Source organism: Vigna angularis, chromosome 11 (assembly GCF_016808095.1).
Source record: "Vigna angularis cultivar LongXiaoDou No.4 chromosome 11, ASM1680809v1, whole genome shotgun sequence".
Classification (NCBI taxonomy): Eukaryota; Viridiplantae; Streptophyta; class Magnoliopsida; order Fabales; family Fabaceae; genus Vigna; species Vigna angularis.
Window position 1 is genome coordinate 2,961,441 of NC_068980.1, and position 144,179 is coordinate 3,105,619.

The 144,179-nt window shown below is 29.6% G+C and overlaps 15 protein-coding genes and 1 pseudogene across 21 annotated transcripts in view; all 16 read left to right on the forward strand.

Moving 5' to 3' along the window:
• Positions 1-2,012: 2,012 nt before the first annotated feature.
• On the forward strand, positions 2,013-6,251 carry LOC128194824 (cyanogenic beta-glucosidase-like). Its single transcript, XM_052871162.1, has 15 exons — positions 2,013-2,188; positions 2,449-2,756; positions 2,920-3,044; positions 3,138-3,207; positions 3,377-3,435; positions 3,536-3,611; positions 3,713-3,816; positions 3,897-3,976; positions 4,507-4,762; positions 4,859-4,974; positions 5,046-5,275; positions 5,363-5,394; positions 5,491-5,593; positions 5,723-5,834; positions 5,912-6,251. Exons 2-15 carry the CDS (start codon positions 2,486-2,488, stop codon positions 6,096-6,098), a joined length of 1,821 nt encoding a protein of 606 aa, XP_052727122.1. The 5' UTR covers positions 2,013-2,188; positions 2,449-2,485; the 3' UTR covers positions 6,099-6,251.
• A 6,649-nt stretch (positions 6,252-12,900) lies between these two features.
• LOC108323720 (cyanogenic beta-glucosidase-like) lies at positions 12,901-17,538 on the forward strand. Of its 2 annotated transcripts, none has more exons than XM_052870667.1 (14): positions 12,901-13,186; positions 13,314-13,414; positions 13,517-13,586; positions 13,706-13,764; positions 13,881-13,956; positions 14,062-14,148; positions 14,259-14,346; positions 15,800-16,055; positions 16,191-16,306; positions 16,398-16,612; positions 16,703-16,734; positions 16,837-16,939; positions 17,024-17,135; positions 17,206-17,538. In XM_052870667.1, the coding sequence occupies exons 1-14, from the start codon at positions 12,916-12,918 to the stop codon at positions 17,399-17,401; spliced, it is 1,782 nt and encodes a 593-aa protein (XP_052726627.1). In that variant the 5' UTR covers positions 12,901-12,915; the 3' UTR covers positions 17,402-17,538. The 2 variants fall into 2 exon arrangements, with proteins under 2 accessions (XP_052726627.1, XP_052726628.1); XM_052870668.1 differs by having other exon boundaries at positions 13,317-13,414.
• Positions 17,539-23,369: 5,831 nt separating this feature from the next.
• Positions 23,370-27,196, forward strand: LOC108318797 (cyanogenic beta-glucosidase). The gene is made up of 14 exons (XM_052871150.1): positions 23,370-23,657; positions 23,983-24,107; positions 24,210-24,279; positions 24,628-24,686; positions 24,797-24,872; positions 24,979-25,065; positions 25,161-25,248; positions 25,347-25,602; positions 25,739-25,854; positions 26,004-26,236; positions 26,371-26,402; positions 26,488-26,590; positions 26,694-26,808; positions 26,897-27,196. Exons 1-14 carry the CDS (start codon positions 23,384-23,386, stop codon positions 27,078-27,080), a joined length of 1,818 nt encoding a protein of 605 aa, XP_052727110.1. The 5' UTR covers positions 23,370-23,383; the 3' UTR covers positions 27,081-27,196.
• A 9,802-nt stretch (positions 27,197-36,998) lies between these two features.
• LOC108333010 (cyanogenic beta-glucosidase) lies at positions 36,999-41,253 on the forward strand. Its single transcript, XM_017568321.2, has 15 exons — positions 36,999-37,174; positions 37,435-37,742; positions 37,906-38,030; positions 38,124-38,193; positions 38,363-38,421; positions 38,522-38,597; positions 38,699-38,776; positions 38,883-38,970; positions 39,509-39,764; positions 39,861-39,976; positions 40,048-40,277; positions 40,365-40,396; positions 40,493-40,595; positions 40,725-40,836; positions 40,914-41,253. Exons 2-15 carry the CDS (start codon positions 37,472-37,474, stop codon positions 41,098-41,100), a joined length of 1,803 nt encoding a protein of 600 aa, XP_017423810.1. The 5' UTR covers positions 36,999-37,174; positions 37,435-37,471; the 3' UTR covers positions 41,101-41,253.
• Positions 41,254-47,886: 6,633 nt separating this feature from the next.
• On the forward strand, positions 47,887-52,542 carry LOC108323729 (cyanogenic beta-glucosidase-like). 2 transcript variants are annotated; one of them, XM_052870670.1, is made up of 14 exons: positions 47,887-48,172; positions 48,300-48,400; positions 48,503-48,572; positions 48,692-48,750; positions 48,867-48,942; positions 49,048-49,134; positions 49,245-49,332; positions 50,804-51,059; positions 51,195-51,310; positions 51,402-51,616; positions 51,707-51,738; positions 51,841-51,943; positions 52,028-52,139; positions 52,210-52,542. In XM_052870670.1, exons 1-14 carry the CDS (start codon positions 47,902-47,904, stop codon positions 52,403-52,405), a joined length of 1,782 nt encoding a protein of 593 aa, XP_052726630.1. In that variant the 5' UTR covers positions 47,887-47,901; the 3' UTR covers positions 52,406-52,542. The 2 variants fall into 2 exon arrangements, with proteins under 2 accessions (XP_052726630.1, XP_052726631.1); XM_052870671.1 differs by having other exon boundaries at positions 48,303-48,400.
• Positions 52,543-58,369: 5,827 nt separating this feature from the next.
• On the forward strand, positions 58,370-62,216 carry LOC108323619 (cyanogenic beta-glucosidase). Its single transcript, XM_052871154.1, has 14 exons — positions 58,370-58,659; positions 58,985-59,109; positions 59,212-59,281; positions 59,630-59,688; positions 59,799-59,874; positions 59,981-60,067; positions 60,163-60,250; positions 60,349-60,604; positions 60,741-60,856; positions 61,006-61,238; positions 61,389-61,420; positions 61,506-61,608; positions 61,714-61,828; positions 61,917-62,216. Exons 1-14 carry the CDS (start codon positions 58,386-58,388, stop codon positions 62,098-62,100), a joined length of 1,818 nt encoding a protein of 605 aa, XP_052727114.1. The 5' UTR covers positions 58,370-58,385; the 3' UTR covers positions 62,101-62,216.
• A 2,789-nt stretch (positions 62,217-65,005) lies between these two features.
• On the forward strand, positions 65,006-67,846 carry LOC108333870 (beta-glucosidase 12-like; annotated as a pseudogene).
• An 823-nt stretch (positions 67,847-68,669) lies between these two features.
• LOC108333873 (endo-1,3;1,4-beta-D-glucanase) lies at positions 68,670-70,671 on the forward strand. The gene is made up of 7 exons (XM_017569348.2): positions 68,670-68,877; positions 69,034-69,055; positions 69,221-69,347; positions 69,476-69,566; positions 69,684-69,773; positions 70,099-70,199; positions 70,524-70,671. The coding sequence occupies exons 1-7, from the start codon at positions 68,730-68,732 to the stop codon at positions 70,665-70,667; spliced, it is 723 nt and encodes a 240-aa protein (XP_017424837.1). The 5' UTR covers positions 68,670-68,729; the 3' UTR covers positions 70,668-70,671.
• A 6,560-nt stretch (positions 70,672-77,231) lies between these two features.
• Positions 77,232-79,777, forward strand: LOC108333874 (endo-1,3;1,4-beta-D-glucanase). The gene is made up of 7 exons (XM_017569349.2): positions 77,232-77,422; positions 77,962-77,983; positions 78,252-78,378; positions 78,660-78,750; positions 78,833-78,922; positions 79,076-79,176; positions 79,473-79,777. The coding sequence occupies exons 1-7, from the start codon at positions 77,275-77,277 to the stop codon at positions 79,614-79,616; spliced, it is 723 nt and encodes a 240-aa protein (XP_017424838.1). The 5' UTR covers positions 77,232-77,274; the 3' UTR covers positions 79,617-79,777.
• Positions 79,778-83,864: 4,087 nt separating this feature from the next.
• On the forward strand, positions 83,865-86,277 carry LOC108333872 (endo-1,3;1,4-beta-D-glucanase). The gene is made up of 7 exons (XM_017569346.2): positions 83,865-84,046; positions 84,455-84,476; positions 84,734-84,860; positions 85,143-85,233; positions 85,316-85,405; positions 85,598-85,698; positions 85,921-86,277. Exons 1-7 carry the CDS (start codon positions 83,899-83,901, stop codon positions 86,062-86,064), a joined length of 723 nt encoding a protein of 240 aa, XP_017424835.1. The 5' UTR covers positions 83,865-83,898; the 3' UTR covers positions 86,065-86,277.
• A 6,434-nt stretch (positions 86,278-92,711) lies between these two features.
• Positions 92,712-97,856, forward strand: LOC108333875 (beta-glucosidase 13). The gene is made up of 13 exons (XM_052871092.1): positions 92,712-92,902; positions 93,383-93,452; positions 94,597-94,655; positions 94,803-94,878; positions 94,961-95,038; positions 95,184-95,271; positions 95,643-95,898; positions 96,019-96,134; positions 96,206-96,423; positions 96,510-96,541; positions 96,633-96,735; positions 97,381-97,489; positions 97,571-97,856. Exons 1-13 carry the CDS (start codon positions 92,735-92,737, stop codon positions 97,740-97,742), a joined length of 1,545 nt encoding a protein of 514 aa, XP_052727052.1. The 5' UTR covers positions 92,712-92,734; the 3' UTR covers positions 97,743-97,856.
• Positions 97,857-100,212: 2,356 nt separating this feature from the next.
• LOC108333869 (DNA topoisomerase 6 subunit B) lies at positions 100,213-106,541 on the forward strand. 5 transcript variants are annotated; one of them, XM_017569343.2, is made up of 19 exons: positions 100,220-100,729; positions 100,826-100,878; positions 100,969-101,066; positions 101,191-101,296; positions 101,525-101,662; positions 101,861-101,912; positions 102,030-102,094; positions 102,230-102,336; positions 102,413-102,515; positions 102,677-102,762; positions 102,840-103,036; positions 103,507-103,622; positions 103,744-103,829; positions 104,093-104,165; positions 104,654-104,745; positions 105,135-105,273; positions 105,355-105,449; positions 105,552-105,726; positions 106,254-106,541. In XM_017569343.2, the coding sequence occupies exons 1-19, from the start codon at positions 100,639-100,641 to the stop codon at positions 106,398-106,400; spliced, it is 2,019 nt and encodes a 672-aa protein (XP_017424832.1). In that variant the 5' UTR covers positions 100,220-100,638; the 3' UTR covers positions 106,401-106,541. The 5 variants fall into 5 exon arrangements, with proteins under 5 accessions (XP_052727050.1, XP_017424832.1, XP_052727049.1 ...); XM_052871090.1 differs by lacking the exon at positions 106,254-106,541 and having other exon boundaries at positions 100,213-100,729; positions 105,535-105,723; XM_052871089.1 differs by lacking the exon at positions 100,220-100,729 and having other exon boundaries at positions 100,829-100,878; positions 100,998-101,104.
• LOC128193322 (uncharacterized protein YMR315W-like) lies at positions 106,538-111,917 on the forward strand. The gene is made up of 13 exons (XM_017569705.2): positions 106,538-106,679; positions 107,629-107,756; positions 107,851-107,991; positions 108,305-108,353; positions 108,589-108,606; positions 109,606-109,721; positions 109,787-109,900; positions 110,420-110,470; positions 110,829-110,917; positions 110,997-111,057; positions 111,166-111,240; positions 111,318-111,428; positions 111,622-111,917. Exons 2-13 carry the CDS (start codon positions 107,631-107,633, stop codon positions 111,751-111,753), a joined length of 1,083 nt encoding a protein of 360 aa, XP_017425194.1. The 5' UTR covers positions 106,538-106,679; positions 107,629-107,630; the 3' UTR covers positions 111,754-111,917.
• A 4,139-nt stretch (positions 111,918-116,056) lies between these two features.
• LOC108334079 (uncharacterized) lies at positions 116,057-123,708 on the forward strand. Its single transcript, XM_017569706.2, has 13 exons — positions 116,057-116,213; positions 116,312-116,439; positions 116,533-116,673; positions 116,984-117,032; positions 117,249-117,266; positions 121,036-121,151; positions 121,218-121,331; positions 121,848-121,898; positions 122,520-122,608; positions 122,686-122,746; positions 122,854-122,928; positions 123,008-123,118; positions 123,348-123,708. The coding sequence occupies exons 2-13, from the start codon at positions 116,314-116,316 to the stop codon at positions 123,474-123,476; spliced, it is 1,080 nt and encodes a 359-aa protein (XP_017425195.1). The 5' UTR covers positions 116,057-116,213; positions 116,312-116,313; the 3' UTR covers positions 123,477-123,708.
• A 13,730-nt stretch (positions 123,709-137,438) lies between these two features.
• On the forward strand, positions 137,439-139,853 carry LOC128194746 (uncharacterized). Its single transcript, XM_052870761.1, has one exon. The coding sequence runs from the start codon at positions 137,463-137,465 to the stop codon at positions 139,851-139,853; it is 2,391 nt and encodes a 796-aa protein (XP_052726721.1). The 5' UTR covers positions 137,439-137,462.
• A 2,322-nt stretch (positions 139,854-142,175) lies between these two features.
• Positions 142,176-144,179, forward strand: part of LOC108333498 (FT-interacting protein 3) — a 2,763-nt gene continuing 759 nt past the window's right edge. Inside the window, exons 1-2 of the mRNA XM_017568963.2 lie at positions 142,176-142,245; positions 142,350-144,179. The exon at positions 142,350-144,179 is cut by the window's right edge and continues 759 nt beyond it. Coding sequence (XP_017424452.1) covers positions 142,384-144,179 — 1,796 coding nt within the window. The 5' untranslated portion in view covers positions 142,176-142,245; positions 142,350-142,383. The remainder of the gene's footprint in view (positions 142,246-142,349) is intronic.

The following is a 144,179-nucleotide window of genomic DNA, read 5'->3' on the forward strand; positions in this document are numbered from 1 at the left end:
AATATATTCAAGAAATTTTCTTGATGCATGTTGAATGAGATTTTTTTTTTTTCCATTGACATCAATAACGGTTATTTTTATGATCTTGTTGATCGTAGATTTTTGTTCCAAATTTTTGATCGATGTTTATTAGTTAGCCTTAAAATTATTACCTGTTAAACAAATTAATTGCTATAAAATTCTATAATTTCATTTTTTAAGAAAAAAATATATTTTCCTCAACATTCAAATGTAAAATATGAAAAAAAAAAAATCAATAGAAGTGTATATTACTGTTGCAGCTATTAATTGTTTCATTGATGATATCCAACAACGTAGCAACTCTAATAGCATGTTACCATAAAGTTTTGGTGGTACAGTCCAGAAATTTCTTCCCTATATACTACACTCACATGCTATCAATTAAAACTATAAAAACTTACCTAATTATTAAATGCTTTTTCATGGCTCTATATACGTACTGTACATATCGTAGTTTTAAAGAGTACAAATAGATACGTAATGTAATAATATATAACATTATTACGTGTACTATGTAAGACAAAGAAGACTTAAAAAAGTAAACTCGATAATTAACTTTGCGGGATAAACTTTTGTATATAATTTTATTGTATTATTTCATTTAAAATCTTAATTTATTTGAACCGAATAAAAATTTCTACTTCAATTTAAATATTTATGATGGTTGTAATTTATTTTTATTTTTATGTTATCTTACAAAAACTCAATTCAGACTAAGTTAAAATTTTATCATAAAAAAACGTACTTTTTAAAAAATATATACAGCTTATGTTTATAAAAATTAAAAAATTCAACTTCATAATTATAAAATCTATCTTTTAATTTAAATTAATGTATGAGATTGAGTCATTTAAGTCCGCGTGCCTTTACGCTGCTTTTGTCCGGTCTTCCTGCGATTTAATCTCCCGATGATCAAAGTCTGTCCGTCTTGTATGTCTGGGAGGAGTGCTCCGAAGCTTAAGTCAGTAAAGGTCCGATCGGTTGTTTAGGTGCTGCAATAAATGTGTAATTAATGGGGGTTGCTCCCTCCACCACTACACTTTGCTCCCTCCACCACCCCATTCCCGTTTTACCCCTTTCTTTATTTTTCCATTCCTATTTTACCCTTAATAAAATTTTAGGGTTAATATCTTTTAACCTCTAACCACTCTAATCCTTTTTAACCTCTACCTACTCTAATCCTCCACGCGGTGGGAACTCTTCTTCCTCCTCTTTTTGTTTCATGTTCTTCTTCTTTTTCACACTTCTTCTCATTCTAATTGTGGTCTGAGAGTATAGTGGACTTTCATTAGTTAGTGTGCGAGATTGTAAGTGGTAGTGGAAGTAATTGATCAACGTGCAAAATCGGTGTGGTAGGGTGCAGTGGTGTGGGAAGATTCGTCGTGAAGGACGTGCGTAATAAACCCTAAAAAGTAATCGTATAATCTTTAAATGGATGTGACCATCCGTCAACGGATGTCAACATCCGTTTAAGGGAAAATGGATGTCGATATCCGTTTTGCCTTAAACGGATGTTGACATCCGTTGACGGATGATCACATCCATTTAAAGATTATACGTTTATTTTCCAATTATTTTTGTTACTTTATTTTTTATATTAATTTTAAAGATATTTTAATAATGTAATTTATATGTTTTGATGTATTAGTTTTTAGAAGACGGATGTGGTGGAGTTGGGAGGGGATGTGAATCTAAAAGAAAGAGAAGGAGAGTTGGTGGTGGGGCTGAGTGAAAAGTGAGTGGGTAGAAAAATAGGGTTTGAATTCAAAGTAAATAAATATGATTAAAAATAAAATAAAGGTTATTTTTGTAATTAAAAAAGGTTATTTTTGTAATTAAAATTTTTTTAGAGAAGGTTGGGGAGGTGGAGGGAGAAGTGGTGGTGGTGGAGGGAGTAACACCCTAATTAATGAATCTGCTTACCTCTTACATTTGAACATTATTTATAGTTTTGGTCATGGACTTAGGATTAGCAAGGCCTTAATCACAGTCCAATCCAAAGCCCAACTCTTTAATCAGTGCTTTATCTTAATCACCTCTGCAGACCTATCTGTCATGACCGTCCGGTCTGTCATGACCGTCCGGTCTGGGTGTTCGAGTCCGATCTGGGTGTTCAAGTCCTGCCGGTCGTCCCCTGGGTATTGTCTGGGCCGTCCGAGTTCATATGGTACATTAACAAAATCTAAAATTCTAGTTGTGCTAAAAACTTCACATACACGAATCTTCACTGAAACAAAACGAAACTTAACTTAAAAAATAGGAAGTCATGTGTATACACGACGAAACCTAAAAATTGAATTCGCCACCTTCTATCTAAAAAATATTATTAAAATCATCTTAGTAAACAACTGTAGAAGATTGTGTTGCATGTGACAGACTCTCTCTTTCTCTCTCTCTATATATATATATATATATTGTCTGATGCAGGGGCTAAAGAGAGTTAAGAAATTGTAGTTTGAAGAAAATGGCCTGCACCCAAGCTTTCTTGCATCTCAATGCCCTAACCACTCCTCTTAGAGTTAGGCCACAGTGGGGAGTGGGGACCACCAAACCAAAGCACATTGTTTGCAAGGCAGAGAAGGATGACGTGGAAGAGGGTGAAGCCACCACCCTTAGCCATCTCTCTCGCCGATTGGCCCTCGGCACTGCCCTCATCGGCGGCGCCGCTGTTGCTGGTGGCTCCAAAGTTTCACCTGTTTCTGCTGCTGATGCACAACTCTCTCTTGAGGAAGCTGGTATTATACCCTCCATCACAATCCATCATTTGCATGTTTGTTTACGTCTCAGTTTTAAACCCTATTTATTTTACTGTATCACTACTGCATTAAGCAGAATCAGAATGATAATGACTGAACATGGCATTGGCATGTAACAAGTTTATTCTGTTGGCTCCTGCAGCAGTTAGCACATTATCAGCAATTAATTCTAAGGAATATCCTTCATCGGTTGTCGAAGCTCTTTCTCTCAATCGAAACAGTTTTCCGCCTGACTTCGTTTTCGGTACATCATCCGCGGCCTACCAGGTATCCTCATAATATCTCTTCTTATTCTTTTATGAGAAAACTTTGAGATTTCAACTTCATACGATTTGTTATGTTCTTGATATATACCTATAGTTCGAAGGAGCGGCGTTTGAAGGTGGAAGAAAACCAAGTATATGGGATGTATTCACCCACAGATATCCAGGTTCTTTTTATCCACCTTTTTATAAATCCAATTAAAACAGTTTTAAATTATTTTTGATAATTTAAAAAATATTTGTTTCCATGTTTTTCAAAAAGTATATTATATATTATATATATCTGAAACTAAATAAAATAGTAAATGTCTGATTATAGTTGTGTAATACTTGCAGAGAAGATAAGGGATAAAAGTAATGGAGATGTAGCCGTTGACCAATATCATCGCTACAAGGTAAAGTTTCAATCCTTAACGATAACAGCAAATGATGAATGAAGAAGCAAATTATCTTTCTCCTATTATTTAAGTTTTTTTGTATATGTTTATATAACAGGAAGATATTAAGATAATGAAGGATATGAATATGGATGCATACAGATTCTCCATCTCTTGGCCTAGAATCCTACCAAGTGAGATCAAAGTTGATGAATAATTATTATTTTTGTGATTATTGTTGTTCGATCTTTAGGGTTAATGTTTTCAATCTTTCTTGAAAATGGTTGATATACAGAGGGAAAGCTGAGTGGAGGTATAAACAAAGAAGGAATCGATTATTACAATAGCCTCATCGATCATCTGATAGCCAATGGTCAATATCCATGCTTTCGTCTCCTGGTTTTTCTTCATTAAAATTTGCATTTTATAATATACTTTTCTAAGTAAATGACATAATCATTTAAATATTAATGTTGCAGGTCTATGTCACACTTTTTCATTGGGATCTTCCTCAAGCTTTAGAAGAAGAGTATAAAGGTTTCTTATCTCGTCATATTGTGTAAGTACAAATTCTTTCATGTATGCGTATGAATATGGGATAAATCCTTTAAGTAGAATAATATATATATATATATATATATATATATATATATATATATATATATATATATATATATATATATATCTATTATGTGTTTATATAATTTGTTCTTTGCGATAATGTCATCTTTTTAAGAAAATACATAAATTATGATCACATTCTTTTAGAACAAAACTACCCTTATTAAAAGAGTTACAATGCATTTAGGTAAAGTATTACAAATAAGTGTTATTAACATTTGTGGTTAAACTTTTGTTCAAAGAGATTTCGTATTAATACTTTTTTATATGAATTTTTATGTGCATCAATGTGAAAAACAAAAAAAAAACACGTGTATTGTCATAAATGAAATATTATTTAAAATCGTATTATTATTCTAATTCTTTCAAAATATAAAACAGATAAATATTAATTTAAATTTATAATAAACAGAAAAAATAGACTTGTCAATTTAAAAATTGATTTTTGTTGAATTATTGATCTTCCAGAGGTGATTTCCGAGACTATGCAGAAGTTTGCTTCCAATATTTTGGAGACAGGGTGAAACATTGGATTACTCTAAATGAGCCATATGTTTACAGTATTCATGGTTATGCTCTTGGGATCAATGCACCAGGTCGATGCTCTGAAACGGTAGATTCAACTTGTCTCGGTGGTAATTCAGGAACAGAACCATATATAGTTTCACATAATCTACTACATGCTCACGCAGCTGCTGTGGATGTGTACAGGAATCAGTTCAAGGTTCTTTTTTTATCAGAACTTTTAAATTGCTACGAGGTTTCAAGTATTCTGGTATAGTTCTTTTACTTAAATTAACATTCAAAATACTTTATACAGGAACATCAAAAAGGAATGATAGGCATAACACTTAATACTCAGTGGTATGAGCCATATTCAGATGACAAATTTGATAAAGAGGCTGCCGAACGTGCACTTGACTTCATGTTTGGGTGGTAAGTGCTTAACTCTGCATAAGAATATGCATTCTCAAATGCGATGTTTTGATATGTAACAATGAATATAGGTACATGAAACCATTGACATCAGGAAAGTATCCAGAGAGCATGCGTTCTCTAGTTGGTAATCGATTACCAGAATTCTCAAAACAAGAAGCAAGATTTCTTATTGGTTCATTTGATTTTATTGGAATAAACTATTACACCACTAACTATGTTGCTCATCAACCCCTACTCCAACCACTTGGAAGCAAATCCGAACCTAACTCCATTACAGATGCCCATGTCACATATTTAAGTGAGAAAACCTCTATCTATCAATTATTTAACTTATTTATATATATGTTGAATTTGTTATGACATTTTGCTTTTGTTTTCGTTGTAGCTGAACGCAATGGTATTCCGATAGGTGCACCAGTATGTCTACAATTATGTCAAGTTTTAAGTTCATGTTATTATTATTATTATTCGTATTATTTTCTTTGGTTTTATATAACTTATGTATATTTGCAGACGGCTTCTGGTTGGTTATATGTTTACCCCAAAGGAATTAGAGAGTTGTTGCTCTATACCAAAGAAAAGTACAACGATCCTTTGATTTATATAACTGAAAATGGTAATTATACCAAAAAAAACTTTTATTATCTAGTTTAAAAAAAATATTTTGACGAAATTATTTAAAATGTCAAACTTCAATATAAGTTTTTCTTTTAACACGTTGATGTATACTCCTTTTAATTTATAGGTAGAGGAAATGACGTCTATGATGAAAAAGAGACACTTGAGGAAGCTCTTATAGATATTTATAGAATCGATTATTATTATCGTCATCTCTATTATCTACTTTCAGCAATAAGGTAATGATTTATTTTTCACATATTTTAAGAAGTATATTTTAAAGTCTAATTTAAATTTCTTTTATTGAATTTACAAGGGAGGGAGTAAATGTAAAAGGATATTTTGCATGGTCATTCTTGGACGACTTTGAATGGGGAGATGGCTATTTAGTAGGATTTGGACTAAACTTTGTTGACAGAAAAAATGGGTTGAAGCGATATCCCAAGCTCTCAGCAAAGTGGTTTAAGAATTTTCTTGGACCACCATATCTCAAGGAATATTAGCATTGTACACAAATCTATACTTTGATAAGTCTCTCTCATGTAATGTTAGCTATTAATAAATTTCAACAATGTGTGTGCTGTAAAACTTTTTATTGGTGAAATGTGACTTGTTTAATAGAGGGATACATTTAATATGATAGCAAAATCTTTCTTTTTCTTCTAATACATATACTTTTTTTATATGGATTGAATATCTTGATTGTACCTTAAATATATTTATTATTATTGATAAATTACAAGAAAATACGGTATTATTGATTGTAAAATTAGACAAGCCACTTACATGCTGCTACTTAGTGACCACCCCACCCCAATACATACATACATACATACCTTCAGAATCTCTATGACATCAAGATTCCTGCGAAGCTCGTCACCCTCTCGAGATGCTAAATTACTACAGATAAATCAAAAACTTGTCTGATAAAAAGACATGCAGCCAGAGAACAAGCATGGTAACGTATAGATAGAGAGAAAGAGAGAGAGCATACCCTAAAACATACATATCTGGTTCATTTTGAACCTGAAGAAAATCACTCAGATCAAGGTTCACAGTGGGGCATTGCCCTCCTACATTCAATGTTGCTGCAAAAACTCTGATATACAAATAACTACGATCATTAATCTGGTCAACAAATATTGTACTTTATTCATAAACACAAAAAGAAAAAAAGATCAATTCTTCATATATAAATATACCTGAGATTTTGAACTGCTTCGGTAGAAGACAGAGAAGATTCTGAGCCTCAATTTTCAATGGATGTATCAGAAAGTGCATCTATAAGGAAAATCAATGACTGGTCTAAGTGATCATGCCAATATGGAAGAGTAGAAAGTGCATCTACGTTTAATTACCTCCTAGTCTATATATCCATCATGTAATACAAAATTTCCTACACACAAGTCATTTGCCTTTTCATAATCTACCTTTATTATTATCCCTTTCTTCTTTTTTTCTTTTCAGTTCTTCCACAACTTCATTAGTTACCGTCCAATGGTCTTGTTGATTATGAACTATGCATAACTTTTGGGAACATTCTCATCATCCTATTCGTCTATACCTTAGAGATAATTTTATACACACCCCACCGTATAGGCCTAAATCATGAAGACCTATTGGTTTCTCCTTTTTGGATATTAGAGTTATGAAATGAGGCATTACATCCATTTCATATATGTCCTTAGCATTGGAAATAGTTTGGAGACAGGGTGAAACATTGGATTACTCTAAATGAACCATGGTCTTATAGTAAAGAAGGTTATTCAGTTGGGTTGTTTGTACCAGGTCGTAGTTCTGAACAGGAAGATCCAACTTGTCTTGGTGATGGTAATTCAGGTTGTTGTTTTCTTTGTTTTCATTGGCAAGCTGAACGCAATGGTATTCCGATAGATACACCGGTATGCATACGATTATGCCAAATTTTAAATTCATATTATTATTATTTTATTTTATTTTATGTAACTTTATATTCATATTTATATTTGCACACAGCTTCTAAATGGTTATTTGTATGCCCCAAGGATTTAAAGAGTTGTTGCTCTATATCAAAAAAGAGTACAACAATCCCTGAATTTATATAACTGAAAAGGGTAATTATACAGAAAATCATTTTTATTATCTTTGAAATACTGTCTAAAAAATATTTAAAATATAGAACTTCAATACGAAGTTTGTAATTTTACATGTAATTTTTCTTTTACAACATATTATATATATATATATATATATATATATATATATATATATATATATATATATATATATATATATATATATATATATATATATATATATATATATATATATATATATATATTGTTTCTTATTCATAGGTAAGGGTAATATCTCAATGAACAAACGCTTGAAGCTCTGCTACATGCTAGTATCGTCATCTCTGTAATTATCAATTTTAACTTTGTCACACATTATCCTAAGTGCACCATTGAGTTTTGAAGGCGTTTACTCGTATTTTTAATGTGTTTTGGTATCTTTTTTTTTAATTTCAAACATCTTTGGATACACTTCTGGATGATAAAAAAATTAAATAGATATATCTATTAGTTCAAACTGCAATATGATTTTGTAAATATTTTATAATTTTTTAATTTATTTATATATAAAATATTTTTAACTTATAAAAAATTGTTTTATTTTATTATTAACATTTTTTAGGAAAAATAATCCCCAACATATACCGATCTTTCCTTTAAATGATAATAAAATAAGACATGTCATTCCAAAAAGTTTGTGAGATTAAAATTAACGTATTTGCTCAAAATAATTTCTAGTTAATTTCTCGCTGATCCCTTCCAAAGTTATTCTGTGAGGAAACACCAAAAACATTATTTTGAAAATAAATTACTAGTCCAAAAATCAATTTCCATTTCTTCAATTAAAGAATTACAGACAGTGTCAAATCATCATTAAAAAAATGCAGTGAAAATTTTGTAATTAAGGTGAAGACATTGTAGCAGGAATAGGGTTGACTAGATTTGGTTCTACCACGTTGCCTCTGCCAAAGCAGACAGTTCTTGGTGATGTGTATGGGTTGAGTCTGATTAAATTACTTATTTATATTTTAGCCAGCTCGTGTATTTATATTACGGAATCTATATGAAGATAATTTAATATCTATTACATGATACATATGAATAATTTAATATCTATATAAAACATTTTTATTACATAATTTTCTTATATATATATAACCTTATACATGTTGAAAAGGGAAGGTGGAACCTTCTTCTTTATGATATAAGATTGAATATCATATTGCAGTACCTCCGGAGGCGCCGGTTGAGACGCCGTATGTGACGGAGGAACCTTCTCAACGGCAACAATTGGCCATATCATGGCACATGGGCGCGTTGTTTGGAAAAGTTAAGAAAAAGATATTATTTTTCTTATGAATTCATTACCTTATCCACTTAATCATAGATATGCATGCAGATTTTGCATTTTTTTATAGCCATGTGTTGATTAGAGTATTCAGTGTAAGGCTCGTGTTCTAAACCCAATTTCTTTCTTATTCCATTTTTCTTTTTTATTTATCCTCAATGTTTTTAATAAGTTTCTTCCAAATCTTTATAATATCTTGTCTTTATAAGTTTCTCATGAGATCATGCCTATTCATGTTATTTAGTTTATCTTAATATATTTCAATTCCTTTTTGTTTTTGAAAATTTTTCAATTTCTTTAATATTAATATTTGAGATCAAAATCAGTTAAGTTAAAAGAAATAGTTCTCTCAATTAATTTTCTTACTGTATAATTAGGTTTTATTTATAATGTTATTCTAGACTATTTAGAGTTTTGGAGCTTCTCATCTTAAATATTGCATGCAATGCAAATTACTTTGAGAGAAAAAAATATTTTTCACAAATTATTGTAAAGTGGGTTATATTCAAAGACGAGATTAAATATGAAATTGGATAGATAGGTATTAATTGCCTTATTAATGAGAAAGTCCCCACTATAATGTAGGAGTATTGATGTCGCGACCTTGCCAAAATTATTTGTGCCACCTTATACAAACTTTTACCCTAAAGTCTATAACTATGTAAAAAATCAATTAATAATAAATTAAAATTAATGCTAATTAGCTAATAATATTGAATTTACCTATTAATAAATTTTAAAATAATAAAAATACTAATTTATCGTCAATATTTAAAATTAACTCAAGTAAACATCAACTAAATTAATTATGATTTAAAAAAATAAATTAATCATAATTTATTACTATATAAATTGTGCTACTTTTTTTGTTCAAAAATAAAGTTCGACTGGAAATTAAAAATAACTTTGCTGGAGGAATCGTTTTTCTTAGAGAGAGACTTCTTTTTTATGGGAAAGGATTTTGTATAAAATAATTGATAAGAAAAGATAAATATTATTAAATTGATATTAGTTTCAATATAATAAATTTTATTAATTTTCTATCCTACATATCATATAACCCTACAGTGTTAATTCTATTACTTATAAGAATTCTATTACTTATAAGAATTCTATATAAAAATTGTTTATTATCTTTATTTATTTTGTATATTATTTCTCTGATAATTTAGCGGCAGTATGTACAAGTACTGGCATGTGATTTTTTATTTTATTTAGCATATGCTCAATGCTTAATAAATAGTTTCATTTTCTGTTTGAGTATTAAATTTATTTTATTGGCTAATTTTTTTTTATTGAAATTTTCAACAAAAGATAACCGAGGCAAAAAGTATAAATAAAAAAGGGAGCAAAATCCTGCTGTCTCGATTACTTTTGAACCGAGACAAAATCGTACCCCTTTTCTCTTGGTTACTTTTGAACCGAGGCAAAATTATATTCTTTTTGTCTCGGTCCACAACCGAAGTAAAAAGGGATAGACTTTTTGTCTCGCCTGTATATGCCTCGGTTCCAGAATCGTTGTCTATGGATAAAAATAACCGTTGTCGTTTCTCTGAAATGCACTAATGTTACGACTTTAACTAATACAAATATTATTCAATTAAAACTAGAAAAGGTCATACTTTGAAACCAATAAAATAAAATACATTTATCATAAATCTAAAATATTAATATTTTAATTTAAAGTATAAATATTAATTATTATATTATTAAAAATAGAAGTAATGAAGTGGAAAATTTTCCTTAAATGTCTCTATAGCACGTAAAGACAACTCATTTGTTTTAAAAGTATTTTGACCATTTAAAAAGGTTAACTTTTATATTTATAAAAAGGAGAAAGATTAAAAAATAAAATAATAAATATAAAATCTGTGTAAAAATTTATTAGAAGGTGAATATTATGCCTACACTCACATGACACATTACTGTATACAACAGTGTCATTGATGACAGAAAATGTAAACGTTTACATCAAATTATGCTAAAGATCTAATTTTGCTGTATACATATTGGAGTTTAGAAGAAGGTGAATATTGTGCCTACCCTCACATGACATTGCAGTATAAAAAAGTGTCATTGATCACAAACAAAATGAAAACTTTTACATCAAATTATGCTAAAGATCTCCAAATATTACATTCATTAAAAATTTAATAAATTAATAATAATATATTAAACTTTCATATAATTTTAAAATAGTTATAATAACTACATCTAACTAAATTGTATATACTATATATTAAATGTACTCCATAAGATAAATTAAAAATGTATAAGGAAGAATCTCAAGAAAAACATGTGAAAACAAATAAGGAATTTCGCTTAAAAGGTTTAAAATGTTTAAGGTATAAATAAGTATGCTGATTTTAAAATTGGTATAGATATTGCTTTAAGCAATGTTCTAATTGGTGGTTTATGTCTTGAGCTGGTAAATATTATAATTTAGTTTGGACTTATGTACAGGAAGTGATAATTTGGGAGGCTTTCATTTTAACTTTTCTATGTAAATTTTATTTTGTACACGACTTAGAACAATTTAAATATCCTTATTCGATATATTTATTTTTATTGTAAAAAAAGTTAATTTGTAGGATAAATTTTTATAAAGAAAATAGTATATCATTTAATTTAAAATTTTATTTTATTTCTGATAAATTGTTCACTTCAATTTAAATATTTAACATAATTAATTTCAAACTTTATTTCATATAAAACTCAATTGGGCTTAAGCTTAAAATAATTATTTCAAATTTATCATCATAAACAACTAAATATTGTTTTTTTAAACATAAAAAAACCTGATAATTGTAAATTTGAATTCTTTAATTTAAATAACAAACAAAAATTAGTAATTATATAGAAAAAAAAAATGACATGAGACTCCCATTAAACAAAAAAGAAAAAAGAAACAAGTCACATGCACACTTCACTTAAATTAAAGTTGTCATCTAAGAAGACTTCAATTTTTTTTTTAAATAATCGATCTGTCTTAAAGAAAACGATTTATATTCTATCATGATCTTACCACTTCTTAGTAAAAAATTAAAAACATGTCAAAATGGTCCATAATTAAATCCATATGATAAATAATTTAGAAAAATACTCACATGAACCATACAAAAACCCTGAACATTGAGATCTGCGTAAACTTCAACATACAGAGCGGAGTCCACTCTAAAATTAAAAAAGAAAAAAAATATTAACAATAACAAGTAAATTGAAACAATAGGATTACTCCATTCCTTATAGAAAATCAAAAGAAAAGAAAAAGAAAAAACAAAGATACACATCTCCTGACTATTTTCCCCAACAAGACCAAACGGAAACAAATACTTATATACAAATTCTTAATGAAATCGTGCACCTAAAAGACTTATATATCCATTAATTTAGGTAATATTTTTTAGAAACACCTATTACTGTGTTTGCATAGACAATTTTAATAGAGTAATTTATTATTTTAGAGAGTTTTAAATACTTTATGGTAAAATATGGTATTTGAATAACAAATTTAAAAAAAAAATTATTAAAGTAACTTCAATATTTAATGTTAGAGAATGTCAAAATTTACTTAGTAAGTAAGAATTCGAATTACTCTATATTTTTTAATTCACATTTAGCTTTTTTATTTTCTTTTCAATTCAAATTTAGTTTTGCAAATGATTAACTTGATTAAGCCTTATATATTATTAAAATGATTACTTTTGGACTCATGTTAATTTCTGTTTTTTTATTAATGTATTTAAATATTTTCCTCTCATAAATTTTCAGAATCTGTAGACTGAACATAGCAGGGTCCGTCTCCACGGGAAGACAAGTTTTTAATAGCTGTAGAGAATTCTTCTGCATGTGACAGACTCTATATATAGTGGCTCATTCAGAGGGCAAAGAGTGTGAAGAATTTGCATTTTGAGGAAAATGGCTTACACACAAAGTTTCTTGCAGTTCCGTGCCCTAACCACTCCCCTTAGGGTTCCGACAAAATGGGAAGTGATGGGGACCAACAAACGAAACCACATTGTTTGCAAGGCAGTGAAAGAGGATGTCGAAGACAGTGATGCCACCAACGTTAGCCTTGTCTCTCGCAGATTGGCCCTCGGCACTGCCCTCATCGGTGGTGCTGCTGCTGCTGGCACTAAGGCCTCACCTGCTCGAGCTGTTGATGCAACACTCTCTCTCCAGGAGCCTCGTATTTATTTTACCCTTCATCACTTCTTTAAGAAATCCATTATGTGCATGTTTCTTTTCACGTATCAGTTTTAAAATCACATTCTCCGACATGGCTTGTAACGAGTTTATTCTCTTGGCTACTGTAGCAGCTACCACATTACCTGCATCGATTGTGGAAGTTCTTCCTCTCAATCGAACCAGTTTCCCCGAGGGCTTCGTTTTCGGGACAGCATCCGCAGCTTACCAGGTATATGCACTCAATAAATCATACAAATGCTTTTCTTACTACAGTTTATTCTATTTATCACACAAAGTAAATGTTTGTTATGTTCTTAATATGTACCAACAGTACGAAGGAGCGGCATTTGATTATGGAAGAAAACCTAGTGTATGGGATAACTTCACCCATAAATATCCAGGTTTTTTTTCTCTCTCTTTCTATCAACACTATATCTTAGAAAATACTTGATTTTATTTTATTTCTACTTTGATTATTAGTTGTGAATATCTAGGACTGTAAATGTGTGATAACTTGCAGAGAAGATAAACGATAGAAGCAATGGAGATGTAGCAGTTGACGAATATCATCGTTATAAGGTAAAGTCCAAATTCTTAATGATCATACAAATCATCAATGAAGAAGAAAATTATCTTTCTCCTTCAAAATTATTATATTAAATTATTTATGTTATTGTTTTATGTTTATATAACAGGAAGATATTCAGATAATGAAGGATATGAATCTGGATGCATACAGATTCTCCATTTCTTGGTCTAGAATCCTACCAAGTGAGATAAAAGTTGATGAACTATTATTACTCTGCTTGTTACTATTGTTGTTGGATCTTTCATTGTTAATGATTTCGATGTTCATTTAAAATCATGGATATATAGATGGAAAGGTCGGTGAAAACGAGGAGGGTGTAAACCAAGAAGGAATCGCTTATTACAATCGCCTCATAGATCATCTGAAAGACAACGGTGAATGTCCATGTTTTCCTCTCTTTGTTTTTCTCAATTGAAAAGTTTACATTTTGTAATAGATTTTTAAGTAAGTGACAATAGTTATATTTGAAATATTAATGTTGCAGATATAGAACCATATGTGACACTTTTTCACTGGGATTTTCCCCAAGCTTTAGAAGAAGAATATGGAGGTTTCTTAAATCCTCGCGTTGTGTAAGTTATACAAAATTTATTTTCTATTCAACTTCGTATTATCATAATTACAAATATATATATATATATATATATATATATATATATATATATATGAGATAAATATATTTTAAGTAGAATAATATATATTTTGATCTGTATTAATGTCATCTTTTAAGAAAATACATAAATTTAGATGACGCTTTTTTAAACTCACTTTTGTAAACTCAATCAGCTCAGTTAGTTGGTTAACCTCTTTTCAAATACATCATTATAAAGTATACTATTCTTTTTTTTTTATAATGACACAAATTGAAATATATGATTATTATCTCTTTGTTAACTTTTTTATATCATTTCTTATATCGCACATCAAAGTTCATAAAAGAAAAATATTAAACGTTGTATTATCATAAATTCAATATTATTTAGAAACATTTTACAAATATTGTTCTGTAAATGTAAAAAAGATTTTTAGTTAATTCAATATTATGACAATAAACCAAAATAAAGTTAAACCATGTTGAGTTTGAATAATGCTCAACGTTTCAATTTATAATACTAGTGTAAAACTTTAAAATATGGTCACCAAAGGTTTTTATCACTAAAAGAAAAAAAAAAAAGTGATATTATAGTTTTGAAAGTTCATCAATAATCGTAAACTTATGTTAGTAATTATTATTTTTCTTTGAAAAAATATCGGCGGACCAAAATTCTTCAATAAAAAATTGTTGATAAATTTATTCATGAATTGTCTATAAGGAAGATATTTGATAAAGAAAAAAAATATTTTAACACACTTTTTTTTACAATATTTTGACCGTATATATGTATAATACTTTTAATGATTCATTATTTATTTATTATTGTATTAACATATTTTAAATTCAATAAAAAATGACATATATGTTATATCAAAATGTTGTCAAAAAATTTATATTAATATATCATTACTTTATTTCACAATGTCAAAGTATAATCATATATCCACCAACACAACAAATATTTATCGATAGTATAACAATTTATCTGTTGATAAAAAATATGACGACGATGAGTTATGTGTTTTATTAATTAACTCTCTTAACTTATATATAAGAGATGCCGAGGATATTTACTCGTAATAAACTTCTAACAGATTTTTAAATCAGCACAGACAAATTCTCAGCATATTGGTCTCCTAAAAAGTATAGTTAATAATAAAATATATTGATTAATGTCAACAAAAGTTTAAGTTGATAATTTGGATCATTTACACCTTTATAGAAAGAATAATAATCCTATCTACAAACTTTATTTTATTGAATGATACATAAGATAATATACTTTAGTAGAGTTTTTACGAGAGACCTTTACTTTATATTTTTCTTTGCTAAGAAAAAAAAAAACGAGAGGTGTTTATATTTTTCAATCTCGTAAATTTAACTCTTATTGTTGATTTAAAAAATGACTTTATTCTATTTTTTATTTTCAGAGATGATTTTCGAAACTACGCAAACATTTGTTTCAAATACTTTGGAAACAGAGTGAAACATTGGATCACTCTAAATGAGCCATGGGCTTACAGTAGGGAAGGTTATTCAGTTGGGATGTTTGCACCAGGTCGATGCTCTGAAACGGTAGATTCAACTTGTCTCGGAGGTGATTCAGGAACAGAACCTTATATTGTTACACATCATCTACTGCTTGCTCATGCAGCTGCTGTAGATCTGTACAAGAAACAGTACAAGGTTCTTTTAATTAGTCTTTATCAGAACTTTTAAATCTTAATATATTTCATTAAATATTTCGACATTAATTGGTACGAGGATTCATACATTTGGTACTATCTTTTTCTAAGATAATGTTCGAAACACTTTATCCAGGATGATCAAAAGGGAGAGATAGGCATAACACTTATTTCTCGTTGGTTTGAGCCATATTCAAATACCGAAGCAGATAAAAAAGCTGCTGAACGAGCACTTGATTTCTTGTTTGGATGGTAAGTGTTCAATGAATTTCTATTCTCTTCTGGATTTTTCTGTCTTATTCATCTACTATGCTTTTAAAACGTGTTTGGAATTTGATTATAGGTACATGCAGCCATTGACATCAGGAAAATACCCAGAGAGCATGCGTTCTTTAGTTGGAAGAAGATTGCCAGAATTCACAGCAGAAGAATCAAGACTTCTGGCTGGTTCATTTGATTTTCTAGGGTTAAACTATTACACCACTAATTATGCTGCTGATCAACCTTCATCGAATCTCAACCCTAGTTATGAGACAGATGCCAATGTCAATTATTTAAGTGAGGAAACATCTAACTATCAATTATTTATATTATATATGTTAAATCTCGTAATTAATATAACATTTTCTTTTTGTTTTCATTGGCCAGCTGAACGCAATGGTATTCCAGTTGGTACACCGGTGTGTATAAAATCATTGTCAAATTTTAAATTCATATTATTATTATTATTATTATTTTATTCGGTTTTATATAACTTGATATTCATATTTTTCTACTTGCAGACGGCTTCTAATTGGTTATTTGTATGCCCCAAAGGATTTAAAGACTTGTTGCTTTATGTTAAAGAAAAGTACAACAATCCCTTAATTTACATTACTGAAAATGGTATAATTTTTATCATCTTTGAAATATTGTCTGATAAAATATTTCTTTTATAACACATTGATATATATTGTTTTGAATTGATAGGTAGGGGAAATGATGTGAATGATGAAGGACAAACACGCGAAGAAGCTCTACTAGATATTTATAGAATCGATTACTATTATCGTCATTTGTATTATCTACGTTCAGCAATGAGGTAATAATTTATTTTTCACATATTTTAAAAAATAATTTGGAGTGTAATTTAAATTTGTTTGATTGAGCAGTGAGGAAGTAAACGTAAAAGGATATTTTGCGTGGTCACTATTGGACAATTTTGAATGGAAGAATGGTTATTTAGTTGGATTCGGACTAAACTATGTTGACAGAAACGATGACTTGAAGCGATATGCCAAACTCTCAGCACGATGGTTTAAGAGTTTTCTTCAAAGGCCAGATCCAAATCCAAATTATGAAGGATAATAGCATCTGTAGCAGACATATGTTACAGTCTGAAACTCTCTTATGTCATGTTGCTTATTTAATAAATTTCAATAAATGGGTGTGCCGTTAAACTTTTTATAATGAAATGTACCTTTCAATAATTTTAGTAATAAATTCCTGCCTGCTTGTTTTTTAATCAAAGAAGAAAACTTATTGATTTAATTATTATTATTATCTATCATATTTCATTACAAGAAAAATTAATAATTTTTTTGTAATCATCAAATATAACTTTTAAATAAGAATTATTCGCAATTTAATGACCGCCAAAACTCCTTCTTTACCATCTCAAAGATGTTACTAACATCTTATCAAATTGTTAAATTATAATCATCATTAAGTTCTTTATTATCTCAATTGTTATACTACAATCCTATCATATCATCAACATCACTACTTAATAAGTCTATAACGAGAAACATAACAAACCATACTTTCCCTTAAAACAGAGTCATGGTAACACATTAACTCTACAAAACTTATCAATCAAAGGCAACTAGTGTTAGTACCAACCATTTTTATAAACATATGTCATATTTCATATACTTCATCGTACCATTCATGTTTATCAAAATAGGATGATTGGAGTCATCAATCGCAGCTTCGAACTTATCTTCCTTGCTCCTCAAGGATTTATGAGTGAAAACTTTGATGCTTCTTCCATCGACACTATACATGACCTAATTTAGAGTCCTATGGGCATGACATTCATCGCTTTCGATCCTCTCGAAAGAGAGCACTTGAATCTTAGTCTCTTCTACCGCTCATCATGGACGAAGAAACTCGTCTCTTCTATTGTCTTTTAAAGACAAAGAGATTCACCTTTTTAATATTTCATAAGAGAAAAGATACAAACTCAAATTAAAAAAATATAAACAAAAAACATATTTAACGACATAAAAGCCTGCCTACCTCATGTTAGATTCAATATCATAATATTCTTGTTAAGCTAAATCATGATCACAAAAAACCATTACCACATCTCAAGATAATAAATACAACCACAAGTAAACAAGGTCAACCATACACATACAACAAATTTCTAACCACACCCTTTTTTTTCCAACACACTCCTACCAAATGTTGAAACCCTACCTACCTTTCCAAAGTGGACCCCACACCTTCCTATATGTTTCTCGTAATTGATAATTCCATTCATCTCATTTCATTCATACACACTTTAAGCATTAAATTCTACTCTCACTTTTTTCTTTTCTAAACTCACCTACAATCACCCATGCATCAACATTCAATAAACTAATTTCACACGGTTATAACCCTTCCCACATTTACCTTTTCACTCTCACGTACTCTCTCTCTCTCTTCCATTCATTACATGGGTTTCACTTCTCAATACACACGGGTCCCATACAATAATTCAATTCATGCATCCAAATTCATTATAAACCAATATAGACACACTGCACAACATCAATATTAATAACCATTTTAAACCATCAAAACACATGTTTTAAAGAAAGCACACCCCTCATAAAAGCATAGAAACAAGATAAAACACCACCACTTGAAACCCATACAATAAGAAGAAAATAAAACCCTTGCACCTCCCCATTCTATGCCGTACAACATATTGCCAATTGCACCACCATCATGGCCCACCCAATGCTACTTCACATACATCACGGTACTCATGAATCTAAACACTACGAGAAGAAAATAACACCATTGAATGCACCATGCAAGATGTATAACTAAAACATGTAACTTGTTTCCATGGAAACCACCTAGCACGTACCCAAAAGTTTAACCCCAAAGAGCAGGATATACCAGCCCATTAACAACCCGTCCTTGACATATAACTCACGGATACAAACATGGTATTCGGTACAAATCACTCAGAATCAAAGTTATACGCATGGAGCAGCACGACTTGTATTAAATACATGGTACATCAACATGATCACCTCGTATCAATTGTTTGTAACCCGCGAACAACCTGGCACATTGGAATCATGACGTCAATCACTCGGTGCATGGCCATATTAACATAAACCACGTGGAACCAGCATGACATGTTCCTGGAATCGTGAACAACAACATACCAGTCTAGTTTTGGAGGGGAAAACATGTACCCCTATCTCGTAAATAAGAAAACAGAAAGCCCCATACCAAGATGACTTATATATATATATATATATATATATATATATATATAGCTCATAACTCCTATATGGAAACTCTAATCCCACCATTAAATGATTAAATAAACAATTTCAATGCATGAATGTATTCATCTCAATAAAATGCATGCAACCCAATGGTATGGCTTTAAAAGTAACAACACTGCATGCAGTCATCTCATTTAAATATGCACGTGCTCCCATTTTCCCATGCTTCCAAATCGTTGGTCTAGTGTTTTTTTTAAGAAACCCGTGGACCCCATCATGCATGGGTTATATATTAAGACTTATACCTGTGGATCTCTCCCGTCCAAAAAAATTATAAAATTCTTAACTTCACTGATGACTTATTTATATGTTATTTATTTTAAAATTTAAGTAATCAAAATAATGATAATAAGAATAAATCTTAAATCTTACAGTGTTACTTTTATAAAAAAAATTATAAATTATTTTTATTTGGATTATGTTTGTTTTAAGCACTATAACTTAGATTTATATTTCAACTTTATTTAGTTGTCTATTAACTTCTATTTTACGTGCTATTTTTTTTTTCAATATCTCATTTAAAAATTAGTAAAACTATATCATTTTTAAATATCTGGAAATATTTATACGTATCCACATTTTTTAAAAGATTCACAGATTTTTTATGTAGATATCCAGCTAATTACGAATCAGGTTGCAGATTATTTTTTTCGTTGAAGTCGAATTGAGAATAGATAGTTTCTATATCCGATCTTTTATTATCTCTCTAGTTGTAAGTAATATTGATTCTCTTAATGGTAACAAGACTTTAAAATTATTTATGCTTAATAAAATAAAGTGAAAATAAATGACAACAAAAAATATTGATTCTCTTAATGGTAACAAGACTTTAAAATTATTCATGCTTAATAAAATAAAGTGAAAATAAACGACAACAAAAAAAGTCGTGCTTAATTAAATCGTTTTGGAACTATTTTACCACGTGACTAGTTAACATTATTCTAACCTTATCTAGATAGAGTGCCACATTTAAAAAATGTCTTTTCTGATACTGAGATCGCATCTCCAGTCTCCTATCTTGACTTTTGTGCGGAAACGACAGAATTTCTAATTTTATATACTTGGGTAATTTCGAAAAAAAATAATGTTTAGCATTTTATTCTTATATAGGATTATTATATAGGATTTCGACTTGTAAAATTTTCGAATTGAAATATACAGATATAATAATATTTAAAATTTTAGATCTTAAATAAGATCATGAATTCTAAACTGAAAATAAATGTTTATCTTAAAATATATAAAAGATTAATAAGAGTACGACTGTTATTTGAATTTATACTAAAGTAAAAGCTATAAAGATATTTTACTTAAAACTAATATAAAGATAATTTTAGATCTGTAAAATTCAAATTGGTTTTCTTACAAAACAATTATCTGGATTTAATTTCAATCCATTTTTTTTAGACTCAATTTGAATTTAATTTAATTTCAATTATTTAAAATTGATAAAACTTTTTAAAATAGTGTTTTTAGAATATTTTAAATGCATTTTCATGTCTCTCTATACATATTGTAATTTAGAAGAATATGAACACGCTCTCATAAGACACATGACTCTCAATTTAAATATTTCTTATAATTAATTTAAATATTTTTTCATATAAAACTCAGTTCAGCTTAAGCTAAAAAAATATTTAAAATATCATTAAAAAAAGTAAGAACTTATTAAAATATGGAAAATTAAATATTATATTAAAAATATAAAATAGGAAACCTTATAATTATAAAATTTTATTATCTGGTTAAAAAATTAAATTAATAAATTACATAAAAAAGAAAAAAATTACACTCCCATTAAAAAATGAAATAGTCACATGGTGACTTCACTTAAATTAAAGTTATCATATATGAGAACTTCTATTTAAAAAAATAAAAAATCAAACTGTCTTGACAAAAACGATTTCTATTCTATGTTCATATCCCTTATCGCGATTTGATAATAATAATAATAAAAAAACGTATTGATCATAATGAAATCGTGTACACCTAAAAGACTTATTCATCGTATTCGTAATATTTTTTTAAAAATACCCACGTGAACGGTGCAAAAACCGATATCTGTAGATTTAACATAGAATCTATTCTGAAATTAAAAAAATATAAAAGAAAAAGAAAAAACCAAAGCTGTTCGTAATTTGTGCATCTAAAAAACATTATTCTATAAAAAAATAGCATTAATATATAACTTAGAATAATATTGTTAAAATTTGTTATAACATTCGACATGCACATTATAAGTAAAATTTGTTAATATTAGAGATATGAAGAAAATATAGATTTTTTTCATTGTATTTCTGTAATTTTGAAGGAAGTTAAGATAAATTTTAAAATTTTCATATATATGATTGAATTGTGATTGCATGACATCGTCCCTTTATTAAGAAAAACAATTTATTAAGTAAAGTTTAAACCCGTGATCCTACGTTACTTTTAAGTGAGAGAAGAAATTATTAAAATATGTTACTTCGAAATGATTTTAATTTAAATCTGATTACAATGAAGTTATGTCATGCACATGCTACTTATCCTAATATAAAAAATTAATAATAAATTTGTCTATTTCAATAATTTTGGCCTATAATTAAACTATTTTAGTAAAAGTTCTCAAAATATAGTGACAAAGTATAAACAACTACTATTTTAATCATTTTGTTATCTTTTACTACTAATTTGTTTAACTTCATATTAAACAGCAGGATATAATTTGTGAAAAAATCGGAATTAGAAGAAATAATATAAGTTTTTTTTTAATAAGACTCTTTATATTGTTAAAGGGTTTAAATTATATGGATTACAACGAGTCGGATCGGATACGGATAATGTCTATCTATTATCCGATTCATCCATTATCCGTATGGATACCCGTTTAAAAAGTATATTTGAATATTTTAAAATTAGTAAGTATCCGTGAATATTTAAAAATATATTTTATAATTTTTGAAAATAAAATTACAAAATAGTATGTAAAATAAATTAAATATAAATTAAAATTTAATTATAATTAAATTAAACCTAATAAGATATAAATTAATTTTAATTCTAATTAAATTTAATTTAATAAGATATAAATTAATTTTAATTCTAATTAAATTTAACTTAATAAAATATAAATTAAATTTTTATTTTATTTTTTTAGATAACATGTACTCATATGTATGAATAGTATAATATTCGCATCCGATCCGTTTAAAAAAGATATTAAAAAATAATAAATATACGAAAATAGCAAGTATCCGTCGACAGATTTTATCTTTTCTCACCTAATTCATACAACCTTAATATTGTGTATATAAATATATAATTTTTTTTTCTAATAAAGAAAGATCTCTATATGTGGATTGACAATGTTATATTAGGTCCAATTAATCTTATATCTTTACTTTATAAAGGTTATATTCTTTCATACTAACACCTATATTATTAGACATTCTTTCATCGCACACAGACATTCTTTCATCGCACACAGAGCTTGTAACCTTTGAGACTTGTATGTGGTTAATAAGCAACCTTCGATTCCCTCGTTGGCCTTTGGGTAAAAAATATGGAGCTAGAAAATCTTATGTATCTATTTCGAAAATATTTTCAAAAAATACCCACGTGGACGGTGCAAAACCCTAAACTTTGAAAACACGTGAACGGTAACAGACATCCGTCTACAGTCGAATTCAATATTTTAATAGCTGTTGAGTATTCTGCTGCATGTGATAAACTCTATATATAGTGCCTCATTCAGAGGCCAAAGATGTCAACAATTTGTAGTTTGAAGAGAATGGCTTACACACAAGGTTTCTTGCAGCTCCGTGCCCTAACCACCCCGGCTAGAGCTTGGCCACAGTGGGAAGTGGGGACCACCGCACGAAAGCACATTGTATGCAAGGCAAAGGAGGATGTCCAAGACGGTGATGCCACCACCCTCAGCCTTGTCTCTCGCAGATTGGCCCTCGGCACTGCGCTCATCGGTGGTGCTGCTGTTGCTGGAACCAAGGCTTCACCTGCTGCTGATGCTGCTGCTGCTGCTGCAAATCTCTCTCTGGAGAAACCTGGTATTTTACTCTTCATCACTTCTTTAAACACTCAACTATTTTCATGCTTGTTTTAACGTGTGAGTTTTTAGTTCATATATCGGATACGAAAATGTGAAAGTTAATCTTAGCGTCTATTTGGTTTGACGTGAAAAAATAAAGAAGCTGTTTAAGTACTTTCAGTTTGAACGCATGATTTCAGTGTTTCCGAAATGTTTATTATCTACAACATAAAATATTGTTTTACACTTCCTTTTTCACTGTATCACTACTGCATTAAGTAGAATCAAAGTCTCGTATTCATTGAACATGGCATGTAATGAGTTTATTGTCTTGGGTACTGTAGGAGTTAGCCCATTACCAGCAATAAAAGCTGAGGAATATCCTGCATCGGTTGTGGAAGCTCTTTCTCTCAATCGAACCAGTTTTCCCGAGGGCTTCGTTTTCGGGACAGCGTCTGCGGCTTACCAGGTATATGCACTCAATAAATCATACAAATGCTTTTCTTACTACAGTTTATTCTATTTATCACAAAAAGTAAATGTTTGTTATGTTCTTAATATGTACCAACAGTACGAAGGAGCGGCATTTGAATATGGAAGAAAACCTAGTGTATGGGATAACTTCACCCATAGATATCCAGGTTTTTCCCTCTTTCTGTCTCAAACATTATGTATCAAGAAAAAGGGAAAATACTTTCTTTGATTTTATTATATTTCTATTTTAATAGTTAGTTGTAATAACTAATTACTCAAGTGAAAAAAATAAATAAAATGGGAAGAAACAAGAATAACTAAAAGAAGTACAATTGCACATTGGAAGAGAAAAGTTGTAAGAAATAACAAATTTATTTGAACTAAAACAATTATACAATATTTCTTATAAATTTTAAAAAAAAATCTATGATTTTTAGAATTTATATTATATATTTAAAACTTGAGAAAACCAGTAGATATAAATAGTCTTACTACAAATTTGTAATAACTTGCAGAGAGGATAGACGACCGAAGCAATGGAGATGTAGCAGTTGACGAATATCATCGTTTCGTAGTAAAGTCCAAATTCTTATTGATGATAACATACGATCAATATAGTAGTCAATTATCTTGGTCCTTCAAAACAATTAATTAATTTTATGTTGTTTTGTATTTATATAACAGGAAGATATTCAGATAATGAAGGATATGAATCTGGATGCTTACAGATTCTCCATGTCATGGTCTAGAATAATACCAAGTGAGATAAAAGTTGATGAACTATTATTATTCTGCTTGTTATTACTGTTGTTGGATCTTTCATTGTTAATGATTTCAATCTTGTTTTAAAAATTATTGATATATAGATGGAAAGGTCGGTGCAAACGAGGAAGGTGTAAACCAAGAAGGAATCGATTACTACAATCGCCTCATCGATAATCTAATAGCCAACGGTCAATATCCACGTTTTCCTCTTCTGGTTTTTCTTGATTAAAAATTACATTTTAAAATACTCTTTAAAGTAAATGACAATAATCATGTTTTACAGGTCTACAACCGTATGTCACACTCTTTCACTGGGATACTCCCCAAGCTTTACAAGAAGAGTACGGAGGTTTTTTATCTCCTCAGATGGTGTAAGTTATTCATAATTTATCTTTTATCCAACAATAATTATTTACTATTATTAAGTTACGTATTTTAAAATAGATTTTGGTGTATTGTTGATTTTCAGAGGTGATTTTCGAGACTACGCAGGAGTTTGTTTCAAATACTTTGGAGACAGGGTGAAACATTGGATTACTCTAAACGAACCATGGTCTTATAGTAATAATGGTTATGCAGTTGGAACCTTTGCACCAGGTCGATGCTCCGAAACGCTAGATTCAACTTGTCTCGGTGGTGATTCAGGAACAGAACCTTATATTGTTACACATAATCTACTACTTTCTCATGCAGCTGCTGTAGATCTGTACAGGAAAGAGTACAAGGTTCTTTTAACTATAGTCCTTATCAAAACATTTAAATCTTAATATTTTATTAGATATTTTGACATTAATTGGTACGAGGATTCAAGTATGTGGTACTACTGTTTTACTAAGATAACGTTCGAAACACTTTACCCAGGAAAGTCAAAACGGAGTGATAGGCATAACAAATATTTCTACTTGGTACGAGCCATATTCGGATAGTGAATTAGATAAAAGCGCTGCGAAACGAGCACTTGACTTCATGTTCGGATGGTAAGTGCTTAACTAGGTAGAACTTATGTAGAATGTTATAGGTTTTCTATCTATATAAAATGTTTTTGATATTTTCCTCCTATATTATGCTTTTACAAAATGCTTTAGAATTTACATTATATTTTAATAATTTGTAACTATGATTATAGGTTCATGGAACCATTGACAACAGGAAGATACCCAGAAACTATGCGTAACTTGGTTGGTAAACGATTGCCAGAGTTCAGCGAAGAAGAATCAAAACTTTTGGCTGGTTCATTTGATTTTCTTGGATTGAACTATTACACCACTAACTATGCTGCGAATCGACCTAAAGTTGAACCTAGTCCTACATCCAAAGCCGAACCTAGTTATACCACTGATGCAAATGTCACTTATCTAAGTGAGGAATTCTCCATCTTTCAATTATGTAAATTATATATATATATATATATATATATATATATATATATATGTGTGTGTGTGTGTGTGTTTAATTTGTTAATATCTGATTTTGCTTTTGTTTTCATTGGCCAGCTGAACGAAATGGTATACCCATAGGTACACCGGTATGTATATGATTATGTCAAATTTTAAGTTCATATTATTGTTATTATTATTTTATTTCATATAACTTTATATTTATATTTGCAGACGGCTTCTGATTGGTTATATGTTTATCCCAAAGGAATTAGAGACTTGTTGCTCTATACCAAAGAAACGTACAACGATCCTGTGATTTATATAACTGAAAATGGTAAATATAAAAAAACAAAAAAAAAACAATTTTTATTATCTTTGAAATATATTTTAAAGAATTTTATTTTAATATACTGACGTGTATTGATTTTAATTCATAGGTAGAGGTAACGATGTGAATGATGAACCACCGCAGACACTTGAGGAAGCTCTTCTTGATATTTACAGAATCGATTATTATTATCGTCATCTTTATTATCTACTCTCAGCAATCGGGTAATGATTTGTCTTTTTCTTTTTTACTTATTTTAATCATTGTTTTTAAATCTAATTTTGAATTTCTTATTTTGAATTTCTTATGAAGGGATGGCGTAAATGTAAAAGGATATTTTGCATGGTCGCTGTTGGATAATTTTGAATGGAAGAATGGTTATTTAGTGGGATTTGGACTGAACTATGTTGACAGAAACGATGATTTGAAGAGATATGCCAAACTCTCTGCACAATGGTTTACGAATTTTCTAAGAAAACCATTACGTCCCAAATGATAAGAGCACTTCTGTTAGACTTTGGAAAGATTCTATAAAGTGATGCTTCCATTTTAATATTTCAATAAAGTGTGTGCTGTTAAACTTTGTATTAATGAAATGTCGCTTTTAATAAATTTACTTATAAATTATTTCCTCATTGTTCTTTATTAGAGAAAACATATATCCATTTAATTATTCTTATCTAGCTTATAAAGTGGGTTATCACATTAAAAATTAATATTCTAATTAATAAATGACAGAAACATCCATTTAACATATTTTATTATATTATTATGAGTATGCTAACTTTAATATAATTAATTTTACTATTTTGCGTGGTCAATATTGGACAATTTTGAATGGAAGAATGGTTATTTAGTTGGATTCGGATTAAACTACGTCGACAACTTGAAGCGATATGCCAAACTCTCAGCAAAAATGGTTTAAGAATTTTCTTCAAAAGCCAGATCCAAATCCAAATTACGAAGGATAATAGCATCTATGTTACAGTCTGAAAACTTTCTTATGTCATGTTGCTTATTTAATAAATTTCAATAAGTGGGTGTGCCGTTAAACTTTTTATAATGAAACGTACCTTTTAATAAGGAAATGTCTTTTTTAACAACTCTTTTTTAACAATTTTTTGACAACACTGAGGTGGTGGCTTATGATGGGTTGGTTTCAAATATTTTTCTGAAAACAAATTCAAACAGACCAATAAAGCAATGACATGTGGCCCATTGTCAAAAAATTGTTAAAATTTGTTGTTAAAATATCAGGATCCTTTCAATAATTTTAGTAATAAATTCCTGCCTGCTTGTTTTTTTAATTAAAGACCAAAATACTAAACCTAAATCATAAACCTCATACCCTAAACTCAAAACACTAAACCCTAAACCCTAACCATAAAGCCTAAACTCTAAAGCCTAAACCATAAACCCTAAACCATAAACCTTAAACCCTAAACCATAAACCCTAAAACGTAAACCCTAAACCCTAAAACCTACACTTTAAACCCTAAAACCTAAACCTTAAACCCAGTATGAATATATCCGCTACCCATAATCCGCAGGTAGTAAATATTCACGGATACCAACTATCCATTACGAATTTCATACGCAAATATCTGTGGACTAGATTTGGTTTTTTAGAAAAATTGTAATCGGTACCATGTTTCGATTTGGTTTTTAATATGAAAAAATTGATACAGTTAGGTTTTTTTTGTTACTATTGCACTAACACTATTAAAGAGGTGTTCCATGTCAGTTCATGTTTTTTTTTCAATTAAAAATTTGTCACATGTCAAATTAACATCATGTCATATGACAGTGATAATATGATGTATTGTCTTAGTTTTGATTTAGTTACTGTATTTTTATTTTATCTCAATTCATTTATAATTTTTTTTAAAAATTAAACAATTTTGTCTCTCTTCAAATAGAAACGAAATATAATTTTTATATGAATGTTATACAAAATTTATATTTTTATTAAATGTTTTTAACAAAATTAAATTCATTTATATTTATATTTTACATTAAATTATATTTAAAAATGTTTTAAAGTTTTTAAAAGAAAATAATGTTAATAGAAAAAAAATTCAAAATTAATTTCAACTAAAAAATATGTTAAACTTATTTTTCAATTTACATTTCATAAAATAAAATAAATTTACAACTTCAATTCTTTTAAATCATTGTATATTTTTAAAATGTGTAAAATTCAATCATTTTTATACAAATGTTTTAGTTGATTTAGAAATTAAAATTTTACACATTTTAAACGTAAATTTGTTAAAATAATTTTAAACAAGTTTATAACATTTAAAAGAAACAAACTTAAAATTTAAAAGTAATTTTAAATAAAGTTCAATGTAAAATATAAATAAACATAAAATAATTTTGTCAAAAATATTTAATAAAAGTATTTTTATAACATATATAGAAAAATTAAATTTCACTTAAATTTAGAGAAGAACAAAATTACTATTTTTAAAAAAAAATTAAGATTGAATTGAGACAAAATAAGAATAGAATGATTAAATTGAGACTAAGACAATAATACCCAACGTAACAGTAACATGTACCCCTATTACTGTCACATCACACTATTGACAGGAATAAGTTTGACAGATGACAAAGTTTTATTTTAAAAATAAAATTAAAAATTATTTAAAATAGCATGAACTAGCCTATAACATATCTTTAACAAGTGTATTAATAGAAAACCTGATTGCTATCAATTTTTTCGAATTAGAAGTCAAGATAAATAAAAATGTAGGAACCGATTTTTATAAAAAATCGAAACCTATGTAATGATTTAACTGAGTTTCAACTATAAATTATTACATGATTGTTTTGTACAAAGAAAAATATAATTTTTAAATTATTATTTCTTTATCATTTTTATCTTTTTTAAGATGAATGGTATATCTAAATATTAGTTTGCATGTTATAATAGTTATTATTTTTTAAGATACCTGTACACTACTTAAAAAAAAAACAAAGGCTTAATCTTTAATTTGATTATTTAATTTTATTCAAAATTTCAAAAAGACTCCTAAATCTTGATTTTTTCAATTTAGTTCTTTACTTTTTTTAATAAAATTTAATTTAATTTTTTCACTAATGGTATTTGTTAAGAATGAGAGTTCTTTATACAGATTTCATGTAACATCCCAAAATCTCACACTTGATAATTTATAATTGATATATTGTAGCATTACATTTAAGGTAACATCCATTAATCTTACGCTTCATAATTCGTTTTAAACTCAGATTTCAACTATAAACTCATAAATATATCTCGAATTCTTCTAATTTATTCTTCTATCTCTTTCTTCATTGGCACCGAATCAGACGACATTCCTCCATCTGCTCCCGTATAACGAATTATACGATAATCACACATACACAAACACAAACACAAACACAAACAAGTAGGGTGAGCTAACATGCAACCAATCATTTATAAAACATGCATAATTACTTTGATACACTCAACAAACCTCATATAATAATTATGTCAGACACCCTCATACCATCATACAACAATCACATCATAGATATTCATCCATTACTTTGATACACTCAACATACCTCATATAATAATTATGTTAGACACCCTCATACCATCATACAACAATCACATCATAGATATTCATCCATTACTTTGATACACTCAACAAACCTCATATAATAATTATGTCAGACACCCTCATACAACAATCGCATCATAGATACTCATACCATCATACAACAATCGCATCATAGATACTCATACCATCATACAACAATTGCATCATAGATACTCATACCATCATACAACAATCGCATCATAGATACTCATACCACAATACCACAATTACTAATAGACACTCATCCCACAATACCCAATAGACACTCATTTCCACAATACCTAATAGACATTTATTCCAATGATATGTTGATGAGCGGTTACGGGAGGTTATGCACTTGTGATGACTTCTACTTCTTCTTACAAATACACTTCCAAAATACTCCATATCATCCACAAGGTTAGTCCTCAACAATATGTCCAAAACCGGCACATAGACCAGGACCTCCTGCCCTCCATACCATCCACAAGGTTAGTCCTCAACACTATGTCCAAAACCGGCACATAGACCAGGACCTCCTGCCCCTCTCACCACATAATTCATCCTTATCTACTTGAGACTGAATGATTATTAGAGTATCAGGATAACCTCCAACATCAGGACCCTCAACATCAACATATACACAAATATCATATCATTATAGAATCTCTGCATGAGACTCATACCATGCTCACATTCCTCAACTCATATTATACTATTACGAAATCTCTCCATAATACTCATATCATGTTCAGATGCATAAATTCAAATCCAATATAATAAATTACAATCATCACAGAAATCATACAAAATGAATATATCACAAAATAAATTAACAATACTAAAATATCACCATAAATAGTCACCGGAGAAGAATCAAATGTTTGACAAATCAAACTCACCATAAACGCCAGTACATATGACTAGTCACAACTTACTACTTATTGAATTTGACCAGGGCTGCTCTATGATCAGGGATGTACCAACTCCGGTTTTTAAGATTCCTCTATCCTACCATCACAATTATAATTCATAATTCCATATCTACCATAATAACATGAATTCATCAGAAATTTCCATTCCAACAAGATATATTACACAAATTTAACAGTACATAATCTGTTCAATAGGATTTAAGTTAAAAACTTGTCGAGTAGACTTCCAGGAAAGAGAGGTGCGTCACAATGGACAACTTAAGTACCAAGTCTTTCCTTAGCCAAAGTGTTCCTCAACTGGTTTTTAAAAAATTTCTTATTTACAGATTCAAAACAAGAGCATATAATATTAGCACAGAAATTCACTATAGATAGATATACCGTAAGCACCTATGTTTTTCATTAACAGTATTCACACAGAATTTCAAGACATGAATAGTAATAAAACAATATTAAATCATAATATAAAAGCTTAGAAAGGTTAGCTCCGCTACCTCTATTCCAGACTTCTCTTGCTCCGAATTTGTTTCTCTTTGTGCAAAATAGCCTCCCCTCTCATGACTATTTATAGTCCAAAAATTTTACTATTCAACAATTTTTTAATATTATTTATTATTTTAATATTATTTTATTATATTAATATCTTAATCACCACTTACATAATAGATTCCTCAATAATGCCTTAAAACGTGGAGTGTTTTATCCACTATCAATATTTTAATTTTTTTTTATTTTTTTTGAACAAAAAGGTAGAAAAGAGTTGAACCCATGTTTTTGAAATCACCACAATTTTCTACCAATTAAACTACCAAAATTTCTTATTTACCTTTCCACATTTTATTTTTACATAAATTTATCATATTTTCTATTCACAAAGAAATTTATTACTACTAGTAAAAAAATTATTACTATTAAGATAAATATTTTTCATGGATCTTACATTATAAAATATGTGTAGAAAACTCTCGTCAATATAGAAAGACCATTAAAAAGGTCTTGTGTTTGTCGGAGTAAAAGTTTCTTAATTACTGCCTTTGTTAAAGGATGGTGTTTTGATATCAATTGTTTTTTTTACATCCATTTTATACTATTCTTCACACTCTCCATTATTTCGTTTTCTTTAAAAATACAAAATTTAACTTTTGTTAACAACATTTTTCTTTGTAAAAATTGTCAAATAATTATTATCTTGATGTAAATATTTGCAAAATCCAAAATCCAACAAAAACTTGGTATAAAAGCGAGTTCCTTTTGGTTTCAATTAATTACGTCAGTATAAATATGCAAATATATTATAATATTCTACAAGTCTAAATTCTTATTCTTATTCCTAGAAATGTCAACTCACTGAATATTTAAGTTATATATCTCGTTTTTCTAACTGTATTTTTAAGTGTTAATGTTTTTAATTTTTATTGTTTAGATTATATTATTATTTTATTATTATTATTATGGTAAATCAATAATTTTACATTATTTTGAAATTTAAAAGAAAAACAATCTAAATATACATTTTCCTCAAATTCTATGATATACTTTTTAAAGATCAAAATATCAACTTTTAATATAAACTATACATCGCAGTTATTAACTTTAATGATATTATATCAATAAAATTAAAATTAGAACATCAGCTCTGTCTGTAAAAAACGAAAATGAATTCTAAATTTCTCGTTCTCCTTAACTTTTAACTAGAAGCTTTTTCTAGTAATTTTTTAAAACAGAACAATTTTAACATACATTATTTTTAAGATATATTGAGAATCTCATTATACCTAATTAATTGTTGAATCTATTAAGAAATAAGTTTATTAAGAAGACATAATATCAATGAGATATGAGTCCAATCATATAAATTAGAACTAATGGATTTAGACTATAATTTTCTACTAACACCAAAAATATAAATAATATAACTACAATTAATGAAAAAAAAATGGAACCAAGTTGCTGAATTTAGTCAATGATGTTCAAAAAGCAAAAAACTGCCGATGAAAACATACAAACAAATCTATTTTTAAAAGAATTAAAATATGTAAATCAATCTTTTTTCCGATTTGATACGAAAAATAGTTTCCTAGTTGATACGAAAACTGTTTACCTAGTTAAAAGGAAAAAGACTTTTTCATGTTTTGTAAAGACATGTATAAGATATATAGGACGATAGATATAGGTAGTCTCTACTTTTTATCAGTTAAAAAAAGTTTTTTATATTATTTGTGTAGTTATATATATCGAGTACATGTGAAAAAATATCACCAAATATAAATATCTCTAACTATTTTTTATTTTTGTTTTTAATTTTAAAAAAATTATTTCTAAAAAATTCTTTATATAACATAATAATTTTAAAATACATATAAAATAAAATTATACATTAAAATATTAATGTAAATAAATCTAGTCTGTTTTAAAAATAAGTTAGATATTTTAAAAAATTAATATTTCTAAAAATAACTTTAATTTCAATTATTTAGGTCTAAATAACAAGTATAAATGTATAAAATTAAATTCTAATAATTTTTCAATTATTAATATTTTTCTCAGTAATAATTTTATTTTTATTACTTAAATTTATTTTAAATAAGAAAAAAGAATTCAATAATAATTATTAACGAGTACTGTGTATCCACAAATTATTTATTTGTTTTTTCTAAGGTGACTACACGCTTTTGGGAGATGTGAGTTATGGGTGGAATTATATCTTTAGTTTGATTTTAGGTAAGTTTTTTTTTTATGTTTTTGACTTTCCTATACCAAGCCTTTATTTAATTTAATATTTTTATAGTGAAAATGAAACAGTGAAACAAACTCCATTTTCTTGATGTGATTTTCACTTAAGTGAAATATTTTAATTAAAGAAAAATCTTTTGCTCAAATAAAACTCAAGGTCAAATAAATGTAGTTTGTATTAAGAGAGATATTTTGAAATAATTATTACTCAAGCTGAAAATTGTAGTTGGAGCTAAAAGTCCTGACAAATCCAACTTTCTTTTCAAATATTGAATTTCAATCAAACCAGATATGTCATTAATGGATCTTTTATATATTTATATATAAATATATATCCTATCAACGAATGGTTAACTATTAATCAGACATTCGAATGAACTATATCATTATTTTGATCTTACATTCCATAATAATATATAAAATAGATAGATACATATATAAATAAATAAATTTAAAAATAATTAATAAATGGTATGAGTTTGTTCCACGATATAATAAAGATGACTTTCTTCACTTAATAATATACCTTATATAAATTAAAATATCAAATATAATAAGAAACTAAAACTAAGGAGTTCTTAGATGCCAAAGTGTGGTTACTAAATTTACCTTAATCATTGACTTTTGAACTCTTATAACTATTTAAGTGTTGGTTTAAGTAAGGTGATAGTCTTAATACAAGCATTCCTTAAGTTTTTTTATTGATATTTATTTATTGTCTAATTGTGCTAAAATTATGTTGAATAATGTTGTGTTACAAGTGTATAGTGGAGATTGAATGCTTATTAAAGGTCTATTATGACTATTTAGTGGTATAATGTGACTTTTTTATATTTGTAATTCTTAAAACACTCAGAATTATAATTCTAAGGTATTGATTGGATTGAGAATTTTACTAATTTGTGACAATTTGTGTGAGACATTAAACTTTGAATTGATCTAATTTCAAATTACTATATTTTAAATGTTTTATTTTATAAGACAATTCAAATTTATTATTTTTTATTAGGAAAGTATTAATTACAACTAAATTATTGAAATATCAAAAAATTGTTAGTAGTTAAAAAACAACATTGATGATTTTTTTATTGGTCTTCCTTGATGTTATTTTTTCGTAAAAGTTTGTCAATATTTCTACAACTAATATATTCAAGAAATTTTCTTGATGCATGTTGAATGAGATTTTTTTTTTTCCATTGACATCAATAACGGTTATTTTTATGATCTTGTTGATCGTAGATTTTTGTTCCAAATTTTTGATCGATGTTTATTAGTTAGCCTTAAAATTATTACCTGTTAAACAAATTAATTGCTATAAAATTCTATAATTTCATTTTTTAAGAAAAAAATATATTTTCCTCAACATTCAAATGTAAAATATGAAAAAAAAAAAATCAATAGAAGTGTATATTACTGTTGCAGCTATTAATTGTTTCATTGATGATATCCAACAACGTAGCAACTCTAATAGCATGTTACCATAAAGTTTTGGTGGTACAGTCCAGAAATTTCTTCCCTATATACTACACTCACATGCTATCAATTAAAACTATAAAAACTTACCTAATTATTAAATGCTTTTTCATGGCTCTATATACGTACTGTACATATCGTAGTTTTAAAGAGTACAAATAGATACGTAATGTAATAATATATAACATTATTACGTGTACTATGTAAGACAAAGAAGACTTAAAAAAGTAAACTCGATAATTAACTTTGCGGGATAAACTTTTGTATATAATTTTATTGTATTATTTCATTTAAAATCTTAATTTATTTGAACCGAATAAAAATTTCTACTTCAATTTAAATATTTATGATGGTTGTAATTTATTTTTATTTTTATGTTATCTTACAAAAACTCAATTCAGACTAAGTTAAAATTTTATCATAAAAAAACGTACTTTTTAAAAAATATATACAGCTTATGTTTATAAAAATTAAAAAATTCAACTTCATAATTATAAAATCTATCTTTTAATTTAAATTAATGTATGAGATTGAGTCATTTAAGTCCGCGTGCCTTTACGCTGCTTTTGTCCGGTCTTCCTGCGATTTAATCTCCCGATGATCAAAGTCTGTCCGTCTTGTATGTCTGGGAGGAGTGCTCCGAAGCTTAAGTCAGTAAAGGTCCGATCGGTTGTTTAGGTGCTGCAATAAATGTGTAATTAATGGGGGTTGCTCCCTCCACCACTACACTTTGCTCCCTCCACCACCCCATTCCCGTTTTACCCCTTTCTTTATTTTTCCATTCCTATTTTACCCTTAATAAAATTTTAGGGTTAATATCTTTTAACCTCTAACCACTCTAATCCTTTTTAACCTCTACCTACTCTAATCCTCCACGCGGTGGGAACTCTTCTTCCTCCTCTTTTTGTTTCATGTTCTTCTTCTTTTTCACACTTCTTCTCATTCTAATTGTGGTCTGAGAGTATAGTGGACTTTCATTAGTTAGTGTGCGAGATTGTAAGTGGTAGTGGAAGTAATTGATCAACGTGCAAAATCGGTGTGGTAGGGTGCAGTGGTGTGGGAAGATTCGTCGTGAAGGACGTGCGTAATAAACCCTAAAAAGTAATCGTATAATCTTTAAATGGATGTGACCATCCGTCAACGGATGTCAACATCCGTTTAAGGGAAAATGGATGTCGATATCCGTTTTGCCTTAAACGGATGTTGACATCCGTTGACGGATGATCACATCCATTTAAAGATTATACGTTTATTTTCCAATTATTTTTGTTACTTTATTTTTTATATTAATTTTAAAGATATTTTAATAATGTAATTTATATGTTTTGATGTATTAGTTTTTAGAAGACGGATGTGGTGGAGTTGGGAGGGGATGTGAATCTAAAAGAAAGAGAAGGAGAGTTGGTGGTGGGGCTGAGTGAAAAGTGAGTGGGTAGAAAAATAGGGTTTGAATTCAAAGTAAATAAATATGATTAAAAATAAAATAAAGGTTATTTTTGTAATTAAAAAAGGTTATTTTTGTAATTAAAATTTTTTTAGAGAAGGTTGGGGAGGTGGAGGGAGAAGTGGTGGTGGTGGAGGGAGTAACACCCTAATTAATGAATCTGCTTACCTCTTACATTTGAACATTATTTATAGTTTTGGTCATGGACTTAGGATTAGCAAGGCCTTAATCACAGTCCAATCCAAAGCCCAACTCTTTAATCAGTGCTTTATCTTAATCACCTCTGCAGACCTATCTGTCATGACCGTCCGGTCTGTCATGACCGTCCGGTCTGGGTGTTCGAGTCCGATCTGGGTGTTCAAGTCCTGCCGGTCGTCCCCTGGGTATTGTCTGGGCCGTCCGAGTTCATATGGTACATTAACAAAATCTAAAATTCTAGTTGTGCTAAAAACTTCACATACACGAATCTTCACTGAAACAAAACGAAACTTAACTTAAAAAATAGGAAGTCATGTGTATACACGACGAAACCTAAAAATTGAATTCGCCACCTTCTATCTAAAAAATATTATTAAAATCATCTTAGTAAACAACTGTAGAAGATTGTGTTGCATGTGACAGACTCTCTCTTTCTCTCTCTCTATATATATATATATATATTGTCTGATGCAGGGGCTAAAGAGAGTTAAGAAATTGTAGTTTGAAGAAAATGGCCTGCACCCAAGCTTTCTTGCATCTCAATGCCCTAACCACTCCTCTTAGAGTTAGGCCACAGTGGGGAGTGGGGACCACCAAACCAAAGCACATTGTTTGCAAGGCAGAGAAGGATGACGTGGAAGAGGGTGAAGCCACCACCCTTAGCCATCTCTCTCGCCGATTGGCCCTCGGCACTGCCCTCATCGGCGGCGCCGCTGTTGCTGGTGGCTCCAAAGTTTCACCTGTTTCTGCTGCTGATGCACAACTCTCTCTTGAGGAAGCTGGTATTATACCCTCCATCACAATCCATCATTTGCATGTTTGTTTACGTCTCAGTTTTAAACCCTATTTATTTTACTGTATCACTACTGCATTAAGCAGAATCAGAATGATAATGACTGAACATGGCATTGGCATGTAACAAGTTTATTCTGTTGGCTCCTGCAGCAGTTAGCACATTATCAGCAATTAATTCTAAGGAATATCCTTCATCGGTTGTCGAAGCTCTTTCTCTCAATCGAAACAGTTTTCCGCCTGACTTCGTTTTCGGTACATCATCCGCGGCCTACCAGGTATCCTCATAATATCTCTTCTTATTCTTTTATGAGAAAACTTTGAGATTTCAACTTCATACGATTTGTTATGTTCTTGATATATACCTATAGTTCGAAGGAGCGGCGTTTGAAGGTGGAAGAAAACCAAGTATATGGGATGTATTCACCCACAGATATCCAGGTTCTTTTTATCCACCTTTTTATAAATCCAATTAAAACAGTTTTAAATTATTTTTGATAATTTAAAAAATATTTGTTTCCATGTTTTTCAAAAAGTATATTATATATTATATATATCTGAAACTAAATAAAATAGTAAATGTCTGATTATAGTTGTGTAATACTTGCAGAGAAGATAAGGGATAAAAGTAATGGAGATGTAGCCGTTGACCAATATCATCGCTACAAGGTAAAGTTTCAATCCTTAACGATAACAGCAAATGATGAATGAAGAAGCAAATTATCTTTCTCCTATTATTTAAGTTTTTTTGTATATGTTTATATAACAGGAAGATATTAAGATAATGAAGGATATGAATATGGATGCATACAGATTCTCCATCTCTTGGCCTAGAATCCTACCAAGTGAGATCAAAGTTGATGAATAATTATTATTTTTGTGATTATTGTTGTTCGATCTTTAGGGTTAATGTTTTCAATCTTTCTTGAAAATGGTTGATATACAGAGGGAAAGCTGAGTGGAGGTATAAACAAAGAAGGAATCGATTATTACAATAGCCTCATCGATCATCTGATAGCCAATGGTCAATATCCATGCTTTCGTCTCCTGGTTTTTCTTCATTAAAATTTGCATTTTATAATATACTTTTCTAAGTAAATGACATAATCATTTAAATATTAATGTTGCAGGTCTAAAACCATATGTCACACTTTTTCATTGGGATCTTCCTCAAGCTTTAGAAGAAGAGTATAAAGGTTTCTTATCTCGTCATATTGTGTAAGTACAAATTCTTTCATGTATGCGTATGAATATGGGATAAATCCTTTAAGTAGAATAATATATATATATATATATATATATATATATATATATATATATATATATATATATATATATATATATATATATATCTATTATGTGTTTATATAATTTGTTCTTTGCGATAATGTCATCTTTTTAAGAAAATACATAAATTATGATCACATTCTTTTAGAACAAAACTACCCTTATTAAAAGAGTTACAATGCATTTAGGTAAAGTATTACAAATAAGTGTTATTAACATTTGTGGTTAAACTTTTGTTCAAAGAGATTTCGTATTAATACTTTTTTATATGAATTTTTATGTGCATCAATGTGAAAAACAAAAAAAAAACACGTGTATTGTCATAAATGAAATATTATTTAAAATCGTATTATTATTCTAATTCTTTCAAAATATAAAACAGATAAATATTAATTTAAATTTATAATAAACAGAAAAAATAGACTTGTCAATTTAAAAATTGATTTTTGTTGAATTATTGATCTTCCAGAGGTGATTTCCGAGACTATGCAGAAGTTTGCTTCCAATATTTTGGAGACAGGGTGAAACATTGGATTACTCTAAATGAGCCATATGTTTACAGTATTCATGGTTATGCTCTTGGGATCAATGCACCAGGTCGATGCTCTGAAACGGTAGATTCAACTTGTCTCGGTGGTAATTCAGGAACAGAACCATATATAGTTTCACATAATCTACTACATGCTCACGCAGCTGCTGTGGATGTGTACAGGAATCAGTTCAAGGTTCTTTTTTTATCAGAACTTTTAAATTGCTACGAGGTTTCAAGTATTCTGGTATAGTTCTTTTACTTAAATTAACATTCAAAATACTTTATACAGGAACATCAAAAAGGAATGATAGGCATAACACTTAATACTCAGTGGTATGAGCCATATTCAGATGACAAATTTGATAAAGAGGCTGCCGAACGTGCACTTGACTTCATGTTTGGGTGGTAAGTGCTTAACTCTGCATAAGAATATGCATTCTCAAATGCGATGTTTTGATATGTAACAATGAATATAGGTACATGAAACCATTGACATCAGGAAAGTATCCAGAGAGCATGCGTTCTCTAGTTGGTAATCGATTACCAGAATTCTCAAAACAAGAAGCAAGATTTCTTATTGGTTCATTTGATTTTATTGGAATAAACTATTACACCACTAACTATGTTGCTCATCAACCCCTACTCCAACCACTTGGAAGCAAATCCGAACCTAACTCCATTACAGATGCCCATGTCACATATTTAAGTGAGAAAACCTCTATCTATCAATTATTTAACTTATTTATATATATGTTGAATTTGTTATGACATTTTGCTTTTGTTTTCGTTGTAGCTGAACGCAATGGTATTCCGATAGGTGCACCAGTATGTCTACAATTATGTCAAGTTTTAAGTTCATGTTATTATTATTATTATTCGTATTATTTTCTTTGGTTTTATATAACTTATGTATATTTGCAGACGGCTTCTGGTTGGTTATATGTTTACCCCAAAGGAATTAGAGAGTTGTTGCTCTATACCAAAGAAAAGTACAACGATCCTTTGATTTATATAACTGAAAATGGTAATTATACCAAAAAAAACTTTTATTATCTAGTTTAAAAAAAATATTTTGACGAAATTATTTAAAATGTCAAACTTCAATATAAGTTTTTCTTTTAACACGTTGATGTATACTCCTTTTAATTTATAGGTAGAGGAAATGACGTCTATGATGAAAAAGAGACACTTGAGGAAGCTCTTATAGATATTTATAGAATCGATTATTATTATCGTCATCTCTATTATCTACTTTCAGCAATAAGGTAATGATTTATTTTTCACATATTTTAAGAAGTATATTTTAAAGTCTAATTTAAATTTCTTTTATTGAATTTACAAGGGAGGGAGTAAATGTAAAAGGATATTTTGCATGGTCATTCTTGGACGACTTTGAATGGGGAGATGGCTATTTAGTAGGATTTGGACTAAACTTTGTTGACAGAAAAAATGGGTTGAAGCGATATCCCAAGCTCTCAGCAAAGTGGTTTAAGAATTTTCTTGGACCACCATATCTCAAGGAATATTAGCATTGTACACAAATCTATACTTTGATAAGTCTCTCTCATGTAATGTTAGCTATTAATAAATTTCAACAATGTGTGTGCTGTAAAACTTTTTATTGGTGAAATGTGACTTGTTTAATAGAGGGATACATTTAATATGATAGCAAAATCTTTCTTTTTCTTCTAATACATATACTTTTTTTATATGGATTGAATATCTTGATTGTACCTTAAATATATTTATTATTATTGATAAATTACAAGAAAATACGGTATTATTGATTGTAAAATTAGACAAGCCACTTACATGCTGCTACTTAGTGACCACCCCACCCCAATACATACATACATACATACCTTCAGAATCTCTATGACATCAAGATTCCTGCGAAGCTCGTCACCCTCTCGAGATGCTAAATTACTACAGATAAATCAAAAACTTGTCTGATAAAAAGACATGCAGCCAGAGAACAAGCATGGTAACGTATAGATAGAGAGAAAGAGAGAGAGCATACCCTAAAACATACATATCTGGTTCATTTTGAACCTGAAGAAAATCACTCAGATCAAGGTTCACAGTGGGGCATTGCCCTCCTACATTCAATGTTGCTGCAAAAACTCTGATATACAAATAACTACGATCATTAATCTGGTCAACAAATATTGTACTTTATTCATAAACACAAAAAGAAAAAAAGATCAATTCTTCATATATAAATATACCTGAGATTTTGAACTGCTTCGGTAGAAGACAGAGAAGATTCTGAGCCTCAATTTTCAATGGATGTATCAGAAAGTGCATCTATAAGGAAAATCAATGACTGGTCTAAGTGATCATGCCAATATGGAAGAGTAGAAAGTGCATCTACGTTTAATTACCTCCTAGTCTATATATCCATCATGTAATACAAAATTTCCTACACACAAGTCATTTGCCTTTTCATAATCTACCTTTATTATTATCCCTTTCTTCTTTTTTTCTTTTCAGTTCTTCCACAACTTCATTAGTTACCGTCCAATGGTCTTGTTGATTATGAACTATGCATAACTTTTGGGAACATTCTCATCATCCTATTCGTCTATACCTTAGAGATAATTTTATACACACCCCACCGTATAGGCCTAAATCATGAAGACCTATTGGTTTCTCCTTTTTGGATATTAGAGTTATGAAATGAGGCATTACATCCATTTCATATATGTCCTTAGCATTGGAAATAGTTTGGAGACAGGGTGAAACATTGGATTACTCTAAATGAACCATGGTCTTATAGTAAAGAAGGTTATTCAGTTGGGTTGTTTGTACCAGGTCGTAGTTCTGAACAGGAAGATCCAACTTGTCTTGGTGATGGTAATTCAGGTTGTTGTTTTCTTTGTTTTCATTGGCAAGCTGAACGCAATGGTATTCCGATAGATACACCGGTATGCATACGATTATGCCAAATTTTAAATTCATATTATTATTATTTTATTTTATTTTATGTAACTTTATATTCATATTTATATTTGCACACAGCTTCTAAATGGTTATTTGTATGCCCCAAGGATTTAAAGAGTTGTTGCTCTATATCAAAAAAGAGTACAACAATCCCTGAATTTATATAACTGAAAAGGGTAATTATACAGAAAATCATTTTTATTATCTTTGAAATACTGTCTAAAAAATATTTAAAATATAGAACTTCAATACGAAGTTTGTAATTTTACATGTAATTTTTCTTTTACAACATATTATATATATATATATATATATATATATATATATATATATATATATATATATATATATATATATATATATATATATATATATATATATATATATTGTTTCTTATTCATAGGTAAGGGTAATATCTCAATGAACAAACGCTTGAAGCTCTGCTACATGCTAGTATCGTCATCTCTGTAATTATCAATTTTAACTTTGTCACACATTATCCTAAGTGCACCATTGAGTTTTGAAGGCGTTTACTCGTATTTTTAATGTGTTTTGGTATCTTTTTTTTTAATTTCAAACATCTTTGGATACACTTCTGGATGATAAAAAAATTAAATAGATATATCTATTAGTTCAAACTGCAATATGATTTTGTAAATATTTTATAATTTTTTAATTTATTTATATATAAAATATTTTTAACTTATAAAAAATTGTTTTATTTTATTATTAACATTTTTTAGGAAAAATAATCCCCAACATATACCGATCTTTCCTTTAAATGATAATAAAATAAGACATGTCATTCCAAAAAGTTTGTGAGATTAAAATTAACGTATTTGCTCAAAATAATTTCTAGTTAATTTCTCGCTGATCCCTTCCAAAGTTATTCTGTGAGGAAACACCAAAAACATTATTTTGAAAATAAATTACTAGTCCAAAAATCAATTTCCATTTCTTCAATTAAAGAATTACAGACAGTGTCAAATCATCATTAAAAAAATGCAGTGAAAATTTTGTAATTAAGGTGAAGACATTGTAGCAGGAATAGGGTTGACTAGATTTGGTTCTACCACGTTGCCTCTGCCAAAGCAGACAGTTCTTGGTGATGTGTATGGGTTGAGTCTGATTAAATTACTTATTTATATTTTAGCCAGCTCGTGTATTTATATTACGGAATCTATATGAAGATAATTTAATATCTATTACATGATACATATGAATAATTTAATATCTATATAAAACATTTTTATTACATAATTTTCTTATATATATATAACCTTATACATGTTGAAAAGGGAAGGTGGAACCTTCTTCTTTATGATATAAGATTGAATATCATATTGCAGTACCTCCGGAGGCGCCGGTTGAGACGCCGTATGTGACGGAGGAACCTTCTCAACGGCAACAATTGGCCATATCATGGCACATGGGCGCGTTGTTTGGAAAAGTTAAGAAAAAGATATTATTTTTCTTATGAATTCATTACCTTATCCACTTAATCATAGATATGCATGCAGATTTTGCATTTTTTTATAGCCATGTGTTGATTAGAGTATTCAGTGTAAGGCTCGTGTTCTAAACCCAATTTCTTTCTTATTCCATTTTTCTTTTTTATTTATCCTCAATGTTTTTAATAAGTTTCTTCCAAATCTTTATAATATCTTGTCTTTATAAGTTTCTCATGAGATCATGCCTATTCATGTTATTTAGTTTATCTTAATATATTTCAATTCCTTTTTGTTTTTGAAAATTTTTCAATTTCTTTAATATTAATATTTGAGATCAAAATCAGTTAAGTTAAAAGAAATAGTTCTCTCAATTAATTTTCTTACTGTATAATTAGGTTTTATTTATAATGTTATTCTAGACTATTTAGAGTTTTGGAGCTTCTCATCTTAAATATTGCATGCAATGCAAATTACTTTGAGAGAAAAAAATATTTTTCACAAATTATTGTAAAGTGGGTTATATTCAAAGACGAGATTAAATATGAAATTGGATAGATAGGTATTAATTGCCTTATTAATGAGAAAGTCCCCACTATAATGTAGGAGTATTGATGTCGCGACCTTGCCAAAATTATTTGTGCCACCTTATACAAACTTTTACCCTAAAGTCTATAACTATGTAAAAAATCAATTAATAATAAATTAAAATTAATGCTAATTAGCTAATAATATTGAATTTACCTATTAATAAATTTTAAAATAATAAAAATACTAATTTATCGTCAATATTTAAAATTAACTCAAGTAAACATCAACTAAATTAATTATGATTTAAAAAAATAAATTAATCATAATTTATTACTATATAAATTGTGCTACTTTTTTTGTTCAAAAATAAAGTTCGACTGGAAATTAAAAATAACTTTGCTGGAGGAATCGTTTTTCTTAGAGAGAGACTTCTTTTTTATGGGAAAGGATTTTGTATAAAATAATTGATAAGAAAAGATAAATATTATTAAATTGATATTAGTTTCAATATAATAAATTTTATTAATTTTCTATCCTACATATCATATAACCCTACAGTGTTAATTCTATTACTTATAAGAATTCTATTACTTATAAGAATTCTATATAAAAATTGTTTATTATCTTTATTTATTTTGTATATTATTTCTCTGATAATTTAGCGGCAGTATGTACAAGTACTGGCATGTGATTTTTTATTTTATTTAGCATATGCTCAATGCTTAATAAATAGTTTCATTTTCTGTTTGAGTATTAAATTTATTTTATTGGCTAATTTTTTTTTATTGAAATTTTCAACAAAAGATAACCGAGGCAAAAAGTATAAATAAAAAAGGGAGCAAAATCCTGCTGTCTCGATTACTTTTGAACCGAGACAAAATCGTACCCCTTTTCTCTTGGTTACTTTTGAACCGAGGCAAAATTATATTCTTTTTGTCTCGGTCCACAACCGAAGTAAAAAGGGATAGACTTTTTGTCTCGCCTGTATATGCCTCGGTTCCAGAATCGTTGTCTATGGATAAAAATAACCGTTGTCGTTTCTCTGAAATGCACTAATGTTACGACTTTAACTAATACAAATATTATTCAATTAAAACTAGAAAAGGTCATACTTTGAAACCAATAAAATAAAATACATTTATCATAAATCTAAAATATTAATATTTTAATTTAAAGTATAAATATTAATTATTATATTATTAAAAATAGAAGTAATGAAGTGGAAAATTTTCCTTAAATGTCTCTATAGCACGTAAAGACAACTCATTTGTTTTAAAAGTATTTTGACCATTTAAAAAGGTTAACTTTTATATTTATAAAAAGGAGAAAGATTAAAAAATAAAATAATAAATATAAAATCTGTGTAAAAATTTATTAGAAGGTGAATATTATGCCTACACTCACATGACACATTACTGTATACAACAGTGTCATTGATGACAGAAAATGTAAACGTTTACATCAAATTATGCTAAAGATCTAATTTTGCTGTATACATATTGGAGTTTAGAAGAAGGTGAATATTGTGCCTACCCTCACATGACATTGCAGTATAAAAAAGTGTCATTGATCACAAACAAAATGAAAACTTTTACATCAAATTATGCTAAAGATCTCCAAATATTACATTCATTAAAAATTTAATAAATTAATAATAATATATTAAACTTTCATATAATTTTAAAATAGTTATAATAACTACATCTAACTAAATTGTATATACTATATATTAAATGTACTCCATAAGATAAATTAAAAATGTATAAGGAAGAATCTCAAGAAAAACATGTGAAAACAAATAAGGAATTTCGCTTAAAAGGTTTAAAATGTTTAAGGTATAAATAAGTATGCTGATTTTAAAATTGGTATAGATATTGCTTTAAGCAATGTTCTAATTGGTGGTTTATGTCTTGAGCTGGTAAATATTATAATTTAGTTTGGACTTATGTACAGGAAGTGATAATTTGGGAGGCTTTCATTTTAACTTTTCTATGTAAATTTTATTTTGTACACGACTTAGAACAATTTAAATATCCTTATTCGATATATTTATTTTTATTGTAAAAAAAGTTAATTTGTAGGATAAATTTTTATAAAGAAAATAGTATATCATTTAATTTAAAATTTTATTTTATTTCTGATAAATTGTTCACTTCAATTTAAATATTTAACATAATTAATTTCAAACTTTATTTCATATAAAACTCAATTGGGCTTAAGCTTAAAATAATTATTTCAAATTTATCATCATAAACAACTAAATATTGTTTTTTTAAACATAAAAAAACCTGATAATTGTAAATTTGAATTCTTTAATTTAAATAACAAACAAAAATTAGTAATTATATAGAAAAAAAAAATGACATGAGACTCCCATTAAACAAAAAAGAAAAAAGAAACAAGTCACATGCACACTTCACTTAAATTAAAGTTGTCATCTAAGAAGACTTCAATTTTTTTTTTAAATAATCGATCTGTCTTAAAGAAAACGATTTATATTCTATCATGATCTTACCACTTCTTAGTAAAAAATTAAAAACATGTCAAAATGGTCCATAATTAAATCCATATGATAAATAATTTAGAAAAATACTCACATGAACCATACAAAAACCCTGAACATTGAGATCTGCGTAAACTTCAACATACAGAGCGGAGTCCACTCTAAAATTAAAAAAGAAAAAAAATATTAACAATAACAAGTAAATTGAAACAATAGGATTACTCCATTCCTTATAGAAAATCAAAAGAAAAGAAAAAGAAAAAACAAAGATACACATCTCCTGACTATTTTCCCCAACAAGACCAAACGGAAACAAATACTTATATACAAATTCTTAATGAAATCGTGCACCTAAAAGACTTATATATCCATTAATTTAGGTAATATTTTTTAGAAACACCTATTACTGTGTTTGCATAGACAATTTTAATAGAGTAATTTATTATTTTAGAGAGTTTTAAATACTTTATGGTAAAATATGGTATTTGAATAACAAATTTAAAAAAAAAATTATTAAAGTAACTTCAATATTTAATGTTAGAGAATGTCAAAATTTACTTAGTAAGTAAGAATTCGAATTACTCTATATTTTTTAATTCACATTTAGCTTTTTTATTTTCTTTTCAATTCAAATTTAGTTTTGCAAATGATTAACTTGATTAAGCCTTATATATTATTAAAATGATTACTTTTGGACTCATGTTAATTTCTGTTTTTTTATTAATGTATTTAAATATTTTCCTCTCATAAATTTTCAGAATCTGTAGACTGAACATAGCAGGGTCCGTCTCCACGGGAAGACAAGTTTTTAATAGCTGTAGAGAATTCTTCTGCATGTGACAGACTCTATATATAGTGGCTCATTCAGAGGGCAAAGAGTGTGAAGAATTTGCATTTTGAGGAAAATGGCTTACACACAAAGTTTCTTGCAGTTCCGTGCCCTAACCACTCCCCTTAGGGTTCCGACAAAATGGGAAGTGATGGGGACCAACAAACGAAACCACATTGTTTGCAAGGCAGTGAAAGAGGATGTCGAAGACAGTGATGCCACCAACGTTAGCCTTGTCTCTCGCAGATTGGCCCTCGGCACTGCCCTCATCGGTGGTGCTGCTGCTGCTGGCACTAAGGCCTCACCTGCTCGAGCTGTTGATGCAACACTCTCTCTCCAGGAGCCTCGTATTTATTTTACCCTTCATCACTTCTTTAAGAAATCCATTATGTGCATGTTTCTTTTCACGTATCAGTTTTAAAATCACATTCTCCGACATGGCTTGTAACGAGTTTATTCTCTTGGCTACTGTAGCAGCTACCACATTACCTGCATCGATTGTGGAAGTTCTTCCTCTCAATCGAACCAGTTTCCCCGAGGGCTTCGTTTTCGGGACAGCATCCGCAGCTTACCAGGTATATGCACTCAATAAATCATACAAATGCTTTTCTTACTACAGTTTATTCTATTTATCACACAAAGTAAATGTTTGTTATGTTCTTAATATGTACCAACAGTACGAAGGAGCGGCATTTGATTATGGAAGAAAACCTAGTGTATGGGATAACTTCACCCATAAATATCCAGGTTTTTTTTCTCTCTCTTTCTATCAACACTATATCTTAGAAAATACTTGATTTTATTTTATTTCTACTTTGATTATTAGTTGTGAATATCTAGGACTGTAAATGTGTGATAACTTGCAGAGAAGATAAACGATAGAAGCAATGGAGATGTAGCAGTTGACGAATATCATCGTTATAAGGTAAAGTCCAAATTCTTAATGATCATACAAATCATCAATGAAGAAGAAAATTATCTTTCTCCTTCAAAATTATTATATTAAATTATTTATGTTATTGTTTTATGTTTATATAACAGGAAGATATTCAGATAATGAAGGATATGAATCTGGATGCATACAGATTCTCCATTTCTTGGTCTAGAATCCTACCAAGTGAGATAAAAGTTGATGAACTATTATTACTCTGCTTGTTACTATTGTTGTTGGATCTTTCATTGTTAATGATTTCGATGTTCATTTAAAATCATGGATATATAGATGGAAAGGTCGGTGAAAACGAGGAGGGTGTAAACCAAGAAGGAATCGCTTATTACAATCGCCTCATAGATCATCTGAAAGACAACGGTGAATGTCCATGTTTTCCTCTCTTTGTTTTTCTCAATTGAAAAGTTTACATTTTGTAATAGATTTTTAAGTAAGTGACAATAGTTATATTTGAAATATTAATGTTGCAGATATAGAACCATATGTGACACTTTTTCACTGGGATTTTCCCCAAGCTTTAGAAGAAGAATATGGAGGTTTCTTAAATCCTCGCGTTGTGTAAGTTATACAAAATTTATTTTCTATTCAACTTCGTATTATCATAATTACAAATATATATATATATATATATATATATATATATATATATATATATATATATATATATATATGAGATAAATATATTTTAAGTAGAATAATATATATTTTGATCTGTATTAATGTCATCTTTTAAGAAAATACATAAATTTAGATGACGCTTTTTTAAACTCACTTTTGTAAACTCAATCAGCTCAGTTAGTTGGTTAACCTCTTTTCAAATACATCATTATAAAGTATACTATTCTTTTTTTTTTATAATGACACAAATTGAAATATATGATTATTATCTCTTTGTTAACTTTTTTATATCATTTCTTATATCGCACATCAAAGTTCATAAAAGAAAAATATTAAACGTTGTATTATCATAAATTCAATATTATTTAGAAACATTTTACAAATATTGTTCTGTAAATGTAAAAAAGATTTTTAGTTAATTCAATATTATGACAATAAACCAAAATAAAGTTAAACCATGTTGAGTTTGAATAATGCTCAACGTTTCAATTTATAATACTAGTGTAAAACTTTAAAATATGGTCACCAAAGGTTTTTATCACTAAAAGAAAAAAAAAAAAGTGATATTATAGTTTTGAAAGTTCATCAATAATCGTAAACTTATGTTAGTAATTATTATTTTTCTTTGAAAAAATATCGGCGGACCAAAATTCTTCAATAAAAAATTGTTGATAAATTTATTCATGAATTGTCTATAAGGAAGATATTTGATAAAGAAAAAAAATATTTTAACACACTTTTTTTTACAATATTTTGACCGTATATATGTATAATACTTTTAATGATTCATTATTTATTTATTATTGTATTAACATATTTTAAATTCAATAAAAAATGACATATATGTTATATCAAAATGTTGTCAAAAAATTTATATTAATATATCATTACTTTATTTCACAATGTCAAAGTATAATCATATATCCACCAACACAACAAATATTTATCGATAGTATAACAATTTATCTGTTGATAAAAAATATGACGACGATGAGTTATGTGTTTTATTAATTAACTCTCTTAACTTATATATAAGAGATGCCGAGGATATTTACTCGTAATAAACTTCTAACAGATTTTTAAATCAGCACAGACAAATTCTCAGCATATTGGTCTCCTAAAAAGTATAGTTAATAATAAAATATATTGATTAATGTCAACAAAAGTTTAAGTTGATAATTTGGATCATTTACACCTTTATAGAAAGAATAATAATCCTATCTACAAACTTTATTTTATTGAATGATACATAAGATAATATACTTTAGTAGAGTTTTTACGAGAGACCTTTACTTTATATTTTTCTTTGCTAAGAAAAAAAAAAACGAGAGGTGTTTATATTTTTCAATCTCGTAAATTTAACTCTTATTGTTGATTTAAAAAATGACTTTATTCTATTTTTTATTTTCAGAGATGATTTTCGAAACTACGCAAACATTTGTTTCAAATACTTTGGAAACAGAGTGAAACATTGGATCACTCTAAATGAGCCATGGGCTTACAGTAGGGAAGGTTATTCAGTTGGGATGTTTGCACCAGGTCGATGCTCTGAAACGGTAGATTCAACTTGTCTCGGAGGTGATTCAGGAACAGAACCTTATATTGTTACACATCATCTACTGCTTGCTCATGCAGCTGCTGTAGATCTGTACAAGAAACAGTACAAGGTTCTTTTAATTAGTCTTTATCAGAACTTTTAAATCTTAATATATTTCATTAAATATTTCGACATTAATTGGTACGAGGATTCATACATTTGGTACTATCTTTTTCTAAGATAATGTTCGAAACACTTTATCCAGGATGATCAAAAGGGAGAGATAGGCATAACACTTATTTCTCGTTGGTTTGAGCCATATTCAAATACCGAAGCAGATAAAAAAGCTGCTGAACGAGCACTTGATTTCTTGTTTGGATGGTAAGTGTTCAATGAATTTCTATTCTCTTCTGGATTTTTCTGTCTTATTCATCTACTATGCTTTTAAAACGTGTTTGGAATTTGATTATAGGTACATGCAGCCATTGACATCAGGAAAATACCCAGAGAGCATGCGTTCTTTAGTTGGAAGAAGATTGCCAGAATTCACAGCAGAAGAATCAAGACTTCTGGCTGGTTCATTTGATTTTCTAGGGTTAAACTATTACACCACTAATTATGCTGCTGATCAACCTTCATCGAATCTCAACCCTAGTTATGAGACAGATGCCAATGTCAATTATTTAAGTGAGGAAACATCTAACTATCAATTATTTATATTATATATGTTAAATCTCGTAATTAATATAACATTTTCTTTTTGTTTTCATTGGCCAGCTGAACGCAATGGTATTCCAGTTGGTACACCGGTGTGTATAAAATCATTGTCAAATTTTAAATTCATATTATTATTATTATTATTATTTTATTCGGTTTTATATAACTTGATATTCATATTTTTCTACTTGCAGACGGCTTCTAATTGGTTATTTGTATGCCCCAAAGGATTTAAAGACTTGTTGCTTTATGTTAAAGAAAAGTACAACAATCCCTTAATTTACATTACTGAAAATGGTATAATTTTTATCATCTTTGAAATATTGTCTGATAAAATATTTCTTTTATAACACATTGATATATATTGTTTTGAATTGATAGGTAGGGGAAATGATGTGAATGATGAAGGACAAACACGCGAAGAAGCTCTACTAGATATTTATAGAATCGATTACTATTATCGTCATTTGTATTATCTACGTTCAGCAATGAGGTAATAATTTATTTTTCACATATTTTAAAAAATAATTTGGAGTGTAATTTAAATTTGTTTGATTGAGCAGTGAGGAAGTAAACGTAAAAGGATATTTTGCGTGGTCACTATTGGACAATTTTGAATGGAAGAATGGTTATTTAGTTGGATTCGGACTAAACTATGTTGACAGAAACGATGACTTGAAGCGATATGCCAAACTCTCAGCACGATGGTTTAAGAGTTTTCTTCAAAGGCCAGATCCAAATCCAAATTATGAAGGATAATAGCATCTGTAGCAGACATATGTTACAGTCTGAAACTCTCTTATGTCATGTTGCTTATTTAATAAATTTCAATAAATGGGTGTGCCGTTAAACTTTTTATAATGAAATGTACCTTTCAATAATTTTAGTAATAAATTCCTGCCTGCTTGTTTTTTAATCAAAGAAGAAAACTTATTGATTTAATTATTATTATTATCTATCATATTTCATTACAAGAAAAATTAATAATTTTTTTGTAATCATCAAATATAACTTTTAAATAAGAATTATTCGCAATTTAATGACCGCCAAAACTCCTTCTTTACCATCTCAAAGATGTTACTAACATCTTATCAAATTGTTAAATTATAATCATCATTAAGTTCTTTATTATCTCAATTGTTATACTACAATCCTATCATATCATCAACATCACTACTTAATAAGTCTATAACGAGAAACATAACAAACCATACTTTCCCTTAAAACAGAGTCATGGTAACACATTAACTCTACAAAACTTATCAATCAAAGGCAACTAGTGTTAGTACCAACCATTTTTATAAACATATGTCATATTTCATATACTTCATCGTACCATTCATGTTTATCAAAATAGGATGATTGGAGTCATCAATCGCAGCTTCGAACTTATCTTCCTTGCTCCTCAAGGATTTATGAGTGAAAACTTTGATGCTTCTTCCATCGACACTATACATGACCTAATTTAGAGTCCTATGGGCATGACATTCATCGCTTTCGATCCTCTCGAAAGAGAGCACTTGAATCTTAGTCTCTTCTACCGCTCATCATGGACGAAGAAACTCGTCTCTTCTATTGTCTTTTAAAGACAAAGAGATTCACCTTTTTAATATTTCATAAGAGAAAAGATACAAACTCAAATTAAAAAAATATAAACAAAAAACATATTTAACGACATAAAAGCCTGCCTACCTCATGTTAGATTCAATATCATAATATTCTTGTTAAGCTAAATCATGATCACAAAAAACCATTACCACATCTCAAGATAATAAATACAACCACAAGTAAACAAGGTCAACCATACACATACAACAAATTTCTAACCACACCCTTTTTTTTCCAACACACTCCTACCAAATGTTGAAACCCTACCTACCTTTCCAAAGTGGACCCCACACCTTCCTATATGTTTCTCGTAATTGATAATTCCATTCATCTCATTTCATTCATACACACTTTAAGCATTAAATTCTACTCTCACTTTTTTCTTTTCTAAACTCACCTACAATCACCCATGCATCAACATTCAATAAACTAATTTCACACGGTTATAACCCTTCCCACATTTACCTTTTCACTCTCACGTACTCTCTCTCTCTCTTCCATTCATTACATGGGTTTCACTTCTCAATACACACGGGTCCCATACAATAATTCAATTCATGCATCCAAATTCATTATAAACCAATATAGACACACTGCACAACATCAATATTAATAACCATTTTAAACCATCAAAACACATGTTTTAAAGAAAGCACACCCCTCATAAAAGCATAGAAACAAGATAAAACACCACCACTTGAAACCCATACAATAAGAAGAAAATAAAACCCTTGCACCTCCCCATTCTATGCCGTACAACATATTGCCAATTGCACCACCATCATGGCCCACCCAATGCTACTTCACATACATCACGGTACTCATGAATCTAAACACTACGAGAAGAAAATAACACCATTGAATGCACCATGCAAGATGTATAACTAAAACATGTAACTTGTTTCCATGGAAACCACCTAGCACGTACCCAAAAGTTTAACCCCAAAGAGCAGGATATACCAGCCCATTAACAACCCGTCCTTGACATATAACTCACGGATACAAACATGGTATTCGGTACAAATCACTCAGAATCAAAGTTATACGCATGGAGCAGCACGACTTGTATTAAATACATGGTACATCAACATGATCACCTCGTATCAATTGTTTGTAACCCGCGAACAACCTGGCACATTGGAATCATGACGTCAATCACTCGGTGCATGGCCATATTAACATAAACCACGTGGAACCAGCATGACATGTTCCTGGAATCGTGAACAACAACATACCAGTCTAGTTTTGGAGGGGAAAACATGTACCCCTATCTCGTAAATAAGAAAACAGAAAGCCCCATACCAAGATGACTTATATATATATATATATATATATATATATATATAGCTCATAACTCCTATATGGAAACTCTAATCCCACCATTAAATGATTAAATAAACAATTTCAATGCATGAATGTATTCATCTCAATAAAATGCATGCAACCCAATGGTATGGCTTTAAAAGTAACAACACTGCATGCAGTCATCTCATTTAAATATGCACGTGCTCCCATTTTCCCATGCTTCCAAATCGTTGGTCTAGTGTTTTTTTTAAGAAACCCGTGGACCCCATCATGCATGGGTTATATATTAAGACTTATACCTGTGGATCTCTCCCGTCCAAAAAAATTATAAAATTCTTAACTTCACTGATGACTTATTTATATGTTATTTATTTTAAAATTTAAGTAATCAAAATAATGATAATAAGAATAAATCTTAAATCTTACAGTGTTACTTTTATAAAAAAAATTATAAATTATTTTTATTTGGATTATGTTTGTTTTAAGCACTATAACTTAGATTTATATTTCAACTTTATTTAGTTGTCTATTAACTTCTATTTTACGTGCTATTTTTTTTTTCAATATCTCATTTAAAAATTAGTAAAACTATATCATTTTTAAATATCTGGAAATATTTATACGTATCCACATTTTTTAAAAGATTCACAGATTTTTTATGTAGATATCCAGCTAATTACGAATCAGGTTGCAGATTATTTTTTTCGTTGAAGTCGAATTGAGAATAGATAGTTTCTATATCCGATCTTTTATTATCTCTCTAGTTGTAAGTAATATTGATTCTCTTAATGGTAACAAGACTTTAAAATTATTTATGCTTAATAAAATAAAGTGAAAATAAATGACAACAAAAAATATTGATTCTCTTAATGGTAACAAGACTTTAAAATTATTCATGCTTAATAAAATAAAGTGAAAATAAACGACAACAAAAAAAGTCGTGCTTAATTAAATCGTTTTGGAACTATTTTACCACGTGACTAGTTAACATTATTCTAACCTTATCTAGATAGAGTGCCACATTTAAAAAATGTCTTTTCTGATACTGAGATCGCATCTCCAGTCTCCTATCTTGACTTTTGTGCGGAAACGACAGAATTTCTAATTTTATATACTTGGGTAATTTCGAAAAAAAATAATGTTTAGCATTTTATTCTTATATAGGATTATTATATAGGATTTCGACTTGTAAAATTTTCGAATTGAAATATACAGATATAATAATATTTAAAATTTTAGATCTTAAATAAGATCATGAATTCTAAACTGAAAATAAATGTTTATCTTAAAATATATAAAAGATTAATAAGAGTACGACTGTTATTTGAATTTATACTAAAGTAAAAGCTATAAAGATATTTTACTTAAAACTAATATAAAGATAATTTTAGATCTGTAAAATTCAAATTGGTTTTCTTACAAAACAATTATCTGGATTTAATTTCAATCCATTTTTTTTAGACTCAATTTGAATTTAATTTAATTTCAATTATTTAAAATTGATAAAACTTTTTAAAATAGTGTTTTTAGAATATTTTAAATGCATTTTCATGTCTCTCTATACATATTGTAATTTAGAAGAATATGAACACGCTCTCATAAGACACATGACTCTCAATTTAAATATTTCTTATAATTAATTTAAATATTTTTTCATATAAAACTCAGTTCAGCTTAAGCTAAAAAAATATTTAAAATATCATTAAAAAAAGTAAGAACTTATTAAAATATGGAAAATTAAATATTATATTAAAAATATAAAATAGGAAACCTTATAATTATAAAATTTTATTATCTGGTTAAAAAATTAAATTAATAAATTACATAAAAAAGAAAAAAATTACACTCCCATTAAAAAATGAAATAGTCACATGGTGACTTCACTTAAATTAAAGTTATCATATATGAGAACTTCTATTTAAAAAAATAAAAAATCAAACTGTCTTGACAAAAACGATTTCTATTCTATGTTCATATCCCTTATCGCGATTTGATAATAATAATAATAAAAAAACGTATTGATCATAATGAAATCGTGTACACCTAAAAGACTTATTCATCGTATTCGTAATATTTTTTTAAAAATACCCACGTGAACGGTGCAAAAACCGATATCTGTAGATTTAACATAGAATCTATTCTGAAATTAAAAAAATATAAAAGAAAAAGAAAAAACCAAAGCTGTTCGTAATTTGTGCATCTAAAAAACATTATTCTATAAAAAAATAGCATTAATATATAACTTAGAATAATATTGTTAAAATTTGTTATAACATTCGACATGCACATTATAAGTAAAATTTGTTAATATTAGAGATATGAAGAAAATATAGATTTTTTTCATTGTATTTCTGTAATTTTGAAGGAAGTTAAGATAAATTTTAAAATTTTCATATATATGATTGAATTGTGATTGCATGACATCGTCCCTTTATTAAGAAAAACAATTTATTAAGTAAAGTTTAAACCCGTGATCCTACGTTACTTTTAAGTGAGAGAAGAAATTATTAAAATATGTTACTTCGAAATGATTTTAATTTAAATCTGATTACAATGAAGTTATGTCATGCACATGCTACTTATCCTAATATAAAAAATTAATAATAAATTTGTCTATTTCAATAATTTTGGCCTATAATTAAACTATTTTAGTAAAAGTTCTCAAAATATAGTGACAAAGTATAAACAACTACTATTTTAATCATTTTGTTATCTTTTACTACTAATTTGTTTAACTTCATATTAAACAGCAGGATATAATTTGTGAAAAAATCGGAATTAGAAGAAATAATATAAGTTTTTTTTTAATAAGACTCTTTATATTGTTAAAGGGTTTAAATTATATGGATTACAACGAGTCGGATCGGATACGGATAATGTCTATCTATTATCCGATTCATCCATTATCCGTATGGATACCCGTTTAAAAAGTATATTTGAATATTTTAAAATTAGTAAGTATCCGTGAATATTTAAAAATATATTTTATAATTTTTGAAAATAAAATTACAAAATAGTATGTAAAATAAATTAAATATAAATTAAAATTTAATTATAATTAAATTAAACCTAATAAGATATAAATTAATTTTAATTCTAATTAAATTTAATTTAATAAGATATAAATTAATTTTAATTCTAATTAAATTTAACTTAATAAAATATAAATTAAATTTTTATTTTATTTTTTTAGATAACATGTATTCATATGTATGAATAGTATAATATTCGCATCCGATCCGTTTAAAAAAGATATTAAAAAATAATAAATATACGAAAATAGCAAGTATCCGTCGACAGATTTTATCTTTTCTCACCTAATTCATACAACCTTAATATTGTGTATATAAATATATAATTTTTTTTTCTAATAAAGAAAGATCTCTATATGTGGATTGACAATGTTATATTAGGTCCAATTAATCTTATATCTTTACTTTATAAAGGTTATATTCTTTCATACTAACACCTATATTATTAGACATTCTTTCATCGCACACAGACATTCTTTCATCGCACACAGAGCTTGTAACCTTTGAGACTTGTATGTGGTTAATAAGCAACCTTCGATTCCCTCGTTGGCCTTTGGGTAAAAAATATGGAGCTAGAAAATCTTATGTATCTATTTCGAAAATATTTTCAAAAAATACCCACGTGGACGGTGCAAAACCCTAAACTTTGAAAACACGTGAACGGTAACAGACATCCGTCTACAGTCGAATTCAATATTTTAATAGCTGTTGAGTATTCTGCTGCATGTGATAAACTCTATATATAGTGCCTCATTCAGAGGCCAAAGATGTCAACAATTTGTAGTTTGAAGAGAATGGCTTACACACAAGGTTTCTTGCAGCTCCGTGCCCTAACCACCCCGGCTAGAGCTTGGCCACAGTGGGAAGTGGGGACCACCGCACGAAAGCACATTGTATGCAAGGCAAAGGAGGATGTCCAAGACGGTGATGCCACCACCCTCAGCCTTGTCTCTCGCAGATTGGCCCTCGGCACTGCGCTCATCGGTGGTGCTGCTGTTGCTGGAACCAAGGCTTCACCTGCTGCTGATGCTGCTGCTGCTGCTGCAAATCTCTCTCTGGAGAAACCTGGTATTTTACTCTTCATCACTTCTTTAAACACTCAACTATTTTCATGCTTGTTTTAACGTGTGAGTTTTTAGTTCATATATCGGATACGAAAATGTGAAAGTTAATCTTAGCGTCTATTTGGTTTGACGTGAAAAAATAAAGAAGCTGTTTAAGTACTTTCAGTTTGAACGCATGATTTCAGTGTTTCCGAAATGTTTATTATCTACAACATAAAATATTGTTTTACACTTCCTTTTTCACTGTATCACTACTGCATTAAGTAGAATCAAAGTCTCGTATTCATTGAACATGGCATGTAATGAGTTTATTGTCTTGGGTACTGTAGGAGTTAGCCCATTACCAGCAATAAAAGCTGAGGAATATCCTGCATCGGTTGTGGAAGCTCTTTCTCTCAATCGAACCAGTTTTCCCGAGGGCTTCGTTTTCGGGACAGCGTCTGCGGCTTACCAGGTATATGCACTCAATAAATCATACAAATGCTTTTCTTACTACAGTTTATTCTATTTATCACAAAAAGTAAATGTTTGTTATGTTCTTAATATGTACCAACAGTACGAAGGAGCGGCATTTGAATATGGAAGAAAACCTAGTGTATGGGATAACTTCACCCATAGATATCCAGGTTTTTCCCTCTTTCTGTCTCAAACATTATGTATCAAGAAAAAGGGAAAATACTTTCTTTGATTTTATTATATTTCTATTTTAATAGTTAGTTGTAATAACTAATTACTCAAGTGAAAAAAATAAATAAAATGGGAAGAAACAAGAATAACTAAAAGAAGTACAATTGCACATTGGAAGAGAAAAGTTGTAAGAAATAACAAATTTATTTGAACTAAAACAATTATACAATATTTCTTATAAATTTTAAAAAAAAATCTATGATTTTTAGAATTTATATTATATATTTAAAACTTGAGAAAACCAGTAGATATAAATAGTCTTACTACAAATTTGTAATAACTTGCAGAGAGGATAGACGACCGAAGCAATGGAGATGTAGCAGTTGACGAATATCATCGTTTCGTAGTAAAGTCCAAATTCTTATTGATGATAACATACGATCAATATAGTAGTCAATTATCTTGGTCCTTCAAAACAATTAATTAATTTTATGTTGTTTTGTATTTATATAACAGGAAGATATTCAGATAATGAAGGATATGAATCTGGATGCTTACAGATTCTCCATGTCATGGTCTAGAATAATACCAAGTGAGATAAAAGTTGATGAACTATTATTATTCTGCTTGTTATTACTGTTGTTGGATCTTTCATTGTTAATGATTTCAATCTTGTTTTAAAAATTATTGATATATAGATGGAAAGGTCGGTGCAAACGAGGAAGGTGTAAACCAAGAAGGAATCGATTACTACAATCGCCTCATCGATAATCTAATAGCCAACGGTCAATATCCACGTTTTCCTCTTCTGGTTTTTCTTGATTAAAAATTACATTTTAAAATACTCTTTAAAGTAAATGACAATAATCATGTTTTACAGGTCTACAACCGTATGTCACACTCTTTCACTGGGATACTCCCCAAGCTTTACAAGAAGAGTACGGAGGTTTTTTATCTCCTCAGATGGTGTAAGTTATTCATAATTTATCTTTTATCCAACAATAATTATTTACTATTATTAAGTTACGTATTTTAAAATAGATTTTGGTGTATTGTTGATTTTCAGAGGTGATTTTCGAGACTACGCAGGAGTTTGTTTCAAATACTTTGGAGACAGGGTGAAACATTGGATTACTCTAAACGAACCATGGTCTTATAGTAATAATGGTTATGCAGTTGGAACCTTTGCACCAGGTCGATGCTCCGAAACGCTAGATTCAACTTGTCTCGGTGGTGATTCAGGAACAGAACCTTATATTGTTACACATAATCTACTACTTTCTCATGCAGCTGCTGTAGATCTGTACAGGAAAGAGTACAAGGTTCTTTTAACTATAGTCCTTATCAAAACATTTAAATCTTAATATTTTATTAGATATTTTGACATTAATTGGTACGAGGATTCAAGTATGTGGTACTACTGTTTTACTAAGATAACGTTCGAAACACTTTACCCAGGAAAGTCAAAACGGAGTGATAGGCATAACAAATATTTCTACTTGGTACGAGCCATATTCGGATAGTGAATTAGATAAAAGCGCTGCGAAACGAGCACTTGACTTCATGTTCGGATGGTAAGTGCTTAACTAGGTAGAACTTATGTAGAATGTTATAGGTTTTCTATCTATATAAAATGTTTTTGATATTTTCCTCCTATATTATGCTTTTACAAAATGCTTTAGAATTTACATTATATTTTAATAATTTGTAACTATGATTATAGGTTCATGGAACCATTGACAACAGGAAGATACCCAGAAACTATGCGTAACTTGGTTGGTAAACGATTGCCAGAGTTCAGCGAAGAAGAATCAAAACTTTTGGCTGGTTCATTTGATTTTCTTGGATTGAACTATTACACCACTAACTATGCTGCGAATCGACCTAAAGTTGAACCTAGTCCTACATCCAAAGCCGAACCTAGTTATACCACTGATGCAAATGTCACTTATCTAAGTGAGGAATTCTCCATCTTTCAATTATGTAAATTATATATATATATATATATATATATATATATATATATATATATATATATATATATGTGTGTGTGTGTGTGTGTTTAATTTGTTAATATCTGATTTTGCTTTTGTTTTCATTGGCCAGCTGAACGAAATGGTATACCCATAGGTACACCGGTATGTATATGATTATGTCAAATTTTAAGTTCATATTATTGTTATTATTATTTTATTTCATATAACTTTATATTTATATTTGCAGACGGCTTCTGATTGGTTATATGTTTATCCCAAAGGAATTAGAGACTTGTTGCTCTATACCAAAGAAACGTACAACGATCCTGTGATTTATATAACTGAAAATGGTAAATATAAAAAAACAAAAAAAAAAAACAATTTTTATTATCTTTGAAATATATTTTAAAGAATTTTATTTTAATATACTGACGTGTATTGATTTTAATTCATAGGTAGAGGTAACGATGTGAATGATGAACCACCGCAGACACTTGAGGAAGCTCTTCTTGATATTTACAGAATCGATTATTATTATCGTCATCTTTATTATCTACTCTCAGCAATCGGGTAATGATTTGTCTTTTTCTTTTTTACTTATTTTAATCATTGTTTTTAAATCTAATTTTGAATTTCTTATTTTGAATTTCTTATGAAGGGATGGCGTAAATGTAAAAGGATATTTTGCATGGTCGCTGTTGGATAATTTTGAATGGAAGAATGGTTATTTAGTGGGATTTGGACTGAACTATGTTGACAGAAACGATGATTTGAAGAGATATGCCAAACTCTCTGCACAATGGTTTACGAATTTTCTAAGAAAACCATTACGTCCCAAATGATAAGAGCACTTCTGTTAGACTTTGGAAAGATTCTATAAAGTGATGCTTCCATTTTAATATTTCAATAAAGTGTGTGCTGTTAAACTTTGTATTAATGAAATGTCGCTTTTAATAAATTTACTTATAAATTATTTCCTCATTGTTCTTTATTAGAGAAAACATATATCCATTTAATTATTCTTATCTAGCTTATAAAGTGGGTTATCACATTAAAAATTAATATTCTAATTAATAAATGACAGAAACATCCATTTAACATATTTTATTATATTATTATGAGTATGCTAACTTTAATATAATTAATTTTACTATTTTGCGTGGTCAATATTGGACAATTTTGAATGGAAGAATGGTTATTTAGTTGGATTCGGATTAAACTACGTCGACAACTTGAAGCGATATGCCAAACTCTCAGCAAAAATGGTTTAAGAATTTTCTTCAAAAGCCAGATCCAAATCCAAATTACGAAGGATAATAGCATCTATGTTACAGTCTGAAAACTTTCTTATGTCATGTTGCTTATTTAATAAATTTCAATAAGTGGGTGTGCCGTTAAACTTTTTATAATGAAACGTACCTTTTAATAAGGAAATGTCTTTTTTAACAACTCTTTTTTAACAATTTTTTGACAACACTGAGGTGGTGGCTTATGATGGGTTGGTTTCAAATATTTTTCTGAAAACAAATTCAAACAGACCAATAAAGCAATGACATGTGGCCCATTGTCAAAAAATTGTTAAAATATCAGGATCCTTTCAATAATTTTAGTAATAAATTCCTGCCTGCTTGTTTTTTTAATTAAAGACCAAAATACTAAACCTAAATCCTAAACCTCATACCCTAAACTCAAAACACTAAACCCTAAACCCTAACCATAAAGCCTAAACTCTAAAGCCTAAACCATAAACCCTAAACCATAAACCTTAAACCCTAAACCATAAACCCTAAAACGTAAACCCTAAACCCTAAAACCTACACTTTAAACCCTAAAACCTAAACCTTAAACCCAGTATGAATATATCCGCTACCCATAATCCGCAGGTAGTAAATATTCACGGATACCAACTATCCATTACGAATTTCATACGCAAATATCTGTGGACTAGATTTTTTTGTTATCCCTAGTTTGATGATTTGATACTATTATAAAACAAATTATATGTTGCTACTATTGACACAAATTATGATTAATATATACTAAATTATTATGATTATTATATATTAAATTTTTATAAATAGTATATCTTATTATATATAAAATTTTGTGAGTTCATATTTGAAATATGAAAAATGTATTGTTGAAAAGAACTTTTAATTTTTATAATTTTGTAATATTTTTAAGTGATAGTTAAAGTAATATTTTCTCCAAAAATTTATAAATATGATTATAATTTGACATAATTCACTATATATTTATTGTTGTCGTTAATATAAGTTATTATTACTAGTGTGATTAATTTATAGTAAAGTATTGACGTTAGTATATTTGTGATTAATATATATTATTATATATAGAAATTTCTGAATTGATATTTTATGTATGAAAATTTTATTATTAAAGAGAATTCATAATTTCGTTGTAAGAGAATTGAGAAGTATTATTTATTATTAAAGAAAGAGAATGAATAAATTTTAACATAATATTTTATGTAAAATATAACTTTTTCTAAAATTTATAAATCAGTTAATCTAGTTGATTCAAAATTATATGTATGGTGATTTTCTTATAAATATTATATTTATAGATATATGATAAGGAATAGATATAATACGGTTAAAATTGAATCGAGTGCGAAACTATAAAATATATCTTTTAGGCTTTGTTCATTTGAATGAATTTGGGTTGGGGGAGAGTGATTGAGGGGATTTGAGAGGATCTCAAGATAAATTTTTTTGTTGTTTATTTGAGTGAATTTGGAGGTAAATGAGAGTTGATTTGGAAGTAAATTTTTTTAATTTGTCACGTCAATCAAATCCTACGCTAATTCTCACAAACTTTACTTCCAAATTCATTCTCACTTACCTCCAAATCCACTCAAATAAACTAACAAAAAAATTTACCTTCAAATCCCCTGAATCACTCTCTCCCAAATCTATTCAAGTGAACAAGTCCTTAATTTTTCTAAAATTTGATAAATTAGTTAAACTATTAATAACTATGTTGATTGAAAATTATACTAGAATAGTTATTTTCTTATAAATATTGTATTTATAGATATATGATAAGAAATATGAATGGTTAGAATTGAAATGAGTACTACCAAACTATAAATTCTGACTTTTAGTTTTTCTAAAAATTGATAAATTAGTTAATATATTAAGTAACTCTATTGATTGAAAATTATATCTGTATACTTATTTTCTTATAGTAAGTATTATATTTATAGATATATGATAAGGAATTAATATGATTATCGTTACAATTGAATTGAGTACCAAACTATAAATTATATCTTTTTATTATCTAAATCTTTATTGTACAGTTTAGAAACCTATAAATAGATAATAATGTGACAGATACTACTCACTCAATATTTATATAAGAAAAAGTTTTTTTAACCATTTTTCTTTTAAAACTTTTTGATAACGCGTAGTGTTGGTTTGTTATTGATCGGTTTTAAATACTTTTATAAAGTGGCGACACGTATCATATATAGTTTAAGAAATTTATGGAGATTGATCTTTTCTGAGTCATCATCTCTCCACATCTTGGAAGATCAAACTCAACTTCCTGAAGATCTCACTCAGTTCAAGATAGCAACGTTGCTCCAGGTTAGAAGAAAATCAATTTCAATAATTGTTTATCTAAATATTTATAATAATTATAAAGTTTTCGAGCATTGTGTAAGGGAACGTTAATAAGTAGCATTTGTGCATTAAGCAGAAACAGTGTTCATCACTGAAGATGGCACGCAAAGGGTTTATTCTGCTTCTGTTCTTCGCTCTTACCACACTCTCACCGATTGCTTTTGCGCAACAGCACTCATCTGTTGTGGAAGTTCTTTCTCTGAATCGAAGCACTTTTCCCACAGGCTTCGTTTTTGGGACAGCATCCTCGGCTTACCAGGTAAATGTTTTCCTTATTCTTATCGAAAAATCCTTCACATCTCAACCTAACCTTGTAATGTTTTCTTATGTTTCTTCGTCGTATGTATGTATAGTACGAAGGTGCGGCAAACGAAGGTGGAAGAGGACCAAGCATATGGGATGCATACACTCACAAATATCCAGGTTTTTTTCTTTTTGCTGTGTTTAATTAATCTCTTTAATATGATATAATTGTATTTTACTTTCTAAACTTAAAAATAATTGATAATAATCTGATTATATGAATGTGTAATACTTACAGACAAGATAAGGGGTAAAAGTAATGGAGATGTTGCTGTTGACCAGTATCATCGCTACAAGGTAAACTTCAAATTTTAGTGATGATAACATAGGATTAATGAAGAAACCAATTATCTCTCTCCCTCAGTAATTAATCATTTTCGAATGTTGTTTTCTGTTTATATAACAGGAAGATATCCAGATAATGAAGAATATGAATCTGGATTCATACAGATTTTCCATCTCTTGGTCTAGAATTTTACCAAGTAAGATCAAAGTTGATGAGAAAATTTCGTTTTTGAAATTACTGTAGTTGGATCTTTCACGTTAACGATTTCAATCTTGTTGTTCATATATAGATGGAAAGCTGAGTGGAGGTGTAAACCCAGAAGGGATCAGATATTACAACAATCTTATCGATAATTTGCTAGTCAACGGTCAACATTCTTGCTTTATACCCTCTTCTTTTTTTTTCTTCATTAAAGTTTACGTTTTTATAGTAAGTGACAAGACCTAAATATTAACGTTGCAGGTATAGAACCATACGTGACACTTTTTCACTGGGATCTTCCCCAATCTTTGGAAGAAGAATACGGAGGTTTTTTAAGTCGTCGCGTTGTGTAAGTTATACAAAAATTAATTTCTATTCAAAATCACTAGTAGCATAATTACAAATGTACATAATTATTATTTTTCTTATCTTTTTTTAATCTTCTGAATTTTATATTAATTATCATTATAAAATAATAATTTTGTTGTGTTCTTAATTTTTCAGAGATGATTTTCGAGACTATGCAGAAATTTGTTTCAGATATTTTGGAAACAGGGTGAAATATTGGATTACTCTAAATGAGCCATGGTCTTACAGTAATATTGGTTATGCAGTTGGAAACTTTCCACCGGGTCGATGCTCTAAATGGCTAGATTCAACTTGTTTTGGAGGTGACTCAGGAACAGAACCTTATATTGTTACACATTATCTACTACTTGCTCATGCAGCCGCCGTACATGTTTACAAGACAAATTTTCAGGTTTTTTAGTTTCTATGAGAACTTTTAAATCTTCATATTTCATTAGAATTCCACAATGTTGTGAGAGCTCACAAGCATTTTATTCTGGTATAACATTCTTATTTATTTAACATTCAAAACACTTTATGCAGAACACTCAGAAAGGTGTCATCGGCATAACACTTAATTCTAATTGGTATGAACCATATTCGAATAGCGAAGCTGATAAAGACGCTGCCATACGAGCAGTTGACTTCATGTTTTGATGGTAATTGCTTAACTCTACTAGAGGACAGACATTGCTGAAGAGATTAATATACAGTAGTTGTTATGTTTTTGTTTTCAAACATTCTCAAATTTGATATTTTCATATGTAATAATGATTATAGGTACATGGAACCGTTGACATCAGGAAAATATCCAAAGAGCATGCGTTCTCTAGTTGGTAAACGGTTGCCAAAGTTTTCAAGACATGAACGAAAACTTGTTGCTGGTTCAATAGATTTTCTTGGACTAAACTATTACACCACTAACTATGCTGCCAATACATCCAAAGCCAACAAACCTAGTTATACTACTGATGCTAATGCCAATCAAATAAGTGAGGAAACCTTTTATCTATTAATTATATATTTATGTTATAAATGTTGAGTCCATGAAAATCATTTTTTTCTTTTGTTTTGTATATTTTCCAGCTGTTCGCAATGGAGTTGCCATTGGTCCTCAGGTATGTATTAGGTCATGTCAAATTGTAGAAACATATTGTTATTAGTTATTGGTTTTTCTATAACTTGATTTGTAATTATACTTGCAGTTTGGTCCAAGTTGGTTATATGTCTACCCCAAGGGACTTAGAGAACTGCTGCTTCATATCAATACAGTATACAACCGTCCTTTGATCTACATCACAGAAAATGGTAATTAAATTATCTTCAAAATATATTTTAAAGTGAATATTTCAAAATATAGAATTTCAATATAAAGCTTGTATCTTTATATACGATTTTTGTTCTAACATATAAATGTATGTTACTTTTTATTAATAGGTATGGGTGATATTTACACTGATCCGACATTATCTGTTAAAGAAATGCTTCAAGATACTTACAGAATTGATTATTTTTATCGCCATCTTTATTATCTACTCTCTGCAATCAGGTAATACATCATTTTTCACATATTAATTAATTTTTAATTTTGGTTTTGCTAATTAGAATTTATTTTTTTGACTTATAAGGGATGGCGTAAAGGTAAAAGGATACTTTGCATGGTCATTGTTGGACAATTTTGAATGGAAAGACGGCTATGTAGTGCGATTTGGACTAAACTTTGTGGATTACAAAAATGGTTTGAAGCGGCATGCCAAACAATCTGCAAAATGGTTCAAAGCTTTTCTTCAGAGAGATTAGATTTCAGGGAAATTCTACTATTAGACTTTATAAATTATCTTTGGTGTAATGCCAATTCATTTAATAATATTCAATAAAGTGTGTTTTATTATTATTTTTATTAATGTAATGAAGCATATTTAATATTTCCTTCAATCCTTTGATATGCGTGGTAAAACAATATTAATTACATTTTTATTATTTGTACTCTTATCATAAGGTAAAACAGAAAATTTTATAAATATTTCATTAAAATAAAAAATATTTTATATTTTTTTTGTTTTTCTAAAAGAAATTCTATCAATATAACAATCCAAAATATATAGTTTTAGTATAATAAAACACACCTACTTCGTATTATTGTTCAATCCATATCTAATACATATGTTTATATTATTTATATATATATATATATATATATAATATAAAATAACAGTTTGTCCAATTTCGAAATTTAAAAAAAAATTATACTATTTTTGTAATTTCGGAAACAAATTAATCTAAATTTGCAAAAAAAAAAATGTCCCTTTTTCTCATCTCAATCTTCATACACATATGCAAACAAAATTTTCTCTTTACATCATAAATTCACCTTAGAAATAATTAATGTTATTTGATACGTTGAATATTTGACCGCTTGATATTTTAAATGTTTAGTCTTCTTAAATGCATTTATTTATTTCTTTATTTTAAGTAGTAATAAAGAGAAAAAAGTTATTTTTTAAGGTTATGGAAAGATAAAAAAGAGACTGGAGGAGAGCATAATTTATTTTAATTTTAATTTTAACCGTCCGGCTTATAAAAGACGTTGAAAAGGTCCACAGAGAAAGCTAGTAAGAGAGAATCCGTTCCCTATAAATATAAGAGTAGAGGGAAGAGCATAGGGAAAAAGACAAAGAGAGAAATGGTAGCAAGCGGATGCTTTTCAAACGCTCCTGTTCTCAACGCTTCGAGCGGCGTTGGTCACGTTATCAATGTCGGTGGTGTTAACTCCTACGTCACCGGTTCTCCTCTCGCCGTTCTCGCCATTCTTCTTGTTTCTGATGTTTATGGTATTCAACAATCTTCTTCTCTTCCAATTATTGGAGTCTGTGTGTTAATAATTCAGTTCAATGTATATGTGATTTCGTTCCTTTGTCTTAATTCCTTGTTTTGTTTATCAGTTTTATTATCTTCATCTAACTTCACGCGCTCAATCTGTTTTGCAGGATTTAAAGCACCACTTCTAAGGTATGGTGCTTAATTTAAATTTAATTTAACAATTGAATGTCTAAACCACAAATTAAACACGCATTTAGTTTAATAATTTAATGTCTAAATCACAAATGAAGCTCGCAATTGATTTAATGTAATGTGTTCCGTGATGATCAATATTATCTGTTATGTACTGTGAAGGAAAATTGCAGACAAGGTTGCAGATAATGGGTATTATGTCCTGGTTCCTGACTTCTTGCATGGTGACCCTTATGATCCTAAGAATGTGTCAAGGCCAACCCGTGTTTGGTTAAAAGATCATGAACCGGTTAATTCTTACTTAATTATACTTGCTTGTTCTGATTTTGATAGAGGATTCACATGTTACAACCTGTGACTTGTTTGAAAGTTGCACTGCATTTTGTGTGATGCTTACATTGCATATTAAATCTGTAGGGAAAAAGCTCTGAAGAAGCAAAATCTATTATTGAAGCCTTGAAAAGAAAAAATGTTTCCGCTGTTGGAGTTGCTGGTTTTTGTTGGGGAGGTGAGTGACTTTTACTGATTCGTGTGCTTTATCTCTTCTACTATGTGTCATTTTGCAATTTCTGGTCACCTTTGGAATAATTCACAGAATGTTCTGCGTTTTTTCTCTTGCTGTCAGCTAAGACCGTTACCAACCTAGCAAAAACTGAACTCATCCAAGCTTCTGTGCTATTACATCCATCATATATAGTTGTGAATGACATCCGTGGTATGAATTCTCAATATTTTGGATTGTTTCTTATTTTACATATTCCCTGTATACGATTCCCAAGTAGTACATTCTTAAAGGAAAATTTACTTTAACTAAACATGTTTTGATGCAAGACCAAGAAACATCCCACTCTGTCAATGATTCAAACGTTACAGAATCATTAATGTTATTTTTATTTGAAAGAACACCTGCAATGACTGACATCAGCTTTTTTGTAATTTTATAAAATCTCCTTTCTTTCTGTCTTTCATTTCTTTAATGGTTGAATAAAGATATAAATCTTAAAGCAGTGATTGAGATAGTTAATTCTTTATCTTTTCAGGTGTTAATGTTCCAATTGCTATACTTGGAGCAGAGCATGACTCACTCTCTCCTCCAAAGCTTGTGAAAGAATTTGAAGAAGTCCTGAAAGCTAAACCTCAGGTACCATGAATGTTTTCTTCTTTTTCTGATTATGTACTCTAATTTAGTATTATCAGCTTGATGATTTGCTAATTAACTTTTGTAACCAGTTGCATATGTGTTTTTGATGTTATTGTTGCAAGTCAATTTTGTCTTTCTCTAGTTATACAAACTTGGCTAGCTTTTACATTAGACAAGTAAAATTTGAGTCGAACCACATGAATATGGCAATTAAGTTAATGGTTTTTAGGCATCCAAAGTATCTGTTTATGGTCATTAATGGGCACATTTTGTCTCTTCTCTGGTGGAGTTTATGACTTGTGTACCAATTTTTGTTTTGTGCAGATTGATAGTTATGTAAAAGTATTTCCTAACGTCTCACATGGTTGGACTTTGAGGTACGACCCTACAGATCCTAAAGCTGCTATGGCTGCAGGGAACGCTCACAAAATCATGATAAATTGGTTTGATAAACATCTTAAGAAGTAAGAAATCTTGTAATGTGATTTTTTATTGTATCAATGCGTCATAATAATTCTATGTTTGATAAAAATAAATAAATTGTCACAACATATGTTATGGGTGTGACAAACTATAAAAAAAATTGTCATTTTCCACCTAAAATTTGAAAAAAAAAAACAATTCTGAAATAGCCTATTTAATAAGTAGACAGGTTAAATAGTTTTTCTGTACTCAAATTATTATAAAAATTTGTTTTATCTCTAAATTAAATTGTATTTGATTTTTAAAAATTATAAAGTATTTAATTTTGTATTTTATGAAAGTCAATGTAAATATATTTTTGTTGAAATGTTTTTCATATAATAAATGAAGTTTTATAATAAATTAAAATCTAATCGATTTTATGAGAAGAATGTTTTATATAATTATGTTATTCATGCTCGTATTAATTGCATTCAATAAAAAGACTTTACAGATTTATATTTTTATATACTAATTAAAATTATTCTCTCTCTTGCATAAATACAAGAATTTTACACTAATCCTTAATAAGTCCATTAAGTATCGAAGAATAATATGTATAAAATACATAATACAAATAGTATAATAGTAATTAGTACATTTACTTGTAATTTATTTAACAATATATAATATTGTTTTATCATGCTTATTATGGATATCATTCTTAATATGTGTTATTATCATCTAATTTTATATTATTGTATCTAGTTGATTATGATTTTGTTTGAGTTTAATAAGTAAGCATAAACAAAAAAAAAGTATTTAAAAAACGCCTAGAGTATGTACCGGTTATTATCAAAATCAAAACATAAAGTGAATATTAGGCTTTGGTTTAGATAACCGCTATATTAAGTTTCAATTAATACAAAAACCGAAACATAAGTATTAGACTTCAGTTTTATAAATAATCGGAGTCTAATCCTTTCTGATTTAAATAAATAATTATTTTATTTTACACAATCAAAAATTTAATACTCCTTTACTTTCTAGTGAAAATTAAAACATAATTTCCTTTTTTTATTTTTTATTATGTAGTAACATTTTTATACTTCGATTCTTCTATAATCAAAATTGAATATGTTTCGGTTAGTAACATAAGCCAAAAAAATCATATCTTTTTATTTTTATTAAATTTGTCTCATTTGATTAATTGATATAATAATCAAAATAACATGCAAAAACTCTTTTTTACACCAGTGACGTTAACATAAAACATTTACAAAATAGAGAAAATTCAGAATATATATATATATATATATATATATATATATATATATATATTTTTTGTGACATCCCAGAAATATAACACACAACTATATACAGGTGTCCACATTTAATAATATGAAAGAATAGTTACTATAATACGAACGTCAAACTTACAGTTATTACAGAATATCTATTAAGTTTTTCGTTTAACTTTGCAAGAGCTTCCTATACTACTACCGAATGTTCAACATATAATCGAATGGTTATATTTACAGAACAAAAAAGGATGATCATTGCAATAGAAAACCAAACGGTAACATGGATAAAACAGAAAACAAGGGTAAGCTACTATAATTCAATTAAGCAAGTATTCACACAAGTAATAAACTACAAGCCCTTACAGAACGAACGCTATAACATACAGGAGCCAATATAGATATCACACATAACTGAAATATAATAATACTATACAACCGACACTTGACTTGACCATCCGGATTGTATGAATACGTAGCTTGAGGCCGTTCATGCACTCGGGTGGTGTAGTAACTGGAAAACCATCAGCTGCCACCCGAGGTTAGTCCGTTATAACTCACCCAATTACTTATGGGCTAGGACCTCCTGTCATTCTCACACAATGACTTACCCATCTCTACTTGAGAACTGGTAATCATCAGAATATCAGGATGAACTCCATGAATTCCACTATCTGTATTCATACTTTACCACCACAATACCCTTTCACTGAGACATTTCTCCCCGGAATTCTCTTCCACATTACTTAAAAACATACACATATACTTGAATACCCATAATGTTTCTCATTCATAATGAATCTTTACTATAATAAACAACCAGCACCAATCCATAACATCAGCATAACAAGATTAGACAACATTTCATATAAAAAGACCGAACGCTCACATAATACTACTCTTAAATACAACTGGACAAGAAAGATCAATACAACAGACAAAATAACCGATCGTTCATGTAATCGTGAGGACTTTGACATGAACCAAACCCATTTTTAAGAATACACACTCTAATTAAATCAAATGCTTAACTTAAGGCTGAACTATATTTAACTCTTCTCGCCACTAGAACGAATGGTATTCCACTATTCAACAAAACCGAACGCTTAAAGCTTATACTGAGCACTTATAACTACTGACACTTGGTGTAAGACCGAACGTTACTTCCTTATTTGACAAAGCCGAACACCTAGAGCTTATACCGAACACTATGATTACTCCTACAAACTATTCAATAAACCTAATACTTTTAAGGAAACTGAACGTTAAGATATTTTAGCCGAAATATAAATAAACTTATACACTATCATAAAGGAATATATCTTAAGCCTATTACTAGTACGAAGTTTACTAATAATAATATATGAACTATCACAAACCCAATTTACCTAATCGAATAAGACTGATTAAAACTGTATATAACCATCAACACTTGATATATTAATCACTTCCTATAAAACGAACGACTACAAACTGGTAAGGCCAAAATGCTAACTCTATTGATAGTTTATTCACTAACCATAACCGAACGGTTAAAACCAAACACCCAACTATTCTACGTAATTTTGCAGAATCCTTATCGACTTATACAAAACCACCAAAATCCAGAAATCATACAAGTCATACGCTCATATACAAATCATCAATCCATTCATTCCATACATACACAAAATCAACACATGCATAATTAAATTTAATAACTTCCCTTACCTCTTAACAGACCGCTCGCTCACAAGATGGAATTTGCACCACGACCAGACACTCAACCTCCCAGATTTACTGTTTTTAGGAAAACAAACCACCCAAAAGACCCGAACCATGATCAGAACCTTAGAAGAAGAAGAAAATAAACACATGCAACAAAAACTTGGTTTGCATGTGCCCCAAACTAAACTTTATTAAAATCAGAAAGACCTACCAGTTCAAACCACTAAACGTTCGGTTGAAAGTAGGATCCTTACCACCAGCAACCTTACATATACTCTGATGGATGATCAGATGGAAGAAAACGTGAGATTCAATGGAGGAAAAGATGATAATTTTAGAGAGAAGTTAGAGAGAAGAAGGAGAAACTAGTTCAGAAGATTTGGAGAAGATCGCATGCAAAGAGTGGAACCAACTTTTGAAATTTTAGCTTATATACTCCCTCAGAAAAACCGATCATCCACTCTTCTGTTGTTACCTGTCTTCCACTTTCTGAGACTCGTTCTCCTCTTGCAGACACCCATTTCCCATTACGATGAGGAATTTAATGGTTCTGATATATATATATATATATATATATATATATATATATATATATATGTATATATGTATATATGTATATATGTATATATGTATATATGTATATATGTATATATGTATATATGTATATATGTATATATGTATATATGTATATATGTATATATGTATATATGTATATATGTATATATGTATATATGTATATATGTATATATGTATATATGTATATATGTATATATATATATGTATATAGATACATATATATATAGATACATATATATATATATATACATATATATATATATACATATATATATATATACATATATATATATATACATATATATATATATACATATATATATATATACATATATATATATATACATATATATATATATACATATATATATATATACATATATATATATATACATATATATATACATACATATATATATACATACATATATATATACATATATATATATATACATATATATATATATATATACACACACGTACCTTATTTTATATAATAACAGAAAATTTTAAAAGTTTACAAATGTTCGTGTATGAAATACAACTACACTAATAAACTATAAAGAACACAGAATAGTAAGTTAATCAGAATAAAATAAGTTACAAAAGGGATCATAATTATAAGCATATATTTTCAAACCAGTAGATTATATTAATCTCATTCAAAACACTTCGAGTCAATATGCAAACTCAAACTGAAGAGGATCTATACATACATAATATCTAAATATCAAACAAATATCTTTCAAAAAAATTGCATTGAACATGTCTATAAAAAATAACACTTAATTCATTCTAAACGAAACGATAGAGAATCTCAACTCTATAGGTCCCAGTGTTTGGTCATAAAATTTTATATATTATTTTTATATGGTTGAAAGAATTTTCAAGCCATTTATGATATATTGCGATAAGAGTGCATACTCTAAATCTCTTTGGAAATAAAAAAAGAGTTACTCTCTCTCAGAACATTTTTTTTATATTAAATATCAGTTTATTAGTTTTTTCAGATGCTCTGACAATTATAGTATTACAGTTTTTTAACTATTGAACTACGTTACTTTGTTATATTTTTTGTTATAATAAATATTGCCAGTTATTACACAATATAAGTATATTATTTTGGTAATTCATAATTTTCATATTATTTTTTAATGTGTAATTAGTTTTAATTGTCAAATTTTGATTATGGACTACTATTTAATTGGAAGAATGTTAAATTAATCATGTACTAATCTCAGCTAATGATTAAAATATTATTTTTATTATTATTTGAGAATTAAAAAATATGATTATTTGAATCATATTGTAATTAGATTGGCCTAATAATGAATTGGACCATGACTAATAATCGGACAGTTGACGAGTGCCTGTCTATTCTAAAAATATTATAAATTTCTAATCCACCAAACGACACGTCTTCTCTAAATAATTTCCTAAGATGTGTATAGAAAACAGTCAAGAATAGAATTCAGTGATGCTTACAGATAATTAGGTATATATTACCAATTATTCTATAATTACATTTTTTTCGTATTTATAAATATTATAAAATTCCTTGATATTATTCTTAATTTAAAAAATTCAAATTCAAATTTCTCATTTCCAAATTTAACATTCTAAATAATATTTTCAATGTGGATCAGATATGTATACTAATTTTTATGTTAATTAATTAATTACTATATATATATAATTATTAAAAATTAAATATATGTAGAATTATCTTAATTATTAAATAAAATTAATACAATAAATATTTTTATATTAAAATTATAATTTTTAAATTATTATTTATTTAAAATAAAATATGATAATATAATTATAATTTTTTATATTATTATTAACGGAGGTATTATTAGCTGCATCTGGACAATTTGTAGACATGTCTATCTACTGTTCCTATGAATAAATGGATCACAATCTGATGACATTCATTTTTTAGTCAAACCAGAAAATCTTTCTACATACAAAAATTCAATCTAACACTAATTGTTTTAAACATTTAGAACCATGTAAAAAAATATATTAATCCACGTTTCAAATATTAAATTCCAACATTATGTCTTTTCAATATATTTTTAATCCACTGGTCAACATTGCGTGTTACTTTAGTGTTTATTATATTCGAATTGTGTAGAGTATGGAACTGAAATGCCGGCAACAATCCTGCTCAAGATACAATATACTAAGCAAATTAATACTACTATGTTAGACTTTTCAAACATTTTTCTTGATAACATTATTTTCAATGTCAAAATAATATTAATTATTACTTCTTATTCTTTACTTAATTTTTTAATTTATTGTAATCTGAAAATCAACAAAGATAAGATTTTATAAATATTTCATCAAAATAAAAAATATCTATTAAAGGACCTTCTTTTGAAAAAACCGAGGAAGTATACTGCGAACCAATTATCGAAATAGATATATTTTTTGGTTTTTCTAATTGTCGAATTTTTTAAAGTTTAATATGACATTAATTATTTTTTGTTATGATATATAAATAAAATAGATTTTTTTATAAATATCTTACTAAAAAAACTATCATTATTCACCCAACTTCTTTTATTCAAGGGAAGTTTTTTATACGAGGAAAGATTGACTTAAAGTAAAAAAGACAAATTTTTAAACAAAATAAACAAATTTCTAAATAAATTTATTTAAAACATTATTCAATAAAAAAAATAAGTTTTTTTAGTATTTCTTAAAATACTTTATCATTATAATATCATTTCTTAAAGATGAAGTCACAGTGACAGCAACTATTTAAGAAATTTTTGTGAGAGATGTAAGAAAAATACTTTAGACAACACTTAACTGTGACAGATATTATCAACATAGTATATAGTTTAATGGCGGCTTAAATGGTATCGCATGTTACAAACCTCGAATTTTGTATTTTTTGTGTGGTCAACAACAGTGATAAGAGAATAGTAATTAAGCAAGTGGCATGTCCTTTCAAGTTTCAAGTGGGGTCCATGCCCATGATTGTAATGACCATTCAAACCCTGCGTCAGTCATGCATATAAGGTAAAATGGAGATAGGAGTTTGAGCACAGCAGAAGGAAAACAGAGAGACAACAATGGTGGGAAGTGAATGCTATTCGAACCCTCCCATTCTCAATGCTTCAAGTGGTGTTGGCTATGTTACCAATATCGCCGGTGTTAACACCTATGTCACTGGTTCTCCTCTCGCCATTCTTGCCATCGTTCTTGTTTCTGATGTTTATGGTATTCTTTCTTCCAAATATATCAACACCATTATTACTCTTTGCTTCTGTATATATAATTTTATTGAAGTTCCAAACGTTGAAATTTGTGTTCGTGTATTGATTTTAAGTGACCAAACAGATTGAAAGAAAACCTGTCAGAAACAGAAACTATCTAACATAACTGGGTTCTGTTTCTTGTTATAGATACTACTGAAACCAGTGACTCAGTTATTCTATTTGTAACATAACTGAGTTCTGTTTCTTGTCAAGAGTACAAGACGAAGGTGCTTTAATTAATTCAGTTTCGTCTATCTGTAATTTATTTTCTTCATTATGATTATTACGTGGATTAGAGATAAAGGTGAATTCATAGTAGATACAAATTTATAAGACTGAGTTGAAATGCATTGTGATGATTTTGAAATCAGCAATATATCAGTTTCCCTGAGACATTGTTAATTCCCTGTTTGGTGTATCTATTTGTTTGTTTCTGCCGACAGTTATATTACCTTTAACCAATATCTTTAACTAACTTTACATGCTCAATTTGTCTTGTAGGATTTAAACCACCACTTTTAAGGTATGTTACTTTCAATGCCTGATTTACTCAGTTTATCTCTCTGCTTATTCTCTGTTAGGTCATATGTAATGTCTCCCATTTTGTAAGCAAATACTATTTCTATGGAGGCCACAAGGCATAAAATGAATTGAATTCTTAAGGTAGTTTAATAACATATTTTTTGGGTAAATGAATGAACACTATGGTTTGAGTAAATTAAATTACAAAAGATACTTTGAAAAATGTTTAAAGTGGTAAAATTATTTGAATTGTATGTTATGTTGCATAGGAAAATTGCAGACAAAGTTGCAAACCATGGGTATTTTGTGGCGGTTCCTGACTTCTTCCATGGAGAACCCTACAATCGTGACAATGCGAGCAGGCCTTTCACTCCTTGGTTAAATGATCATGACCCGGTTAGTTCTTACTTAATGATAATTGCTTCTTTATCATTTATCATTGATTTAGCAAGAAAAGAAATGTTCTTTCTGTTCTTCATAAGTCAACGTTAGGTTCTTATATTGGAATATTTAGATGTTTGGACTCTGTAAGCTAAAGGGTCGCCACCATTTTATGTGGTGTCTGATTTGCAAATCAAATATCATGTCTGTTTGCGTTCAGATGAATAAAAATTGTGACTTTTCTGTAAACTGTAATACATTTTGTCTGATTCTGATATTACCTATTGAATGTGCAGGGAAAAGGTATTGAAACTGCAAAACCTGTCATTGAAGCCTTGAAAAGAAAAGGTGCTTCTGCTGTGGGAGTTGCTGGTTTCTGTTGGGGTGGTAAGTGACTTTGTATTTTGCAGTTTCAGGTCACCTTAAGTATAAACTACAGAATGTAATGTGTGTTTTGTCTTTCTCTCAGCTAGGACTGTGACTAACCTTGGAAAAGCCAAACTTGTTCAAGCTTCTGTGCTATTACATCCATCATATATCACTGTGGATGACATCCGTGGTATGAATTCTCAATCAGATGACAAAAACTTCAACTTTTTGTGAATTTGACAGTATACAGTAAATCTCTTTTTGATGCTGTCTTTTATGGTTGAATAAAGATACAAATCTCAAAAGATGTCAGTTGTGAAAGAGTCACTTTGATCTTTTTCAGGTGTTGAAGTTCCAATTGCTATACTTGGAGCTGAGCACGACTCACTCTCCCCTCCAAAGCTCCTAAATCAATTTAAACAAGTCTTAAATGCTAAACCTGAGGTACGATGAAACTTATTTTCCTTTTGTAGTAGTTATGTTCTGTCATTTTAGGTTTTTTATTTTTAAAAAAAATAAACATGTCATATGTCTTTAGACTTTGCTGCGTGAACATGAATTTCATAGGATAAGAGGTGGGGACAATCAGAATTGTCAATTAATTAACACGTTTTACTTTTTAGTTATATCCAATATTTGTCAAAATAAACATTGTTTTATTTTCTATGGCCATGGACATATTTTGTCGAATATCTCTTCACTTTATTAGTACAAGTGTACTGAGTTTTTGTTTTGTGCAGATTGATAGTTATGTGAAGATATTTGCTAACGTCTCACATGGATGGACTGTGAGGTACGATCCTAATGATCCAAAAGCTGTGAAGGCTGCTGGGAAGGCTCATAAAATCATGATAAATTGGTTTGATAAACATCTTAAGAAGTGAGAAAAATGTTGTCATCTCATGTTTGATTTGTATCCTTTTGTCTGCTTGAACAATGGAGAAGAGGAACTACCACGTTGTGTTTATCAAACAAATAAATTGTATCAGGACAAATGTTATCTGACAGATTAACCATAAAAATATCACAGAAGCCAATTTTTAAATGCTCTGTTTTTTCATTTCCAAATTTATTAAGGGTGGTATTCGTTTTTTAGATCTAACTATTATGTCTTTTATTTTTATTTTTTGAATTAATAAAAGTAAAAAATATTATTTTATATATTTATAAATAGTGGTTACTAATGCTTAAGAGTTAATGTAAAGAATAGTGCATATTTTTTAAAACAATATTTGTATACATGAAATATTTTGGTTATTCGTAAGAATATTGAATAGACTGCGTTTTCAATAATATATGTTATTTTTTTATCAAATATTTGATAAATAAATATATATATATATAAAATATTAGTTTTAGAAAATATTTAAGTATGTATAAATATATGTAAATACAATTATATTATATCAAAGATAAATTTAGATATTTATGAATGTATGTTAATTTTTTGGCAAGTATACTAAATCGTTGTATATAAAATAAGTTTAGAGTATTGTTATCCAAAGCACTTGTGCAACAACAATTCTTTCTTTTATAACTCAATTAAACAGTTGCAAGGAATTATATTTAAAAGAAACTTGGTTTAAATTGAGTTTCGTGAATCATATGAAGATAAAACTTTATACAATATATCTTTATTTCATTCAAACATTCACATCAAGGCATACTAGTCCTAATTCCTTAGCAACTAATTTTATATTTATATATCAAAATGTTAATTCCTTAGTCAATTTAACATACAATTTGCATTAAGTCCGATGCTAAAAATGTTGAGTTATCCTAGATCCCAAATCACTTAGGTGTTTTATCTATGTTCATGTTCAAAGTTACTTTCGAGTAATCAAAGACATTCAAATAATATTATATTTTCATATAATGTTATTAAATTCAAGAAAGAGCATATAAATGAACAAAGATATATTAAACATGAAAATTACATCAGATTTAACTACTCCTAGACATGTACACATTTGAAACAATCCCTTGTAACAATGTGTATTGATGCTTGAAGTAGTCTCCGGAAGTTCCTGAGATGTTTTCGTTTCTTTCCTTTGTTCGAAACTTCTCTCAGAAGTTCTTTCTATCTATTTCTCACTTTAAAAGTCAAATTGAAAAAATAATTAATTCGCTAAACGCACAACTCTTTATGCGCTAAGCGAATATTCAACCGCTGCATATCTTTAATTGTCCTTTATTCACTCACTGAGTTGTGCTGATGTGCTGAGCGAATAAAACTCTATTTAGCTGAGCGATTTAATGCTGGCTTAGCGAGAAACATCTGATAGCACCCTACTTTGATGTATAAATTCCTGTACAATTTATTAGACACTTTTCTATTTCTAATTATAACTTTTCAATAAAAAAAATACATTATTTCATGATTAAATACAAATTTTAAGTTAATTAATAAATATAAAAACATATATTTTTCATACTTATCATGCATCCCATGTGCTTGGTTCTATCCCACCTTCTTTTGCCGCACCTTCGTAATATACATACATACGACGAAGAAACATAAGAAAACATTACAAGGTTAGGTTGAGATGTGAAGGATTTTTCGATAAGAATAAAGAAAACATTTACCTGGTAAGCCGAGGATGCTGTCCCAAAAACGAAGCCTGGGGAAAAGTGCTTCGGTTCAGAGAAAGAACTTCCACAACAGATGAGTGCTGTTGCGCAAAAGCAATCGGTGAGAGTGTGGTAAGAGCGAAGAACAGCAACAGAATAAACCCTTTGCGTGCCATCTTCAGTGATGAACACTGTTTCTGCTTAATGCACAAATGCTACCTTCCCTTACCCAATGCTCGAAAACTTTATAACTATTATAAATATATAATCATTATAAAATTATTGAAATTATCATGAAACTTTATAAACGAAAATAAATTGTAGAAAAATTTTATTAACGAATTTTAAAATTTAAATTAAAAATAAATTTTACTAACGAAATGATTACAAATGAAAAATCTGACAATAAATCTATTAATAATTTATATTTAGTTTACTAAAAAAATTCAATGATAAATTCGTCTATAATATAAATTTTATTTACTGATAAACAATCTGTTAATAAAAATTATCAATAATTTAAAATGCATATTAACTAAACTGATGTTAACATTTTTAATTTTTTCACTACTAATTATAGATATTTATTACTTTGTTAATTTTGGTGTTTATTAATTCATTAATTAGTTCATTAAATTTTACTGAGAAAAATAAATTTAATTATATAAAAAACATTTATTTCAAAATTAATATTTTTTTCAACATTAATTAATGGTGTTCTGATATTCTTTTAGTTTTTATTGATAAAAAATAATATTAATTATGAAAAACAGTTATCCTAAATTTTTTTATAATATAATACTTTATCACCATTAATTATTAAAATCTTATTTCTATTTTAATTTTTGTGTTAATTAATTAATTCATTAATTCCTTTAAATTTTATTGGTAAAAGTAATTTTAGTTACAGAAAAATATTTACCTTAAATTTTGTTTCTATTATAGTATAAGATTGTTTTTCCCATTAATTATTGATATTTTAATTTTTTTGATTTTTGTGTCAATTAATTAATTAGTTCATTTACATTTTATTAATAAAACTAATTAATCAATTAATCCAACTAGTGATGTGAAGTTGAGAAGGATGCACTTCAAATGATAGTTACATATGAGTGGGTTAAGAAATGCATATGGAATACCAATTTTGATTTTGTTGTTCTAACAGTTGAAGGTTCTACTTTGAAAGTGAAATAACATTACTATTTATTTTGTTATTCACTTGTTAAGATCAATAATATAATACGGATAACGTGTTTTACCATTTCTTTATTAAATTTAATATGTGGATTACAATCTATATTTTGTAAACAAAAGAGTATTTTGTAAAGAATTTAATAAATTGTTTTTATGGATCAATCTTTTTGTGTTAAATATTAAAATATATTTACTTACAATAAATTTTATTATGCATTTGATGTGTACTATAATATAATAATACTTAACTCTTGACATTAATAAATACATTTTATATATTAAGGAAATAAAATGTAAAAAATGTCAAATACATTTAATATTTCAAAATATATATTAATTTTTTAATCAATACATCTATTTCTTATATGATTTAAAATCAAATCATATATCTAACTTAAAAAGTATAATAACTAATTATTTTTTATGATTAAATTTGATTTCTATTTAGTAACTTTCTTAAAAAAAACTATCATTATTGATCCAACTTCTTTTATTTAAGGGAAGTTTTTTATACGAGGAAAGATTGACTTAAAGTAAAAGGACAAATTTTTAAACAAAAATAAACAAATTTCTAAATAAAATTTATTTAAAACATTATTCAATAAAGAAAAATGAGTTATTTTAGTATTTCTTAAAATACTTTATCATTATAATATCATTTCTTACAAATGTAAGAAAAATACTTTAAACAACACTTAACTCTCACAGATATTATCATCGTAGGATATATTTTAAGAAGAAAAAAACGGTAACATGATACACTTTTACATTTGACGTAAAAGTATAAATTTTTGTATTTTTTAGAAAAGAAGAGAGTAAAAAGTAAGTAAAAGTAACATGAATATAAAAAATTTAAATATGTCAAAGAATCATTTTTTTTTAAAACAATACAAAATTTTACTCTTTTATAGCTATTTTATCCTTATATTTGTAAAAATGTATCATGTTACCGTTATTTTAATGGATCATTATATTTTAACAAGATATTATGTGTTTGATTTGTATATTTGAAACGAATTAAGTTGTCACTTTTGTAAAAAAAATTGTCAAACTGCTATAAAAAAAATAGTGTTGTTTTACAACAAACACAATTTCATTGATTTACATATTAACTAATCACAAACTAACAAAAATTGTAAAAAGAAAGTTGTTAAAAAGATATTTTTCACTACTTTAACAGCTGGTTATCGGATGTTACAAACCTCGAATTTTGTATTGTTTTGTGTGGTCAACAACAGTGACCAGAGAATAGTAATTAAGGAAGTGGAACGTCCTTTCAAGTTTCATGTGGGGCCCATGGGCATGACTGTAATGACCATTCAAACCCTGCATCAGTCATGCATATAAGGTAAAATGGAGACAGGAGTTTGAGCACAGCAGAAGGAAAACAGAGAGACAACAATGGTGGGAAGTGAATGCTATTCGAACCCTCCCATTCTCAATGCTTCAAGTGGTGTAGGCTATGATACCAATATCGCTGGTGTTAACACCTATGTCACTGGTTCTCCTCTAGCCGTTCTTGCCATTGTTCTTGTTTCTGATATTTTTGGTATTCTTTCTTCCAGATATATCGACACCATTGTTACTCTTTGCTTCTGTACAGATAATTTTATTGAAGTTCCAAACGTTGAAATTTTTGTTCATTTATTGATTTTAAGTGACCAAACAGATTGAAAGAAAACCATCTAGCATAACTGGGTTCTGTTTCTTGTTATAGACTACTGAAACCAGTGACTTAGTTATTCTTCTGATTCATTCCTCGATTGGTTTACAAATAGAAAAGATATTTCTTGTGATGCATTGTGATGATTTTGAAAACACCAATATATATCAGTTTCCCAGACATTGTTAATTGCCTGTTTGGTGTATCTATTTGTTTGTTTCTACCGACAAGTATATTAATATTACCTTTAACCAATATCTTTAATTAACTTTACATGCTCAATTTGTCTTGTAGGATTTAAACCACCACTTTTAAGGTATGTTACTTTCAATGCCTGATTTACTCAGTTTATCTCTCTATTAGGCCATATGTACTGTCTTCCACTGCAAGCAAATACTATTTCTATGAAGGCCACAAGGCATAAAATGAATTGAATTCTTAAGATAGTTTAATAACAAATATTTTTTGGGTAAATGAATGAACACTATGGTTTGAGTAAATTAAATTACAAAAGATACTTTGAAGTATGTTTGAAGTGGTAAAATTATTTGAATTGTTTGTTATGTTGCATAGGAAAATTGCAGACAAAGTTGCAAACCATGGGTATTTTGTGGCGGTTCCTGACTTCTTTAATGGAGAACCCTACAATAGTGAGAATGTGAGCAGGCCCTTCGATGCTTGGTTTAAAGATCATGATCCGGTTAGTTCTTACTTAATGACAATTGCTTCTTTATCATTTATCATTGATTTAGCAAGAAAAAAAATGTTCTTTCTGTTCTTTATAAGTCAATGTTAGGTTCTTATATTGGAATTTTTAGATGTTTGGACTCTGTAAGCTAAAGGGTCGCCACCATTTTATGTGGTGTCTGATTTGCAAATCAAATATCATGTCTGTTTTGAGTTCAGATGAATAAAAATTGTGATTTTTCTGTAAACTGTAATACATTTTGTCTGATTGTCACATTACCTATTAAATGTGCAGGCAAAAGGTATTGAAACTGCAAAACCTATCATTGAAGCCTTGAAAAGGAAAGGTGCTTCTGCTGTGGGATTTGCTGGTTTCTGTTGGGGTGGTAAGTGGCTTTGTATTTTGCAATTTCAAGCCACCTTAAGTGTAAACTACAGAATGTAATGTGTGTTTTCTCTTTCTCTCAGCTAGGACTGTAACTGACCTTGGAAAAGCCAAACTTATTCAAGCTTCTGTGCTTTTACATCCATCATTTATCACTGTGGATGACGTCCGTGGTATAAATTCTCAATGAGATGACAAAAACTTCAACTTTTTGTGAATTTGACAGTATAGTGGTTGTGTTTTCTTGTAAATCTCTTTTTGATGCTGTCTTTCATTTACCATTTGTTTATGGTTGAATAAAGATACAAATCTCAAAAGCAGTGATTGGATGTTAGTTGTGAAAGAGTTAGTTTGATCTTTTTCAGGTGTTGAAGTTCCAATTGCTATACTTGGAGCTGAGCATGACTCAATCGCTCCTCCAAAGCTCATAAATCAATTTAAACAAGTCTTAGATGCTAAACCTGAGGTACGATGAAACTTATTTTCCTTTTGTAGTAGTTATGTTCTGTCATTTTAGGTTTTTTATTTTTTAAAAAAATAAACATGTCATATGTCTTTAGACTTTGCTGCATGAACATGAATTTCATAGGATAAGAGGTGGGGACAATCAGAACTGAGAATTAATTAACACTTTTGAGTTGTCCAATATTTGTCAAAATAAAGAAATGGTTTATTTTGCTTTGTGCAGATTGATAGTTATGTGAAGATATTTGCTAACGTCTCACATGGATGGACGGTGAGATACGATCCTAATGACCCAAAAGCTGTGGAGGCTGCAGGGGAGGCTCATACAATCATGATAAACTGGTTTGATAAACATCTTAAGAAGTGAGAAATATGTTGTCATGTGATGTTTGATTTGTATCCTTTTGTCTGCTTCAAGAATGGAGAAGAGGAGCTACTGCGTTGTGTTTATCAAACAAATAAATTGTATCAGGACAAATGTTATGTGACAAATTAACCATAAAAATGACAGAAGCCAATTTTCAAATGCTTTCTTTAAAGTTTATTTCCAAATTTATTAAGGGTGGTATTTGTTTTTTCAGATCTAACTAGTATGTCTCTTATTTTTATTTTTTAAATTAATAAAAGTAACAAATATTATTTTATATATTTATAAATAAAAAAAAGTAGATAATAGTGGTTATTAATACTTAAGAGTTTAAATGTAAAGAATAATGCATACTTTTTAAAACAATATTTTTATACATGAAATATTTTGGTTATATATTCGTAAGGATATTGAATAAACTGCGTTTTCAATAATATATTTTATTTTTTTTATCAAAATGATGTCATTAAATTTTGATAAATATATATATAAAATTATTAGTTTGAGAAAATATTTAAGTATGCATAAATATTATGTAAATATTTAATATTTTAGAAACTATTTGAAGATATAATTAAAAAAAATAAAAAAGATATCTGTGTGTGTGTGTTTGAATGAATTATAAATAATTTGATATTGTGCTTTTTTAATTTATTATTGCTTTATGCAAACTTTTTGTATAAATGATTTTTTTTTCTTAAACCCTTTAGTGTACTGGTGTATGAGTTTTGATATGTATATTTATTACTTTGTGCATTGTGATTTTTGTGTTTTATACTATTTGTGGTTAAATCTAACAATAATTTTATTATGTATAATTTGTATATTTTGCAAATTATTTAATATTTGATTTTAGTTCAATAAAGTTATATTATATACTAAATCAATTTAATATGATATTTTTGTTAAATTAATGTTGATATTGTTTAAGAGATGATTATGTATCATTATAATAAAATGTATAGTTATTAATTTGGTTTCTATATTTTTTTTACTCAATTGAGTTTCTATGTATATTGTTTAAAAAGAGACACTTTCGTGAAACAAACGTTAACCTCGTTAATAGATGATCAAGTGTGAATTCAAAAAATTTTCTCCATCTATCCCACCAAAACTATCTTCTTCAAATCCAATATCAGCTTTTAGATTCAAAATCTCCAAAATTTTTGTTTTTGTCGATTGCATCATCGAAGATAAACACTTAAATCCAATTGTTGTTTTTGGATTCATTTTGAGAATATGAGAATGAACGACGTCGTTGACGAAAAATATATCATGTTATTTACATATAAAAAATATAAAAACTTAATTGAACCAAAAAAAAAAATATAGAAATCAAATTACAAGTTAAACATGTATTTACTTTAACATCAATTTAACGAAACAAATAACATTGAATCAATTTAACATCAGACTTAATTAAACTAAAAATATATATTTAGACTAAAATAAATCTTAGAGTTTTCAAAATATGATAACATCTATTACCATTTCTCTATTATAGTTAATATGTGGATTACAATCTATATTTATGTGAAAAAGAGAGAAATATTTTCTAAAGAAAATAATAAATTGTTTTTATGGATCAATCTTTTGTGTTAAATATTAAAATATATTTATTTACAATAAATTTTATTATGCATTTGATGTGTACTATAATATAATGATACTTAATTAAATTTTTGACATTAATAAATACATTTTATATATTAAGAATATAAAATGTAAAAAATATCATACATTTAATATTTCAAAATATATATTAATTTTTTAATTAATACATCTATTTCTTATATGATTTAAAATCATATATCGAACTTTAACTAGTTATTTTTTTATGATGTAATTTGATTTCTATTTAATAATTTTCTTAAAGAATAAGAAAAATATTGTAGTAAATTGGTGCAATGAAGAGTAAATGAGAGAAAAATTTAAATAATAATCAGCTGTCACGATATTAAATGGAAGTAATATTTCTTTTATAGTTTATTTTCTTAATTATATAATAGATTAAAATAAATAAAGTTAAAACTTTAATCATTTAATTGAATGGTGGATTCAGATTATCTTAAACTTTACTTCGCCTGTTCTATTTTAAACTGCACTACAACCTTCTACATCATGTGTTCCGATAAAAAAAAATTGCCTAAAAGTTTAGAGAAATTTTAGAAGTTATTCAAAGTTTAAAAAATTATATATTTTTAAAAATAAACATTTTTTTAAATAAATAAAAAATTCATTATCTATTTAAATTTAATTTCCTCACTTATAAAATATGTCCTTTAATTAATAAATTTTTCTTATCTAGATAAATAAGAAAAACTTACATCTTACATAATTGCAGGATTATGGAAAGTAATTCCGATGGTATATCCATGGCACAGTCAAACTTCTTAAGTCTTGTGAAATGATGGTGGTCTTTTTGCGCTTAATTGTTCTAATCCCAAGCAAGTAATTATATTATTGGTTTAAATAATTTTTCTCCTCTCGTTGTAATATGCAGATTTTGCTTATAATTCTTAATTAAAAAATTATCTGGTCTCCTATATTTTTTCATTTTTATTGTTCATTAAGATTCTTTAAGTCACAAATTGTAATTAAATTAGACTTCAATTATTGAGTAGAATTTTTATTTTTATTTTAAGGGTAGCAAAACACGACACTTCAATTATAAGTTGAAAATTTTAATTCATTAAGTAATCTTGACTCCTCTCCCATAGGTAAGTGGATACATTGGTCAATAACTTTTGATGTATACACTAGTGCAGAAATCTTTAGACGTCTGTTATTTTGGGCTTTTTACGTTCGATCCCTATCCGACGTCTATATGGGTGACGTTGATGGGACGTCTGATTGTACAAGTCGGACGTCTATATAGAAGTTTGACTGGATAGGTCGGACATCTAAGACCCTGGAACGTGTTTGGCCTTTATAATTCATTGGACGTCTCTGTATAAATTGATAGACGTCTGATGTGGCATTAACAGACGTCTAGTGGGTATTTTTTTTAAAATTGATTTATTTTTGCAATAAAACCACACCTAAAAAGCAGAAAATTTATCACAACATTATAGTATAATATATAAACTCGTTTCGAGTTAACAAAGTACTAAAAACAATCCAAAACCTAAACTATCAAAAGTTAAAGTTAAACTAAATGTAAATATGTTCAACAACAATAATAAATCTTCCTATCTAAGTCCATCTTTGCAGAAGATAAGTTGTCCACTCCTGTCTTATCTTCTTAATTGCATCTTCTAGTATAGCAGATGTACTCTTGAAGCGCTGCAAAATGAAGAAAGATGCATTATGTACCTAAAACAACAAAGTTAAGTTGTTAGAAACTAAGAATCTAAATAAGTTAAGCATCATTACCTCATTCCAGTCATTTGTAATGATAGCTCGAATGATGGTCTTAATCCAAGACATAACATAGTAGCCACACGTTGGACAATACTTTAGCGAAGCAAACTCCTTTATGTACAAAACACAATCATTAAGACAAGCATGTATCTTTTGATATTCGAGTCTCATTGGACATAAAATTTTCTTGGCCTTGTAATGACGAATAGGTAGAGTATTATTTTTCGGAAGCATCTCCTTCAACAACTCCAACAACTATGTGAAACTTTTATCAGTCCATCCATTTCTTGCTTTTACACTAAACAATTTTAAAGTTGCAGACAGACGTGTAAAGTTGGGCATCCTGGAAACAACGGTTGCTCTGAATCATGTTTAAGAGAATCATACAAATTAGCTCTTCCAAAATTATCTTCACCAATATCACATATCATGTCCTCTAAATGACCAGTCAACCATTCTTCCACATAATTCGTTCCTCGTGATGTGGTAGGCTGGTCCAGTACTTCTCTAGGCCAAGTCCAAACGATATAAGTTCTCATTATGCCGAACATGAATAGATGGTCACGCATATTGTCTAAGTCTTGGAGTGTTTGATTAAGACAACGAACACAAGGACAAAAATATGTCCCGTTCACAGACTTAGCATTTTGTTCAACATATTGCAAGAACTCTGAAACACCCTTCTCATATTCTTCATTGATACGACGTTCATTCATCCAGCTTCGATCCATACTATGTTCGTAATATACTTCATTAGTTTCAGTTTTTTAACTCTCACAAGGTTAGGCCCTACCCATTTAGAAAATTTATTTTTCATAATTTGCTAAGACACATGCAAAGAAGTCTATATCATAAATTTGATAAGATTTCGACAGCATTTCGCATTGGTCTTCGATATCCATGAAATGAGAGTAGTAAAGGATGACCACAATCAAATATGCATCCGGAGAACAATACAAATACCGAACCAAAATTTTATCAATCTTATCCATAAACTCCAACGTACATGTAGCAAATTATGAAACATAATTTTTCCAAACTGTCCAATCGGACAATTCAAAATTTAATACAAACGATTAAAAGATTAATCGTTTGTGTTAAATTTCAAACGGGAACTAAGTTTCACTCAATTAGATACTAATAATCTAACATACCAATCATAACAACACAACAAAACTTTATCACATGCATATTCAAAAGTCAATAACATGCATACACAAAAGGCAATAACATGCATACACAAAAGTCAATAACATGTATATATCCAAAATCCAACAACATGCAAATTCAAAAGCCAACAACATGCAAATTCGAAAGTTAATAACATGCATATTCAAAAGTTAATAACATGCATATCCAAATGCCAAAAACAGGCATACCGAAAAGCCAATAACATACATAAACAAAAACTTTTAAACAAGAATGCTAACCGTCTTAACCGATTACAAACGCAGTGGAGGAATTGGAGGAGTGGAAAACACAAAAAAAACGCTGCCCAAGAACGCAAGAAATCGCCGCCCAAGGGAACGAGCAAAACTGCACCAAAACACAGCGAAAACTCATTTTAATCGGTTCAAATGGAAGATAATTCATCAAAGACTAATTTAATCAGAGTAAAAGTAAGTTTAAACGGTTCAAAAGAGAAAAAACGAACCTGAAAATGCAAAGCCGCGAGAGAAAAAACGAGGAGGAAGATGATGAATATGCGCGTAACTGTCCCGAGTTCGCGCAAAGTGTAATAAAACAGCCTTAGACGTCCAACATAGGGGCCTAGACGTCTATGTGTATTTAAAAATTAAATTTGGCGGAGACTATCCACGTTCAATATATGAGATCCAAACGTCTATAGAGACATCATACGTCCGACATAGTACATTAAAATAAAAATAAATAGAACTATGTATAATCTTTTGGATTGTGACCTTATATTTTAATTATATAATCGTATCAAGTTTTACGATATCAATGTAATAAAAGAATATGTGAATTTTTATTAACTTATTTTTGTTAACAAGTTATTTGTTAGCTTTTTTTTCTAGAAATACATAGAGTTTATATACAAGATTAAAATATTATTTTCAGTAAAAAAAAATTAAAGATTGTCTATTGTTATTTAATGCCTGATTTCCAATTTATATTGAATTTCAAACATATATTCTTTTAAGTATGAGGTTTTTCAACATTAAACACACATATCAAGCACAAGTATTTTAACGTACGAAATATGATATAATAAACTTTTAAATTTTAAAATTCTTTAAGTATTTTTTATATATTTATCAAAGTCAATCACTAAAATAAATTATCAACTTGATACTGTGACGTTATTTTGATGATAGTACAGGAGAAATTTGAAATTAATAAAGCCATATAAAATAATATAAGTCACTTTTAATTCAAAATCACAATAAAATTATTCTATTTATATGTTATCGAAAATATAATTAAAAAATATGTTAATATATAAATAGAAAGATTCACGTTGATTAAAAATAAAATTAATTTTCAGGAAATGAGTAAATACATGTCTTATTGTACTTGATTATAAAGTGGAGTTATACTTAAAATTTATTTTTTAATATAACTTATAATTAACATGATTATATTATGACGACAAATTTCGTATTTTAGTGATGTTACTCGTCCCTCGAGTTAAAATGTTACATGTAACATATACTCCAATGTTAAATTAAGATGTCAAATCAAGAAAGATTAGTGTATTTAAATATTTATTAAATGTAATCACTTACTTTCTTTTTTTTACCTATAGATTTAGATTCGAAATTGATTTTTTTTAGTAACGATCTAATTAGGATCTAAATAATGATTTATCTTTTAAGTTACTAAAAATTAAAAGTTTCACAAAATTAGAAGTAATCTTTCCGTGGTCCGACTCTTAAGTCGTGTTTCCTAACCATGTGGTCACAAAGATAGTTTGTGTGGGAGATAAATCGTTCGGTCCGTGATATAATAGGATAGTGATACGGCACATGAATTTAAATACCACTTCTTAATCTAATATAGTATAAATTGATGTTAGTTGATATAGAAATTTGAAGAACACTTAAATAAATTCAAAGTAGAACACTGGTTGAAGGGCAAAGCAGACACATGGCAAGAGTAATAAAGAAATAGAAACTGTGGTGTTTTTCTTGTTTGTGTTTATCTCACGAAACGGCGAAAACGACAGGAGAAAGAGAATCATGTTTGAAAATTATATACGCGGTTTTGAAAATCCGGCCATGCCTGCAGTGCAGTCTATATATTTGCGCATTAAATAGAATCATCACTTCATTCTTCTTCTGACATGGCATACAATGCGTTTTTTCTGACGGTTGTTGCTATTGTTAGAACATTAGCATCAGTTACTCTTGCTGAACCTGTTCCTGTTGCACCTATCCTCGATGTTTCTTTCCTCAACCGAAGCACTTTTCCACCAGGATTCCTTTTTGGGACAGCTTCTGCCGCTTACCAGGTACATTACATCTCATGTCAAAATCTCCTACACAATGCACAGTTTAAGGTTTGATATTTCTCACAATATGTTTGGAGAGTTCGTGTTTTCACGACCTTGTATATTATTGGGATCTTAGGTTTGTAACTTTTACGTTTTTTTGTTGAGTGAATGCATACAAACCGATTTTATGGGTTGAATTAAGCTTAAAATACACTTCTAACATGATATCAAAATTATGACTAGAAATTAAAATTTATCCTAACGATATTTATTGTTTGTTAAGCATATTTGTTCCATCCATGAGGACCAATTAATATTTTATAAGTGGGAGTAAACATCACCCAATCATTATATTAATAATTAAAAGAAAAAAAAACCCATAAAATATGAGGTATTTTCCTGTTCTTATAAAAACGTTTCACCTATTTAGTTTTTAATATTTTAATCAAATTCAACAATTTATTAATAATTTTGTTGTTTTGGAATACATGAATATAGTATGAAGGTGCGGCGAAGGAAGGGGGCAAAGGGCCGAGTGTATGGGATACTTTCACCCATAAACATCCAGGTATTTCTTTTTTTCTTTGTTTATTTTTCTAGTAAGACTGATTTTTTTTTCCTAGTTTAAGTTATTTATTTTCTCTCTCTCTCTCTCTTTATATTGTGAATTTAATAATTATTTAAATGAAAATTTATTTTCAATATAAATGAAATATTTATAATCTATAATTTTTTATTATTTACAAGAAAATCATTAAATAGTAATTAATTAAAAAATAATAATTAATTCTAATTTAAATATCATTTTATAAACTAAAAATTATTTATATATAAAATCGTATCTGTTATAAATACAAAATTATATTCAGTCTATTATTAAAATCTAAATTTGTCTATAATGTTTTTATTTTAACATTAATAATAAATATAATTAAAAAGAGACAATAGAATTGTTTCAATTCTTATAAAAAAGAAAAGGAATTAAAAACTAAGTTACCTATCAAAATTTTAACTATTGAGTTAGTATTTAGTTTTCAACTTAAATTTAGAAACTTTAGAATCAAACATTAAGTGTTAACGTTAAAACTTTATGTGTTACTTACTCACATCTTCTGTCGTAATAAATAACTTATATAATAATTAAAATTATATAAATAAATATATTTAAATAGATTATATATATATATATATATATATATATATATATATATATATATATATATATATATATATATATATATATATATATATATATATATATATATATATAGTATTAATAGATAGAAACTAAAAAGTGTGTTGTCTTTATAGAATAGGTTGAAAGTTATGTTTCCTTGTGAACCATCATCCTACAATCCAATTGGATATTTTTCAATTAGGTTAGTTTTATATTTTATTAAGTATCCTAATTAGAAAAGAGTTAAAAAAAATTAAACCCGGTAAATTTAAACTAACCCAACTATAGAAAATATATAATAAAAGTATTATGATTTATAATGATTAAAAACAATTGCAAGGAAACCAAAAATTTGATTCTGATTTTTTTTTTTTGTATTTTTCAAATAATTTTGTAATTAAAATATGATTCATAATAATTGTAGTTAGTATATAAAAAATAAAGTAATATTTGTTTCGTTATTTCTTTAAACCCACTATATATATATTTTAAACATCATGGAATTAACTGAATAATAAATGTTCAATCTCTGCAGAACTGATACAAGGTAGAAGTAATGGAGATGTTGCCGATGATCAATATCACCTGTATAAGGTAAAATTCAAATTTCAAACAATCTAAAAGGTCAAACATATGACATTGTGATAAAACTATTCAATGGAATAAAATATTATAATATAGTTTCTAAATTACATTTTTTTTATATATTTAATTACTTTTACGATTTTTTAAACTTGTTAGGAAGACGTTGGAATCATGAAATACATGAACTTGGATGCATACAGATTCTCTATTTCTTGGCCAAGAATTCTTCCAAGTAAGTTAAACATCGATGGTTATTTCATTATTATCCCTTAATTATTTTTAACCATTTTAAATCTTCTCATAAATATTCATAGAAGGAAAGCTTAGTGGAGGAATAAACCAAGAAGGAGTCAAATATTACAACAACCTCATCAACGAACTGTTAGCTAATGGTAAAAAATCCATATCTATTGTGTTTTCTTGTAATATTTTTTTAATCAAAGTTTGTATTTTAATATTTCTTCAAGTAAGTGAACAGTCACAATCACATGTAATTAATTAATATTAATATGTGTAAATAATTAATTAATATTACAGGTATTGAACCATTTGTCACCCTCTTCCATTGGGATCTTCCCCAGACTTTAGAAGATGAGTATGGTGGCTTCCTAAGTCCTCGCATTATGTAAGTGATACAAAATTTATTTTTTAATCGAATTATTGCTATTATATATATATATATATATATATATATATATATATATATATATATATATATATATATATATATATATATATATATATATATATATGTGTGTGTGTGTGTGTGTGTGTGTGTGTGTGTGTATGTGGATTTTCTTATAGAATAAATTTTTCCATCTGTTCTATACTATTTTGCTTTTAAAGACAATGCTATTTTAAAAATACAAAATAAGATCATGAAAATTTTGATATCAAATGTTCTTATATAATTAACTTATAGTTCAATAGATGTAATTTTTTCTTTAACTCTTTTTACACTATTTCTCAATACAAACATGTTATACATGGTATCAGAAACGACTTTCAAGATTACGCAGAAGTTTGCTTCAAAGAGTTTGGAGACAGAGTGAAGTATTGGATTACTTTAAACGAGCCATGGACTTATACTACATTTGGCTATGCAACTGGAGTGATGCCACCAAATCGATGTTCTAAATGGTTAGATCCAAAATGTGTTCATGGTGATTCTGGGAAAGAACCTTATTTAGTTTCACATCACCTTCTTCTTGCTCATGCAGCCACTGTCCAAGTTTACAGAATAAAGTATCAGGTTCATCACAACTTCACAATAGCTCTTAGCTTTATTTTTAAGATTTTAAAGGTTCAACTGGAAAAATAAACATATCATTATATTTTATTCATCTCTACTAACACAAAACCCTTTACACAGGTGTATCAAAATGGAGTCATAGGCATAACTCTTGTGTCTAATTGGTTTGAACCATTGTCGGATAACAAATTAGATAAAAGTGCTTCTGAGCGAGCTCTAGATTTCATGTTGGGATGGTGGGTACATGATTTCATATCAAAGTTTTTAAGGTTAATTTATATACGAAGATTAAATATGTTTTTCTTAGGTTTGTGGAACCATTAACATCAGGAAAATATCCAAAAAGCATGCGTTCTCTTGTTGGTAATCGATTACCAGAATTCTCCCAACAACAAATGAAACTCGTGAATGGTTCATTTGATTTTATTGGATTAAACTATTACACCTCTAATTATGCTACCCATGCACCTCAGCTAGGCACTGTCAAACCTAATTATAATACAGATGCCAATACCAATCTTACAAGTAAGATTCTTTTATCTATTATTTCTCTACAATTACAGACTTGTGTGTGTTTTGATTTTGATAATATATTTGTTCTTTGGGAGTAGCTGAACGCAATGGGATTCCAATAGGTCCAACGGTATGTGTAATGACCATGTCAAATTACTTAGCTACATTTGATTAACTTATTTTATTATTATATATTTAACTTTTGTTTATTGTGTTTGTAGGCTGCTTCTAGCTGGTTGTATGTATATCCGCGAGGCATTAGAGAATTATTGTTGTACATTAAACAAAAGTACAACAATCCATTAATTTACATAACTGAAAATGGTAATTCCATTAAAAATATATTTAAATTTTTATGTTAAGATTAACTTTGAATGAATGAAAATTTTCATTATTAGAAGTCTCTTACCAAATATAAATAACACCAATTTACAGTGTTGATATAAACATTATATTACTTTATAAACTAATTTTATATAATTAAGATTTTAACATTTATATTGGAAGAAAATTAATATATTTGTAAAAATGACATTTTATGACAGATAAAATGAATTTTCTATGATAGATGTTTTAATGTTATAGTTCTGATAATCATAATAGGTTTGGGATTTATATGACGTAACAAAAAATATATATCATAGTAAGTTCTTACTATGACCTATTTTGGTTTATTTGTTACAGAGATACAGTGTATTATGATCTATTTTCAGTTATTTGTTATAGTATACTTTTGTTTGACTAATAAATTTATTAATTCAAGTTTTTAGGTTATAAGTGATATTAATTTAATTCATTTTAATTTTTTTATATGAATTATTTATACTAAAATTTTAGTACTTTTCTTTAAAGAAGCTAATGTAAAATAAATTTATACACTAAATATCAATAATTGTAAGTAATAATTAACTTGTTGGTTTACCTGCATTTTTTTATCTTCTAATAACATGTAATACTATTTATATGTAGGTGTTGATGAGTTCAATGATCCAACGCTATCATTGGAAGAGTCTCTTCTAGATACGTTGAGGATAGACTATCATTATCGTCATCTATTTTATCTTCATTCAGCAATTAGGTAATTGATTTTTCTTCGTTTCTTTTAATATTTGAAAAATATTTAATTTATAATCTTATTTTATTTTGTTGGCATTACAAGGGATGGCGTAAATATAAAAGGATATTTTGCATGGTCATTGCTTGACAACTTTGAATGGAACAATGGTTATACAGTGAGATTCGGAATCAACTTTGTGGATTACAAGAATGGCTTGAAGCGATATCAAAAACTCTCTGCAAAATGGTTTAGAAATTTTCTAAAAAAATACTGAATTTAAGTGCCTTACCTTTTCCAGTGTAATGAAGCACATTAAATAATTGAAGTACAAATTATTATATTTTTGTACTTTTCCAAATCAACTATTGAAACTCCAATTATTTTGGTAGTTATATTTGTTCATATCGACGAAGATAGAAAGGATGAAAAAAAAAAGGAAAAGAGAGAAGAGAGAGGTTAAAAAATGAAGGTTTTTAAACACTAAATATTTAAGGGTTAAATATATTTTTCGTCCCTTAAGTATCACACGTTTTAGGATTTAGTCCCTACTCAGAACTTTGATGGTTTTAGTCTTTAAACTTTTGAAACTCTGAGTTTTAGTCCTTCAAACTGAACGGTGTTAAGTTTTAGGGGAGGTGGCAAACGGCGTTGCCACGTGAAAAACCAACTGCCTTCTTCTCTTTCTGCCACGTTGGTTGATTAACTTTGCAAATGAGATTAAGTATGTTAAGTGATTGGCACGTGCTTGATTGAAATCAAATTAACAATTAGGGTTCTTAATTGGGTAATTAGGGTTCTTAATTGGGGAAAAGTTAATTTTTTCAATTGGGAAAAACTATAATTGTTAATTCTCCATAATCCCAATTCCTATTGCAACCCCAAGAACGTTGGAGTATGAGTTGTGTGTAATGAATAGGTACTTTCAAGACGCACTGACACAACCTCCTCCTTCTCTTGAAGAGCTTCGGCTTCTTCTGGGGTCAATTCCACTGCAAATCCATCCATCACGTTGCGGTATAAGAAAATAATGCACCGCAGGTTCTGATCAGATTCCAAACTGGATGGAAGGAGTGAACGGTACCAACCAAGCAAGTCCTTAGACCGAAGAGAATCACCACCCTCATCAGACCTTTCAACGCGAACAATGTAAGTTAGCAAGCTGTTTTGAACATTGATTTCTTTAGTTGGAAGATAATGTTCCTCTATTGCTTTGGCGAATTCTGAATTTTGGTGTGCTAAAGTTGTTAGACATACACTAATCAGCGCGAAAATAAGAGCAAGAACATCAACACGGGGAAGAAGAAGTGGCAGTGGAGGATTCTCCATAATCCCAGTCCCTGTTGCAACCCCAAGAACCCTAATTGCCCAATTAACTTTTCCCCAATTAAGAACCCTAATTCCCCAATTAAAAACTTTAATTGTTAATTTGATTTCAATCAAGCACGTGCCAATCACTTAACATACTTAATCTCATTTGCATACTTAAGGCAGTTGGTTTTTCACGTGGCAACGCCGTTTGCCACCTTCCCTAAAACTTAACACCGTTCAATTTGAAGGACTAAAACTCAAAGTTTCAAAAGTTTAAGGACTAAAAACCATCAAAGTTTTGAGTAGAGACTCCTAAAACGTGTGTTACTTAAGAGACGAAAAACATATTTAACCCAATATTTAATACTAAGACTATGAATTTTCTTTTATTCTTACTACTTAAATCTCATTCTCTACTTTATATGAGTATAAAAGTTTAATAGCAAACTCAATACAATTATACCTTATTGAATAGGACATTTTTTCTTATGAATGATAATATTAATAAAATTCTTAAATCATAATTTATCTATATCACATGATTTAATAGGATTTTGATATTCAAACCTAAATTATATTTATTCTCACATACACCTCACTTGAATAATTTTCATACCATTCATTTTTATTAAACCATAAAAAATCATTATAGAAAATTTCATATTAATCAAATTGCAATCAATATTAATCATTTAAATCATCCTTCAAAATTAGACATAAATAAAGTTTTAAATATAAATCTCATTAGTCATATTGGAGAATTATATTTTAAGAATGTTCAAGAATGTTCTATAAATTTTCAGATTGATTTTAATCAAACTTATATTATAATTTTATAAAAACAACTTAGAAATTGGCTATAGATAACTCTCTAAAGTTATCTTTAATTTTTTACAATGTTTTTTTACAATTTACTTATAAAATTACTTTATATTATAAAGTTAAATATAGTTAACATAAAATAGAGATGTTAGGAAAGTTAACAACACATTTTTTATTACTCTCATTCAACACATTAAGGAAACTTTTGATAATTGGTTTTGAAAAAGTTAAACCTAATAAATTGTTATTCTACAATTTTAATACATTTCTTTATCATCTAAAACTAGACATCAATAACATTTAAATTTAATTACAATGCACTGATAATAAAAAAAAAAGGAAGTACTATCATCTAATAATAAAGGGTTGTGTATAGTAAATTTATGACCTCTTCTAATAGTTCATTTAAAAATTAAAATTGGATGACCTTTAATAATGTCAAAAATATGTATGAACATTAAATGGTAACATCCTCAAACAGACAAGAACAAATAATTTTAGTTTCTTGATAAAAAATTGTTACAATACAAAACATTAGGCAAGTTCAGTTTCAAATATCAGTGTAAGTGAAAGACTTTCACTCAAATTAGCTTTGGAATATTCAATAGTGGTGCACGGGAACAGAGAGAGACTTTGGTTGGCGGGAAATAAGGATGAATTTTATAAACGAAATACCTTGAAGATGCGGATTGCAGACAGTACAGTATACCATTTATCATGGATCTTGGCCGTCCAAGTATAAGGTCTCAGCGAAAGAAATATATTGGCCGTTGATCGTGAGATTCTGTTTGGCGACTGACAATGGCAGCGTGATCCGCACTGCGGACGACAACACTAGATCACAGGCACGACAAATTCAACTATTTTCTGTATTTTCAGCTTAGAACCCTAACGCTGGCTGGCTGGGTGCAGGAGCCAGCTGAATCGAAGTTCGTTGCTTTCACTCACTCTCTCACTCCCAGCTTCTGATTCCAAATCTGAACTCAAGCTCCTTGGAAATCGAAATCAACGGCAATTCAAGATTTTAGGGTGAAATTTCCATGGATGGAATTAGCGATGAAAGCCGAACCGAAGCTAAGAAAACCAAGTCAAAGACCCCTCGAAAACCGAAAGAAGCTCTTCTGAAGCAGAGTCTCTCTCTCGCTCTCTCTCTCTCTATGTTGCCATTTCTGCTTTATTTCATAGCTTTATCTTTCAACTGATTATTATTATTATTTGTTTTTGTAGAATCTCCTGCCGAGTTCTTTGCCGAAAACAAGAACATTGCAGGATTTGATAACGTATGCGTTGTACAATTATGTTTTTGATTTGTTATGCGCAAGCAATCTTGTGTGTATGTTTTCTCTGAAATTATGTGGATTTAACTACAGCCTGGAAAATCACTTTATACTACTGTTAGAGAGCTTGTGGAGAACTCACTTGACTCGGCGGAATCCATATCGGAGCTTCCGGTGGTCGAAATTACTATGTAAGTGTGCAAGGACAAGTATGATGAATGATGAACCGGTAAATGAGCTAATGTGAACACGCGATTTTTTTTTCTTGAAGTGTATATGTAAATGATTTCTTTCATGCTGGCTTGGTTGTTATAGTGAGGAGATAGGAAAAAGCAAATTTAATTCCATGATTGGTCTTGTTGACCGTGAACGTGTTGATGCTGCATTGTATGACGATTATGAAACTGAGAAGGCTCGTGAGGTGTGTTTAATCTTATCTTGTTACATTGGTTGTTGACTTGTTTTTCTGATATATACGAACCTGGATTAAACTCTGATCGGGCTTGGTTAGTATACATTGTTTCTTAGTAAAAAATTAGAAATTATTTTCTTGGTTCATCATATAAACAAGCAATTGCAATTGATTAGAGACTATAGGTGAAATGCTCACTGGATAGGGTTCTGTTTGACATAATACTTTCCCATGCAGAAACGATTAGCAAAAGAGGCTCGTGCTCAAGAAATGCAGGCAAAGAATGTAGCCCTGGGAAAGAAAGTGAAAGAAACTCACGCTACAAAGGTTGCCAAAGGTCGAGGTGAGGCTTCCTTTTACAGAGTTACATGCAAGGTGCGTGTGGTTTCTGCCTCAGGCCTTACTCTGTGATACCATGTTGATATGCATCGTCTTTGTGGATTTTAATCTGGTCAGCTGAACCGATTGATCAGATTTTGAAATCCAGTTTGAAAATTTTCTCATTTTCTGTCGTTATCAGTTTCATTCCTGTTAGAGAAATGTCGACAGTCTCATTATTGTTACTAATTGCAGGATAATGGAAAGGGAATGCCACATGATGACATCCCAAATATGTTTGGACGAGGTCAGTCAATTCTTGCTGCATTAGTTATCTGCAATCAAGATGATTCGCAATTGCAGTTGTAGTTTTGTTCATAGGAACTAGAAACCTCACTCGCTGTATGCTTGTCTATTCACGCAGTTCTATCTGGGACAAAATATGGCTTGAGACAGACACGGGGAAAGTTTGGTCTTGGTGCAAAGATGGTATTGATTGACAACACGCACTAGTTTATATGTTATTTCCCTCTGTTTTTGTTACAGCTGGCAACTTTTCAGTAGAAGTTGTATTATATACTTGTTTCGCTTGGCCATATTAATTTGGTTTTTAAATGGATATAGGCGTTAATATGGTCGAAAATGAGTACAGGGCTTCCTATTGAGATCTCTTCTTCAATGAGGAACCAAAATTATATTTCATTTTGCAGGCTGGATATTGACATTCATAGGTATGACTTTATTTTAATTACTTTTATGAATTAATACTTGAACTCCTTCCAAATAAACAAATGCTTCAATTTTCAGGAATATACCCCATGTTCATTTACATGAAAAACGGGAAAATAAGGAACACTGGCGGGGAGCTGAAATTCAAGTTGTCATAGAGGGGAACTGGACGACTTACCGTGTATGTAATGCCTGTTTGATGACATTTGAATAATTTCACTTCAAACTCTAGATATAATTGAGCGGTTCCATCAATAAACTATTTTCATGCTTATTGATTTTATTGAAAAAATACTTGTGGTCATGTTTCAGTAATGTGAGCTCCTTTGTTTGTATTTGCAGTCAAAAATATTGCATTACATGAGACAAATGGCTGTCATCACCCCTTATGCACAATTTCTATTTAAATTTGTGTCAGATGCCCCTGAGTATGTATATATCTTTTCAGATTCTGTCCCCAAATCAACTTGCACAATCTTCTTATACCAGCTGTTCTCTTTGGCAGCAAGAATGTCTCTATAAGATTTGCTCGCAGAACAGATGTAATGCCACCCATTCCTATGGAGACAAAGCATCATCCATCTTCTGTGGATTTACTGCTAATTAAACGACTTATCGCTGAAACATCAAAGCAGAATCTTCTACAGTTTCTTCAGCATGAATTCGTAAATATTAATAAATCTTATGCTGAAAGATTAATAGGTGAGGAGAAACAGTAACTTTGTTAATAATTTGTTGGATATTTTTTATTCTTGTTGAGCAGATAGTGTTTTGAAGCAGCACCTTCTATGGTAGTTACGTAATCCAGTTAACTGTTTGGATTCATCATTCTTACAGAATTGATGAAACTGGTATTTGGTTAGGCAAAGGGAAATATAGTACGCTAAGGTTCTCCACTTAAGAAGAGTCGTTTATCCCTGATGTAAAAGCAATGTTATTCTGCAATAAGTGTAGAAAGAAGATATGTCTGGCTCTCTTTGTTGATATTGAAATATGGGAATGCTTAAGGGTCCTTTTCCTTAATTGTATTCCCTTTTCCTTCCTAAATCAGCGAGGGGTTAAGTTGCCTGCTGCGGCTCTGTTCTATGTGTATATTTTTTCTTGACATGGTTCAATGTGCATATGTTATAGATGCATATGCTTTCTATTTCACTCTTTACTCTCTTTATCAGGAGAAATGGGTCCAGACTTCAGCGCAAAAACGGCTGTGAAGTCTCTAACTTCACAGCAATTAGTACGCATTCATCAGTTGCTTCGACAAGCCAAGTTTGATGATCCTAGTGGTCATGTATGTAGTCTGTATCATGAGCCCCTTTTATTTATATTTTATCATTCATTTTTCCGTTATTATTTGTTATATTATATTCCTTTCATTTGTCATTTTATGTGTCGATATTACCTATTTTCAGTGTCTTAGCCCTGCTGGTGAATACAATCTTCGATTAGGAATTATAAAAGAGCTGCACCCGGACATGGTTGCTACTTATTCAGGCAGGTTGTAGTTCAGTATCAAAGTTTTACTACATGTTTCTCTTATCTCAAATTATTACTTCTTGGAACTTCATGATCTCTTAATTTTGTATCCTTGATATGGAACATCTTGAGTCTTTAGCTTACATTTTACGCTATTTGTTGGAAGTTCCAAAGGGTAATTGGAGCCGTTATGCTAGAGGCTCATGAGGGATTTCTTGGTTTTGGTTGAATTTTCTGGTAATTCATAATGATTTAAAGCTAATTTCTTTTGCCATTGATGCACAGTGCTCAAGTTTTTGAAGGTCACCCATTCATTGTGGAAGCTGGAGTCAGTGTAGGAGGAAAAAATGTCAAGCAAGTTAGTTTCAATTCCAAAAATAGTTATGTTTGGCAATGGTTTGAACTACACGTGTTAAATTTACCGTATAATCTTAAAACAATAGCTGGAGATAGAGTGAAATGCTATAAATGCCGTAATAAACATGGGAAAAAATATATAATAGAAAATAAACCTTTTGTTTGATATGCAAAAGGATTGGACTCATACTGTTTTATGTTCTTTTTCCTTGTTTTTGTGTTTTAGCATACTCCTTGATCATCCTGTGCTATTTTATTTGTCCTTATGTTGTAATAAATTGTTTTTCTATAAAGAAAAAGAAACTAATTTAACTTCTGATTATTGTGTTGTAGTTTGATTGCCGCCACCGTCTTAAATTTGGTGATGTTGGATGATTCTTGATCAACTGAACAGAAATATATAATACTTGTTTATTAACGAAATACTTCATTCTGCTATTAGAAAATGGCAATAGTTTCAGTAACAGAATATATAATACTTGTTTCCAGGGTCTGAATATATTTCGATTTGCCAATAGAATTCCTCTACTTTTTGAGCAAGGTGCCGATGTTGTTACCAGGACCGCACATAAAAGGATTAAGTAAGTATACATATAAAAGCATGTGATTTATTTTGCCTTTCTAATTATTGTTTTGCTTAGATGAGGGAACAAAGTGAGAATAAAAAGAAAGAAAAGGAGAAAATATAGGTATGTGATGTTGTTTGGATGGAGAGAGAAAAAAAAATATAGTGAGAGGAAATAACATATAATCTTGTTTCGAGAGATGCGGGTATAAATGATGTTAGGAATTAGAAGTGAATACTTTTTAAAGGCCAGTCCTGCTATAATGTTTCTTTCTTGCCAAAGCCATTTGTTCCAAGTAGTGTTTTATGATGAGGGGACAGAATAAGGGTCAATAATTGCTTCCAAAATTCTCTGGCGTCACAAGGCAACTATAGCCTATGAAATTCTATTAAATACTTTTTCAGCTGGAGTAGTTACAAAATCAATCAGATACAAGATAAGATTGGTGTCTTTGTAAGCATTGTGAGCACAAAAATTCCATTCAAAGGAACTGGGAAAGAATACATTGGAGATGACATAACTGAGATTGCTTCTGCTGTCAAGGTTTGTAGTTTGTAATTTGCAACTGTTCAATTTTTGCTATATAAAATAGGCTAACAGATTTTATTTTTGCTGTATCTTTAGTATGCTATTCAGCAGTGCTGTGTCCAGTTAAAATCCAAGATTGTGAAAAAGATGCAGGCCCGTGAGCAGCAGGAGAGGAAACGAAATCTCAGCAAGTATGTCAAAGTTTTATTTGTCCCTCTCATAATTCCAGCAATCTCTGAACAATGATGCATTTTTTAAGTATGAAATCAAATATAGTTCCTACCAATGGGCAGGTATATCCCCGATGCTTCTGGTGCAGTATACAACGTTTTGAAAGAAATGGCACGGTTACACGCGGCAAAGAAGATTCGTTATGGGGATAATGATGTAGAACTACTAAGAAAAGTCTCAGAGAATTTGATTACTAAGGAAACATTGACTGAAAAGCTTGCTAAACATGTTGAACAGGTATGCTATCTGGCGGCGTGTGAGTGTGAATATTTCTTCGTATATAAAAACTAAAGGGATACCTCAACCTGAGTAGATATAAGTGTCAGATTGGCAGTAAATTGATATAGTGGAACAACTCTTATCATGAGTATGTTCACCTTAAACGTTAAAAATAATATAGATTTAGTTTTGGTTGTACATAAAATAAGGGGTTGCTTGAAGAACTTCGAAATTAGCATCATAAAACCTGTTCGTCTTTTTTTCTTGAGCAACAGAAATCGTTTCTCTCGATCACTTAACTTCTCTATTCATTCTGGATTATGTGCGTATCTGCTTATTAGCTTTACTTGAGTTCGTCTTTCAAGGAAACAACTATACCTTTAGCTTACATATCAAATGAAGCTTTTAGGCAATACCCTCTAGGATTGTATCCTAAATAGACTGTATGAACTGAGTTCATACAATGAACAGAAGATAAAAGACGGGCTAGGTGTACTTGAATTTTGATTTATTCATCAAATTTTGTACATAATTTCTGTATGCAGGTGGACTATGAGATGGCATTGGAGTATGCCACGCAGAGTGGGGTGAGCGAGGAACCCAGAGAAACAATATACATACAACCATTGGATGCTGAAAATAAGATGATCGACCTACAGGCTCCATTTTTTGTTTTCAGAGTCTTTCAGTAGGTTTAGAAAATCGATTTGATAATGAAAAGAAATGAAAGGGAAGATGATTTTTCCAAATTAAATTTATATCGTGGTACAAGAAATAACAATTATTGTATCTATTCTTTTAATTTGTAACAAATGCCAATAAGATTGATAAGATATTGCAGTGAGTTCTGAAATAGTGTTATCTGGTGCTTGTCATTGTAGTGCAAGAATATGAATAATGATTCGACTCAACCCACTAAGAACAAGGTTCTTTGCCAGTGAAAACAAAAGATGATGGCAGTTTATTGTGAGGTTGTTTCTTCCTGCACCCATCAAATTTCTTCTTGCATTCCATCAAATATGTGAATTTTTGGGTTTTACTTTCCAGAGTATACACTAGACCAATTTCAAAAATATCTTTTCAGATGACACTCATCAATAGTATTAGGATTTCCTTCTCCAGAAGTATATTACTTTTGAAGTCAATAGATATACTACATATCGATGTATACTATCGATCTATTAACTATATATTCTTACAAAGTTATAATTTGCCAAGTCTTTATTATAAGTAATTGTGGTCGTTACTTAAAATTTTTTACAATAATAATGATGAATTTCATTGTTATATATGATTAGTTTTAAAAAAGAATAATCAAATTTACCCATTTTTAAAATATTTATGTAGTGGTTAAATCACAAAACATATGTATGTGAGAGAGATCATTTTATAAACTTTTATAGTATTATCTTAATAATTATATTAATAATATTTTTTATACTGAAAATGCACAAAACTTGTATTAATAATATTTTTTATCTTATGAATTATATTAATAATATTTTTTATCTTGTGGATTATATTAATAATATCTTTTTATCCTGAAAACGCTTAAAACTTAAAATCAAATTATGTACTTACCTTTTTTTATAAGATTAATTAACTACTTTATCAGAAAAAAACTAGTTCATTTAATTCATTATATTAAATGTGTAAATTAAATTTATTTCATCAAAATATTTTTGACATTAATAAACATTTTTAATCACTTAAAATAGTTCCCCACCAACTAGTAATGTTGAACTAAGAAAACACTTTAATAAACAATTTAAAAAAAAAATATTAATAAAAAAATAGATAGTACAAATATTAACATCAAACAGTGGAAATATACAGTATAAATATTTTATGTGGTGTTTTTTGCCCCACTCTATATACATAGTGAAATTTGTGTGGCATTTTTATTGTATTGTATTGTAGTTATGGCGACGAAGGTTCCTCAGATCGCTATTCTGGGAGCTGGAATCTTTGTGAAGGCTCAGTACCTTCCTAGACTCTTCGAGATCGCTCATCTCTTCCAACTCAAAGCCATTTGGAGCCGCACTCAGGTAATACCATTCCTCCATTACTATTGCATTGTTTTATTTTCGCCTTTTTTTTTCAATCTCATTGGTTACCTACAATTCATTTTTTTCTGCGCAGGAATCCGCTACGGTGGCCGTAGGCCTAGCCCGTAAGCGTTTTCCCGGAGTAGAGTGTAAGTGGGGAGACAGCGGTCTTGAAGAGATCATCCAAGATGGATCCATAGATGCTGTTGCTGTCGTTTTGGCTGGCCAAAATCAGGTTTCTTATTTCTCTTCTCTATCGTATCGTAGTATTTATCTTTTCTCACTCTCAATCACTTGTGTATGCGTAACAATTAAGGTAATTATTTCTCATTTAACTTCTAATTAAATCAAATTATAAATAATAACAATAACCTGCTGCATTGAATGCCATACTGTGTATTACCTACTTTCAAAATGTGGATTTGGTTATCCATGAACCAGATTGTTTATCTGTCAACTTTAATTGAAATTGGAAGGACTTTTATACTTGAATTCTACAGAATTTACAATTTCTTTGCATTTTCTTTACAAACAATCAATTGTTCCAGGTCGACATTTCACTGAAGCTGCTAAAGGCTGGTAAACATGTTCTTCAAGGTAATGGATTTTGTAAATGTACGTGTTTACAAGTTTGTTAGCCAGATATTATCTTTCTTGTGAGGGTCAGGTTAATTGCGTCGATGAGGAACTTGCCTGGCTACTTCACGTCATGCTAGTAAATTTACTTTGATAACAAATTTGTTTTTACATATATCTTTTGTGCCACTGACTAAATTTTATGTTTGTTCGGATGTATTGTATGCGTTGGATGCCTAATTTGGTGGATATAAAGAGAAACCTGCAGCATCGGGTAATTAGTGTTTTATTATGGCAATTGTATACTTCTATCTACACTAAATTGTATACTAATTTAGAATTGTTTATTGATAAGGTGGTATTGACTATGAATGAGAAGAATTTTCATCTAGTATGTTCAAGTCTTTCAGCAGTTGGGTTAGGGTTTCATAGTAAAGAGTAAGGTAAGGTAAAATTAGAAAGGAACATGAAAGCAGGAGATTAGTATGGCTACTTACTTGATGTAATAATCATGTCTATTTGTAACAATCATGAGTCAAATACCAAGCCATACACAAGTTAGATTACAAGATTTCACCAGGTGTTATAGACCATAATTCCCATCTCACTCTTATATTGAAAATCTAGTAGGACCTAGCGATACCTTTGATAGTGAGTTGGAAAAATACCCTTTCCTCTGTCACATTGATAACTTTTATGAGGTGTTCATTGTATAATGGTATATTCTATCTCTTTCTAATGGTCGGTTACCTCATCATGTCGGTCTTATACAATTTGTTGACTGTATTGTCGTCATGTCTTGTAGAAACGACATTCTAAGATGCTTTCTCATCTAAACTTAGGCCGCATTTCTCTGGGATGAAAATGGAGAGAAGGGAAGTTGAATTTGGTACTTTGGTGTTGAGAATAAGAAATAATTGAAGAGGATGGGCAAAAAATGAAGAAAGAGAGAGGAAAAACTAGGATTTTACTTCTACAGTTTTGATTTGTGTTGTATGTGGTGAGGGGTATAATGAGATTTATACTATTCATATAATTTATATCCAAGCAAACATATCAAATTACACAATTTCCAAAAAGCTTTATCTCTATTTCTCACCTATTTTTACTCTATCAAATGACTAAACATTTAATTTTATTTCTTACCTATTTATCTTTTCTCAACTTATTTCTCTATTTTCATTCCCTCTATTTATCTTTCCAAAACCCTCTATATTTCTCTTCAGAATAAAACAGGGCAATAGCATAACTATACATCGATATAATAATGCAGGTACAAGTGAATTGGAAACTGCATTGTCTAGCTACAAATCTATTTCCGCTGATGTTCCTGGTCAATTAATATGGTCTGTGGCTGAAAATTACCGATTTGAGACTGGCTTAATAGAGGTATTTGTTTGTTTGAGATCTTGACCTATGAATCCAACTGTGGAGTCACATAAGTTTTTTGGCAGTGCAAGAAACTTATTGCTGGCATTGGGAAAATGATGAGTGTTCAAGTTATTATTGAAGGATCAATGAACAGTGCAAACCCCTACTTTTCAAGCAATTGGAGGCGCAATTTAACTGTATGTTCTTTGTAATTTAGTTGTGCACTGTTTGAATATTCAAATTTAAAAGAGCATGTGTTATACAACCTATGTTTTTGGATCACTTAAATGAACTACCATTCTGACCTATTAACTAAAAGAACCCTACTATTTATAATATAATAATAATAATTGAGTAATATATAAAATCTTAATACATGAACTTTATGTTGGTAGTGAATAAAAGGAGGTATAATTATATTCCTCTCCTAGATTCTAATCCATGGAGTTACCTTTACAATACCGGAAATCCAAGTTTGGATTCTTTATATGTCTTAATCTAAGGAGTACTGAAACAATGTAATCCATTTTTAATAAGAATTTATCTTTTTGTTATTCCCTTTTCTGTGGCTATACTTGATAGCTAAAATATTGCAAATCCAAAACTCTTAAATAACTTGTCATGTTATTAGCATAACAGTTTATGCCTGTCTTATTGTACTAATTGTTCATTTTTGGTTTTTTATGTGAGGTTGTTCCTTATTTTCTTTCTGGCAGGGAGGTTTCATTATTGATATGGGCGTGCATTACATTGCAGGGTTAAGAATGGTAATCTTTGACTTACGGTGTGCATTTTGATTGTTTTATTTATTATCTCGTCTTTCTGGTGTTTCCAATGCAATTTATGGTGGCAATAAACTCTTATTATTGGTCTTATCAAACTGATAGCCTTTGGCATCTTACCAAAACTTTGTCATTAGTGTTTAATGCTCTGCTACCAAAATACACTTGGGCAATTAAAAGTAATTAGTTGTATTTTGACCTGCTTATAGAAAAGTTGCTTGTTATTCTAGAAGTTGGTAAAGTTTTCTTTCAATTTACTTCTCTATTAGGAGTCCTAGAGAAGGGGCTTATAGGCCTGATTAATCTATATAATGATGTTATTAATCTTTTTTTTTTTTGGCAGCTTGTTGGGTGTGAGTTGGTTTCCGTTTCAGCAATGACGTCTCATGTAGATATGACCTTACCTTCCCCAGATAATTTATCATCTGTCTTGTAAGCTTCTATTTCACGGAGTTAATTTTACAATACCTGACTGGAAATCCAAGATTAATTTTGGAATCTTTTGCCTTAGTCATTTGGAGAATGGATGTTCAGGAGTGTTTGTAATGGTTGTCTCCTCCAGATCACCCAAGGCATGTGGTCAAAGATCATTCTTCTTTCAAAAGCACACTTGTGTCACGCCTGCTAGGCTGTAGATATGCTTACTATTAATGCATTTATTTATTTTTAATATATTATAGACCTTGTGGCGAGTTGTTGGCTTGAATGGAACCCTGCAAGTTGAGCGTGGTTTCCAAGGAGAACATGGTTACCTGGTATGAACTGTAGTTTATGTTACTGGTTTTCATAAATAAAATGGGATCAATTTTTTATGTGTTGTAATGCTATGTAGGTTTCTTTTTATGGTGCCGATGGACCAAAGGAGAGCACCTTCTTTCCATTCAATGGAGTAACTGAGGAATTAAAAGCTTTTATTAATGATGTATCTGAAAACACCCTCAAGGTAAATTGAGTCATCATGTTTGAATTCCTAAACAAATTCTCTAGTTCATTATTCATGTTACTCGTTTTATCATTTGCTTGTCCAAACATTCCTGGAACTAGAGATTCAGACTTCATGCACATTATAATAACAATATAAAGAACAACCTTGAACAGGGTGCTGTTTTCTAGTCTAATTTATTTCCTTGTAGCAGAAGGGGAGCCAGTTTGTGGCTGAGCCCCGTCTCTCTTTTGTCGAGGGTGCAAGAGATGTTGCTGTGTTAGAAGCAATGCTTGAATCTGGAGCTAGACAAGGTGAACTTGTTCAGGTGAAAAAGTTGAGGTAATCATGGAACCAACCCTTTTTCACCGGTGGCTTTGTTCAATGTTTACCAATATTTACTCTGTAATGTTATAGAACAATGAACTGAGAAAGGCAGTTAAGTATAGATGAATAAGCTTGTTTAAACAATTACCCTCATCAATGTCATTGGATGAAGCTTTTTTATTAGTGTTTGCTTAAATTTATTGAAATTATTGTTGGTATGCTCTTCAATCTGAAACTTCTAATAACTTGAGGCTCTGCTAACTTTTATTGGGCCACAGCTTCAAAATGTACAATTTTACCTGAACGGATTAACTTTTTAAAAAGTTTAGGTACATTTGGAAGGATTCCTTTGTGAAGAATAAATTGCTTTTCAAACACAGTTTTGGTTTCTCATGCACCACTTGACTATTTTTTTTTTTAATTTACACTGTATTTTTACTAGCATAATTTTGACCTTTTAATTTACACTAATATTGTATTTGTAAATAAAATTTAGTGTAAATTAAAAAATATTAATGTTTCCACCTAAATTAAAAAAAAACTTAAAATTGTATTTCTAGCTTCTATAAATTGCTAGATTTGTAAATTTTTAAACTATAATTATTTTTGTAAACTATCAATTTCATACGAAATGTTAACGTAATTGTTAGATTTATAAAATTTAAATTCTCTAAGTTAATAAAGTTATGTTTTATACCGAGGTCATTTCATCGATCTGTTTTTTTTAGATTAAATTATATCATTAAATAACTTTCAAACAAAAAACTGTATTTTAAAATTTGTTAAATTTGGAATTAGTGTTGTGATAAGGTCATATTTATTAACTTTGATATTGACCCTGAATTATTTAATGTTATTGAAAAATATTAAAACTAATTTACACATACTTTGGTAATGTATAAAAATTGAAATCCTTGGTTTTTAGTTTATTAATGCTCAAGTTTTGTAGCAATTAAGATAAACATTTTTTAGAAGTATTTTAGAGAACTATATATGTGGATAATGAGATAATGTGATGTGGGTAATAAGTTTATGAACTTTTTGTAATGATTATTTATAAAAAAATTACAGGAGGAAAAAGGGTAGTTTAATATTATTTCTTAAAAGAGAAAAGCTTGTTCTTACGGTCCAAACATAATGCTGGGTTCTGGAAAAACTGAAGACAATTGCCGCCGACTTTGGAAACGTGTAGTGGATAATAGTGATTAACATATCTGATGATGGTCTTTTCAAAGGCATTCTATAATCTTTAATTCCGAAAAAGAAGTTTAATTATTAACTCAATTTTTATATTTAGGTTTTTTATTTTTGTTTTAATTTTTATATATTTTACTTAATATTTTTTATAAAAAAGTTAATGTGATTTTTGTTGTTAAATTGGAATTAACACACTTTGAAAGTATCACGTATTAATTTGACTCAATAATGTATCAAAATTTGAGTTATTTTTAGTTGAATGTGCTAGATGTCAAGGAGTTTCAAAGTAGAAAATAAATTTGGATTATAAATTGTAGTAGTTAATGGAAAAGATTACATTAACTTTTTTTTTTTATAAAAATAGAATCAGTTGAGTTCCTATTGTTATAAAAAAATGATTTTTTTAGTTATATTAATCTCGTATCAAAATTTAAATCTATCACATGTTAAAATCTAAATCTAAATCATTTCATATTTTATGATTTTTTAAAACTCATGATATCTTAAAAATAAAACATGATTTAGATTTTAGTACTTAATAAACCAGATTTTAAAACAGAAAAAACACCTTCAATATTAATATTAATTTAACAAAATAATTACATGGATTCTATTTTATAAAATATAAACTTAATGAATATTTCTTAAAAAGTAGAAACTGAATTAAATTAGAAAAACATATAAAAACAAAATGAATAAAAATAAATAAATATAATCATCAAATTACAAATTAAACCTTTAAATAATAAAGATTCTAACTATAATATTAACATTTAGGAATAAAACAATCACCGAAGGAAGGCTTGTTTTGCCTCACAAAGGAAAATAACTTCATTCTACTAGGGTTGTTGTTTTTTTTTTTAATTTATAGGAAAATCTGATTTCTTTATTATCAAAGTAGGTAACAAATTTTAAAATTATACTTATAGGTAAGGAATTAAAAAAAGTGAAGTCGTGAATTCCACACATTTTTTAACATTTGTAATTGATTACATCTTGGAATCGATTATATAATGTTGAATTTTTTAAAAAAGTACACGAGTTCAGTGTTATAATTGTCCATATATGTTACATGATATTAAAAGATAAAAATTCATATTATGAATTATATTTTAATTATAATCAATTGTAATTAAAACATCAAAAAATTTATTATCAAGAATTTACTCTCATTTTTCTCACTATTGATCGATTACAACATTACATTAAAAGATAAAAAACTACATTATAAATTATATTTTTATTATAATCAATTGTAATTAAAACATCAAAAATCAGATTATCAAGAATTTGTCCTTTTTTCACTCGTAATAGATTATAACATTGTTGTACAATGTTCTATAACAAACATACACAACCAATTACGACATTGAACTTGTATACTCTCGGGTTGATTTCAACGTTACGTAATCTATTTGTAGTTTCTTGTAATTAACTACAAATGTCGAAATACACGACTTTATTTTTTAAATTGTTCATATTTAGAGTGATATATTTTTACATTAACTTTTTCCTTTAAGTCGTAGGGAGATGTAGGACTTATCTATAAACTTTAAATTCTTTTACCAAATTCAATAATAAAACAATCAAATTTGTAACGAACAAAAACCCACATCTCCTACTATCAATAAAGATACCGTCGAGAACATGAAAAACAACATGATTAAGGTGTTAGTGACAAAAATGTCAACCGACAACAAATTAAAAAGTTGTCCGGCTTTATTCATTTGAATGAATTTGAGAGATTGATTGAGGAGATTTGAAAGAATTTGAAGATAAAAATTTTTGTTGTTTATTTGAGTAGATTTGGAAGTGAGTGAAAATGAATTTAAAAATAAAGTTTATAATAATTAATGTAGGATTTGATTGATGTAATAGATTAAAAAAATTTATTTACAGATTCACTTTCACATACCTCCAAATCTACTCAAATAAACAACAAAAATATTATATTTAAATCCTCTCAAGTGAACAAAACCTAATAAACGAAGAAAGAAAAAAATGGTGGAAAGAAAAATGAAAACTATCCAATTTAATTTTCTTCAAACTTTAGAACTGTAGTGAGCTTGCAACATGTTAAAATACTGGTGGTGATAGATTAACACTAATCAAACAATCAATACCACTTAATAATTTAAAACAGTAACATATATCATTATATTAATAAAATAAATATAATTTTTTAGAAATGTCAAAATATATATTTTTTAAATATTATTATAGCTTGGCACCTCAACTGTTGTGAAGTAGACTTAAGCGATCCAAGACTGTCCACGTATTAGGACTATAATTAATGTCACTCTGAATTCGCATTGAGTATGGCACGCAGTGTGGGGTCACCGAGAAACCCATACCAACAACATACAGACAAACATGTTACACATGTTGATAATTTTATTAAAATTTATAATATATTAATAATATTTTTTTATACTGAAAATGCATAAAGCGCAAAAATCAAATTCTATGTTTGAAATAATATTTCTATAAGATTAACTAACTAATTTATCAGTAAAACTTGTTAATTTAATGGATAATATTTAACGTGTTAATTAAATTAATTTATTTTTAAATATTTCTGGCATTAGTAAACGTTTTTAACCACTTAAAGTAATTCTTCACCAACTGTTACTGTTAAACTAAGAAAAATAATTTAATTAACAACGTTTTAAAAAAAAAACTGATACAAAAAAACATAGATTAATGAAAAAAGCAACCTGCAATATGAAACGAATGAGTTAAATATATTTCAAATTCTTAAACTTGTACTCGAAACTGTAATTTATTTCCATTTTAATTTTTTATGTATTTTTATTTTCAAACTTAAAATATAAACAGATATAATTTTTTAATTTAATAAAATTAAATTCTTTTATATATTAAGTGATGTTTTAAATTAATATTTAAACTGTAACATAGTAAAAATAACTTAAATATTAAGATATTTATAATAACTAAATTAATAAATCTATATTTATTTACTCATCAAACTATATTAAAATTTAGAGTTACAAAATAAAAACATATTTATAATCCTAAAATAAATAAATACATTTAATATCTAATTGAGTGGAATTATATAATAAGAATATGGCTTAATACCTCTTTCGAGGGACAAAAGATATTAAGCCTAAGAATATTTTATGTGGTGTATATTGATTGCTCGGGAGTTGACAGCAAGGTTCACAGTCAACAGCTCATTAGAAAAGCCAAACACGTAAAAGATATCCGTTTAAGACTTGCAGCTGAGCAGAAACAGTGAGAAGAAAAAGAGAAAGCAAGGTGAGATTTGATGAGCAACAGAATCGGCAGAAACCTTAGAATGCGTTTTGTATAGATAGTGAAATTGAAATTTCTCTGTTATTCTTGTTGTATTGCAGTTATGGCGAAGAAGGTTCCTCAGATCGCTATTCTGGGAGCTGGTATTTTTGTGAAGACGGTTTACATTCCGCAACTCGCGGAGATCTCTCATCTCTTCCATCTCAAAGCCATTTGGAGCCGCACTCAGGTATGATACCATTCTTCCATTGCTATTGCGTAGTTTTGTGTTCGCTCTTCTTTCAATCTCATCGGTTATTTTGAATTCACTTTTTCTGCGCAGGGATCTGCAACGGCGGCCGTAGAGATAGCCAGTGAGCATTTCGCCGGCGTAGAGTGTAAATGGGGAGATAGCGGTCTTGAAGAGATCATCCAAGATGGATCCATTGATGCAGTTGCTATCGTTTTGGCTGGACAAAATCAGGTTTCTTATTTCTCTTCTCTATTCTCACATTTACCTTTTCTCACTCTCAATCACTTGCTGCTATGCATAGCAAATAAGCTAATTATTTCTCATTTTACTTCTAATTAAATCAAATCATAAATAATAACAATCATGCTGTTGTCTACCTGCTGTATTTATTGCCACCCACTTTCAAAATGTGTATTTGGTTATCCAAGAACCAAATTGTTTATCTGTCAACTTTAATTGAAATTGGATGGACTATTATACTTGAATTCTACAGAATTTACAATTTCTTTGCATTTTCTTAACAAACAGTCAATTGTTCCAGGTTGACTTTTCACTGAGGCTGCTAAAGGCTGGTAAACATGTTATTCAAGGTAATTATTTTTTTAAACGTATGTGTGTATACAAGTTTGTTCTCCAGATATTATCTTTCTTATGAGGAACTATTGCCTGGATAGTTTACATCATGCTATAGTAAATTTACTTTGATATAAATTTGTTTTTACGTATATCTCTTGTGCCATTGACTAAACTTTATGTTTGTTCTGATATATTGTATGCGTTGGATGCCTAATTTGGTGGATATAAAGAGAAACCTGCAGCATCAAGTAAGTGTGTTTTGTTACGGTAATTATATACTTCTATTTACATTAAATTGTATAAGAATTGAATTGAATAGTTTCTATGAGCTAAAACTGAAAATCAATTTGGATTGACTAAACTGTATTTATAATCTAACTGAACTGTTTCTCAAATACGATCTCAATATTTTCTTTATAAACTCTACTTGGAATACACTGTGGATATTGAATTAAATTTAAATATGAAAGTGTTGTGTGAGGGAGAAGTACTTTTGATGGATATAAGCAAGGAGAGTGAAATGAGATTTCCAAAATCATAGAAGACAATTTGGTTGACATCTGACTATTTTTACTGAGAAAGGTAATATTGGTACAGTTTTTCATCTTTAAACTGCCAACAGTTCAGTTCAGCAGTGCACTGAAATACTCTTTTTGCAATTTAGTTTTTCTGAACTAAACTTCGAGCATACTTTAGCTTTTACAAAAAGCATTTTAGTTTTTCTTTTTAAAATGAATTCATTGCAGTTCTTGAAAGTTCAACTCTACTTTTGCCCACCTCTCTATCTCCATACATATGAACATTTTAGGTTGTTTTTTTCTTTATCCTCTTTTATTATTACTGGTTTAAAATCCGTGAATGGTTGTTTTTATTTTGTGTGCTTTTTATATTATTTTATTAAATTAAAAGAATTACGGTTATATTTATTATATTATTAATAAAATATTTTTATAATTTATTTTATATATTACTATTATTATTTAATTTTATTACTATTATATTTTAGTTGATGGTGTAAATGGTATAAGAAATAATCTTCATAAAAACTGAATAATAAAATTTATTTCTTTTTATTGTATTTTAAAATATAATTAAAAACTTGATTCAAAATTTTAATTTTAAATACTATTTTTGAGGTATATAAAGAGGACAATTGCATTATAACTGCTTGAAAAAATTTCTAATTAGTTCTATATTTCCGTATTTTCTTTAATAAACTACTACATGTGTATGTGTATTGTAACATCCCAAAAATACAGTATAAAACCATATACGAGAATCATCACATGTTAACAATACTACATATCAGTTCTACGCTCGACTATATACGATTATGGCCGAATGGCCCTACACAAAAACAGGGGATTTAAAACGTACGCTAACTAATATTACTAGACCGAACGTTTAACAAAATATACTAATACCCCACGATCTTTACAAAAGATAACGCCAACACCAGACCCAACGCTCTCAAGGTTCGGCCTTCACTTCCGCTGCATCTTCCAACACTTCTTCCAGCAGCTCTTCTCCTTATGCTCACATCCACACGGATGATCATTGCAACAGGACAACGACAAGACACACAACAAAGACAAAAATGATAAACAGGGTAAGCTTATGTAATTTAATTTCTTCAATAACAACATTCATAACTAAACCAACAACACTCTAATCATCATTCATATATCAAGGCATGCAAATAACGACCACTTGACTCTGACTGTCCGGACTGTATGAATCCTGTGTAGCTACGACGTTTGTGCACCCGGATGATGTAGTAACTGGGATACCCTCAACAGCTGCCACCCGAGGTTAGTCTGTTCCATCCAAATTAACCATAAGGACTAGGACCTCCTGTCATTCCCACACGTGACTTACTCCTCTCTACATGAGAACGAGTAATCATACTTTACCAATTAATAACCACTTTCTGAGATATTACTCCTTGGAATACTCGTTCATAACCAAATATTTCATACACATCACATCTCAATTTTTTTCATACTTAATCATCCATACCTTCAAATGAAACAAGATCGTACGCTTTTATCATAGCACAAGTACGACTAGAATGACGTTTTTTAAAAACTAACAAGACTGAGCGCTACTCATCTACTTCAATAAACAGACTCCTAAGAGTTCAAACCGGACGCCACGAAGCCTAGGCCGAGTACTAAAACTCTAGGCCGAACACTTTTTAAAGACCAACACTGATTTATACTAAATAACAATATTGATGAGAAACTAAGAATTAACGAACGCTATCTAGTTTGAATAAAGACTCTGATTCTAAGCACAATAATACTATATTACAAAAAACAAGACCCAGTGCTTGGTTTAAGACCGAGCCCTGTAGAAACCGAACACTATTGAACGAGCTCTGGTCCAAGACCAAGTGATTATCAGGAACGAGCGCTACTGAGACTGAACGCTTGGTCCAAGACCGATCGCTAATAAACTCACCTAAAACGAATGAATATAAATCTATACAATTGAGCCACCACTTATTCTGAATGAAAAAGAACAATAACGTCTACGACCTTAAGTAGTATATAACTCATTAACTAAACTGTTTAGGAAGTCTAAAGAAGAACTTAATATGAATGGACGCTCAATGAAAACTGAACGATGAATACAAACCCTCGGTCACAGTTTATCTATTACTATATAATATTACAGGAAGACTCTGAAACACTATCTCTAAAACATAAGAACTCAGGTAAGACCATACATTCCCAAGAAAACCGAACGCTCGCTAATGACGCTCGACCATACTATCACCTTTACTCAGACTACCACAGTTTGAATATCAATTCCTATCTCAGCTAAATTCACAACATGCATAATTCATTCATCCACACATCCAAACAAGCAGTACACACATATCTCATATTCATCAAATAATCAAACAAACTATCGTGCAAACATGTCAACTTTCAAACAAGAATTTAATCAAATTATATAAGCTTCCCTTACCTCTATACGTAACCGAACGCTCAACGAGGCAGAATGTAGCTCCCCACTACCAAAGACCTAACGTTCGACAATCCCGTTTTAGGAGTACTGGACTAAACAGAGAAACCAGAACACTCAGAATTATACTATCCCATCAGGCGACCAGAATTAGAGAGTTGCATGCAAGACTTAAACGAACGTACTAGAGAGAAAGAGACTCACCAGCTCAGAATCATAAACCAATCGGTTTAAACGGAAGCTCTTGATGTCGGGAGTGTTCCAGCGGTGCCTGAGAGGTGATCGGAAGAAGAAATGGTAAGGTTTTCTTAGAGAGAAGGAGGAGAACAGAGTTTCAGCAGGGTGGGGAAGAAAAAAGGCATGCAGAGAAGTGGCACGATATTTGAAATTTGGCTTTAAATATTGTCATCGCCCAAAACGAACAGTCACTCTCCTACAACCACTTGTTCTCCACTAACTGAGACGCTCACTCACTTCTCGACACATGGATCCCACTACTTGGGGTTTTTGAGTGCGATTTAATGGGGTCTGACATATATATATATATATATATATATATATATATATATATATATATATATATATATATATATATATATATATATATATGATAATGTGTTTTACAAATGCATTACCATCTTTTGGAATTATATTGATATCTTATTTAAAATCATGTAAATATTTAATATTATCTTTTGTAAATCATGTAAACAAGCATAAAATTTATACTTCATCAAACGACTAATATTTAATTTTATTTCTTATCTATTTATACTTTCTCAACTTATTTTTCTATATTTATTTATGTTAAAAGTTTTACAACTAACTATAAAAACCAATTTAAATTATATATATAGATGTAAACCTTACAAATAAGTTTTATAGAATTAAATTAATTTTTAATATGTATTAAAATCATAAATTAGAATCTATCCTAGATTTTGTGAAGTTAAGTTAAATTTAAAGTTCACTGCTGAACAATTTTTTTTATTTCTTTATAAAACCAGGACAATAGCATGACTATACATAAATATAAAAATGCAGGTACAAGCGAATTGGAAACTGCTTTGTCTAGCTACCAATCTATTTCTGCTGGTTCTCCTGGTCCATTAATATGGTCTGTAGCTGAAAATTACCGATTTGAGTCTGGCTTAATAGAGGTATTCGTTTGTTTGAGATCTTTGACCGATAAATCCAACTGTACAGTCACATAAGTTTATTGGCAGGGCAAGAAACTAATTGCTGGCATTGGGAAAATTATCACTATTAACCTGATTATGGAAGCATCAATGACCACTTCAAACCCATACTATTCAACCAGCTGGAGGCACAGTTTCCCTGTATGTGCTTTGTGATTAAGTTGTGCGCTGTTTGAATATTTAAATTTAAAAGATCATTTCTCATATAACCTATGTTTTAGATCACTTAAGTGAACTACCATTCCGACCTATAAACTAAAAGAACTCCACTATTTAATGTAATAATTGAATAATATATGAAATCTTAATTTCTGGATCAACTTTATGTTGGCAGTGAATACGAATGGGTATAATTTTATTCCTCTCCTAAATTCTAATCGATGGAGTTACCTTCACAATACGTGACTGGAAATCCAAGTTTGGATCTTTATATGTCTTAATCTATGGAGTACTCAAACAATCTAATCCATTTTATTTTTTTCTTCATTTTGTATTTCCTTTTCTGTGGCTATACTTGATAGGTAAAATATTGCAAATCCAAAAGTCTTTAATAACTTCTCATGTTATTTGCATAACAGTTTATGTCTGTTTTTTTATTGTACTAATTGTCGATTTTTGGTTCTTAAGTGAAGTTGTTCCGTTTTTTCTTTCTGGCAGGGAGGTTACCTGCTTGATATGGGCGTGCATTTCGTTGCAGCGTTAAGATTGGTAATTCTTTTTTTATTATTATTATGATAATCTCTAATTAATTTGTTTCTTAATTCAATCTTACAAAATCAACCGTTTATATATATATATATATTAAATTGATTTTATTTTTAGTTTAGGATAAAAAATAAAATTTAAACCTAATTTAACTTTACAATTTGTAAAATAAAGTTTGCATTTATATATATATATATATATATATATATATATATATATATATATATATATATATATATATATATATATATATTTTTAAATTGACTTTATTTTTATGATTTTCAACCATTTTGATTGTTTTATTCATTGTCTCGTGTGCTTGTGGTGTTTCCAATGAAATTTATGATAAGAATAAACTCTTTGGCATCTTTCCAAAAACTTTATTAATAGTGTTTAATGCTCTGCTACCAAAATACACTTGAGCATTGAAAAGATAGTGGTTGTATGATTTATTTACTTTTTAAGAAATACTGTATTTTGACCTGCTTAAAGTAAAGTTGCTTGCTATTCTAAAAGTTGGTGAAGTTTCCTTTCAACTTACTTCTCTATCAGGAATCCTAGAGAAGGGGCTTATAGGCCTGATTTCTGTATATAATGATATTCTTAAACTTTTTGTTTTGGTAGATTGTGGGGTCTGAGGTGGCGTCAGTTTCAGCAAGGACATCTCACGTAGATTTAAACTTACCTCCCCCAGATACCATATCATCTGTCTTGTAAGCCTCTATTTCATGAAGTTAATTTACAACATATGACTAAAACCCAAGATTAATTTTTTAATGCTTTGTCTTAGTCAGTTGGAGAATGGATGTTCAGGAGTGTTCTCAGTGGTTGTCAACTCCCAAACACCCAAGGCAAGTGGTCAAAGATCATTCTTCTTACAAATGTGTCACACCAGCTAAGCTACTATTCATGCACTTATTTCTGTATGTCTTTACTCATGACTTTTAATATATTATAGTTTTTGTGGCGATTTGTTGGCTTGAATGGAACCCTGCATATTGAGCAAAGTTTCCAAGGAGAACAAGGTTACCTGGTATGTACCGAGTCTCTGTTACTGGTTTTCATAAGAAAAATGGCATCATTTTTTATGTCTTGTGATGCCATGTATGTAGGTTTCTCTTCATGGTGCCGATGGACAAGTCAAAAGCTCCTTCTTTCCATCCGATGGAGTCATTGAGGAATTAAAAGCTTTTCTTGGTGATGTATCTGAAAACACCCTCAAGGTAAATTGAGTACAAAATCATTCCTCATTTTTGTGCTTGAATTCCTAACAAATTTGATTATTGTTCATGTTACATTTTTTTTTATCAATTGCTTCTCCAAACATTTCTTAAACTAGAGATTTAGATAACTTTATGCATATTATAATAAAAAGATTAATTATGTTTGTAGTTTCTAAACTATGTGAAATTATAATTCAATTTTAGTCTCTAATTTATTTCCATCTAGCAGAAGGGGAGTGAGTTTGTGGGTGAGCCCCGCCTCTCTTTTGTTGAGGGTGCAAGAGATGTTGCAGTGTTAGAGGCAGTATTTGAATCTGGAGCTAAGCAAGGTGAAGTTGTTCAGGTGAAAAAGTTTTGAGGTAATCATGGAACCAACCCTTTTCACCTTCAGCCTAGTTCAATGTTTACTCTGCAATGTTATGGAACAATCAACTCAACAAGGCCTTAAGAATTGATGAGTAAGCTTTTGTTTGAATAATTACCCTCGTCAATGTCATTGGATGAAGTTTTAGTATTTGCCTATAAATAATTAGTGCTGTAATAAAATCATGTTTATAAACTTTGATATTCACCTTGAATTATTTAATGCTCTTGAAATATGTCAAAACTAATTTATATATACTTTGGTAATGTATCATAATTGGAATCCTAGGAATTAAGATAAATAATTTTTATTAGTATTTTAGATAACTATATCAGTGGATAAGATGTGTTGCAATTAGTTTATGAAATTTTTGTAATGATTATTTTTTTTTAAATTACAGAAGGAAAAAGAGTAATTTGATCTTATTTTTTAAGATGAAAAAAGCTTGTTGTTACGGTCCTTACATAATGATGGGTTCTGAAAACTTAGTAGAATAGTGATTATTTTCTTTTCAAACGCATTCTACAACCTTTGTTTTTCAGAAAAAATAAAATAAAATCACGTTAATATTAAAAGAATAAATTAAGGATTAAGTAAAACAAAAAGATTAAAATTATAGTTAAATATCATAGTAAAATGGACATTTCTTATGATTTTAGTTCGTAGTTTGGGCTTGTTCGGTTCACCAATCGAACAAATGTTAGAAAGAAAGAAATCACTACGTAATCAAATTCACTTTGGAAATCGTCAATAGATAGAATGAATTTTTTTAAAAAAAATTATGTCAATATTATGTTGATTTTTTTTTATTTTAATAGAATTTAACCATTTCAATATAAATTATTTTTACTTTTAATAAGTTCTTTTTTAAAATAAATTAATTTTTATTCAAATAATTTTGCGATTATATAATGAATTGTAACTAAATTAATGTTTAATTAAATTATCTGCCCGCATAATATTCTGCATATACTATTAATTTGTATTTCTCTTCAAAAATAAATCCCTTAATAGAGATTGAAATATCCAAGAAAAAAAAATAAACAAATCCCTTATTCGAGGAAAAGTGACGAGGAGAGTGTGTTTTCTAAGTTTTTCTAAAGAAATAAATGATAAATAGTTTTATTTCTTTAGCGAAAGTTTATCGCTTTTAAATCTATGATCATTTTAAAAAATTGTTTGACTTAAATATAATTGTTTAGAAGATGATCCTAATTTGTATGATTTGAAAAGTTACTTATCAATTCTAATTTCATTATTCTCCTATTCTATTACTTTCTATTCCGTATGGTCTTTGTGTTTTTTCATGCACCGATCGACATCATTTGGTCTCCATGCTCCATCGCTTACCGAACGGTCTCCTCGCACCATTGAACTAGACAGTCCTCAGACAAAGCCGACTGAGCGGCTGATTATTAGGCCGACCGCCCATTAGGCTGCCCACCTACCGGGTCGACCGACCACCTAGGCTGAGCCGACTACATGGTTAGATTACAAACGATAATAGCTCATTAAAGTCCCTAATGAAGGTTAAGGTGTGATTGAGCTGTCATTAGACCAGCGAAAGGTAAAAGCCCATTATAACCATTATAAATAAAAGTTTCAGGTATGATTACAAAAACAGACTGCACATGATGCACTATATACATGCATTATTTATCGCTCGGTTACATCACTAACATGAGCGTTGGAGTGCCTTTGACAGGTGTCCGCCCGCCCGGCTTGGAGAAAGAGAAGGACGATCACCTGGAGTGCATTGGTCTTCAACCTAGTGCATTGAGCAGCGTCTGTCCGCCTTGAGCCCCGCCCGTCTGATCTTCAAAATGTTTCATTTGTCCCGTTTGTAAGGTTCGCCCAGTCTTCAAAATCCGTCCGGTCATCCACACAATCCTGAGTGCTTTGAGTATAGGACGTCAACCCTATATCCGAACCACTCTCTGTTATATAATATATGTAATAAAAATTATAATATAAACCTATCTATACTGTCTCATTCATAATATTCTTCTTGTTCTTTTGTACATTAGATTATTCTAATTCTATAAATTATAAATTATTTAAACTAAATTTATCATTTTTTTAAAACATCAAATTACTAAAATTCAATTTATAGTTAAACTATTAAGTCTTTTAAATTATTTTATACTAATTAAATAATTTGACTATACACATTTTCAATCAAATAAATAATGAAATGTCAACTTTCAACATCCATTTTTTTTAATTTACTTTTCCCCTACTTTTGTCAAAGCACGTCGGTTCTCAAATAAGCTAAAATCACATTCCCCTAAACCATAAACGACAGAGCCATTGCAAACATTTTTTTTTTAAATCCAATGGTTGAAATAAATAACTTATATTTAATTGGTCTACTAATTAAGAAAAACAAATGATAAGGAGGATTATTATTAAATTTGTTTTTTGTAAATATAACTTTGGATTAATATAATTTTAGAATTTACTAAAAAAATTATCCTATTAAATTTGGTTCTGACACTTAAAACCTTCAGTGAAATAATTAACTAAGTCAATAAAATAAGATCAATCCAATATAGTAACATTAATTATACAACAAAGAGTGGAAACATTAATTTTAAACTTACTCTTATTTTCTATATTGATGATGATTATAGCAATCTTATAAATAAATTACGTAAAGAGCACCTACCATTCGAGATAGATAAGAATGAAGTTGAGAATGTAAAGAAGATATTTTTCCTCTGGTAAGAGAATTGTATATAATAAAATTAAATAATAGAACTTGTCAAATATATTTTAAAAAAAAAGTTGTGTGAAAGAGTTTTTTTTTTTTTTTTTATTATTACAAATGTAAATAGTTTGCTTAAGAAGCATGGCATAATCTTGCCAATTGGCAAACCAGAAAGTAATATGATTTGAAGTAGCATCATTCTGTGACTCATTAATAAGAATTAATCAACTTCTAAACTTTATATTTATTACCTAAATGTCTTTCTCATAAAAAAAAAGTTACCATTTGTCTCTGAACTTTACAATGAAAACGAAATCAGTAGTCACTTTGAACAATTTGACCAAGGCACGCATATCTCATTCATTTCATTTCAGAAAGTCATTTTCAATTTCTCAGTAGGAAAAAAAAACAAAGATAAGGTCAAATTTAATTTTTGTTTATTTATTTACAATTTGTTTTGCAAATCGATTGAACAATTCAATTGCTATAGATAGAGGAAAACAAAACGTTAAAATACTGTGTAGATTCTCATTGTTTGAAAATATCTAATAATTCTTTGTATTTTCACTAGTCTCGATTGAGTTTCTAATTTTGAATACATGGTGTAATTTAATTATTTTTATTAGTATATTAACTTGTTACTTGATAATTCGTAATTTTTTTAAATTTTAAAATAATAAAATAAATTTATCATTTGTCAAGTGTCTTATCATGTGACAATGGTAATGTAAAATTGTCTTTTAAAAATAGTGTTAATTTTTTTAAATATAATTTTATATTGATGGTTCATTTGGTATTATATCTTTTCGATAATTTTTTTAAAACATCCATCAATATGTGGCACATTTTCCATCTTATACGTGTATTATATAAAAATAATTATAAGCAGGAATGATATCAGATATAATAATTAGGTTAATTTTGAATTTGAGTATATATAGAAAGATTGAGTTGGATTCGTTCGAGTTTATTTTGAAGGTGTTTGAAGTGTTTCTGAGTTTGGACAAATCCAAATGCATTGGTTTTTAAAATTAAAACATTTAAGTTTTTTAAACTGTATTGACGCAATCCAATATGTCATCGATCGGGTTGATTTGTTTGGATTTAATAAAAAAAACATAAATTCAATATAATCCAAATTAAAATACTTTAATGAAAATAGATAATACACTTATCTAAATTTAATCCAACATTGACTTGTGTTCGCCTCTTAATAATAAAATAGATAAGAAGTAGTTATTCATGATCCCTTTTAATAATAAAATAGTAGTATAACAAAATACATATTTTTAAAAGAAAAGAAAACAATTGTGTCTCTCGTATGACATTAAGGTTTTAAAATGAAAGAAAAATATAAAACTTTTAATGTTAAACAGTTTTTTGTTGAATAAAAAATCATATTAATATTTTTTATTAATTTAATTTTGTAATAAAAATATAAATTTTATTTAAAACAATTTTGATATCGTAGATCCAAATACACTTATTCAGCAGGATTTTTCAGCAAGCGCTACTTAACTTTTCTGAATAAGAATACTACAACTTGTTTGCATATTGTGTGGGAAAAAAATTCAGAACAATAAACAAACAAATAAAATATGTTATTAGAAAGTGGATCTGGTTGTAGAATGATAAAATCAGTTTTCATAATATAGAAAAATTAAAATCATATTTCATAAGCTTCTTACTCTTCTATTTTATTTTTTTCTTGTATGATTTTTCTTCTCTTGTTTTATATTATATATATATATATATATATATATTTAAATAAGTTATTAAAATAATCCATCAAGTTTGATATTATTATTGTATTTTTTTTAAATATTAAAAAAATTAGCCAAAAAAAAATCATATAAAACCTCAATACATAACCTCTAAACTAAAATGATAAGATAATACATGTGTAGTCTTTTTTATATATTATTTATCTTTATTTAATATATAATTTTTCATTTCATCTTAAATATTATATTTTTTAATTTAATATCGATAAAATTCATAATTATGATATAATGTTAAAAAATAAATTTAAATCTAATTCAATTTCATAAAATTAATTTATAAAATAAAATTCACACTCACTTATATATTATATATTTTATATATTATATATTGTAAATTAGTTTCATTTTAATCAAGACTTTCAATAAATTTCTAATCATATCATTGTTATTAAAAAAAGAAATATATAATAATGTCAAAGACTTATGTCCATAAAGAAAATGTAGCAAAATTTTGTATATATTATGGAAATGTCATTATCATTAAAAAGGAACAATTTATAAATGCACTTCAAATTGTATATAATTAATTTGTAACAATGGTTTGAAATACATATGGTTGAGTCATGGAGAAGGCGAAATCACAACGGCCGGCTATGCTATATTACATCACTAATATATAAACAATACATCCCTATTCATCATTTTTTGACTTTCATAGCCTTTAAATTAATGATTCATAAAATCACTTATTTTATTTGGACTAATTTATATAAATTCATATTTTACGTTTTATTCAATTTCATCTCTTATATTTTAAAAGTTCAATTTCATTTTCTTTATATCTTTAAAGTGATTCAAAATTATTCTTTGGTTAAGTTAAAATTAACTCTTGATATTTAAAATTAATCTCTCTTTTTTCATCACTCTCAATCTCTTCATGTACCCACACCTACACACAACCTATTTTTCAACAATATAATGACTTCAAAAATAATACCAACAAAGAAAGAACTTAATTTTTCAAACAAAATAAATAAATTATAACTTCTTTTAACTTTGACACAAATAATAACCAAAATATTATCTTTCAATGAGAGAAAGGTTAAGTCAATGTGAAATTTTGGGATGTAATTCAACATTTAAAGCAAAGTTTTAATTTTTATTGTTTGGGAGAAAAATGAAGAAGAAAAATAATTGAATGGTGAATAGGGAATCTGAGAATTGAGTGTGTGGAGGAGAAGAGGAAAATTAGATGTATTAATTTAAAATATTATCACAAAATAAACATTTTAAACCACCTTAAAAATATAAATAATTCAATTAAATTTTTAAAAGACAAATGATTGAATGAAATAAAACATACAAGATAAATGTTAGCCTTTACATTTATTTATTTATTAATTTTATTCCTTTCAATACTTGTCAAGCAACTTCTTGGTTTTAACCCATAATTTTTTTTATTTTAAATAGTTCTTGAAGTTATTAACAAAGTTTTATTTTGGACAACACTATGTATCATTCCATATGTGATAAGATTCAAGCCAAATTACCATTAACCTTGAATTTCCATAATTTCATACTTTCCCACGAACAACTAAGAAAAAGAAAATGCCAGAGTGAGTAAAATAGCATATTTTTATATTTTTTCTTTTCATTTAAAAAAAATATGTATTTCTATATTATATGTATTAAAAATATTAATTTCCTAAAAAATGTCAAATTCAATGTTTAGGAAAAATCACAAGAATCAAAGTTTCTTTGTAACGTAAAATACAAAATAAGTTACGTATCACCAATTCATAACTAATTAAAATGATATTAAGTTATTGTTGACTTTTATCTTAATTAGCTTAAAATTCATATTCTTATTGGAAGTATAAAAATCGATTTGTACACTACTAAAACTCACGTACATTAACGACAAATTAATTAATATATAATAAAATCTAATTTTAAATAATCTACTAAGTGATGGGAAAAGATGATTGTGAAACAATGAAAAAATTATCGAATATTCTTTATTACTCTATTCTTTTGTAACAAATATAGGGTAAAAGAAGAATGTGTTGAAATTAAAATTTGAAGGCAAATATAAACATCCACTTTTTTTTCATAGAAAGTTCACTAAGATTTTGCATTAATAGTTTTGTTCAAATCTCTTAATAAGTTCAGTCAACCTGCATTTGAATTCTTTAGTTAATTATAACATTACATACGACATCAAACATTAAGTTATACCAACCAATTAATTAATAAATTGTTTGAAAAATATCAAGAAATTAAAAATTATCCACGGATCAGTATATTCCAGAATTTAAGAATCACTTTTCAATAGAATTGGTCTAAGCCAAAATCTTGTTGCGAGATCCAAATCCTTCAACATAATTAATCTCAATTACAAGCATATTCTAAAACTTTGAAATTATAAAAAAATTAAGTTAATCTAACCAAGTGCACTTAATTATTGGTTGCTTCTTTAAACAGTATGCATTAAATAAGTACAACTTTTAAAGTCATTTTTTTAAGTAATGATTGGATAACATATTTACATTTATTTAACACACGTAGTAAAAAATAGAATCATTATAAAAAAAGTAATTTTTTTAAAAATTTTAAAAAAAGTAAGAAATATTAAAAAATAATATCAAATAAATGTAAAAAATTTATGTGTTAAAGTATTATTTTTTAATAAAACCCGCAATTTTTTTTTGTGAGAATAATCTTGTTTCAATTATTGAACATGAATTATCCTTATGAAAATGTTTGATGCAGTACTTATATTTGAAACTTCTGATTTTTAATTAGAATTAATATTAACCGACAAAAGGATTAACGACAAATAACTTACACTTCATTGTGAGCTTTGGAAATCACGTTCTAAACTATAATCAGATTAATAAGAAGCACATTGAGATTATTATTCGAATCTGAAAAAGAATAGCCGTAGTGACCCTCGAGTTTAACTGTTTATGTTATAGTTGAAAGATGTTATATATCTTCTCAAAAAACAATTTTGTTTTTGTGTAATCAAGCATAGTTAAATTGAAAAACGTAATTAACATCTTAGATATACAATACAAACAGTATTAATTCAATGTTTATGCTTATTATACAAAGAAGAAGCAATATTAATTAGTGTATCAGAAACTGCATCTGATATTGTTGCGTTTGGGCTGCATAAAAGAAGATTAAGATTAAACAACGTTAGTTATTATCCATGACAAGATTGAGGTAAAATTTGGAGTATCACGGATTCAACAAAGGGAATATTTGCATCTCCAAATGCAATGTTTGAGATGATGTGTTGGACAGAAAGTGAAACTCTCGTAGTTATCGAAGACCGATCGAACAACAGTGTCAACTTGTCGCTACTCTTAGGAGCACTTTCGACTTTTGAATCATTCTTTTTTATATATTACTGCAATGCAATGACCTCATTCTAAGCATCAAAACAGTATCCAACTCAATTTGAAATCACTTTTCATTTTTCCACACATGCCATTTGGCATCATGCACTAGAAAAAAACTTAATGTGCTCCATGGTCACTCAGGTAACTATAATAACTACTTTTCTTCTCTCTAGTCTTGCTTGTAACCCTTTTTTTCACTCATCATGTTCATGCGTTTCCATATCAGTATCTCAGCATGTCTCCTCGTTTGTCTGAGAATCTGTGTGATATTTTCCTACCGCTTACATCTGTGTTGCTTGTGCTATTCACTTCAAGTTTACGAGTTTATGCTTACAATGACATTGCAGTCACAACAAGAGCTGCATGCAATAATGGTCCAAGCTGACTGAGAAGTTCTCTTCATAAGAAAGTGGTTCTGTAAGGTATGTGTTGGTTAACTTCTCTCTAAACATTGCTGCAATTTCTTAATATCAAAGAGCAAGTAAAACTCGTGAATTTGTCGTTTCTAAATTTGGCGACTTCCTTCCCTTAAGGAAACAAAACACCTTGTTGATTTGTTTAGAAAAAAACTGTTTTCTGATTCTTTATGATTGTACGCTAAGTTCTAACAACACCTTTTGAATCCACAAACGCTACCCCTGAACACTATCAGAAGAGAAAACTTTTGAGCATGATCATGACATTTACTTGTGTACCGTGGGATTGGAGAATGATGTATGTATATGGATTAAAACTAAAGCAAGTGAAGTTGAAGACAAAGTTGTAAATTGATTTCAAAACTTTCATTGCAGGATTCTAAGATGGATACAGAAAAATCAGTAGAGGATCGATTCTCCAAGCTTCATCCTTCCATGCCAGTAAACACCAAAATTGGAATAGTGGGTGCTGGTCCAAGTGGCTTATCAGCTGCTTATGCACTGGTCAGGCTTGGATATAATAATGTCACTGTCTTAGAGAAACATCATTCAGTTGGGGGCATGTGTGAGTCAGTAGAAATTGAAGGTATTCTATATCCAAATACCACTCTTTAGTTGATCCAATTGACTGTGAATTTTAATTGTAAGTGTTGTACACAGGAAGGGTTTATGATCTAGGTGGCCAAGTTCTGGCTGCAAGCAGTGCTCCAGTCATCTTTCACTTGGCAAAAGAGACAGGTTCTCCACTAGAAGAAATGGACTCCCACAAGCTTGCTGTTATTGACAGTTCCTCAGGAAAATACAAAGATATCAAAGTTGCTGATGATTATGTATCTGTCATGTCACTTACATTAGCAATCCAAGTTAGTCTACTACTTTTCTTTCATAGACACACAGAAAATTCAAACTTGTAAATTGAATGGTGTTGACTCTACTGGTGCTACTAACAGGAAAAGGTGAAGCATTCGGGTCGTTTTGGGGTTCATGCTGTCAGTGAAGTTGCTTCAGACTTAGCTCCAGAATATCTTGAGCAACATGGACTTAAATCTGTCCCAAAATCTGTGGCTTATGGTTACACTGCTTCAGGATACGGGTTTGTTCAAGATATGCCTTATGCCTACCTTCATGAATTTACCAGAACTTCCATGGCTGGAAAAATTCGACGATTTAAAGGTGGATATACGAGTCTTTGGCAGAGGATTGCTGAATCAATTCCTATAAAACTTCACTGTAACACTGAAGTGCTCACTATCAAGAGGAACTCTGATTGTGTGACCGTTAATGTCAAGTGCTCGAATGAAATTGAAACTATGGAATTTGATAAGATCATAATCTCGGGTAACTTCCCACTAAAATATGGAAGAACTTATAGATCAGTGCCTTCAACAAACTTAGGTATGTACATTTATCATATATACATTTTGTTTTTGTTTGAGTTTAATTAGAATACTGTAAATTAAAATATATCGAGAACGTAATAATCATTCTTAACTTTTGTAAGATAGCTTTATACCAACAGTATGTCAAAATCATATCTTTTTCTTGTAGCAGAGTGCGAATCAGAAGTCATGGATGTAAGTGAAGTTGAAAAGGATTTATTCAGCAAAGTTGAAACAAATGACTACTACACAACTGTTTTAAAGATAAAGGGACTGGAAGACATGCCTGTTGGATTTTATTATTTTAAAGAATATATGGAAGATCCTAGCACAATTGGAAATCCAGTTGCCATGCAGAAGTTTTATGCAGACAGTAATATATTCTTGTTCTGGTCCTATGGCAACTCTGCTGATATTAAGGGACCAACAGTCAATGAGCTTGCAATCAAATCAATAAAGTCCATGGGGGGAGAAGTTGAGAATTTCATTCTTCAACGTCGTTTTAAGTACTTTCCTCACGTCAGCAGCCAAGGTATTTTTTCAAGTAGTTTTCAACATTCAGTTTCCCCTTTCAAGCAAGATTCTAAATTTTGAAGTTTCAAGTGCAGATATGAGAAACGGATTCTATGAAAAGTTGGAGTCGGAGCTTCAAGGTTCAAGGAATACTTATTATGTCGGTGGGCTTATGGCGTTTGAGCTTACAGAGAGAAATTCATCTTATGCCATGGCTTTGATCTGCAAGAAATTTTCAAATAGCAGTGATTTGCCAGTGTTTCCTTACACTAAGGTAATATAGCAATTATTACGAGTCACTCACTGATTTGAATAATCTAGACTTTACATACTATGATTAGTCGTGTTTTATAAATAGAGCTGCACTTACTAGAAGTGTCTTCTGCAGAGTTTGTTTCCCTTGCAAACTGAGTTCCAGAAAAAGGAGCCTAAAGAACTAGGTGAATTGCCCGGAGTGCAGTTTCCAAATTTGCCAACTTTGAATAGCTATTTAAAGCATTGGGGAACTGATCCAGTCACTCAAAACAGAACTCTTTACACTTGGATAAATGAAGGAGGGACAGTGGGTGGCAAGAGGACATATAGAGAACAACACTTAAATGCTTCTTGTATTGCACATAAGCTCTTAACAAGTGAAAAGCCAGTGATCAAGCCTGGTGACAGGGTTCTCCTAGTCTATGTTCCTGGCCTAGATTTCATTGATGCCTTCTTTGGATGTCTAAGAGCAAAAGTTTTACCAGTCCCAGTTCTTCCCCCGGACCCCATGCAAAGAGGTGGACAAGCACTTCTAAAGATTGAGAACATTGCCAAGTCATGTGGCATAGTGGCGATTTTATCAACAGTAGCTTATCATTCAGCAGTGCGTGCAGGTTTAGTGAAAAGTTTTATCTCATTAACTGGAAAGATTGGGAAACCCGCAGCTCAGTGGCCTAAACTTCCTTGGCTGCACACTGACACTTGGGTCAATAATAACTCAAGAAATTTGGCTTTGGAAGATGCAGGTGATGAATGTGAATCCAAGCCTCGTGATTTATGTTTCTTGCAGTTTACCTCAGGTTCAACTGGTGATGCTAAAGGAGTCATGATAACACATGGAGGGCTTATTCACAATGTGAAGTTGATGAAAAGTATATACAAGAGCACCTCAAGGACCATGCTAGTGAGTTGGCTTCCTCAGTATCATGACATGGGGCTGATTGGAGGACTTTTTACAGCTCTTGTTAGTGGTGGATCTGCTGTGCTTTTCTCACCGATAACATTTATTAAGAAACCACTCTTGTGGCTTGAAACCATGAGCAAGTATCAAGCAACTCACAGTGCTGGCCCCAACTTTGCTTTTGAGTTGGTGGTTCGAAGGTTAGAGTCTGAAAAAGACAAGCTTCAGAATTTAAACCTTTCATCCATGATTTTTCTCATGGTTGCCGCTGAGCCAGTGAGACTGAAGACCCTGAAAAGGTTTCTTGATTTAACTGCTTCTTTTGGCTTATCTCAGAAGGTGATGGCTCCAGGGTATGGCTTAGCAGAAAATTGTGTGTTTGTCAGTTGTGCATTTGGTGAAGGGCGTCCTATTCTTGTTGACTGGCAGGGAAGAGTTTCTTGTGGATACATTCACCCAGGTGATGCAGATATTGACATTAGAATAGTTGATCCAGAGAATGGTGAAGAGCTTCGAGAAGATGGAAAGGAAGGAGAAATCTGGATAAGTAGTCCGAGTGCTGGAATAGGATACTGGGGAAAGGAAGAACTGAGTCAGAAAACGTTTAGAAATGAGCTTCAGAACCATCCTGGACGAAACTACACAAGAACTGGAGACTTGGGAAGAATAATTGATGGGAAGCTATTCATTACCGGGAGAATCAAGGATCTTATCATTGTGGCTGGAAGAAATATCTACTCAGCAGATGTTGAGAAAACAGTGGAGAGTTCATCTGAATTTCTTCGTCCTGGGTGTTGTGCAGTCATTGGTGTCCCTGAGGAGGTTCTATCAACAAAGGGGATTACCCTACCGGATGGATCTGACCAAGTTGGCTTGGTTGTGGTTGCTGAAGTAAGGGATGCTAAAGCGGTGAGCAAACATGTGATCGAGCATATTCAGACTCGTGTGGCAGAAGAACATGGAGTCAGTGTTGCTTCTGTCAAGCTGATCAAGCCAAGAACCATCAGCAAAACAACATCAGGAAAAATCAAGAGATTTGAATGTCTCAAACAGTTTGCAGATGATTCACTGAATTTGGTGCCTCAACCTATTCAGACAAGGAGATCACTCTTAAGATCATTTACTACAGGAACATGCACAGAAGGAAGAACACCCCGGGCCCAGCTGGTGAGAAGTAGCAATCCTCTGCCTATTCCTAGAATCAGTAACAAGGAAATTGTGGAGCACTTGAAAAGGCTTGTTTCTGAGCACTCAGGAATCCCAGTCAAAGATATCTCTGTCACAGAAAACATGTCTGCATACGGAATTGATTCAATTGGAGTGGTTAAAGCAACTCAAAAACTCTCAGATTTCCTGGGTGTGCCAGTTGCAGCTATAGATGTCTTCACTGCATCATGCATTCAAGAATTGGCTAACTTCTCCGAGAATCTTATGTTAAAATCTCAACCTCAACTTATGAGCAATTCATCCCATGCTCTTGGTGCTGAAATTGACACCACTGATATGATTGTGGATGTGTCCAGGTCTCGCCAATGGGGTATCCGTTTACTCCAACTCCTAGCAATAATTTATATTTCTGTCATGCTGTTTTCTCCTGCTTATCTATCCATCACTGCTTTTCAAAGTTTCATACCAAATGCCAGCGAATGGGTATATGGAATGCCTTGGTCAAACTATTTGCTTTCCTTGACTTTGGCACCCCTTTCTTGGATCCTTTGCATGGTTTCTACTTGCATTTGCATTTCACTTATGGGGAATTCTTTCTTGAGGCCAAACTATGCCCTGACACCCGAAATATCCATCTACTCAATGGATTTTGTCAAGTGGTGGGCGCTGTATAAAGCTCAGGAAATATCTTCAAAAGTTTTGGCAACACACCTCAGAGGAACAGTGTTTCTGAAATACTGGTTTGAGATGCTTGGTGCAAGAATTGGATCCTTAGTTTTGCTGGACACAGTTGATATCACAGACCCTTCTCTAGTTTCAATTGGAGATGAAGTTGCCATTGCTGAGGGGGTTTTGGTTCAAAGCCATGAAGTGAAGAATGGAATTCTAAGTCTCCTCCCTATTAGGATAGGTAAAAATTCTTCAATTGGGCCTTATTCTACCATTCAGAAAGGAAGTGTGATTAAAGAAGGATCTGAAGTAGAACCCCTGCAAAAGGTTGAAGGAGGCCAACATGTGCCTAAACCTGCTAAGCTTAATAACGTTAAAGAGGTCAGTACATGCAAACTGCTGAAATAACTGAAACTTACTTTGAGGGAGGAAATGTGCTTTATTTAAATTTTAGTTTCCATTGATTGATCTATTGCTACAATTCTAATACTTATGAGATCATTGTCATTCTTTATTGTTCAAAACTTCGTCATTTCATATAATTTCTGTCTCATATATTTAAGCTCGAACTATAATAACTAGGGTCTTATTTTTCTTTTTTCTTTTTATTTCAGAATGCAGTGTTGCTAGTTACAACCAGCAAACCTCAGTCTAATGCCATGTACCATTTTCTGGGGATCTATCTTACTGGCTTTCTCAGCTCCCTTGCTGCAGCCATTGCTTACGTCCTGTACATATGGTTCTTCCAGATACCTGCATCATTCCAACACTTTTCATTTGTTTGCTTATGTGGGGCATTCCATTGGATCCCATTTACCATTGTTGCATATGCCACCATGTTTTCTGATATCCCATCAAATCCTATTTTCTTTACCATTTCCTTTTCCTGCGCGTACTTGCTTCATGGTCTCATACTCACCTCTCTCACCTGCGCCTTGACCCGTTTGCTCAAATTCAGTCAAAACCAAACCCATTTTAAAACCCGGCTTAGACATCAATTGACCATTTCCTGCCACCAAAGATTTGCCAAGCTTCTCTCGGGAACAGAAGCCTTCTGTATATATTTACGCCTTTTGGGTGCAAAAATTGGCAAGCACTGTTCCATTAGAGCCATCAACCCAGTATCAAACCCCGAGTTAATGTCAATAGGTGATGGAGTCCATCTTGGTGATTTTAGCAAGATAATCACCGGTTTCTACTATTCAAACGGATATGCTTGTGGAAAAATAGAGGTTCAGGAAAATTCAGTAGTGGGAAGTCAAAGCCTAATCCTCCCAGGCTCTGTTGTAGAAAAGAATGTCATTCTCGGTGCTCTTTCAGTTGCTCCAATGAATTCCATACTCCATGAGGGTAGCGTGTATATTGGATCTCAAACCCGAGTTGCAATCAGGAACTCTTCAAACTCTTTAGATGAACGGATAGAGGAAATGAACATGGAATACAAAAAAGTAGTTGCAAATATGGCTGCAAATTTAGCTGCAACAACTATCAATGTCAAAGCAAGATACTTCCACCGCATTGGTGTCAGTGGAAAGGGGCACTTGAAAATCTATGAAAAACTTGAGGGCATTCCACTGCACAAGGTTTTTCAACCTGGTAAAAGCTACCCCGTCATGTTAAGACACAGTAATAGCTTGAGTGCTGATGATGATGCTAGGATCGATGCACGTGGTGCAGCTTTGAGGATTCTTTCTGATGCACCCGATTCTAACCATGTCCCCCTCATTGACCTGACACTAAAAACTGGCAATGCGTTTTATGCTCGCACTATTGCTGATTTTGCAAGCTGGCTTGTGTGTGGACTTGCTGCGAGAGAGGAACTTGTCAAGCGTACCCCACATGTTCGTGACGCAGTGTGGAATTCACTAAGACATGCTCACTCATATGCTGAATTGCATTACTACTCAAACATTTGCAGGCTCATGCGCTTCACCGATGGACAAGAAATGTACGTGAAGTTTAAGCTGAGGCCTATTGACACAAGCATTGGTGAGGACACAGGTAAGGTAAAACCAACTGGGATTCTTCCACCGGAAACAGGTGCAATTCCAAGGGATGAAACTGATACACGCCCGTTACTTTTCCTTGCTGAAGATTTTCAACGGCGCGTGAGTTCCCCCGGCGGAGTTCGCTATGTCTTCCAAGTGCAACTCCGACCAGTGCCAGAAGATGAAGCCACACGTGACATCGCACTAGACTGCACCAAACCATGGAATGAAAGCGAGTTCCCTTACCTTGATGTTGGAGAGATAAACATCACCGAGAATCTCTCAAGGGAAGAATCAGACAGGCTTGAATTTAACCCCTATCTCAAAAGCCATGAGTTGGATGTGATCCCTGCCACTTCCAACACCCAAAGTGCCTCAATCGATCATGGCCGCTCATTGATCTACGAGATTTGCCAGCACGTGCGTAATAGACAGCCACTCCCAGTCTCTTGGAGAAACCTCGTAGAACAATCTAGCATTAAGGTAGACTTGTCCTGCTGCCCTGTCGCAGCATCAGTAGCAACATCAAAGCCCAAAAGGGAGACAAAAATGGTGACAACCTTAACCTTAACAAGAACCTGGTACCAGACATTCTCGGCAGTTTTCACTCAACCGTTGTTACAAGCAGTTTTGCCCTACATGGTGGTGGGTTTGTCTGTTTTTTCCCCTCTGAATTTTGTCATGAACATGAAGAACGCTGAGAAAGTGTCGGTGCAATGGTTGTTTCCTTTGTTTTGGATTCTCTCGGGTGTTATGGGCGCACTGGCATGTGTTGTGGCGAAATGGATTCTGGTGGGAAGGAAGAGAGAGGGTGAAACAGTAGCCTTGTGGAGCAAAAGGGTGACCATGGATAGCACGTGGCAAGCCATTAGAACGCTGGTTGGGGAGTATTTCATGGACATAGCAAGTGGGTCGTTTTTGTTCGTGCTGTGGATGAGGTTGATGGGTGCAGATATAGACATGGATGGTGATGCTTACGTTGACAGCATGGGGGCTTTGTTGAACCCTGAAATGGTGAAGATTGAGAGAGGAGGGTGTGTGGGAAGAGAAGCATTGCTATTTGGACACATATATGAAGGTGATGAAGGTGGAATGGTGAAGTTTGGAGGAATCAAAATTGGTGAAGATGGGTTTGTAGGAAGTAGAGCTGTGATAATGCCTGGTGTTCGTTTGGAGAATGAAGCCAGTCTCTCAGTCTTGTCGCTTGCCATGAAAGGAGAAATAGTTAGGTCAAGATAAACTATATATAAATAAAATTATATAACCTATACATAAATAATTATATCATGGAAGTTTTCATTTACTATATAGTGTGCTGATGATCCCATCATTACTTAGGATAGATCAAGGTAATAATTATCTTGAAACTTCTAATGATGTGAGATATTGATCAAGTGTTATCAAAGTTTATTATAATAAAGATAACATTTAAATATATATTCATTATAATTAAAATTATTTTTACATAACACTTTATAAATTACCACTATTTTTTTTGTATTGTGTATTTTATTTTAACTATTTATATTTTTCATAATAGTATATAGTAGATATCAATACTTTCTAAAGTATTGTATATAATACTAATAATAATATTATTATTATGACATTAATACTGTAATTATATATAAACTATGATAAATTTATTGATTTTGTAATGATTATCTTAGAAATTATATTACTATAAACTTTGATTTATCGCTAATATAACCACTTAAAAATTTCAGTAAAATAAGAAGATTAAAATTATATTTAAGTATAATACTAAAATGGACATTTCTTCTTATGATTTTAGTTCGTAGTTTCGGTAGGTTCGGTTCACCAAACGCAGAAATGCTAGAAAGAAAGAAATGACTACTTAATCAAATTCACATTGGAAATTGTCAATAGATGACGTGAATGTTTTAAAAGATTTTTATGGAATTTAGAAGGGTCTATGATAAAATTAATTTTACAAGTTTTTATTTTGATAGAATTTAACCATTTCAGTGTAAATTATCTTTACTTTCTAATAAGTTCCTTTTTAAAATAATATAATTTTCATTCAAATAATTTTGCAATTATATAATAAATTGTAACTAAACTAATGTTTAGTTAAATTATCTACCCACATAATATTCTTCATATGCAAAATTTTATATACTATTTTGTATTCTCTTAATAAATAAATCCCATAATAGAGATTAAAAAATTCAAGAAAAATAAACAAATCACTCAATCAAGGAAAAGTGACGAGGAGAGTTTTTTTTTTCTTAGTTTTTCTAAAAAATAAATGATAAAAAGTTTTATTTCTTTAGTGAAAGTTTATCTGTTTTAAATACTCTGATAATTTTAAAATTCTGTTTGGTCTAAATAGAACTGTCTAGAAGTGATGCTAATTTGTATCCTTTAAAAAGTTACTCATCAATTCTAATTCTACTATTTTTATCTGTTTTTATTCTCCCTATTTTATTACTTTCTCTTATATAATATATTTAATAAAAATTATAATATAAACCTATATATGCTATCTCATTCATAATATTCGTCTTAGAAGATTATTCTAAGTCTATAAATAATAAATTATTTAAATCAAAATTATAAAACTTTTTTAAAATATCAAATTACTAAAATTCAATTTATAATTAAATTATTAAGTCATTTAAATTATGTTATACTAATAATTTATAAGATTAATATACACATTTTCAATGAAATAAATCATGAAATGTCAACTTTCAACATCCATTTTTTTTAATTTACTTTTCCTCTACTTTTCAAAGCACGTGGGTTCTGAAATAAGCTAAAGTCACATTCTCCTAAACCACAAACAGAAGACCCATTACAAACTTTTTATTTTTTATTTTTAAATCCAATATAGTTGAAATACTCTATTAAGAAAAATAAATGATAAAAAGGATTATTACTATTTTTTTTTTGTAAATATAACTTTGGATTAATACAATTGTAAAATTTACTACAAAAAATATCGAATACATCATATTTTATATACAGAGACATATGATTCAACAACAGTAGTGCCAATTCTCTAATTTATTCTATTTATATAACATTTTTTTTCCATCATGCTAATTATTTAATTTTAGTTTATATCTCCTTGTTATAAAGAAAAATATGCAAACTCTCCTAGACAAAAGGAAGGGACAGAAAGTTGCAGAAGGTAGTAGCTAACTTTGTATCTGCTATGTTTGAGCATTGTAGATAATCAGTTTGCACCAGTCACAAATTTTTCTTTTCTTGTATCATTTAGAATTCACAGATTCAGTACATAGTTACTTTTGTTTTTGATGCATTTCGTGAGAAGAAACTAGGAAGGTAGTTGCAGTGACGCTTGAGATGACTGCTTTGTATCTTGTATGTATTTTGCGTGTGCATCAACTTCAAAGAACACCAAATATTTGGTTTGGGTGGTTGTGGTAGTTGAAGAAACACCACTGATGCACAAAACCTGCTCCATGAAAAATAAGCAATCCATAAAAAATGCAAAAAGTGCAACACGCTCAACTTTTGCCTTTTCCTCATGCCATGTTTATTTATTTGGATGAAATGTTTCTTTTGAGCAAATTGAGAATCTGAATCAATAGAAGGAAACACAAGGGTTTTGAATTAAATGGTTCTTTGAACGCATCAGGTTATTGTCGATTTCTTTTCTAAGGATCACTCCTTGTAAATAATCAACTTTTTATTTTTATATAAAAGAAGGATTTTGAAGTGTTTTTCTTACATTTGGTGCAGGTTAATTGGTGAGTGTGGTGTCTGAGAGAGTAAAATGCATAAGCCAGAAGGGCCAGCAGAGTTTGCTCTCAAGGAGACCTCGCCAAACATAGGAGCAGGTGCAGTCATGAGGGACAAGCTCTCCTGCACCTATGACCTGGTTGAACAAATGCAATACCTTTATGTTCGAGTGGTGAAAGCCAAGGAATTACCAGGGAAGGATGTTACTGGTGGTGTGGATCCTTATGTTGAAGTGAAGCTTGGAAACTACAAGGGCCTCACCAAGCACTTTGAGAAAAAGTCCAATCCTCAATGGAATCATGTTTTTGCCTTCTCCAAAGAAAGGATTCAAGCTTCTGTTCTGGAGGTGGTAGTGAAAGACAAAGATGTTGCTGTGGATGACTTTGTAGGGAGAGTGATGTTTGATCTGAATGAAATCCCAAAACGTGTGCCACCAGATAGCCCTTTGGCTCCACAGTGGTACAGACTAGAGGACAGGAGAGGTGAAAAAGCCAAGGGAGAGTTAATGTTGGCAGTTTGGATGGGAACTCAAGCAGACGAGGCATTTCCTGATGCATGGCATTCTGATGCCGCAACTGTTGGTCCTGAGGCTGTTGCAAACATAAGATCAAAGGTTTACCTTTCACCTAAGCTTTGGTATGTCAGGGTCAATGTTATTGAGGCTCAGGACTTGATACCAAGTGACAAAACCCGGTATCCTGAAGTTTTTGTGAAGGCCAATCTGGGAAATCAGTTTTCAAGAACTAGAGCATCTCAGAGTAAAACCATAAATCCCATGTGGAATGAGGACTTGATGTTTGTTGCTGCTGAGCCATTTGAGGAGCCTTTGGTTCTGACTGCAGAAGACAGGGTTGGTCCAAACAAGGATGAAATCCTGGGAAGGTGTGTCATTCCTTTACACAATGTGCAAAGGAGGTTTGACCATAAGCCTGTGAACACAAGGTGGTTTAACCTTGAAAAACATGTGGTTGTTGAAGGGGAAAAGAAGAAAGAGACCAAGTTCTCAAGTAGGATACACTTGAGGGTTTGCTTGGAAGGTGGATACCATGTGCTCGACGAATCAACTCAATACAGTAGTGATCTTAGACCAACAGCAAAGCAGCTATGGAAGGCCAGCATTGGAATTCTAGAACTGGGGATTATAAGTGCACAAGGGCTGATGCCAATGAAGACTAGAGATGGTAGAGGAACCACAGATGCATATTGTGTAGCTAAATATGGGCAGAAGTGGATCCGTACTAGGACAATTGTGGATAGTCTTGCTCCAAGGTGGAATGAGCAATACATTTGGGAGGTTTTTGATCCATGTACTGTTATCACAGTAGGGGTCTATGATAATGGTCATTTACATGTTGGAGAGAAATCAGGTGCATCAAAGGATTCAAGAATAGGGAAGGTGAGAATCAGGCTGTCCACTCTTGAAGCTGATAGGGTGTACACACACTCTTATCCTCTTTTAGTACTGCATAATTCTGGTGTGAAAAAAATGGGAGAGGTGCAGTTGGCTGTAAGGTTCACAAGCTTATCTGTGATAAACATGTTGTCTATGTATACACAGCCATTGTTGCCAAAGATGCACTACATCCATCCTCTGTCTGTGATTCAACTAGACAGTCTTAGGCATCAGGCTATCCAGATTGTGTCAATGAGGTTGAGCAGGGCAGAGCCACCACTGAGGAAGGAGGTGGTGGAATACATGCTAGATGTGGATTCACACATGTGGAGTATGAGAAGGAGCAAAGCCAATTTCTTCAGAATAACCATAGTTCTAGGTGGGTTGATAGCCTTTGGAAGATGGTTTGATCAGATATGCAATTGGAAGAACCCCCT

Coding starts and splice junctions, on each gene's coding strand:
- LOC108323619 (XM_052871154.1), top strand. CDS start 58,386: ATGGCTTACACACAAGGTTTCTTGCAGCTCCGTGCCCTAACCACCCCG. Junction 59,689..59,798: donor ACGAATATCATCGTTTCGTA/GTAAAGTCCAAA, acceptor TTTATATAACAG/GAAGATATTCAGATAATGAA. Junction 60,251..60,348: donor TTTTTATCTCCTCAGATGGT/GTAAGTTATTCA, acceptor GTTGATTTTCAG/AGGTGATTTTCGAGACTACG.
- LOC128194746 (XM_052870761.1), top strand. CDS start 137,463: ATGTTTTCTGATATCCCATCAAATCCTATTTTCTTTACCATTTCCTTT.
- LOC108333010 (XM_017568321.2), top strand. CDS start 37,472: ATGGCCTGCACCCAAGCTTTCTTGCATCTCAATGCCCTAACCACTCCT. Junction 38,031..38,123: donor CATCATCCGCGGCCTACCAG/GTATCCTCATAA, acceptor ATATACCTATAG/TTCGAAGGAGCGGCGTTTGA. Junction 40,278..40,364: donor TGCCCATGTCACATATTTAA/GTGAGAAAACCT, acceptor TTTTCGTTGTAG/CTGAACGCAATGGTATTCCG.
- LOC108318797 (XM_052871150.1), top strand. CDS start 23,384: ATGGCTTACACACAAGGTTTCTTGCAGCTCCGTGCCCTAACCACCCCG. Junction 26,591..26,693: donor GATTTATATAACTGAAAATG/GTAAATATAAAA, acceptor TTTAATTCATAG/GTAGAGGTAACGATGTGAAT. Junction 26,809..26,896: donor TATCTACTCTCAGCAATCGG/GTAATGATTTGT, acceptor TTTCTTATGAAG/GGATGGCGTAAATGTAAAAG.
- LOC108323720 (XM_052870667.1), top strand. CDS start 12,916: ATGGCTTACACACAAAGTTTCTTGCAGTTCCGTGCCCTAACCACTCCC. Junction 14,149..14,258: donor AGATCATCTGAAAGACAACG/GTGAATGTCCAT, acceptor TTAATGTTGCAG/ATATAGAACCATATGTGACA. Junction 16,940..17,023: donor AATTTACATTACTGAAAATG/GTATAATTTTTA, acceptor TTGAATTGATAG/GTAGGGGAAATGATGTGAAT.
- LOC108333869 (XM_017569343.2), top strand. CDS start 100,639: ATGGATGGAATTAGCGATGAAAGCCGAACCGAAGCTAAGAAAACCAAG. Junction 101,663..101,860: donor TTTACAGAGTTACATGCAAG/GTGCGTGTGGTT, acceptor TACTAATTGCAG/GATAATGGAAAGGGAATGCC. Junction 103,623..103,743: donor TTGATGATCCTAGTGGTCAT/GTATGTAGTCTG, acceptor ACCTATTTTCAG/TGTCTTAGCCCTGCTGGTGA.
- LOC108334079 (XM_017569706.2), top strand. CDS start 116,314: ATGGCGAAGAAGGTTCCTCAGATCGCTATTCTGGGAGCTGGTATTTTT. Junction 116,440..116,532: donor CCATTTGGAGCCGCACTCAG/GTATGATACCAT, acceptor TTTTCTGCGCAG/GGATCTGCAACGGCGGCCGT. Junction 116,674..116,983: donor TTTTGGCTGGACAAAATCAG/GTTTCTTATTTC, acceptor CAATTGTTCCAG/GTTGACTTTTCACTGAGGCT.
- LOC128193322 (XM_017569705.2), top strand. CDS start 107,631: ATGGCGACGAAGGTTCCTCAGATCGCTATTCTGGGAGCTGGAATCTTT. Junction 110,918..110,996: donor GATAATTTATCATCTGTCTT/GTAAGCTTCTAT, acceptor CTTTTGCCTTAG/TCATTTGGAGAATGGATGTT. Junction 111,058..111,165: donor TCTCCTCCAGATCACCCAAG/GCATGTGGTCAA, acceptor AATATATTATAG/ACCTTGTGGCGAGTTGTTGG.
- LOC108323729 (XM_052870670.1), top strand. CDS start 47,902: ATGGCTTACACACAAAGTTTCTTGCAGTTCCGTGCCCTAACCACTCCC. Junction 48,401..48,502: donor CAGCATCCGCAGCTTACCAG/GTATATGCACTC, acceptor ATGTACCAACAG/TACGAAGGAGCGGCATTTGA. Junction 51,311..51,401: donor CTTGATTTCTTGTTTGGATG/GTAAGTGTTCAA, acceptor ATTTGATTATAG/GTACATGCAGCCATTGACAT.
- LOC108333874 (XM_017569349.2), top strand. CDS start 77,275: ATGGTGGGAAGTGAATGCTATTCGAACCCTCCCATTCTCAATGCTTCA. Junction 78,379..78,659: donor GGTTAAATGATCATGACCCG/GTTAGTTCTTAC, acceptor TTGAATGTGCAG/GGAAAAGGTATTGAAACTGC. Junction 79,177..79,472: donor TCTTAAATGCTAAACCTGAG/GTACGATGAAAC, acceptor TGTTTTGTGCAG/ATTGATAGTTATGTGAAGAT.
- LOC108333875 (XM_052871092.1), top strand. CDS start 92,735: ATGGCATACAATGCGTTTTTTCTGACGGTTGTTGCTATTGTTAGAACA. Junction 92,903..93,382: donor CAGCTTCTGCCGCTTACCAG/GTACATTACATC, acceptor ACATGAATATAG/TATGAAGGTGCGGCGAAGGA. Junction 96,424..96,509: donor TGCCAATACCAATCTTACAA/GTAAGATTCTTT, acceptor CTTTGGGAGTAG/CTGAACGCAATGGGATTCCA.
- LOC128194824 (XM_052871162.1), top strand. CDS start 2,486: ATGGCCTGCACCCAAGCTTTCTTGCATCTCAATGCCCTAACCACTCCT. Junction 2,757..2,919: donor ACTCTCTCTTGAGGAAGCTG/GTATTATACCCT, acceptor TGGCTCCTGCAG/CAGTTAGCACATTATCAGCA. Junction 5,276..5,362: donor TGCCCATGTCACATATTTAA/GTGAGAAAACCT, acceptor TTTTCGTTGTAG/CTGAACGCAATGGTATTCCG.
- LOC108333873 (XM_017569348.2), top strand. CDS start 68,730: ATGGTAGCAAGCGGATGCTTTTCAAACGCTCCTGTTCTCAACGCTTCG. Junction 68,878..69,033: donor TCTTGTTTCTGATGTTTATG/GTATTCAACAAT, acceptor TCTGTTTTGCAG/GATTTAAAGCACCACTTCTA. Junction 69,056..69,220: donor TTTAAAGCACCACTTCTAAG/GTATGGTGCTTA, acceptor TGTACTGTGAAG/GAAAATTGCAGACAAGGTTG.
- LOC108333872 (XM_017569346.2), top strand. CDS start 83,899: ATGGTGGGAAGTGAATGCTATTCGAACCCTCCCATTCTCAATGCTTCA. Junction 84,861..85,142: donor GGTTTAAAGATCATGATCCG/GTTAGTTCTTAC, acceptor TTAAATGTGCAG/GCAAAAGGTATTGAAACTGC. Junction 85,406..85,597: donor CACTGTGGATGACGTCCGTG/GTATAAATTCTC, acceptor GATCTTTTTCAG/GTGTTGAAGTTCCAATTGCT.